The sequence below is a fragment of the Coloeus monedula genome, assembly GCF_965178545.1.
Source record: "Coloeus monedula genome assembly, chromosome: 12".
Classification (NCBI taxonomy): domain Eukaryota; kingdom Metazoa; phylum Chordata; class Aves; order Passeriformes; family Corvidae; genus Coloeus; species Coloeus monedula.
The window spans coordinates 20,022,084-20,166,262 of NC_138792.1; the positions used below are offsets into that span (position 1 = coordinate 20,022,084).

The 144,179-nt window shown below is 44.1% G+C and overlaps 4 protein-coding genes across 4 annotated transcripts; 2 read left to right on the top strand and 2 right to left on the bottom strand.

Moving 5' to 3' along the window:
• Positions 1–13,053: 13,053 nt before the first annotated feature.
• On the top strand, positions 13,054–43,696 carry LOC309577454 (rho GTPase-activating protein 20-like). The gene is made up of 15 exons (XM_082289496.1): positions 13,054–13,198; positions 27,227–27,309; positions 30,031–30,201; positions 30,719–30,868; positions 31,384–31,425; positions 32,158–32,242; positions 33,109–33,186; positions 33,356–33,422; positions 34,692–34,880; positions 35,616–35,791; positions 36,321–36,482; positions 37,571–37,680; positions 38,609–38,798; positions 39,360–39,477; positions 40,015–43,696. Exons 2-15 carry the CDS (start codon positions 27,230–27,232, stop codon positions 41,748–41,750), a joined length of 3,354 nt encoding a protein of 1,117 aa, XP_082145622.1. The 5' UTR covers positions 13,054–13,198; positions 27,227–27,229; the 3' UTR covers positions 41,751–43,696.
• A 3,588-nt stretch (positions 43,697–47,284) lies between these two features.
• Positions 47,285–58,568, bottom strand: LOC309577282 (uncharacterized protein; the record flags this gene model as incomplete). The annotated part of the gene is made up of 6 exons (XM_082289171.1): positions 47,285–47,405; positions 47,662–47,791; positions 48,210–48,334; positions 50,861–51,118; positions 51,636–51,690; positions 58,442–58,568. 6 exons carry the CDS (start codon positions 58,566–58,568, stop codon positions 47,285–47,287), a joined length of 816 nt encoding a protein of 271 aa, XP_082145297.1.
• Positions 58,569–59,222: 654 nt separating this feature from the next.
• MSN (moesin) lies at positions 59,223–102,429 on the bottom strand. The gene is made up of 13 exons (XM_082289400.1): positions 102,312–102,429; positions 79,375–79,458; positions 69,777–69,872; positions 68,974–69,248; positions 68,420–68,503; positions 67,929–68,075; positions 67,357–67,453; positions 66,126–66,289; positions 65,531–65,661; positions 64,727–64,887; positions 64,131–64,223; positions 63,484–63,717; positions 59,223–62,442 (listed from the first exon to the last, which is right to left on the bottom strand). The coding sequence occupies exons 1-13, from the start codon at positions 102,321–102,323 to the stop codon at positions 62,278–62,280; spliced, it is 1,743 nt and encodes a 580-aa protein (XP_082145526.1). The 5' UTR covers positions 102,324–102,429; the 3' UTR covers positions 59,223–62,277.
• Positions 102,430–126,367: 23,938 nt separating this feature from the next.
• On the top strand, positions 126,368–140,749 carry LAS1L (LAS1 like ribosome biogenesis factor; the record flags this gene model as incomplete). The annotated part of the gene is made up of 13 exons (XM_082289526.1): positions 126,368–126,564; positions 127,213–127,338; positions 127,535–127,604; positions 128,803–128,884; positions 129,948–130,139; positions 130,735–130,781; positions 131,153–131,262; positions 131,953–132,038; positions 132,936–133,151; positions 134,352–134,487; positions 135,067–135,446; positions 136,370–136,511; positions 139,058–140,749. 13 exons carry the CDS (start codon positions 126,368–126,370, stop codon positions 139,146–139,148), a joined length of 1,875 nt encoding a protein of 624 aa, XP_082145652.1. The 3' UTR covers positions 139,149–140,749.
• Positions 140,750–144,179: the final 3,430 nt, after the last annotated feature.

Sequence of the window (144,179 nt, forward strand, 5' to 3'; positions counted from 1 at the left end):
CTTTAAAATAAGATCTGTCCTGTTTTCTGTTTTGGTCTCCATCACCCCACCAAAATAAAATCAGCTGCAAACAGATGTGTCAGTAAGCAGAGCCGGAATTATTGCTAGAGGTGTGAGGTGGAGAGGTTTTGACTCGGACTGAACTCTCAACACCATGATCATACTTTACTGATTAAAGAGCCTGAACAGATGCACTTTTCACTTCCAGTTTAGATGAAAACCTTGACTATCTCCTCCAGGTTGGCAAGTTTGGTGTTTAGGCTCTTTCAGGACTGTCCTGAATGTGGAAATTCATAAACAGAGTGAGAGAGACACAAGAGACAGACACAAACTGAGGTCTCCCTAAAAACTTCCATGCAAAGAGGCCTGTGTGCTTCCCTGCATGGAGGAACGAGATCTTCCTTTGCTCGTCCCTCAGAGAGTTCCTTTGTCCATCTGGGCAGAAAAAGCCAGGAAGGTGAAGGTTAATGCCAAGGAGGTTATTTTTTCTCCTCAACCCCCGTTCCAACACACACACACAAACACACACAGGGTCTGGCGCGCACACATCCTGGAGCAAGGAAAGGAATTCTCTGCAGGACACAGGCCAGGCCCTTGGATGATACCGGCAGCCAGTGCGTCCTTGCCCTCACCCCACAGAGCCTTCAGCCCTCCCCAGTGCTCAGAGCTGGGTCACCAGCCCCACACACAGACCTTGCTCTGTTCCTCGGCACAGCATCACCCTGGCTGCGGCCGGCACAAATCCCCTGGCCCCCAGCCAGCCCACAGGGTTTCTTTCCCCCTTTCTCTGCCAAAGCAAATTGACTTGTGACACTTTTCCTTATGTTTTCATCCTTTAAAGGGTGGAAAGCTGAAAGCCTGGCTTCACTGTGTTCACTTCCATGCCTCCTTTGTGCTCTCCCACCTAGATGTTAAATAAGCTCTTTCAGGGAGGACTGGCCATTGGAGTCACTGCTCAGCACTGTGGGCAGAGGGTGCAGCATGTGCCTGTGCACACACGTGTGCTGCACCCACTGCCAAGCACACGCCCAGGGTGCCCTCCCTGCAGCCCAGGGGGAACAGCGCTATCCCAGGAATGTGTCCTGGCTCCTTTTGCTCCCACCCCCCAGCATTTCAGCTCCCTGGGCCTTGGCCATCCTGCTGTTTTCATTTCAGAAAAGCATATAACCTAGTTCATCCCTTCTCTGATGTAATAGAACACATTGCGGGTTTTGACTGAAAGAGAAATAAGAATTTTCATGCCCTGTAGATCAAGGATCTTATTGTCCTCTTAAAAAAGAAATTATAACTTTACAATCTCAGACAGGACCTTGTGCTGACAAGCGGATATCTTCTACTTCCTTCACTTTAGCGGAAACCTAATCCACACGTACGCTACAAACTCACCTTCTCAATCATACATGGTTTGCAGCACTTTTCCCAAATAGAATGAGAAAAGGCTTGTCCATGAACTGAACGAACTCTGACTCTTCTACTCCTCTCCTTGAATGAGATTACGAGGCACCACCTCATGGCTTGTGCTTATATAAAATATAAGACTGAGGTATTATAACAATCCAGTCAATAATAAAGTGATTAATAATAAAGGTGATGCCAAAACCATGTGGGATCATCTCACAGTTTGTTTTGCTAACAAAGGCACAAAGGATCAAATCCAAAGCCCAGTGGAAGGTATCTGTACACGTAGATGCTGTCCAGTGAACTTGGGTGTAGCCAGCAAATCCATTACCTGTGCTGTGACAGTAGCCAAGGTGCACGGTACCAGATCTCATGCACTGGTAATGAGAACAGCGCCCTCTGCCAAGATTAGTGCAAGAAAGTGCCTTGCCTTGTTTTCTGGTGCAGCTTGCTCTATTACCACAGTAGTTACCAGTAAGACATTCCTTAGCTCCACAGTGCTTTGGTGAGGGCATCTCAGCCCTGTTTATAACAAATTCAGTGCCTAGAGGTAAAAGAGCCACAAGACACCAGAATGTGCCATCTGGCCTTGGGAACTGGGAAAAAAAAGAGCTTATAAATATGCAGGGACCTCCCTGTGTTACTGGGACCACATGGCAAGAAGACAGAAAAACTCAAACATATACAGAGAGGAATGTCTGCCCTCCTCCCTTTCCATGTGCTTCAGCCAGGATGTTTGTGCAAGAAGAAAGCCAGTTGAACAATAAAACCCATATGTCAGATGTGGAAGGAAGTCTGTAATCCAACGCACCAAAGGAAAAGATTGACACAAGTTCATCCTTATCATAAGGTTCCCCTCTTCAATAAGGATACACATCACAGCATCCTTATTAGGGGACCAAACTGATAATTGCAGCAGTGTGGCACTTGGCACTTCGAACTTTTCACCCAAGACTTGTAAAGCACTTTACAGTTAAACCTAAATATATCTTAATATGAGATGAGAGAGGCCGTAAAGAGATAACTTTGCTTATTTTGAGCATGAAAAACACATAAATCCATTACAACACAAACCAGAAGGCTCACCTGGACATGGTGTTTAATGAATCTTAATGGAATTATGCCCAGTCAGACTACAAGGCCAGAGGACTTGCATGTCTTCATGTTTAAAAACAGTGCTCTTGTGACCTTTTGTAGTTACATTTTTAGTAGTAGAAATTACATAAAACAATGAAACACAAGAGTCCTTACTTTAATAAGCATTATTAACACCTCAAAATGTGGAGTGGGAAGGAAAATATTGTGAACCAAGTCTGGCAAGCCATAAATGATGTGAGGTCTAGGCACTGAGAGGTTTTATATCTGAGTACTTGCAAATTTTCACCAAATTTTCATTGGATTTATTAGTTTTGGTTGGAAAAATGTTGGCCTCTCATCTCTCTGTGTGGCAGAGGTCCTTGCTAACAGGGTTTCCTTTTACATATAATGCAAAAGTAATTAAGTTCTTAATTAGTTAAACTTTGAACAAAGTTCTAGCAATGGCTTCCCTGGCAAGGAGAGTCAGTAGTTCTTACTGGACTGGGGCTGTCAGACGTTTCCAAAAAACAGCACTGAGCACCTCTCAAAGCCCATGACTACCCCTCCTGCTCTAGGGAGCTGACAGAGATGTTAATGTCCCAGAAGTGATACCAATGTGAGGTTTCTCTATTAAAACCATCTCCAGGCAGCAATCAGGTTTGCCACATGCCTGTGGTCCTCATCACTCTCGCACAGCCATGGTGTATCAAGGGTCAGGGCTGGTGGATTCAGTGCCCTTCGCTCCTGCCACTGTCCCCCAGTTCAGGAAGGGCTGTAACAATATCCCTTGCCAAATGTCTCCAGCCAAATGAGGAGAGGAAGAGGTTAGAGATACAGATATGGAGTCTTCAGGTTCTGTAGCTTCCCTGCTGTGTTTATTTGCTTCTGCATGTCTACAGCGAGCTTGAGTGAGTGACTGCTGCCCTGGCTGAGGAGTCAGCAGCTGGGGCTGTTACATTCACAGCCCTGGCACAGACCACCACAGGGGTTTGGCTCCATCTGTCCTTTTGCCCGTATTTTACTTCCAGATTCTCCTTAAACTGGCATAAGCTGGTTTCACCAGCAGCAGTACTGAACAGGGTTTGCATGGTGCTCACATAGGGGGATCTTATGCCAACTTCATCCCAGCAAAATAGCACATGTATTTTACCCAGGATCAGATGTGAAAGTGGCTGCATAAGCCAGTTCCCAGTGACTACCAGGGCATAATTTGTCTTTTCCATGCCAGAGCCTGATCATTTTGGGATCAAGCTGTGCTTCACTAACAGCTCCTGACATACTGCAGCACTGATTTCACTGGGTCCTTGACCGTGTGCAGCATCACTGATCCTTCATGAGCAAGGTACACCCTGCTAGCAAAATACAACAATACTAAAGATAAAGCAAGGAGCAAGTGTCTTGTAACACATTCCTCTGGGCTCTGTATGGAGCTGGCAGTGCAGTGGCGGGGTCTGGGAATTCTGGAGATGAGGAGTAAGGGAAAACTTAGATATGCTGTGAAAGGGCTGACAAGATCTGTTTTAAATAGTGGGACTCCAATTTGTATTTGGTCTCTCATGAGTGGACAGTGGTGGAGAGCCAAAAGTGTTCCCATCTTATCATTGGCACGGAAGCTCCTTACAGGGAAGTCCTGAGTAAAGAGCTCAGAGACACTGCTGGAAATCTCTTCTAGTCCAGTGTGGTCCTGTAGGCTGCAGCTTATCACAATACAGAAATGCTCTGTGCCTCCAAATTTGCTTTTCTAAGGGAGAAATGGGTTATATGGGCAGGGTCCTGCTTATGATCTTATTTCTGGTGGATTTTTTTGTTATCTACTTCTACTAAGATTTACCTTTCAAGGTCAGTTCCTTGGCATGCACAAGCTGGTGTTATTTCTCTGACTGTACTGAAGCTGTTCAGCCTGTGACCTGTGTAACACGAGCTGGTGGTCTCAGATGGTCATCACTGGTCCTCTCCAGCCCTTTTGCCACCACCCTCAACAAGGAGATCAAGTGCTTTACCACCCATAAAGACATTGACATGTCATTCTGATCCTCATCATGCTCATGCATTTTTGCAGACCAGGTGAATGTCCCAGGAAAGTGTCTGCTGGAGAACTCCTTGTTGAAGCTGCCTGTACCAGGTTTGTTCTTGCAGAGCAGAGCACAGAGATGCTTTGCAAACATTCCCACAGCCTCTGAGCAGCACAAGGCATCTCACCACCACATATTCCAGGCCTGAGTTTGCCTCTTCCTCTGGGACCATAGGCAGGAAGTAGGACCATAGGCAGGAAGTAGTAGTGTACAAGTAGAAGCAATTTTGGGTGAAGACAGCTCTCCCATGTTTTCTGTGTGGCTGCTCTGAGCAGGACTACATCCAGTCTAAGTGTGTTATTGCAGGGAATAGACGGGAGCTGGGTGGGGCTGCAGGGACAATAAAAGGAAATGCGTCTGCTCTGCATATGCTCTGGAGAGGGAGGGTGCTAGTGCCAGGCAGGAGGGGATGTTGTGCAAGACAGGGTCCAGAGGGGAGGCATCTGCATGAAAACCAGAGCAGAAGAAAGTATTTGAGAGAGAGTGTATGGGTGGGTGGGTGGGTGGTGTCAAGGGATTGGGAACAAGACAAAAGAGGCTGTGTATGGCTGTGTGTGAGAGGATTGCGAAGACGAGATGAGAGGCAGAATGTCTGTGGGTGGCATGGAGAAGGATGCAGTGCCTGCTCTGTGCTGCCAAACAGAACACTCCATCCCAGATGCTCTGACCACCTTTCCAACCCCATCAACTATACCCTCATTTTACCCTGTTAACCCTCCATATCCAGTGTCCTTTTCTGAAGGAGAAAAATTGTGGTATAAGAGTCTGAGTAGGGTGCCAAGGTTCAGCAAGAGCCGTCCATCCCTTCAAGCAAACAAACATCATTTTTTCAAAGCTCCCTTGGGCACACAGAGAAGCTTCAGAGTTGCTGTAGTGTCAGGTCTGAGGGTCATTAGAAAAGAACCTCTCCAGAAATTTCTCATCATTTCTCCTGATTTTTGCATCAATGAGCCATCTTCTTCTTACAAAAAATATTCACACACATCAGTGTTACCACAGGGAAAACAAAAGCTTCATCCTTCATTGCGGTAGCCTTTCAACTACACTCCTCCCTACAACTTCAATATTTTGCAGTTAAAGTTTTATTTCTTCTGCTAAAAAAAAAAAAAAAAAAAAAAAAAAAAAAAAAAGTGGCTTGATTTGGAGACTGCCTGACCCACATAGCTTAGACCAGGTTGCAGCTGACCCCCAACACCCGACATTTGAAATCAGACCCCTCTCTAAGCCAGGTTCTTGAAAAGCAGTTGACATGGGCCAAAGAGATTGATAAATAAAATTAACAGGTTGAAGACAAAATAGAGAAAAAAAAAATCAAGCTTGTTCATAAATATCCTTCAGAAAGTGAAAACATAGAAATAGTGACCTAGTGGGAGGCTCTACTCACAATTCCAGAGGATCATGGTAATCTGATATGTACACTGACTTCATGAGTTTGGAGCCCTTCTGAAGAGTCAGACCACAGCAACACACACTTTTTCTTAGCCCCTGCATGCCATCTCCACACCCTGCTGTTACAGCTCTGGTTTGTAAAGGGTTTCAGTTTGTTCCTTTGGTGGATTGTAATTGACCTGGATCAGCTTCAAGTAGGAGAAAAAAAAAAAATAAAGACAAAAGGAGCCTTCAGAGGTCCTGAGCACTGTGCCTAGGTGGTGATCTCATGGCAGTAATGACCTCAGAGATGTGTTTGGCTTGGTTCAGATTCACAGAACTGCCTCTTGCCAAGGATATTTTAAGTGGGCCAGAAACATCTGTAAACACACCCATCCAGAAACACATGCTGTGGTCATGCAGTTACAAACACACATCATGTGTCTCACATCAATTCTTATGTGCTCCTCTTGGGAGATATGGGGTGTGCAGCCATAGTCACCCTGTCGGTGCTGTTTGTCCCACAGCTCAGATGCCCCAGCCCACAGCTCACAGGTGAGTGAACTCAGCCCATCAGTTGTAACCTGTGCCATCAGTACAGATGTCTCCTGTGGAGTTCCTGATCCTGGATCCCAGACTACTACCAGGTCTTATTTCTCTTATTTCAGGTTAAAATAATTTTTAGGTAAGCCATCTGAACTTTGCTGTGCTCCTCATAACTAATCCTTTTAAAACAGGAAGGAAGGTGCTTCTGGGGGTCCAGTTTGCCAGGATGAACATTGTGCTCCTCACAGCCATGGCTGTTTGATGGCTGTTGCTCAGAACTGCTCTCAGCAATGACTGCAAGGAGCTTTGGGTTGCCCCTGCAGAGCCCTCAGTGCCCTGCCTGCTGACATTCTTGGTCCTCAGCACATGCACTAGATCATTTTCACAAGCTGCTGTGCATTTCTCTCCAAACGCACATGGGATGCACTGATTACCTCCTTTTCCAAAGGCTAAATCATGTACACAGGACTAAGGCTGGAAGCTGGCAAGAAGAACAACCCTGTCTGCATAGGCAGAGTGCTTCCATGGCAAAAACTCATACTCTCAAAAGCACATATTTTCCCATAAATGGCCAGTCACAAAAGAACCAGCAACCACGAGCTGATGCGGGCATAGGGAGGAGCTCTAATGTCCATTAATGATGAGGGAGCGGCTCTGTGACATGACTGAACTGCAGGATAAAATTGTGGGTGACTTCACAGCCAGTGCAATGCACACCAGCGGTACTTGGGGCCCTCAGCTAGCACATGGGGCTTGGGACTTTCACCTGCCCCACAGCCCTTGGAGGACACAGAGCAATAAAAGACCCGTTTTAGCATACGTAGGTTTTCAGCAGCTCATGAACATCCAGACCAAGCAGCACACACCTCTGACTCCAGCCTCTCTTGGACACTGACAGCGTCTCATGGGATCCCCTGAGCTAAACAAACCACCTTTAAGGAGATAGAATGTACTCTATCAACCACAGCAACTCCTTTTTAAACTATTTTAGAAAATGCACAGCTTTAATCACCTGTTTAGACTATATTTCGAAAGCTTTGGCACACAGGGTCATAGAAAAGATTCTCTGACCCTGCCAAAATTTAGAGTATTTTCTCTTGAAATGACCCTGTTTCAGTGTACTGTTAGAGCAGATACGAGACACCACCAAGGTCTGGTCACACTGCAATATTTGCTGTCTTCCTGAGTTTGCTTCCATTGAGTATTTGACCTCATATTTCCCATGTTTGGTCCCTCTTAAGAAAGGTTGTTTTGTTGGGATAGAATCCCAATAGGTATTTTCAAGTTCAAGGAAAGTGAAAAGAAACAAATCCAAGCCCCCACTGTGCAATCCTCCCCTCTGTACCAACACAGAGGCTGTGCTTTTTTTCAACAGGCCTCCATAAAGGAGAGATGAAAGGCAGAGTTCAGGACCAGGTCTGAAACCTGGACTTAATCCAACACCGCTAAATCTCTGGCTGCAATGATGTTACATTTCAGTGAGACAGGAGGGTGGAACCTGGAGGGAAACTATTACCAGTGCTTAAAAGTTTCCCCTGAGTGTGTTTTGGGGCCTCTGTTAGAGTTTTGTAATGGATCTTACCTAGGCTTATTCTCCATCATTGCATGGAACAAGTCATTGCTGCTTCAGTGTTTCTGCTGGGGTAGTCTGCATGAGGAAGACTTCAACATCAGCTTCACAAAGAAGAACCCTCATAAGACCTGGCCTTTGTTCAGGAAAAAAAGGTAGTCACAGGTCTCTCGGCATCCAGGGAACTCCTCTCTTTCAGCTGCCTCAATGAGACCCAGTGTATGAGAGCAGAGAGCTGGGAAGGTGCTCTTTTCAGGTGGGAATCAAGCCCTGAGTTCTAATCTTCTATTCTACCTATGATTAAGCACTCCCAATGCAAATAGACATTCCTGCTCTTTCAAACCAACTTTGTGTCAAGCTATTCCCAGGCAGGCAATGACAAGAACAGGCACGGGAGGAGAGCCTTCCTCATGCCATTACCATTAAAGATCTGAAGACCTGTTCTCCAGCTCTTTTCCTTTCTGGTCCCTCCCACATCTCTGCAAAATTGTATAGAAAATACAGCTTTGCTAATCCAGTGGCTTTCTCCTCTGAGTCTGCAGGACTCTAAGTATGAAACAGAAGCAAGGCAAAACCCAATTATCACATTGATTAAAATCATGACCCAGTCTCACTGTGTTTACTCATGTGATTAAAATTTCATTGAAATAGGAGAACAGGGGTCAACCAAGGAGTTTCCCCACCAATTTCAGTATGTTGTGGATTTTTGCATGGGTATTTACAACTAAACTATGGTTTAACCCCACTGGAACTGGCTGGTCTTATGTACATGTAAATGCAAAAGATGAAATTACAAAAGCAGCAACAACTTGGCCAAATAACTTGGGCCAAAGCAGGAGTGAGGTGTTTTCTAATCCTGCTCGATGGATGAGCAGTGCAGCAAGACATACTGTGTGTATGGTAAACAGGAGCACAGCCCCAAGCTGGGGGTAGAGGAATTGTGTACCTGTGGGGGAACCTGCGTGTGTTGTAAATACATTTATTTCCTGACCTAGCAGCAAAACTATGTGTCACCCCACTCTAATGAACACTAGGCAAGCAGTGAAGAAACATATTGCTAATTGTGAAAAAAACCCTTTCACAAAGCAGCAAGTCAGCCATGAGAGGTAAGGGTCCTCAGGCTGAGGGTAAGAAAGGGCAATGACTGGCAACAGTGGCATGGGAAATGCATACCTGATGTGGGGGTTCAGAGCACTGTGACAAAAAATCCTATTATAAAACTGACTTTTTGTCCTAAAGGAGGAAAGAAAAAGGAGTATCTGCCATTTAGAAGCATATTCATTTTAGTAGCCTTCATGCTCTTCAGACATGCCCAATCATTGTGTGGAAATCCTGATGGTATTTTCAGCCCAGAATGAAGCTACAACACACAAAGGAACCAGGCAAACAGGATGCCAGCAAGCCTTGCTAAAGGAAACACCATGTAAATCAGGGAGAGGAGGTCACAATGACTATAGGATGTATTACTTCCATAGCAGGGGCCAGTTCAACCTTTGGCTTGAGAACAAGATTAAGTCTAAGCAACTGTGTTAAATGACATTGTGTAGGGAGGATGTCGTGGGCTAGCCTTCACACATCAAAGGTTACCATCCAAGTCACAGCACAGGAACACAGATTTTTTTACAGATCTGACCCATGCCCCAGTTAACCCAATCCCCTGCTCTCAGATGTAGCCCATGACTTAATGCTTGAAGCATTAAGGTTAGGGTTAGGGTTAGTGTTAGTGTTAGGGTTAGGATTAGGATTAGAAAAGGAGGGTCCCCCCTGGTTTCAGCTCACTGACAGTGCAGTGCCAGACTTGATGAAGTGTCTTAGCTAGTTCCCACATTTGTTCATCTAATTAGGGCCACTGGACATCAGAGCATTACATGCACAGGTAGCAGCATGGCAAACCATGAGTCACACAATGTGTTTGCAGCACTAGTATGGAAAACAAACCCAGGAGCATGGTGGAATTATTCGTTGATCCTGTGTGTTGGCAGACTCTTTCAAATAGTTTCTCTTCACTATCAAGTAATAACTCCAAAAAATAAAACAAGATATTCCTATTGGTTGATAATTTTTTTCCTTCTGTTCAGCCCTGGTCTGTCTGAGCGGCTCTGTCAGACAGAGACCTCATCACTGCTGCTCCCACAGCAACGTCATGGATATCTGACAGCAGCAAAGTTTCCAGCCCTGTCCCATAAACAAGCGGAGTTTTTCCAAGCCCTTCCCTGCTTGCACTATGTTCTGAAACAAATCCATAACCAACAAAGGAAACAATGGCATTGGAGTGGAATCCCTTGGCTTTTACTTCATTTTCTGATGTAAATGGAGCCAGAGGTGTTGAATTGGGTCCCTCTATGATGCTTCCCATGGGATAATGCACAGTTTGCATTTCTCCAAAGCACAACGATTTGGAACTACAGTTGTCAAGGAATTTATTTTAAATGCCCTTTTGAAAACAAATTCTAAAGTGTTGGGGTTTTATTTTTTGGAGGCTGCTGAGTTCTTTTTTAATAAGATTTTTTAACTCTAAGGGCTACAGTTGTAACAAGTTGGTTTTGATTTGTTTACAAATGGGCTTACCTGCTAGAAAAGGCTGTTTCAGTGGAGCACTGACATTCAGGGCCCCTTTGAAAGACACCAGGGACCTAAAGACCATTGATGTTGTCAGATTTCCAAGACTGAATTCCTCCCTATAATATCCAGGCTTGCAGCCAATTTAGCTGGCTTGGAACAGTTGTAGCTTTAAAACATGCTTGATGTGTATTCAGATTTCAAAAAGGAAAAAAAAAGCCAAACAAACCCAGCATTGCAGTGATTCAGAAAGATACACAGATGATGGAGTGGAGCAACAAAGTCACAGGCAAAGCCAACACAAGCAGAGATGACCTTTCTAAATTCCACAGCACTAATTCTGCTCCTTGGAAAGAGTGCCTGAACATTTGTACCCCAGCCCGATACAACTATTTCCTTTCTCCATATCTGATTCCCTACATGGCTGCTGCGATACCATAAAAAAACTAGTTTGAAAACACAGTGGGCTATTTATGATTCTTTTTTTTATGAAGACTCACTGTTCTTCAGAAACTGATCATTCATGGATGTTTCTTGGGCAGGAGGCAAAGAGGAGGGAAGATGATTCTCTGGTTAAGTTTGCTCAAAAATTTAGGAGAAATGTTCCCATTGTTACTGACACATTTTTCTGATCTATAGCACACAGAATCCTGAATCCCCTTGCCCATGCAGTGGAGATAAAGGAACACAGCTGAAGTCCTCCCACTACCAGTGGGCATGTAATAAGCTTAGAGGCTCTAAAGCATTTTTATTTAGTATAATGAGTGTTGTTAAACTCAGAATTCAGAGGAACTTAAAACTGCAGGGGAAACATCTTCTGCTCATAGATTAGGAAATAGGTACTTTGGAAAGAAAAGATCAAGAAGTTTTATCCATGGGAATCCTTTGGAAAAGGCTGTGCCATTTTAATTGCATTGTTGCTACAACAGTAAGCAGAACCATATTGAGACTCTGGGCACTAGACATGGAAAAATATGGATGAAAAGCACTAACAAGCAGTAGTCTTGACTGCAGTCTTAAATTAGTCTGTCCCAGTGGTACCTTTTCACTTACAGGAAATGCCTCCTGAGGTATTTCCCAGGAGAATGAGAGCTGATGGGGAGGGACTGCATAGTTTGTAATGCTCCATGAATGTGTGCGGGGAGGAGGGGGGGGGGGTGGCGGGAAGGAGGAAGGGAAGGAGGGGACTGGCTGCTTTTTTTTGTATTTTTAAAGGCAAATCACTACTCTTTCATTTTCCGAAAATGTCTCTTATATATCTTACATTCAAAATTACTTGTAAGGGTTGTTTAAAGACAGAGGAGATGTCATCCCCAAAATTTCACAACTTGTCAAATCTTGTATGCAGAGAGAAAATAAAGATCAGACCACAGAGTACCAGATGGCAAATACAGTATTCCTCATATTTCTTCATAGTTTTTAAAAATCTTTTGACCTTCCAAGACAGTCTGTATGACTGAGATGTGGTGCACTCTCGTCTTCTAAACACTTACATTTATTTAACACTTTGAGTAGTCGTTTGCAAGACTGAACCTGTGACGTGAAAGAGATCAAAATAGCTTAACCTGGTTTAGAGTACATTTTCCTCATGTAATATACCCCTTTCAGCACATCTCCAGAGAGGGCTTTATAGGACAGATATTTCTCAAAGTGACAGAACTGTGAAAGTACATGTACTCCTTGGTACATGTTTACCTTGGAATGGTCTCTCAAGAGGATTCTTTCTCAACACAGACTTCTCCATAGACACAAAATTTCTCTACTGTGCAGATAGAAAACTTTCTAAAGAAAACTTCCTACACAACAACAACTAAAACCTACAAATGGGGGTAGAAAGAGAATGCATTTGGGCCCCTGTTGCTTTTCCTGCCTTCTCTATGATAACTGGTCCTAGAAGCTCCACCATCCCAGCCCACTCCACGGGTAGACCCCACTCTAGGCAGCACCATTAATGAAGCGCAGCAGGAGCTCGGGCCAGTCTCTGAGGGCTGTTACACACCACTCTGCTCTCTCTGGTATGGCAAAAATCCCCACGAGAGGAGCCTTAAAAGACTTGGAGTGGGAAACAGAGCGCTCAGGTGCCCTGGTGTGCAGGACGAGCGGCCTTCCAGAACACACGTGCCCGGCTGTCCCGGCTCCTGTCACTTCTTGGCTCTCCCACCGCGTTTGTCCAGAAAATCGATCTCGTAGCGTCACTTTCTGGGTCGCTCTTTTTCCGTACTAGCTCCGGGCTCCCGGGTAGCGCCCACCGTGGTCATCGCGGCCATTGCGAGCTGGGGCAGAGGCAGCTCCGGGGCGGCCTCAGAACCCCTTCATGTGCCCGAAGGGGGGTCCCGCGGGGCTCCGAGGCTCGGCCGTCCGGCCGCCGGAGCCGCGCTCGGGGCGGGGGCGCCGCGGCCCCGCCCGGCCCTGCCCCGCCCGGCCCCGCTCCGCCCCTCCCCGTGCTCACTCGCCGCCGCTGCTCCGGGACCGAGCGTGGGGCCGCCGCCGCCGGCAGCCACCGGCCAGCAGCCACCGGCCACTGGCCATGGGCCGCGCCGCGCCCCTGCCGCGGGCATGATAGCGCGGCCGCGCCCCGAGCTGCGCCGCGGGCTCCGCGCGGAGCCAGGCAAGTACCGCTGCGGGCGGGACGGGACGGGACGGGGGCGGGTGTGCCACCGCCGGGGTGGCTGCGCTGCGGGTCGGTGGCGGAGACGTTCAGCTGTCGACGCCGGGGCCGCGGGAGGCTCCGCGGAGGCGGATCGGGAGGCGCTGGATGGGCCGGGGGCAGCGGAGGTGGGGTCCGGTGTGTGCGGAGCCGGGGTCGTGCCTGCGGTCGGGACGGGACTCACGCGGGACTTTGGGAGCGCCGGTGCGGTGAAGCGCGTTCTCAGAATCCCTGCTGCATCCCGCCGCTGATCCAAGGGAGCTGTCGGGGGTGCGTTATGTGTGCTCGTGTCGGGACAGAAGGACAGGCGCCGTACCCTGCCATCGCTGCCTCATCCCTCTGCCTCCCCGGCAGCAGCTGCAGCCGCCCCTGAGGGCAGCTGGCGGCACCGGCTGTGGCCGGACGGGAGTGCCCGGGCTTTACAGAACCGCAACTGTCTTTGGTGATTTTTCAGCTCAACAGAACAAACAACAAAATATCATATTAGCACTAAGGTTAGCCTGAAATAATGGAAAGCGAGAGGGAAAGCTGTAAGCATTTTCTAAAGTGCCAGTTTGAAATTCTCAAATGATTCATCCAATACAAACAGTGTCTGAGTGGAACAATTTTCTTTGCAGGGAGTTTCCACTGGAACAAATAGCAAGCTCTGTTTAAAAAAAAAAAAAAATTAAAAATTTGCAGCTAGTTGTAATACTTGTAATGCTTTCCAGGGGCTGGCGTGTGCCCACAGCCAGGTAAATCCTTGTGATCCAGAGTGATGGTTCATTGCAGCTTTTTCTGCCAGTTCTTTAGAGCCACTTGCAGTTTTTACCTATGAGCCCTACCTAAGACAGTGGTGGCTGGGTTTCCATTTACCTTCTGACATTATTCCATATTTACAATATTCCTTAACATTCTTTTTGCTAAGCAGACCCCTGCCTATTGATCGCTTTGTGTAACCCGGAGTGTTGCTGTGATGTGGCAACTCTGCATTACCTGCAGACGATGGAAAATGAGGGCATTTAACAGGGTGCTCTTTGCCTCAGCATCACAGCCAGTGTCTCACTTGCACAGCCTGACCACTAGGGCCATGAACACCTCTTCTGCAGGAGCATGAAGCTCTATATAGATTGTATTCCCCAGATGCACAAAGGAGGATCAGGCACTGAACCTCAGCCTTCCACTGATGCCATTAAGGACCTGGTCATCAGTTTGTCGAGCATGACTTTCAGCTCATTAAGCCACGGGTACTTGATGGGTTATTTACAAATGGGAATGTTCCTGATCATCAGCTGCCAATGCCTTGCCGAGAGCTGGCTCATGCCCAGCTGCAGGGAAGTTCTTGGGTAAACTTCTTGGGCCCTGGACTGATGCTTTCCTGTGCACAGCTAAAGAGAAGTAAAGTATTTAGTCTGTGAGCCAGAGAGAGGTGTTCAGGAGGCTGTTTTGGTCTGCACAGACCTTTTAAACCTACCCCCCGAGACTGCAGCTGACCAGTTTTCTCCAAGATCTCACTGCCTGCACAGGCAATAGCTTTGTTGAAGCACATCTATTTATCGCCCTCTAGTGAGGTTTTAAAAATTAACATAGATTCCTTCCATGAGGAAAATAAATATTAGAGTTTATCGGTTTAAGTAGATTTGGATTTTTTGAGAGTCAGTGGCTTCATGGAATCCCTCTCAAACATGATACCACACTTTGGATGGGTGCGTAGCCTAATTTTGGATAGGCATGGAGATGTAATGATAGTGTGTGTGTCTCCCCTGCAGTCGCTGGGTTCTCAGCAAAGGTCTTTGCATCAACAGCACTGGATACAGTTCCTTTCTTTTTACCTGTCTTTAAGTACTCTTGCACTTTAGATTTTGGCTGAACCCAAAAGTAGATCACTTGACATGGCTCTGGTCTAGGTGATTGCTTATGCTTCTTGGTGCTCCACCTTTCTTAATTATAATTCAACTGGGCTAGCCCCAGACTTGGGAAGTGGTCTTTTCTTTGCAGAGGAGCTAGCTCCAGGGCTGGAACTGTTTTAGGTTGTAACCAGGGGATGTGATTCAATCACCTCTGTAGTCAGACTGGTTTTTCTTCACAGGTATGGGAGATGATGAGAAATGTACCATGAATATGGTTTCTCTTAATTAGCCTGAAGATGTAGCGGGTGCTTGTTCTTCATGACCAGCCATGAGGGTTCTCAGATCCTCTCCTGCTTGTAATGCATAAGGTTCTGATTTGCAGCTCTGATGCAGAGATCCTTGTGGATCCTTTCCTGGTCCCTTGTGGACAGCATTACATCAGCAGCACAGTGTACTCCATCTTCCTGCCTGCCCCAGGTTCACCACCCCTCTGTCACACCAGCACCCTCCAAAACACCCCCAGATTCCTGTATTTGTTCTGTTCACTTTCATCAATATACTACACACTCCTCCACTCTTGCCAGCTGACACCATTCAGCTCTTGCTGGAGCAACAGCTCCCAGCAGATCTGAATACAAACACCTCTGAGAATGTCCCCAGCAGCACTCAGCCACTCAGGCTGTTGCTCACCTGTGTCCTGCATCACCTGTGTGCAGTCACATCTGTGTCACATGCACCTGACTCAAATGAACACCCTCAGCAGCCTCTGGAGCACCAGCAGTGCATTGGCTGTTGGCAGCACTGCTCAGGGGACACCCTGCAGTGTGTCTGACTGGCAGCTGGCACACACAAGTCACCCAAGGGCCGTACTGAAGTGTGGTGCTGTGGTGCACACTGAGCTACGTGGATGGCTTCTCAGCTAAGTCAGGAAATCTGCTGTGGCAGCTCCCCACCCCTCTGTGTGCTGCTAGTGTGGGACTGACATCTCTTCAAGGCAGTGTCAGCAGTGTGGGTGCTGACATCTAACAGAGCAAACAGCCAGTCTGCTTAACAGCACCTTCTCCACTTCAGCCAGAGGCTGGGAGTGTGACAGTCACTGTTGGTTTAAAGCAAAGCTAAAAACCAATAAACCCCACTTCTTCTCATCTTCCACTTCTCTGTGTTTCCTCCTGAGGTATCTTAGAGCTGTGGGAACTGGCACAGGGATAGGTGCTCAGCGCCCCTGCACTAGGGATCAGCCCTTCTTTGCTTGTGCACAGTGCTGCCCTCCTCATATCCCCACGGACCAAATGGCAGGACAGATAAGGACATGAAAGTTTCCAAAACCAGGCATCCATAGTTAGCCCCTCGGAAAACAGCTAGGGTGGCGCCCAGTTTGTGGTATGTGAGAGAGAAACTGAAGCAAAACAGGATGCTTTTGTGATTTAAAACTTATTTTTCATAATTCCTATTCAAAGGCTTGGTTTGGTTTGGTTTTGAAGTTGTCTGCTACATTTCTTGGGAAATTTTTAACCAGAAGAGCTTTGTGCATGTGTATGTGTGTATGCAGATGTGTATGTGCACATGTCCTTGTGTAGGGATTGCACATGAAGAGGCTGCTATTCAACCTCAGGAAAATTTTCCTCTTGGAAATTAGTAAAACTACTAGATACTAACAGCTAAGTAATGGCAAATATAAATTATATCTATGTAGCTTGTCTGTAAATCTTGCTGGATAATTGTTTTTTGCTCTGAACACCTCAAAATTGGAAAGATTATGTCAAATTATAAAGTGTTTACCAAAGACCCATGAAAATACTCATGACTGGATATATTAGTTTACTCATAAACATATTAAGATCAAGTAATGGGAAATGGGGCACAACAGACAGATTCTAGGAAGCCTTTGGAGTCATCTGTACTCCATAGTATGTCCTGTATTTAGCCTAGTTTCAGCTGATGCAGTTTTCACACTGTAGATGCTAAGGCAAAAGTGAAAAAGAAATGCTGTGAGAAATTAAAGCAGGGAATAATACATGAATAGAATAATTGTCTTTAAATTGAATGTTTCTTGGAGTTTTCCACTGCCTGCCCCTTCAGGCTGTACTGGAAATGGAGGTACAGAGAACAACATCTCCAAAAAGCCCCATGGCCACTCTCCAGGTGCTCCTGGGGGCAGGTGAACCTCCATGCTTCTGTGCCTCTGTGCTGCCCCTCTGTCACACAGATCCAACCCCCACAACCCCACCCTGTGCCCTTGCACAGGGCATGAGGGGTCATTATGCTACTTTAGCCTTACTGGCTGCCAGGGGATGATATACCCACTCTCACCACCCCCATCCTCTGCAGAACACTGGCATTTTATTACTGCCTTCAAGGGAACAAGATTTTCTGCCTTTGTTGTTTCTTTTCCTTGGATCATCTTGGAGTTTCTGCAGTGGCTTGCAGCAGTTGCTCCTGTGGAATAATTATAACAGCTTTGTGCAAGGAACTTTATGTGCATAGAAGTGATTCCACTGTTTGTATTTTCCTACCTCTCATGCCATCAAAGAATGGGACATGTTCTTTAAAGCCACACAGCCTGACTTGCATTGGTTCATAGCAAGAGCTTTGTAGTAAAAGAATGTGCATATTTCTTTGCTAGCCTTGGCAAACTCTCCCCTGGCCTCCAGGTTATTTGATCTTCGAGCTTCTCATCAGCTCTGATCAGCTTCTCTCCTTCCCTTTCCCAGTCCACTGGCAGCTCTTCAGGCTGTGTTTTCAAACCTCTCCTTTGCACCTTCTGTTTCACATGGGCTCAGTTCACATAATGCTGCTCCCTTCTGCCTTCCCTTTCTTGACCTTTTCTCAGCAGCTGAGCAATGTCTCCCTCTTGGCCTCTATCACTGCTCAACCCTTAATGCCTTCCTGCAACTCCAAAAACTGGCAAAAAAGTGTGATTGTTCAAGCCAAAATCTACTTTTATTTGCCCAGCTCATGTAACGTTAGACTCTCAGCTCCACTGAAATTCATGATCTTGGGATCCTCATTTGAGGGTAGGATGCCTATTTTTCATTTCAATCAAATGCAGAATTCTGTGGAGTTAAATCCTGCAATTCAGCACAAACCTATCCTGGGGTCTGATAAGAAGTTTGACAGAAAATGCTACTATGAGTGTACCCACAGTGATGCTGACAGGCAGATGAGCAAGCAGCAGAAGGAGGAAAATGCCTTTCATGGTGTGTGCTAGCAGAGATGCTGTTGATTAACCCATTTTTCAGCCAGTCAGCTCTGCGAATGCCATTTAACAACCGCCGAGTCTGTATAATGCTAACGGGATGCTTATAAGGCATAAAGGGATTAATGTTCAGCTCTAATGAAATCCAGATGCACAGAGCTGCCTCTTCTCAAAGCCCTTTCTCTGGCAAAGCTGCAAATAAAATGATTTAATCATTGTAAATAGATGAGAAGCACCATCACTCAACATGAAGCAACATTCACTCAGTACTTAAGTTCACAGGCTCCGAAGGCTGCTTGCAGTGGCCGGGTGGAGGGGCCCACTGACCCTCTGCCTGCAACAGCATCAGTCATGTGGGGGGAACATGGGACCTTCCTTGGGGAGCACAATTCCTGCAAGTTTGCATGAGGGGTGGGGGAAGCTGGCTTGGAAACCAGCCTCATTCTACCCCTGAGCAAAATCCAGGGCAGTTCTAAAGGTGGTGAGTCTCTGGTCAGTCTCCCAGGGGTGCTGTGGGCCACTGGCACCTTGGCACCTTGCCCTGGGTGTGTGCCTGGGAGAGGTGAGGATTTGTACCAGTGTCAAGTGGAGCTGTACTGTCTGCTCAGGAGACCTGAAGCATTTCTGCCTTGTAAACTGTTTGTGGTTTGCACTTTCTCTTCCTTGCGCAGTTTATATTTTCCTTTATCACACACAGACTTGGGTAGTCTGCATTTCAAGCACTGGGAGGTAATCTCAGCCCTGGCAGGGTCTGGACCACCATACTCATGCTCAGAAGCCCTGCATGGAAAGGCTGAAGTAATTCTGCAGCTGAGCAGACCCAGCTGTCTATGAGTTTTTAATTTTTAATGTGGCAGGAGGAGGGGTTTTGAACCAAGAGGCAGAGGGAAAAGGAGTTATTTTAAAGACCCTAAGGAATGTGTTACATTTTTCTGTTCCTCAGATTTGGCTTCTCTGCAAGTTTTTCATTTTGTCAAAGCTCAATTCAGTGAACTGTTTATTTGCATTTTTAAAGAAAGAGCATGATTCTTAATTTACTTTGGCCTCATTGATGAATTTTTATCCTGTGAAACCCAGCAAGTTCCCTTCCAATGTTATATATACAACTTCACAACACAAACTTCTACCCCAAAGTACCAACATAAATTAAATGGTCCAAAGGGCTTTATAAAAGTGTACTCCCACTGATTTCCCATGTGAGTAGTATCTGTAGTCACCTTTTATTCACTGATGTCATGCTCATCGTCAGAGCATGCCTCAGCTTAAAGCCAGAGACCATAAATGCGTGTAGAGGTGTGTAGAGATTTTCTTTAGAATTCCTTGTGAGATGTTCCTGGGGTAGCTTTCAGCATGGGTTCAAAGGAAGGAAAGGAATGAGGGAAGAGTCCTGCTATAAAATGATATCAAAACATGTAGGGGCAATCTATTGTGATGGGTTTTCAGCATATGAAGAATTTCAGGAAAATCCCAACAGATGCCAGATGTTTGGTCTAATCCATTATCAACACATATTTCAAATTTACTTGGCCCCGGACATAAGAATTGTGACAAAACTGTCTGGACTTCGAAGAAAAGGGAAGAAATTTTATAAAACAAGGTTTTACTTTTCCCACTGCTTTCAATCTCCCTTGCCAGTACTAGAAGGGGGAGGAAGCACTTCATCTAGCATCTGTTCATGTCTTGCCAGGCCAAATGCTCAAAATTCAGAAGTATTTCTGAATCAACATCAATATTTATTGATATCTTCAATTTCCATCAATTAGTGATTTGCTGTGCTGTGCTAGTGACAGAAGGAGACTTGTATTTGTGTTGTTCAAAGTTTTTCAAATTGATATTGATGCAAAAAATACTTTGTCCAAGTGTATCCTTTGGATGTTCAGGGCGTATTCCTGCTGCAGGTGATATCTAAGAATGACCCTCACCAGCAGTAAACATTGTTCTTGCAGTGCTTTTTTTCTGTTGTTCCAGAATATATAAACACCCCTCTCCTGCTGAACCTTAAGATTTGCAGAGAAAAGACCGCCTGTGGATGTTCTCAGCAGAGGCTGCCTCTAACTTTTAGAAATTCTGTCCACCAACACTGTATCAGGGTTGAGAGGCTTGGAAATAGCAGGATATATTTTTATTTTTGTATTCATCAGTTTTCACTTCTCTGTCTGGTTCTGGGACTTCAGGGAACACAGAGCTGCAGGTGGGCACCATGTTTTTTACAGAGGCACAGTTGATGGATGACACCTGTGGTTTGTCTTCCTGCTTAAAGCTTTTTGGCCCCACCTTGCCTGTCTTTGAGTGACAGTTGAGAGTTTTGCTCTTCTTTGGGACCGCGAGCAGTGCTGTGTCATGGGACTGAACATTTGTGCTGTTCTCCAGGCATGGGCATTGCTGGCAAGGCTGTGTTCAGTAGCCAGAAACACAGCCCCAAGCCATGACAAGTTCCAAGTGTCCTTATTTGGGTTCCAGCCCAGTGCCACTTAAGAATATCCCCATTACATCAGCTGCTCAGAAAGACCTGCTTCAGTCAGGAAGACTGGTGTTCTGTGTGGTGACAGTCCCTTCCACACTTTGCAGGATATCCTCCCTCATTGTCATCCACTGCTGGCATTGCTCCAGACTCCAAGGAAGGCACAAGTAATCCATGGCAGCAGGGAAAATATGTGGCATGGAACAGATTAGTGTGAATTAAGCTAATCCCCAGCCACCTCCCTTTCCACCTCCAAGTGGAAAACCCACTTGGCCTTTAGCAGGCAAGAATTGTTTCTCTCAGTCCCACTTATATGGGACATTTTAAAATAAACCAGCAGGGTTCCATTTCTTGGAAGGAAAAGGAAATGTTTCAAAGTGTGTCCTTGCAAACTGGTTTACTGCCACCAGGCTCTGCATATTTTAAGAAATGTTTTAGTTTGTTTGGAGCTGTGTATTAGCAGTAAGAGAGAGGGAAGCAGTTAGTGAAGTGTGACAGGAAGATGAAGTTGTGTAAAATGGCTCAGATAAATATTTACACCCAAGTTTCTTAGCTCTGAGTTCACATCAAACCATGGTTCATACAGAGCATGTATTTTGGAGGGCCTTCTCCATTTTGGAGCCTTTTCCCTGTCGGGTCATGCTGGCCTGCCTGCCTGGCGGTGAGCTGGGAGGAAGCTGATTAGCAATGCCTAGTCATGACCACTATCATGGGAGTATATCTCTGCTATACATGGCATCTTCACAGAATCACAGAATGGGTAAGGCTGGAAGGGACCACATTGGGTCATCTGGTCCATACTCCCTGCTCAAGCAGGTCATCCTAGAGCACAATGCACAGGATTGTGTGCAGACAGTTCTGGAATATCTCCAGAGAGGGAGACTCCACACCCTCTCAGGGCAATCTGTTCCAGTGTGCACAGAACCTGCACAGTAAAGTTCTTCCTCATGTTCAGATGGAGCTTCCTGTCTTCCAGTTTCTGCCCATTGCCTCTTGTCCTACTGCTCAGCACCACCGAGCAGAGCCTGGGTCCAGCCTCTGACACTCTTCCTTCAGATACTGACAGACATTGATGAGGTCACCTCTCAGTTGTCTCTTCTCAAGGCTGAACAAGCCCGAGTCCCTCAGCCAGTCCTTGTAAATGAGATGATCCAATCTTCTTCCCCTGGCTGAGAACTGTGCAAAGAGGGGGAAGCCAGTGTAGGAAACAAATCACAGCCCAGGGTTTTGTCTTGGTCCTAGAACTCCAAATATTCACCTTTAAGAGACACTTGGAGAAGTGGAGTGTTTTTATCTTATTCTGAGCTGGGCAGGAAACCAAGGCTGAGAAGAAAACACATCTCCTCCAAGGAGGTGACGGCATGATGTAGGAAGGAGTGTAGCTTTTCAAGCCAGTATCAGCCAAGACCAGGCTGGCAGAGTGGCACAGCACCCTGATGAGACTCAAGGCAGGCAACCACAGCGTGCCTGCCTCCCAGTGGGTGCCCTGTGATGGATTTCCCATTTGAGGCAAGGGGGAATGGCTGCAAGACAACAGCTGCTGGAGCCCCTGCTAAAACTGTTCCAGCTTGAGGGGTCATGTTCAAACTGTACGGTTTGCTGAGTGACAGATGAAGTCTGGGAGCAGGAGTGAAGGAGACAGCAGTCGTGTGGGTGCACTCTTCCCTAAACTCACTTTAAGTCCACATACAATGGCAAGCCAAGGTTTTTTTCAGTTCATGTAACCTAATGCCTGATTCTGTTTTATACACTGAACAATTTCCTCTTCTGTGTCGTTATCTTTCTCTGATGGCATTTTCTAACTAGAAATGCAACAGCAGTCTGACATGGGTACATGGTAGAGCATCCAGTGCTCAAATGAACAGAGCAGGAGGCGGCAGTGTCCCACATTATCTCATTAAGAGACTTTCGTAGGCATGCCTCTGCTAATGTAAACTCATTATCGGCTAGAACAGCAGCAGTTGCTTTCACATGGATGGATCCAAGTCCAAGTGATTAATTGTTTCTGTACTCTTAACTGGGTTCTTAAATATTTTTTGAATGCTGCCTGAGAACTAAGTGGCCATGTCCTACATTTATACAGTAACTTTTGCCCTGTTCTAGTAAACCACTGACAACTGTGCCCAGCTGATTACTGGCAGTGATCTGCTATCTGCTCTGACAGCACATGCTGATACTGTGAGGGGAGTATTTGTAGGAACAAAGTGTTTCACAACATCCATCCAAGAATAAGAATAATGTTGATGTTGCAGGCTCTGAACAATCTGTGATGCTTCAAATAATCAATGACATTGTGACCCATGTTTTACTCTCTCTCACTGTGTCTTTAGCAACATAAGCCTCCCTAACAGATAAGAATGTCAGCATGAAATGGACTCTGAGTACATGGTTATAAAAATTGGGGGGGGTTTTTTGAAGAGTATATGATACCCTTTCATCACCTTTGCAGCAAAGAAGTGGACTATTTGTCTAATGAGGGGAGAGTGACACTGACAGCTTAATGTTCCACATAAAAGAGTAACAGAGCCTGGCAGCTAAGAGCGTTGGGAGCAGCAAATTTCCCTTGGAAGTGTGAGCTGGGTGCTGCAACCCCACCTTGAAACACTGGGGTTGAAGAAAGCACGGGGTAGTTTCAAAGAAACAGTGTATCAATATTTCTGAAACAAATATTTCAATTTATGTTGTGCAGAAAAATCCCTGTTAAACAAGTTTTTTTCATTTCTGAATGGCAACTAAACCAAACAGTGTCATTCCAGAGCTACAGGCATTGCAAACTTTGACCAGCTATTGACAGAAGGAAAACCCACCCTGTGCTAAGCAGGTGTCATTATTTTTCAGCTCCATCCCACCTTAACTATCTGGAGAAAAACATTCAAGTGCAGAGGCCAGTGGGGGAAAAAAACCCCACTGCTGCTGGCCAGCTGAGCCGATAGCATAGACCATACATGGATTTGGAATGAAGGGCATTAGACTCACAACCTCCCTGGTGCCAAGAAATACACAGCTAAAATCAGCAGCTCAGAGATGAGTAATGCACAAACATGGTCCAGAGTGTTAGAAGTGTTCAAGCACTTCCAGAGTATGTTGGGTAAATGAGTATCTGTTTCCATGGCACCAAAACAGCACAGAGATCACGCCATGTCCTTCAGCAGTTCTCTGATTCCATGCCCAGTGAATGAGAGCAAAGCTGACCTCCAGGAAAACACTCCCTAGCTCCTGCATGGAGGAGCACAACGAGGTGCCCTCTTCATCTAGAAACAATGTTTGTGGGCAAGAGCTGCCCAACGCTGCTGGCAGCCAGGTGAGCCCGGCTGGGAGCCACCAGCCCCCCCCTTGGAGCCCAGCCAGCTCTGCTTGAGCCCAGCCTTTGGGCAGGGGGATGAAGGGTCTCCAACATCAGACAGAGGACTTGTAATGCTGCTTCTGTGTAGTGAGATGGGAGGGTTTTTTTGCAAGAAAACCATAAAACTGTAGAGCTTAGAAGCATGCAGGATTCAGAGCGCATTTACATGGCACTGGGAGAACACTCAAGGTGTTAGGAGACTCTGTCCTTGTCCAGCTGCCTCTTAAGAAAATGTCACTTACATGGGCTGGCCCATACGCAAACTGTTTAAAATGGGGTATACACCTAGGTTCTCCCATGTGGAGAGGGAGCACACAAGCAACTGTTCTACTTTGTATGCCTACTGAAACCAAAGGCAGAACAATTTATTATTCCTTTATTAAATATGCAAATTAAGTATGTTACCCCTGAAATTGTGCCAATTAGTTGTGTCCAATTCCCTCAGTCCAATGCTACTTTCAGAGTGGCCAAAATGATTGCCTTACCTACAGTAAGGGGATTCCGTCATCTCAGTGATGTCCTGCCAAAGGGACGTGACTGGCTAGGATCAAAGAGACTTTGGCTGAGGTCTTGGAAGGCAGTTTTTTGGTTTGCCTAGAGACTGTTTGGGGTCAGGCAGCTGGACCTCTGGATAGCTGATGATCTCAGCATTTTTTTTGGAGAGATCAAGTATGGGGAGTACCTTGTGTCCTGTAGTCACAGCATTTCACTGGAAACTCACAGTTCTGTCTTTGTTAGACGTCCAGGGGTAGCCCAGTGCCTGCTGGAAGTGGTGCTCTGGGACAGGTCCTCAGACCTCTCAGGAGAGGTGAGGTGTGTGGGCAAAGACAAGGCTGCTTGGAAGGCACTGCTGCCACCATTCAGATACAGTCTGAAACCCTTGCCAGTGGTCAGAAGAAGAGATCCACCAGTACTGACTCCCTGAAATTTATTCTGGGATAAATGCCCTCCTACACTAAAATTCCACCATGTATGTCGTTAGTACCACTTGTACCCCAGAAGAGAGTGGTTTTGGAGTGGACAAAATGATTGCCCTACCTACAGCAAGGTACTGTGTGCCGTGGGATTTGTTGGCACAGAAAATACTATCACAGGCAAGGGTTTATTACAATGCCATTGAAGACGCTGCTGCAATCTGCAATGTCCCTGGCACAGAGGTGCACCAGCTCACCCTGTCTTCATCCGTGACCGCTGCAGCTGGCAGCTGCTGGCGTTTGCCCCCAGGCATCCACACCCATCCTCGCTTCCCACCTTAAGATAGTGCATGACTGATGCTTTGCTGCATTATGTTTGTAGGAACATTTTATTCTATTAAGGTACCTCCAGAAGCCAGATGTTCTGTTTTAGTAGGAACTTCCTTTTTTAAAAACAAGCATTTCTGAGCTGATGTTATTTTTATTCAGTTCTCCCTGTGAAACTTCCAAAGACAGATTTTCGCTTGGCAATGTCATAGCAGGGTATGAGGGAGAAATTGCCATCCATCTGCCTCTGTCTACATATGTATATGTACCCAGGGAACCTACTCAGGGAGCACTACTGATACTGCAAAGTGAATATTCATATATTAGGAAATTGCTTTACTAAATCACACTTGCAGGCCCACTCCAGCTCGAGTTACATAATCACAATGCTTTTTCACAAGGTCATCTGTGCTTTGGAGGCTTCTGTTGGACCTGATCAGGCATGGAGTAAGGAGTCTGTGTTGTAGAAAGCTCTAGCCTGTAGGATTCCCACGTCTTTTGTTGCAGAAGTCAAAAGGTATAAACTAAATGGGAGATGAGGAGGGTGTCCCTTCCCTGACAGCTGGACTCCACACCAGCCTCTGCCATGGATTTCCTTTCTGAACTGTGTTACATCACGTAACCAGCTTTTGTTTTCTCACACAAACCCCTGGAGACAGACCTGCAGCCATGCTGAGCTTCTGTAGCTCCAGGGAGGGTAAACAGAAGCAAGTACTTCAAACCAGCCCCAGCCAGCCTTCCAGTTTGCTCTGAAAAACCAGACACAATGTGGTGAACACCAGTCATGCAAATTGACTGAAATGGCTCTGTCCTTTGCATTTCTATCACTGATATGAGGATAATACCTTCCTCTGACATCACAAGAATATTAATGTTGTCATAAGGTGCCAAGCTGTAATAGCCTTGTGTCCTCAAAGATGGAACCAGTGAGCTCACATGCAATGAATATCTTCTGTGTTCAGCACAGACCTTGAAAAGTATACAATTAACAAAAGGAACAAATTTTCCCCATAGGGCCTCTCCCTCATCAACCAGCAATCATGATTTCTTTTATTCTTAGAATTTTTCATATTTTGTAACATTCAGAAGTCAAAAGATCAGTAAGTCTCAATATGCTCTGAACTCCCTGGCACTTAAATCTCTAACATAGGCAAATGCTGAAATTAGAAATGAGCCATGGGACAGATTTTCCCATGCTTACTAATCAAGAGTCACTGATGTAAGGATTTCTCTCCCAAGCTAAAATCTGTCATCTTTCTCCGGCACAAAATTTATTTAGCAAATAAAAGGAGACCTGTGACCTCTGTATATGTTGACTTGGATAGTTATCATTTCTAACTCTCAGGTCTCACCATTACAGTCACCCCACTTCTGTGTTGTATAAGATGCCGTGGCTGTTAAAAAAGACACAAATGTCTTGAGGTTAGGCTGCCTGGAGAGGGGCCTAGTAACAGCCTGTTTGCTGAACCTGTGAGTCATGGAAAATGAAAATAGAGAAAAATCTACTAAGGAGCCTCATCCATTCCTCCAGCTGATAAAGTACGACTCCCTAGAGTATTACATGCTCTTCATATCTTTGTCTGGTCCAGTTTTAAATTGTATTTCTATAACTTTCCCTAACAAACTATTCCATGGTATGAATGTTTGGAAGTTTTTCTTGAACTTCGTACTTCGGGTTTTTTCCTCTGTTTATTCATATAATTACTTTGAGATTTGGCTGTGAAAATATGAATGTGAGAGTTGAGCAGTGTTTTAATGATCAGGAAGGGAAGGGAGGTGTCTGACAGCACAGATCATGGCTTTCAGTGCTGAGGTTTCATGACTATTAGCTAGACAAAAAGAAAATTTGTAGAGTGCAATGAGCAGCAGGTCTGTTTCCAAGGTGGCCAGGCTAACTTGAATATCTTTTTGTCTTGCAGAAGATGAAGCCCATCGTCCAAAGAAGACGATCTACCTCATCTGCCATTACCAAAGCCCTTGGCAAATCAAAGTCCCATTCCAGGTAGAGGAAATACCTTTCTGACTCCTGTTTCCATCTTTCTGCCTATACAGACTGAAATCAAACTGGTTTTCAAATTCATTTAACAATGTTGAGGGCAATTTGGTCCTGCAGCAGGGGCAGGCGGGGGCAGGTGGAGAGGGACGAGGCACCAGACAGATGTGGTGGGTTGCAGGACATGGGCTGCATTTAGCACCCCTGAGGAGCATCCTGGCGTTCCACCTCAGCATTTCCCTGTGCAGCCACCCCCAGCTTGCTCACTGCCAGAGCCCTCTGCAGCCCTTGCTCCATCTGCTGGACTGCCAGGGGGAGGGACAGCCCTGAGAATTGCCTCTGGCTCAGCTACAGGTACACCTGGGTAGGTTAGGGGGCTGGAGCTGCTTCTGGAGGTGGAGGGAGTGGTGGGAGGCATGCCCAGACCCTGATAGCCCTGTGCAGGATGGCATCAGCTCAGGATGTTTGTTGGAAGAGCCGCCAGACCCAGACATGCTCCAGGACAGCCATGTCCCTGTCAGAGGACAGCAGCTTTCCCTTACAACCAGCTGGGGTAGTGGAAAGCTGCCTTCCTTGCTTGCATCTCCATCGAGTCTCTGCTGATGCTTTGCTCCTGCAGTGTGAAGCACTGGGTATGTCAGCAGTCAGGGAGCCACATGCCAGACATGTACATCTTCTGCTGAAACTCTAAGAGTGCTTACTTAGCCCTGAGCTGAGCACCTCAGTTCCAACAGTGGGAGCTGAGTCCTCCTCGACCTCATCCCCTCTTCCTCCTGCAGCACTGTGTCGCTGCTTGAGACAAATAAGGGGATACCATGGTCCTTTCTGCCTTGCTCTGATAGCAGTCTTGTAAATAACATTTCCTGAGGGGTTTTTTTAGTTTGATTTTTTTCTTTCTTTGTAAGAAAGAGATGATAAAGCTGAACTGATTGACATTTTGATCTGGACCAGCCCTCCCAAAGAATATCCCTTTTGTATCACACCATTGGTGATCGATGCACAGTACATCCTGCTTCTCTGGAATGAGGGGGGGGGGTCAGTTGAGACTGGATCATTTAATAAAAAGGGCAGGACTGATTTTCATTTGGTTGTCATTTGACAAAGTTATGTGACTTTTTTGTCCTTCCTCCCACCCACTCTAAATTGCACTAGGGGAAAAAAAAAGTGAGGAAGAGAAACAAATTCTTGACTTTATTTGGCTGGAGAACATCCTTGTGAGGGAGGGAAGCTTTAAATGTTTCTTGTGATGTATTGCTATGGAGGGAGCTGGTCCAATGCCATCTTTGCTTAGGCCACCAGAGCATCAGTGAGATTTTTTTGCTATCCTGCCGTTGTGTTTATAAAGCTGGGTAATCTTCCAGCTTTAGGAAATCCACTGCTAGGATTGTAAGATGCCATGGCTCCCATTGCTCAGCTGATAGACATGGAGACCTTTTAATACCATATCTGAAGGTTATTTAGCTTCTCACTTGTTACCCCACAGCTGCATAAGCCAAGGATTCACTTGTTGGTGGCTGTGGAGAGGTGAGGAGGAAAGAGGTAATTTCTGTTTGCCAGAGTGCAGGTGTTCCTGTGACTGGGGGATGATTTTAGTAAAGCAACTACTAGCTCGTTTTAACCTCACTCCTGTGAAATCAAATTAGTTCAGTTATGATGCCAGTGGAAACTGACATCATAATGTCAAAAATACTACACTTACAGCTCGTGTGGTTTTTTGTTTGTGTAGAGTGCCCTCAGACTAGAGAGTAGAGCAGTAGAGGGTAGAGCAGAATTGCTGAGGGGTGAAGGGAAGGCAAGTATTCTTGCCTGCAAGCAAGATACACATTTTTGTCTGTGTGTAGAGACAGGAGGATCTCTGTGGGTTTTTTTCTGTGTCAATCTAAGGCTAGGTGCACTAATTAAATCTAATTAAATTAGGGTCAGGTACATGAACACACTGTGTGAACATGAACATGAACTCTTCCATGTTCACGCAGCACATCCCACGTGCTGAGACCCAGAAATGGCTGTGGGAGCTGTTGTGTGCCAGCTGATCTGAGCCCGGAGCAGTGCTCAGGAGGTGCTCAGTGGGGGTGCTGAGGTACAAGCGAGGAGATTGCGCTTGGCAGAGCTCTTCCAGCTGAGGACAGTATAGGGAGAGGGTCTGGTTTAGTCCCCATTGTTGACTGCAGTCAACATGCAAAAACCCTCAGGGTTTTCTGGAAATGGTGAGCACCTGCATGAATCCCAGTGGAAACAAGAAGCTGGATGGCAGCCAGGCAAGCCAGAATCAGATGTCTGGAATTAGAGGAGTACATGCAGCTCATTTTCTTTATGCTGCAACTCTTGTGCTGACAAATTGTTCCGTTTGGATGGAAAACATGTGCAGTAAGGGCAGTGCCCCCCACGCCCAGCTGAGCCACACCATGAGCTTTCCATGTTCAAGTTGTAGCTCACACACATGTGCAGGAAGTAAGTCTTTTACCTGAGTGAGAAATTACTCACAAACTACTATTTCAGCAGCTTAACATCACAAGATTTGGTGTGGGCATTTAGGCAATTTTCCATCTGTCTGAGGCTGGTAAAGTTAATTGTGCAGAGTTAGGTGAATGTGGGTCATAACAGAGAGCAGTAGGGGCTGGGAGAAGCACAGGGCTATCAGGCTCCTCCAAAACAGATGCCTGTGTCCAATCACAAACCCTTCTATGAAAAGCTTCTGACAAAGTCTTGTGATTTTTCTTACTCCTCCAGGGAAACTATTCTTTCCTCCTCCCATTCAGACAATGGGCTGCCAAGTGGGGTGTTCAGCAGTCCAGGCTCCACCTTCATCCTGGACGAGCGAGTACAGCTAACCGTGGGGCTGCAGACCCAGGAAAGACACCTGATTTTGTTCAGTGATATGCTGGTCATTGCCAAGTCCAAGTAAGAGGAATTCCCACTCATTCCTTTTCCCAAGTAGGTGCCGTTGAAGCTAGGCTCAGTACATGGTGGGATTTCTGGGGCTGTCCTGTGCAGAGCCAGGTGTTGGACTCAATGATCATGTGGGTACCTTCCAAGTTGTGAGATTCTGTGATTCTATGAGACTCTGATCTATTTGTGGAGCACCTAGCAGCCTCCAAAACAATGCTTCTTTAGAAATGTGAATCTAAAATGTGGCATTTCCCTCTCCCACTTTTACAAATTCTTCTTGGTATTAGTGTTTCACTCCATTTGTCTGAAGGGAAAGGTTGTGTAATCAGTTTTGCCCTTTCCCTTATTAAGTTGCTTGAAGATACATCATGAGGGCAAGAGGTAGAAGGACAAAACTGATTGTCCGTCTGACTCCTTCTGCCACGTATAGATGCAGAGCTGTCACTGCATGACTGGAAGGGTGCATGATCAGACTCTGGAGGTCTAGATGTTGGTCTCTGGCCTAAGGAATTAATAATTTCCATTGTAGATCCTCCTCCAGCCTGAAGCTGAAAAAGCAAGTGCATCTGAGTGAAGTGTGGACCGGCACCTGTCTCAGTGAAGTGACAGAGAAAAAGATGAGTCCCGAGAACTCATTTGTCATCGGCTGGCCTATCACCAACTATGTTGTCACCTTCAGGTATCTTATCAGACATCAGACCTCCCTCTGCATCCCGGTAGCTACTCAGGTCTCCCATGTGTCAAGTGAAACAATGACTGAGGCTAAAGGGCCCATTTCCTTTTCCATTTCCTTACCTTGAAACCTGGGTAACCTGTGCTAGCAGCAAAAGCTTCTAGGAATGGCAGACATTGGGAAGGAAATACTAGGAGAAAGAAAATAGCAATTAGAGGTCACTGCAAGAATAACGAGGTGAGATAACTCCAACTTCACAGAAAGGGATTTGTCCCTTATCTGGACACTCACCAGTATGACAGGCAACGTGGTCCAGTTTGTTGCTGGGATTTTTTTGTTACTATTATTTTTATTATTTGTTGAAATAGAACAGAAGAAGGGAAGGACTGTGCTTTTGTTCCAGGGCTTTGCAGGAAACAACTTTGACTTACAGCCATATATAAATGAAATTGGGTAGAGTTTCAGAAGGCTGTTACCCATTCAGCACTTGTTTGATCATCTGCCTCCCTTTTTGTCTTCAGCTCAGCTGATGTGAAGGAACGATGGCTGTCAGTGTTACTGTGGTAAGTGATCCTCCTTTCATCCTCCTTCTGGGTGGTTCCTCTACAGGCCTTAGAGAAATTTGCATGTCAAATTGTGCTCTGATTTTCAGCATGTTAAGTGTCTAAGTACTGTTTGAAAAATCCACCTTTGAAACCTGAATATAGATGCCCCTGGGAGAGTGCAAAATTGGTGTTAACAGTTGGGAAAAAAGGGGTCCATCAGAAGATAATATTGTTGGAGCATCCTTTTTCCTTTGGAGTTGGAGGTTGACTTTGCTCATCACTGTGGAACTGTCAAAAGTGTTACTGATTCTTCAGATGTTTTTTGATTTGAACTAAAATTTTTATTACATTGTATCTAGAGGCTACAGTTCTTTCTTTTTCCTTTTATGTTTTGTATGTTGCTTGCTTCCACTAACACCCAGACAAAAGTGCTTATATAGGAACAAAGAGGGGAAGAAATCTTCTGATTTATGGAGAACAGTAGTGATCCTGAGGGAACACTGGAAGGTACTACGCAGGACACATCTGCACTGAAGTACTGCATGTGGGGGGAGTGTTAGTCTTTGGGCTGCAGGTGGATAAAGAAGTCAGTAAGAGTGTGTGACTGCACTATGAACATTACATTCATATATATGTCATAATTAATCTGTATTTATTACAGTGCCAAGGAGGATGTCCCATCCAAATTTTAGGGTCCTTCTCAAATTTGGTTGGGAAATTATATGCCTTCCCCTTTTCTTTGACTTTCAGGCATATCAATGAGGTAAAACAAAATGAGTATCTGAAGAACCTGACCCTTCAGATCTTTGTGCTGGATGATGACAACTGTTCTTCCGTAAGTAAGGCAAAGAACCTGCTCATCAGATCAGGAGTACACAGGGGTCTGTGGAGTAGGGGAGGGAAGGCAGGGCTGTGCTGGTATTCCAGTTTTAAATTCAAGTCCCACCTAAAAAGATTGTGCATCTGGGTATCCGCATCCTTCCCACTGGAAGCCCATTTGGAGGGTTTGAGAAATGAGGAGGTAGCCACACCCTTACCAAAGAGCACTGAATTCTTAGGATTATTCTTCACCTCTGACTTCTTTTCTCTTTTCTTTTTGCTTCACTTCAAAATTCATGGCAGTTTGTGGCTGAGTGCCCAGTCAATTCCTATTTCCAGTGCTATGAGTTGAGGATATTGATCACGGAGTCACTGGTGTGTTGTCCTGAACTAATTTACTGGAATGTGTCCCAGTCTAGCATATATTTCTTGGCTTTGTGCCGAGCTTGGTGGGCCACATTTGCCTCCTGGGTATTCTTCCCTCAAAGAGTGACCCTGGACACTCATGGTTGATGAGCATTACCATGTTCAATATTCACCTTTTTGAGTTACAGTGGCACTGTAATCAGTCAAACACTGATGGGATCAAATACAGCATTTGAGCACCATCTGCCTCCTGTGATTTCTGCTGGATGGAATCTTTGGATGGTATAATAGACCCATGACAGAAGAAGTAGTGGAGAATAGCTTTTGTGTTGTATAGCCATCATCCTTTCTGGTGTAGTTCAAATTCATACAGCTCATCCAACCATCAACATTTAGTAAAGGCAGTCATTAGACAGAGATGTGACATTTTCCCCAGATTTTCAAGCTACGAGAAACTATAACCAAACTTCTCACCTTTGTATTAGCTTCCTGTATTTTCTCTGTTTGCCTTTCTAGACTACTGCAGTCAATGTGTCCAATGTGGAAACTGCAGAGAGTGTGATGAAGAAGACCCTTCTACAGCTTGGGCTCCCTGTAAGTGGCAGTTGCCAGATCTTAGCTAAAGATGCTGGCAACATCTGGTTTACAGGATAGTGTGGGTGTGGACAAGTCTTTTGCTTTCTGAGTGGAGGGCAACCTCATGGACCCTCACTCTGGCCCCTCTCAACTAACATTTTTCTCTTCTCTGTTCCTTATCCAACAGGGCAGGACCAGTGAACACCACCTTTGGGTGGTCTCAGGAAAAGATGAGCCTGCTTACCCTCTCATTGGTAAGAGCCCTCCCATATTGAGCATCATTTTGGTACTTAATACTGGCACCAGAGGGACAAGTGATAAATGATACTAGGGTGTGTGGCAGAGAAACATCACAAACATTGCACTCTTCACTTAAAAAGCAATGGTAGGGACATTGTTTCTGATGGGAGGTGTGACACCAAGCTGCTCTGAGATGTCACTTGGCTTTTATGGTGTCAGCATCCACATTTAATCAAAGCATGGTGACATCTTTGAAAGACTTCACACTTACCTCCGTTTTCCACGCAAATCTGTGCATTTCTGGGTGGGAGCCCATCACACTTTTCAGCAGATGCTCCAAGTAAATAGGAGATCTTTAGGCTGGTCTAAGAAGTACCTTCTTTGCAGCAGATATGAAGCAGGGGTAGGACATGCCTCAAAGCCTGATTCAAACCCTCTGGCTGCTGGTATGAGCTTGCAGGGCTACAGGCTTGGAAGGCTGGTCATACTGTCCTGCTCAGCTTTGCAGTTATCTCCTCACAGGCAGAGCAGGAGGTCAGGGGCAGCCTCATCCCACCTTTTCTGTCTGTGATAGAGGTGTCCACTGATGTCTGTCAGAGCATCTCCTGGCACTTCCCAAGTCCTTTGCCTTTGGGCTCTGTCAGAACCAAACAAATTGCTGCAGTCATTCAGCAAGAGTGTGTTAGATCTAGAGGAAAGCACTTCAGCAACTGAAAGAAGCAGAATTTTTAGATGGTCTATTGGTGACTTACAAGCCTTTAGTTAGGAAGCTAACATGTTTATCCTACTTTTTTGGTACTTACGTATTTTTCATTGCATTTCAGGTCACAAATAATGAGACTGCTTTCCACACAAAACGTTGCATCATATTGAAAACCCAGTTTGTTGCAAATGGGTTGTTATCTTCTGAACTGCTACCTTAATCCAATACTAAACTGACAAACACATGGCCCACTAGCGTCAATGCCTTTGCAGGCTGTTTATTTGTAAACTTTATTTTTTAACAATTCGTGTTTAGGTTTTAGAAACTCCTCAGGCTTGAGGGAGAGTAGGTGTGTATATGGGGGACTTGAGGACAATAACAATAGAAAAGAGTGCTACAGATCTGTAGGGGATGATTTCAGAAATAGAAGAAACAGTTTAAAATAAACCACTGAATTTTGTCTGTTAAATGCTAAGCGTTCATCATGGTGATCATCAGTGCTAGAATTTTCCAATAACAATAAGAGTTTTTAGCATAGCTCTGCATCTTTGCTTGCTCTTTACACAACTCTGCTCAACAGGGCACGAGCATCCCTTCAGCATCGCCTTGAGCTGTCTCCGGGACTCTGCTGACCAGCAACAAAGAACCAACAATAACACTCTCCTGGCTGATGGGACAGAGGCTTCCTTCCTTACTCAGCTCCCAAAGGAAAAACAGTGTCAGTTTGTCCTGAAACCCAGACTCCAAGCTCTGATGCAGCTGAGGAGAGGTAGGGGCTGCAGGAGTGTGATATAGGCAGATAGAGACTTTACTGCTCTCCAGTGCAGTGCTGAACTCTTCCTGGCATCACACACGTATCCCAGAGTTGCTCTCATACCTGAATGTAATGTAAAGAGGAGGAGATTGCAGAGAGGTGAAATTTCTCTGAGCAAGTGTTCAGATTTAGCTTTCAGTCTTTCATTAGTTTTTAACTGCAAGTCATTGTAAAAGAATCATAGAAAATGCTGAGTTGGAAGAGAACCATCAGTATCATCGAGTCCTGGCCCTGGACAGGACACCCCAAAAACCCCACCATCTGCCTGAGCGCTTATTGAAGTCAGAGAGCCTTGATGCTGTGACCACTTCCCTGGAGAGCCTGTTCCAGTGTTCAACCACCCTCTGGGTGAAGAACCTTTCCCTGAGATCTAACCTAAACCTCCCTGACTCAGCTTCATACCATTTTTTCAAGTCCTTTCACTGGTCACAAGAGTGAAGAAATTCTTACACTGCAGAGACAGTGAGGTTCCCTGAAGAATGATGATTGAGAGTTTTGCTGATGGCTGAGAGATGAACAAGTGGTTTCACTGCCATATGTTGTCTAACCATCCCCATTAAGAGTGCAGTTAATAAACAGGTGAGGGTAGAAAGTCCTTGTTTTGCTGGGAACTCTGCCTCCACTCTAGATTACTCACTGGCCAGCAGGAGGACAGACAGGCCTGTAATGAAAGTCTGTGTTTTCTTTCAGAGTCACTGCAGAAACACACCAAGAGGAAGAAGTCCTTGATTGACTGGGCCCTGCGCCGCAGCACCAGCACCCCCACGGGCAGCCCTCCGTCACAGTCCCCTACCACACCACGGAAGCTCTTTGGCCTGTCCCTGTCTTCTGTCTGTCCTGACGGAATCCTTCCCAAGCCAATCATGGTAAGCAGCAGCCTGGACTGCTCGTCTTGACATAAACTTGATGTGTTTAACCCAAAATTTAAAGCCACTTGCCATATTTATGAGGACTGAATGAGGAAGAGGACCATTGTTTACTTGTGATTCAGATTCAGCTCAGTAACAAGGTTGGGAACAACGCTCTCCTGGGTAATCCCTATCACTTCATTCACAGATGTCTGTCCTGTTTCAATGGGTGTCTCCAACCAGGTCATCTCCAGCTGACAAGGGCAATGTCAGTGGATCCTGCCATGCTACATAGCCTAGACCTCACTCACTGCAAGAGTCCCCTGGGCTCACGCTTGTCACAGGATAAGCATGTCCACATGAACTGTATCTGCAACTTGGCTGTCAAGTTCTTGTCCCTGATTAGATCAGGATAAATCTCTTGTATTGTTTTCTCCCCGTTACTGACTTGGTCTTATGCTAATTACATTACAAGACATGATGTATAATATACACAAACAAGAGGGTAAAGTGTTAGGCTCTTAAGTACAACTGGGTTTTCTCCTAGGATATGCTGCTCCTCTTGTACCATGAAGGTCCCTCTACTAGGGGCATTTTCAGACGTTCTGCCAATGCCAAGACTTGCAAGGAGTTGAAAGAGAAGCTGAACTCTGGAGATGATGTTCAGGTAGATGGAGAGTCAGTCTTTGTGGCTGCAGCAGTCATCACGGTATGTTTGGCCAAGTAACTCAGCTGTCTGGGCTAATGGTGCCTTCCTTCTTTAAGGAAGCAATGAGTCTTTATGGGTAGAGAGGATTTCAGGGGAACAGAAAGCATTTTCCAGCAAGGAATGTTTTCACCTGATGGCTTGGGGTGTCTGTGTACACAGAGGTATCTGCCCAACACAGTGATGCTGGTTTTCACATGCAGACATGTGCAGCCCCTCAGGATGGGGCTTCCTTTGGCACCTCCCTGTACCAAACCACCTCCAGCAGGAAATACAGTGATGTCCACCTGTAAGATAGCCATGATGTCTGTACAGTGCCAAATAACCTGAGAAATGCTGCACTGACATATGCATAAAACCCTTTGGTGGCAGCAGCACAGATGTTCTCTGTCATTTCTGAATGCAAAGAGGCTGCAGAAGGTTTGGGAGGACTCGTACCATTTGAGTGCAGATGCTCTGCAACCCTCAAAAACAGGTCAAAGGAGCTGACCTGTGCTCTCTGGACCCCAAGCCTTCACCCTCTGATCAACCAGCAGGCACAAAGGAAAGCAGCTGCTAAATCCAAGCAGAGGGGTTGTGGGATGAAGCTTGTGATAAGCCCCATGTTTCAGTAAGGAAAAGCCTGTATTTTGCACTGGCAATTAAATCTGGTCAGAATAATTTAGGCACCAAAGTATCCAAAAAACATCCCCTTGTTCTTGTTGGCCTGATATTCAGGCACTTTCCAACACAAGACATACATTGAATTGTTGAATGGTCCCCTGAGAAAAACCAGCAGTCCTCCTAGCTGAGAAATGTTTCAGAGAGATCTGTGCAGAGCCTCACGGCTGAGTCCTCTGCTGGAGTGGAGGTCAGTCCTACTCTGGAGAAGGGGCAAAACAGGAGGACTGCCTGTTCATCCTGCAGTGCTGCCATGGAAGAGTCTGAGGAGGACAGCTTGGTGGGCGTGGCAGGGGAGAATAAACATGTTTGTGTCATGTCTTGTTTTATCTTGTGTTTTATATGAATAAAAAGTGACTATATGCATTGTGAAACTGAAACCAGGAATTCAAAACTGACCAGACTGCTCTACATATATATATTTAATTCAGGATTTTCTCCGAAATATACCTGACAGTGTTCTATCCTCAGACATGCACGGACTGTGGATGGAAGCTGTGGACACAGAAAATCGGGCACATAAGATTGAAGCTATAAAAAGGTTTGTAAAAGACTTTGTTAAAGTTTCTTTTGGTGGGAAAAGGGGGAGCATATGACCCTAAGAATAGCCTTCATTTTCTGGGAGATTACTGGAAATGCTCCAGGCCACAGTGGAGGAGCTATTGCTGATTGCCATTGTCACTGATCAGAAAATTTTCTTTTCAAGGGTCTGTTTTGAACATCATTAACATTTCTGACCCCAGAAAAGTCATTAAAAAATTCTTTTCTGATGATTAGTTCAAATTACCAGAACAAGTAAACTGAAAAAGCACAGTAATTCAGCCACCAGGAGTGCATCAATGGTAGCAGAATTAGATCTTCAATGACAGTAACTTTATTCTTATGTGCACAAAATGAGGCTGATCATCATATTGGCAGTTAGAAGAAACAGCCCTGTCAAGGTGGTGACCAGGACCTTGAAAACAGCTTTACTGCCTTGAAACTGCTGCCACGAGCAAGAACAGTTTATCAGCCTCCTGTTGGATATCCAGTATATTCAACCACAGCTCAGCTCAGTTTTTGAACCTTACTGTTTAGCCTGGGCCTTCTTTCTCCATGGTCTCCATAGCACAGGACACGGCAGTGGCGTGGTCTGGCACGCTGCTGGCCTGGAGCTGTCTCCTGTCTCCTCTGGGCAGTCCCTGTTTTTTCAAGGCATTGTGGGTTCCCTCCCATGTGCTCTGAACCCAAGTCCTTTGTCCCTCTAGCTCTGTGACCAGAGCAGGTGGGCAATATGGATGCAGAGTTGTGGCTCTCACATGAGTTGGTAGAGGGGAGCGACACAGACTCACCTTATTATCAAATGGGGATGTCTCAGGCTGGGTACAAAGCGGCAGAAGGGAGCAAAGCTTTGGGATGTAACTTCTGGTATTCGAAGAGCAGATGTTTGTGAACAGCACTGTTTTCCTTTGTTCCCACCCCCTGAATAGTCTAGTCAACCAGCTTCCAGAGGCCAACCTTATCTTACTCAGACACCTCTTTGGAGTCCTCCATCATATTGAGCAGAATTCCGGAGTGAATCAGATGAATGCCTTTAACCTGGCTCTTTGCATAGCACCCAATATGCTGTGGCTACCAAGTCCCACTGGGCCTGAAGAGGAGAGCCGGTCCACAAAGAAGGTAATCTTCCATAGGTTTGGCCTCACCTCTGTGTGCCCCTTTCACTGCTTTTTATGGGCACTGCCTTTTGTTGTCTAAGGAAGGCATAGGGCCAGTGACAGTGCTGGCTGAGTGGCATCCAGGCCCCATCCTTTCCCCTGTGCAGCTGTGCCCATGCCAGGAGGGTGGTGGTTGCTTTACCAGATGAACTGCCTATATGGTCAAGCAAGCACAAGAAAATTGGAGCAGTTGAAGTTGGACACTGCCACCTCAGCTGGGACAAAGTAAGCAATGAGCATGACAGTGCACCAGAAAGGAGGAAGGCTTGCTTGTAGCTTCTGAGGTGTAAGCAATAGTGAGGAAAATTGTAGAATGTGCTATACCTGGCTCACAGTACCAGTTCACATAGTTCATATTCTTGCCTCAGGTGTTCATACAGATGCACTACCACATTAATAACAGCTTCTTGAGGAAATTACACCTTTGAAAAAAAATGAGAACAATCTGGGTATGATTTTACTTGCTGTAAATGGCTGGCTCTACTTTCATGAAACTGAATCTGTGAATTCCTGTCTTTGCCAGGTGGCCTTGTTAGTGCAGTTTCTGATTGAAAACTCAGGAGAGATTTTTGGAGGTGATATTGCTTCCTTGTTCCAAAGACCTGACAAAAAGAAGTCCAAAAACTCAGCAGAATCTCTGGGTAAGTTGGTGGTAGCAAATCTTCCAGAAATATTTAAAATCTTTTAATAGGTAAAGTCCTCAGACAAAAGAGTTTGCTTTACCTTCATGTTTCTTCTAAGGAAAAGCACTGAAAACCAGTTGTGTTTTCAAGCATAGGCAGGAAGAGATAGCAAAGCAGAAGGCTGAGGTGCAGAACCTCCAGTGTGTCCCCAGGGACTGCTGTCTTTCTCTGTGGCTGCTGTTAAACCTACTCTAGCCATTGCAAGAATTTCGTGTAGCCATAGCACTGCCGTGTCCCAGCAGTCTTTTTATTTTCCAGGTTAGTTCTGTAAAGCTAAACCACATGGTTTGTATGGAGAGTTGTCTCTGTTATCTATCCTGTGAATACAGGCCAGTGGTGAAAACTTAGGTCATCAAGCCAGCCAGAATTTTTTTATTATTGCCTGTGAGAATAATGGATCATCTTTGTTTTTCCATGGGCTTGATATAATTTCCCTGTTTTAGTTGTGAGGTACTTTATATATGGCAACGCATTAATTTGTGTCCTCTGCCCCAGACATAGGTTTGGCTCAGCATGATGATTCCTCTGATGAGCTGGAGTTTTCCATTTGTGATCCAGAAGGGCCAAAACACCACCTGGAATCTGAAACAGATGCCATGTTTGAACCACCCAGCAGCTTGTTACTTGATGAGGATCAGGAAGACTGGGACTTGTTCAGTGAGATCACAGCCTGCTACCAAAGCAAAGCCCGGACCAATGCCAGTGCAGACAGCTATGAGCTCCTGGAGGAGGATGGCTCCTTCTGTTCCCTCGGTTCCATACGCTCGCTCAGCCCAGCCAGGGACCGGTGCTCCTCAGAGCCCAGCGTCTGCCTCAGCTCCCAGCTGCCTGCACAGAGCCATGAGCCAGTGGCCCGCCAGTCCAGCTGTGATGCCACCATCATGAGCAGCCACACAGACTACATCCACAGGCTCAGGCAGCTGCAGATGGAGAGCCAGAAGCTGATTGATGAAGGTCTAAGCCCTGGGATTAATATGGCCAGGCAGAACTTGTGGCAATCACCTCAGACCACCTCCAGGGTGAAGCAGCTTAGCCTTCAGAAGTCCAGCCTGTCCAACAGGTCCAGCTTCTCCAGCCTGTCCTCTACCACCACCTCCCCTTCTGCCTCCTCACTCAGCTCCTTAGACAGTGCTTTCTCCTACTGCTCAGAGTCATCAGCAATTAGTCCCACAGATGTCTCATCCCTGCCATTCATGTTTGGCACTTCTGCTAGGCTTCATGCTGTGTCTCCCACGGCTACCAAAAGGTCCCAAAAAGAGTGGCACAAATCCTTCACATCTCCTGTGCCTTTACATCTGTGCAATCTGGACAGTTTTCAGAAGGATGAACCCAAGGCTGGAGAGAACAGTCATTGCTCTGGAGAGCAGAAAGGTTTTCCATGTGTGAGCACAGCTGCCATGGGAAGTCCATTCACTGACATTGACTGGGAAGAAGAGAGACAGCTGAGTTGTTCAGGGTGCCCTGGCCCAGGGCTCAGGAGCCAGGATTGTACCAAAGAGTTTGAACAACACCCTGAGTTCCCAGCTGCCAGCCCATCCAGCGAGACATCCCCACAGGTCAGCCACCAGCAGCACAGGGAGAAGACAGTGAAGAACATAGAAATCAAAGGCATTGGTGACTGCCCTCTGAGCCAGGAAAGCCTGAAGCGCACCAAGATAACTTTTTACGTGGCCCCAAATAAAGAAAGCTCTTGGGGGTCTCAAGTGGGAGAAGAGGAGAGATCTGTGACAAACACCAGCAGCAGAGACCCACCCAGCAGCAGCAGTGAGCAGAGCCTGTCCAAGAGCTTGCAGACTGTGAGAGTCCACATCCCCCAGACAGTTTTCTATGGGCAGAACACCCCCCTTGTCCTGCAGTCCATCTCCAGGCGCTACCACCATAAACCAACAGTCCCATCCCTGCAGGCCAAGCACAGAGAGAGCCCCCAAAGTGCCTCTGCTCCCAAGGAGCTGGAGAGACAACCAGTGGAAATGGCGCAGGCGCCACCCCAGAGCAAGGGCTTTGACACATTCAGCCACACCATCCGCATCATCCTCCCTGACTCCATCCGAAACACCATCAAGGAGTATTTCAAGCACGATGAAACCGAGCCCTGTCCCCCAGCAGAGGTGGAAGCAGTGGAGAAGGAACTCCTCCGGAGCAGGGTGGAGTGGCTCAGGAGCCAGCCTCTGGCAGAGGTGACTGCAGAGGAGCATGACACAGCGGTGTTTGCGGAAGAGACATTTGTTTAAGGTGATGGAGATGGAGAAACTAAATATTTGTGTATGTGCAACAGAAAATATTCTGTAATATATGATCAGGATGTGTATGTAATGATGGGGTTCAATACTCATTTGGGGGGGGGAGGGGCTATGTTTTCTTTTTGCCCTTTTCTGATGGCAGAGACCACACTGGCTGGGTGTGTAGTGGACTGAATACCAGCAGACTCTCCCTGTCCATGAATTAGCTGACCTGTATAGGGCCTGACTCCATTTTTTTTTATAGCAGGAAAAGAGAAATGTTGCTTTATTTTCTCCAGTCAGCTGCTGATATGTGTGGATGACTGGACAACTGGGGCAGCTAATGCTCCTTAAGAATTAGTTAAAAATCTTTACACTTGCACAAAACCCACCATTATTCACTGTTCATCACCACCATTCATCCAAAGGAAAATCCTTCACCTCCATTCCAGAAATCACTGCTGCTTCACTCTGCTCATCTGTTTTGTCTGTTGTGATCTAGCTCACAGCCCACATCTGTTACTTGTTGAGGCTGGGTTCCAAAATCAGCAGCTGGAGCCCAGAGTCCAAAGTCCAGCATTCACTGACAGACAGCATATGTAACATTTTAAACCCAAGATTGCTTTTTTCTGGAATTAATTTTGCAGTGATTGTTTCTTTCTCATACCTTCCCCAAAGTTAGCATTTGACAGAGACACAGTTACTATAAAGGATTTTAGTACTGTCACTTTGACAGGGCTATGAATATTCTTCAGTATCCTCTGGGAGTAGCTCAGTAGCTAGGAGTTTCAGTCCTAGTGAAAGTTGACAATATTCTGTCAATGCTGATGCCCCTTTCTAGAGGCAGTGTGGATGAGGCAACTAATCAAATTCTTAGTCATGCTGAGAGGGACTTGAGCAGGGCTTGGTTTTAGCATGAGGTCAAGGAGTTGTGGAAGTTGTCAGGAATGATGTGCAGTAGATGCTGAAGCAAAGTCACATCTGGCCAGAAAGCTGTCAATCCATACTGTGAAACTGTCCAGGCTTCATCACAGCTGCTGGCTCAGAGAAACATTGAGTTCCCGCTCAGCAGAGAATGTGGCCTAGTGCGCTCCAGCAGAATTGAGTTTGGGGAAATTCCAGGCAGGGATGCGCTAAGCAGGCTGCTGGTAAGGACCAAAGAGATGCAGCTAGTGGACTCCTGGAGCATCCCTATGATTCCATTCAAAACCATGCTCAGAAGTGCCACAGACTTAGTAGGACTTGTTAGAGGGTTGTAACACTGCCAGCTGAGCTCTAAAAAGATGCTGAGAGCACCACATTAGTTTAACAGGTTGTTTTAAGAAAAGAGTGGGAAAAGTCTCAAAGGTTAAAAGGTTTGGGATGGTTCGTTTGAAAGTTACGTGAGTTTTCTATGGTGGTATCTGTCAGAGAGACAATCCTTTTACTCAGTGAACAGTGAACTGGTGAAGGAGAAGAGAAATACATGAATCCTAATGACTGAAAGGTAGTGCTTGTGGAGTAAGTACCCCTGCAAGCTGCTGAGTGCAAATAGCCAGAGCTGGAGCTGCATGACAGCTGCCATGGTTCAGTCCTTGCACAGAGGGGAAAGCCACCTGTGTAAAGTTATCTAATGTCAGATCCTCCACTCATCTGCCAGGTGCCTCTGAGAGTCAGTGACAGAAACCTGGCCCAGTACTCCAAATTCACATTATCAAATACTAGGGCAAGGGAAATGGGGGGAAGCCTAGAGCCCACTTTCCAAGGTGTATACAGTTTGTTTTGTTAGATGAAGGGTGTTTAACTCTCAGATGTGGCACAATCTGTCCCAGGTCACCTTTGTGGCCCTTGTATAATGAAAGGTGTATATAATCTTAACACAACTCCACCACCACTATAATCTTCCTCACACAAGAACAGCAACAAGGCATCTTTTTTTCCAGTTGTAACTGTTTTAATAAAAGACACACAAGTTGTCATTGTGGTGTTGTCACCTTTTCTTTCCTTGCTCTTGCTCCCCTCGCCCCTGTGTCAGGATGGTTAGCATTTGCACTGAACTGCTGTAAAACACACTCACCTCCCAGCCCAGGTCTGCCAGGTTGGCCATACTGCCAAGAAGCCTTCTGCCAGCACATCAGTCTAGGCCTTACTCCTGTCTTTTCAAGGTGAAACAGCACTAATTATAAGAAAAGTCTGCCTGTTCTTGGAAGAGAGATTATTCTGTATTCTAAACATGCTAACAGATTGTAAATTCAGTGGCTGGGCTCAGGTCAAACAAAGGGGACCTGAACCAAATGCAGAGTAAGAGCTCACAATTTGCATCACCTAAAAGGAACACAAGAAACTTAGAGATTAGTTTATAGAAACACTGGGAGTGGCAGGAAAAAATACACAGTTTTCCTTGCCTCATCTTAGGCTGCCTGAGCACAGTTCCCTGGGTAGCTGCTCTAACCCAGCTCTGTATTAAGCATTTTCCTTTATTTAAAACAAAACAAAACCCTGCAAAACGTAGTACAAACCAGAGTTCTGGGCTTGGAAATTTACAGCACTCCTTTTCCATGAGCTAGGCAATAATGCAACTCAGAGACCAGTCTTGAAAATGTTCCACAGCCCCCAGCTTGCTCATAACAAGAAATAAAAACAAAGACACTTGGTTGGCTTTCTGCCCCAGAAAGGCCACATTTTCCCTTAATGTACAGCCCTGAGACCCAAATAGGTTTCCCTTCTTTCTCTGCCCTTTTGCAGACCATTTAGACCACGTTGGCCTGTCACATACTGAAAGCCCCACTCACTGCCGCATGGGGTGCAGGCTCTCAGGAAGTCATGTTACACGGTCACCACACAGGAAGTGAGGCGCCTTCAGGGCCTGCTCCCAATATAGACCAAAGCCAAACAAGTCCAGGTCACTTGCCTTGAAGAGAAATTACTCATGCAGTTCAGCCTCATCTTATTTCTGCTCAGGATATATGATTTCTTTCCTTATCCTGCAGGCTGACAGAAACATAACAGAAGTGCCCGAGGCAGCTGTAGTTTACTTTAACCTTTTCAGTTCTATTTCTGATGTTTCAACAGTCAGGAAAGGCAATCTTCTAAGACATATTCTCCCTCATCCTTTGCAGGTAGCTAGCTCCCTTGTGCAGAGGGCTCTCCATTATCCCATGGCACCTTCAATGGGACAGACAGCCCCACCAAAGAGTAGCATGGGCTACTTTGACTCTGCATTTCAATAATAACAGCTTGTCCTAGAAACTCCTTCTTCAGAGGTCACCTACACTCTGAAGTGGAAAACAGCAGTCATTCAACCCTTCTGAGCCAGAAGCTGCTCCCTCCCTTGCCATCCTGCCAGGATGTGTGCAGAGAGCTGAGATCTTCCAGCAGCAGCCTGAGGTCCAGCTTCAAGCTCACAACAAGGTGGGGACCGAGGAGTGGGACTGCAAAGCTCTAGATCACCTTTGCAAGTGGCAGCATCAGGAAGGGGAGAGACTTGAAGTGCTACTGAAGGTGGTGGCTTAACTGCTTTCATTTAATCCATATTTATTCTCTTTGCTTTTTCACAGTAAACCTGGGACAAGTTGTAGGAGAAGGGATTTGGGAGAAACAGGCACAGCCTGGAAGACTTTTCTGATGTATGACAAAGCAAAGGGCTACCCTGTGACATGCCAGTCACAAGCCTGAAGCCCTAGTACATCACCACATCCGTGGTCCCCAAACAAGGCTGGGGCCCTGAAAAAAATCCACCCTGCTGCCATCACCTCTTACAGCACATGGTTCTGGCCCATGCCAGGAAACCCTTCCTGCAGGTACCCCTCTACTAAGAATAAAATTCTGACATGGATAAAAATTTGTATCGATTTTTGCATGAAGGATCAGAGAGGAAGACAAGGCCTACTGCGGGGATTCAGGGTGTCACTCATCACCTGTGCCAGAGCCCACAGGGACACCAGGCCATGCCAGGAGGGGCAGGGGTGGTGCCAGCAGTAGGAAGGCATGGAGGTGCCCAGAGACCATCAGACACAGACGGCAGTCGTGGCTTCCCGAGACAGGCCCAGCCACCGGCCAGCGCGAGAGGAAGGAGGGACGGGCACAGCGCAGCAGCCTCGCCGCCACCGCGCCCTCCTCCTCCTCCTCTTCCTCCTCCTCGCAGCCGCCCCCGCCCCGCCAGTGCCCCCTGGCGCCGCAGCGCCGCCACAGCAGCCCCGCGGCCCAGGCCCCGAGGTTACTCCGAGATTTCGTCAATCACAGAATCGTAGAGTCATAGAATACGCTGAATTGGAAGAGACCCATCAGGATCATCGAGTCCAACTCCTGGCCCTCTGCAGGACATGCCAAAAATGCCATAATGTGCCCGGGAGTATTGTCCAAACCATTTTTGAACTCAGTCAGGGTGGGTGCTGTGACCACTGCCCTAGGGAGCCTGTTCCAGTGCCCAACCACCCTCTGGGTGAAGAACCGTTTCCTGACATCTAACTTAAACCTCCCCTGACTCAGCTTCATGCCGTTTCCTTGAGTCCCATCACTGATCATGAGAGTGAAGAGATTGGTACCTGCCCCTCTGCTTCCCCTCGTGAAGATGTTGAGGAGCACAATGAGGTCTGACCTCAGCCTCCTCCAGGCTCAACAAACCAAGTGACCTCAGTGCTCCTCATAAGACTTCCCCTCCAGACCTTTCATCGTCCTCATGGTCCTGCTCTGGACAAACAAACTCTAACAAAAAAATGTCTTTTTTATATTCAGTGCCCAAAACTACATGCAGTATTCCAGGTGAGGTCCCACCAGTGCTGAGTACAGCAGCACAATCACCTCCTTTGATCAGCTGGCAGTGCTGCACTTAATGCAGCCAACCAGATTTCCGTCCAACTCATTCTATTCCAGCCAGGCTCATGGTACCAGAACAGTGCATCTTGTAGGTCTAAAAGCCTCATTATTACAATTTTATTTGACATGTGTGATAGTACAGCAGTAAGAAAATTTAACATTTGGAGATAGTGGCTGCTCCTAGCACAGAACAATTCAGCAACCCATAACATCTCAAGTTCATTGAAGTGGTTCCTGCTTACAGGAACTGTCAACACACAAATGTCCTCAGTATGCTCTTGCTGACCAAACTCAAGTCACCTACATCATCAAGCCCATCAGTACACTGACTTGCAAACAGCAATCTCTTCTTAAGCTTCCCAAATTGGGAAAAGTCTGCTCCATTTTTAAAGAGCCAAGCCTTGCAAAATTCTCAGCAGTTACTCAGAATAGCAGAATTCTTAAATTTCAAAGGAGAAAGAGAGTCACATACAGCAGAGATGTTTACTGACACCCACCCAGGGAAATATAAAGCCACACACTTTAATCCAGTTGCATTTAGCAGAGCATTTAAGCACTTAAAATACATACCAAAGACCCTATTAAGCATTGTGCCTTGTTTAAATAAGAGATTTGCCAAACACGCCTTTTATACTGAATCAGACCTCTATTGGTCTACTGCAAGCCAGCCACAAAAAGCAATAGTGTCAACCAAAAGCTGAATACCCTGCCACGCTAACTGTGGGTGTAAGCTGTGCAGCAACCGTTTCCAGTTACTGTTTGCTTTGCTTTCCAACCTCCAGCTGCCTCCTCATGTCCGACACATCCATGGGGACCCGCACTGTCAGACCATCCATCGACTTCTTAATGCACACCTGGCAGCCAAGGCGCGATCTGAGAAGAAAACACGAAGTGAGGCTCCTCTGTTCCCAAAGTAAAGGGAGAAATTCCCCACCCACACTGGGATGTCTGGTCCAGGATGGGTTTTCACTAAAGCTCCTGTTAAACATCTCCTGTGCCTCAAAGGAAGGCAGCTCTCAAGGCACAACTATAACACAGAACAAGCTCCATTCCCTTGGAAATAGGTGCCACATAGTGAGAATCTGCCTCAGAGGCTTGAGGATCTACTGCCATCAGCAGGGAGGCTTACGTGTCAGTGAGCCCGTATGCCAAGTCCAGCATGTCTAGCTCTTCATCTGAGATGGCATCAAGCTTTTGGAAGGTGTCCCTGTCGAAGATGAGGTGACAGGTAGAGCAGGCTAATGTCCCTTCACACGCACCTGGTGGAGAAACAAGGGAATGACAGCAAATCAGGAAAAATAAGGGGGCGAGAGAGACCATCTTTAGGAACAGTGTGAGGAAACGCCCTTTAACAGATCTGCAGCACATCAAAAGAGATGCTAGGAAACACAACAGATGTTTCCAGCCTGCCTCTTCTCTGGGAGAATTACAGTCAGTTTTAAAATTTTTACATCAGCTTTATCCAGCCAAATGCATTGACAGAGGCTGCTGGAATGGCAGTGACTGTGTGAGGTTACACTGCCATCTCAGCATGGTGAGCCACCCAGCAAACAGCCGGTGGGGAAGAGAAGCTTGCTTATGGTCTTGGCAAAACACAGTGGCATATGTACTGTTGCACTATTCCTAAGAACCCATTGGTCCTAACAGCACATGTACATTTCCTTCTGCAACACCTACCAAACCCATCAATGGCCAAGTTTTGATTGACTACCACTTCCAGCAAACTCTCCCCTTCTTTGGCTGTGGTCGTAAGTCGCTCTCCATCCCGATTTATAAAATGCACGGTCACCTGATCCTCAGAGCTGCAAGACAAATTTGCAAAAATCAGAGGAGTCCACCCTTTTCTGCACATCCACGATTGAAGTCTTTTGGCTGAGTGCTAGAGACATGGTATTTAGAGGAAATGTGCATGCAAACACTTTCTCAAAGGATTACACCATGCACATCAGAAAAAATTCAAATTATCAATTCTCAGTGGCAGACAAATCTCACTTGCCCCAAAATATTTCCCACTTCATCAAACAGCCCTCAGAATAAATGTCTATCTGTGCACAAACAAGTGCAGGTGCTCTGCACGTGCTGCCTCTGCTTGGGCTGGCTGGCAGAGGGAGCATGTGTAGGCAGGCAGAGCATTTTCAAGTCCCAGGCCTGGGATGTTAATCCTGGGTAGAGTGATGCAGTAACAAGCAAAGTGCTCAGGATCAGATGCTAATCCTGCTAGAAGGGCTGTTGTCATTCATGTTTTGTTTCCCCTCCCCTTCCCACAGGGATTACTTGATGATTATTCCTTTTCTGCTGCTTTTTCTTCCATGAAGTGCCCACTCCTTTCCTTACCTCCATCACAGGGAGCCTTCTTGTGGCAAGACATGCTCAGCCCCAGCTTACAGAGCTACAGGGATGAGTAACATCCTCTGAGTTGATGTGATCCATGTTCAGGAAAAATTGCTAGTTACTTTGACAGCCTGCAACATTTAATCTGGCCAAGAGTTAGGAACATGGCCATCAGCTTCTCTTAATGATAACTTGCAGAAAGGGAACCTACAAATGAGAGGGAAACAGCATCCATTTCATCTCCTCCTGACCAGGCTCTCACACCAGTCTGGAGAAGGCTGCTACCCTGACAGCAGTGTTCAGGATTTCTCACCAAGACAGTATATTCTGAGACTGTCATATAGCTCTCAAATAATGAGAGCTGACTGCCTGCAGAGACTGCTGGATCCAAAAATCCCCAAAGACATCCACACACTTATTGACAGAAAACTTAATTCCTGTTATCCTCGAGGCACGTAGAGCTTCAGCCAACGTAGTTGCAGGAGAATCTCTGCACCAACCTCCCACAAATCTAGTTCCCTACAGTTCCTCTGAGTTCCAACCTTGCTTTGGCTGTTGCTGCCAGTTACACGGGCCCCAAGGCAGCCAAGTTGCAGCCAGGGACAGCACACAGGGTATCCAGTTAGGTAAAAGGAAGGACAGATGCTATTGTGAGACACCCTGCATGACTCTGGATAAGCCTGGGTGCAGAGTTCACTCTTCTCAAGAGCAGGGATGATGCCAAGCACTTGTGACCACAATGCAGAGAGCACCTTCAAGGAGCTTCCCCTCTTTGCTGGCTGAAGGGAATATTTAAGGTATTTGGCTGTATTGTCAGTATTGGTGCCTCTGTTGGGTGCATAAACTCAGTCTGATGACTCCCTGTTTTCACTGTTCAGTCCAGTAACAGACTGACTTGCATACTGGTCTCTTTATATCCCTCAAATCAGTCCCAGGCTTAAGTCTCTTCTGAAAGACACCTGCTTGTGGGTACCCAAAGCTGGAAACAAAGTCTTCAGCTTTTTATTTTATTTACTTTTGAATTCTTATGTTGGTGTTTTCAAAATGATGAAAAAATTCCTTTCACGTTTTTTTAAGTAATTTTGAACCAGGATTAAAAAAAAAAAAAAAAAAACACCAAAATTTGTTGGACTAAATTTTGCTTCATTTAGGCTGAACTATTTTACAATGGCATTACTGTCACAGGATACATGGTTAAAGCTTTGCAAAGATCTTACCAGGATGTGATAAACTCAACACTGCAAATTCAGTGTATACCAACTGATTATTCCCTTTTAAAAAATAAAATATCAAACCTTTTGTGATACAGGAAAATAGTGAAGGAGGTTTCAAGAAAGTAGTTCTTCCCCCGTCAGTGTTTTCCCTAAAAGATACTTTCCAAGGCCATACAAACCAGCAAGATGCCTACAAGTACGGCCAGAGATAACTTCACAAGCAACAAACCAATTAGGAAGAAATCCCACTGATAATGAGTCTTCATAAATCCCACCAAGCAGGATTATCACTATGACTTTTCTCTAAGATCAGATGGCAAAATGGTTTATTGTATTTTATGTGATGTTGGTTGGATCTCTCTCTCAATGCCTAGCAGATTACAGTCTGGCCCAGATCATACCAGTCTAGGAGATCTACAAATTGCATTTATTTTACTATCTTTTCCTGAACTATCCCTAAAGTAGAGAGAGGAAAGGCTGGCAGGGAGCCTGCAGTAGTTCCTGCAGTGAAAATGGGCCAAAGGACACTTGGGCCTCTTTGTCACCTTCGCAAGCTGGTTCCCAGCCACTGGCTGTGGCCCCCACAGGTCTGGAGGCAGGGACTAGCACCTCTGAGAGGTCCCCACAGCTCCAGGGACAGGAAGCAGCACCTTTCAGGCTGGGTCCTGGCACCACATTCCTCCCAGGCCATGGCTACACTAGCATCTTTCCTCTCCCTGTCACGGGGCAAGGCAGAGGTGCATGCCCGTCCCTTCGGATGCAGCAAGGTAGCATGTGACTCACCTTGATTCCCCAGGGGCATCCTGGAACCCATTCGTGGAGCTGAAGCCTCTTTCTGACCACCACTTTGCTGGGCTGTGGTGCTGCTCAGTGACACCACAGAGGTAAATGAGGCGAATTTTGCTCACGTTCAGTCCACTCCACAAGGGCCGCATGAGCCCCAAGATGCTGTGAGCCATCCTACTGCTGTGGGCCCCACTCCGTGTCTCCTGAGCTGTCCTTTGGTGCAAGGACAGCTTGATCAGGGACTTAAAAGTACAGCTGGGGAGGATGGAGGGGGAAGGAAAGAAAAGAAAAGAGTAGGACAGCCTCCCTGGGGGCGGAGGGGGGGCGGAGGGAGGGAGGAGGGAGGGGAAGCAGGAAGGAAAGATGGACAAAGAGATTGTGCCTGGGTCTTGCTGCAGTCCAGCCAATCAGGGTTGAACTGGTTGAAGCACAGTAACATGAGAAGAAGCATCACCTCCACATTCCAGTTTCCAAGCAATGCTCACTTTGTTCTTACAGGCTTCTCTTAGGAGCCAGAACTAAATACAATTTCAGAAAAAATATTCATTGTAATGTCTAATCATACAAGGATTTGCAAGTTGAAGGCTGGAAGAATAGACAGGCAGGAGTGCTGATGACTGCTGCCTTGAGGAGAGAGGGGCACACCAGTTCCTACACAATAGGGTGAAAGCAGGACACAAGAATTCTGTTCCTGACAATATGCCATCCAACCATATCATTGCCTTACCCAATAGAGCAGGCTCCCGCCTCTAAAATGTGAATATTCACTTACTTCACATGTTGGTGGTAAGAAGCAGCCACACTTAGCTCATTTACTAAACTCTCTGCTGAAAAGTACCATAAAGGTGCAGGAAAGTATCATTCATTTCATGCTAAGTGATAATCGATGCTAGTAAGTTTTGAAGCCTTGCAGAAGAAACTCTTAATTTATTCCCAGAAACATGGTCACTGGTTTAGTCCACCCTCCTCTACAGAGTAAATCAATATGAACCCGAGGGGCAAAAATACAACAGCAAAGACAGTTTCAGTTCTTGGTTTCTGTGGAGTTAGGGAACAGCTCCCACCTCAAGAGCCTGAATGGCTCCTTCCACCAAATTAACAGCTCACCATTTGGTAGGATGCCCGTTTTAATCAAGTTTTTTTAATGCAGTACCATATTAGTAGCTAGTATAAGCAAAAAAAAAGTTGATACTGGACTCTCTAATCAATCTGTGCAGGGGAAAAACTACAGCATAAGAAAATGTCTGCCTCAACAGACACACACAGACAGTGGATTCATAGTTCTGAAGATAACCAGAATGTTTTGGCTTTTCGCTCCAAAATGAAAATTTTCCAGCCAAAGCTTTCAGGTTGGAAGGGTTGGAAAGGGGTGCTTAAGCTTTCTGAAAAAAGCATCAAAGACATCAAGGAATGCAAGTATTTTCCATAAACCGGGAGGAAAATGTATTCTTCAGTTCAAAGGCAAGTGTCCAAGCATTCAAACACACCCCTCAGGCAGCTCCAGTGGAAACAAATTCATGGGCAATACATAAAGGATTAAAAAACAAACAAAAAAATCTCTTCAGAGGAAAACACATTTCTAAAATCACCTGTCTGCTTCCCTGTGTTCACTTTGCATATGGTAGAGCAGCACACAGAATCACTTCTTTCTGCCTCCCGCTGTTTCCCGAGTGGACAGTACTACTCCCACAAGGTGACACACATAGGAGGAACATACAGGGCTTGACTATGGAGGGACATGAGCTGAAGTAGTGCAGAGTCCTATTTGCAGGACATCACTGACCAAAGTCTTGCTCCTTTTGCTGAACATGGGTGACACTTCCCAGCTCAATATGCGATAAACTTGACTACCAGCAATCACAGCCTCACAGAACCCTCATGCCAGTCCCTGCTTGTCCTACAAATGTTTGGGTTGGGTTTTTTTTTTTTCTGATGTAGGATTTGCCCCTTAGGTTTCATTCAGGCCAACAGCTTTGGGCACGGGGGGGGTGGGCTGAACACTGACTATCTCTAGGATTTTAATCCAAATTGAGTGCTATCCCCAATTCACTGAGAGGTGACCATGGGTGTCCCTGAGAGCAGCAGGGCACTGGCAAAATGCCAAAGCAGGGATGCCATGCAGCAGGCATGGGTGCACATCAGACGGCCCAGCCATGCCCAGGATCACTGGGACTTCTCTGCAATCCTACTCCTCAAAACCAGTTTATGTAAAAATTCCTCATTTCAAATCATTTGCAGAATATCCTTCAAAGGCTTCCCTCCCCATCCTTGTTTGTATCACAGAGGAGAGCTGTCAGTGAGGCCAGCAGTCTGTTTTAGCTGAACACAGCTCTGGCTAGTGTCCCTACTCTGTGGCCCCTCACTCTCAGGTCAACTTTTCCAGGTGGTTTGCTCTCTCCTACAAGCTGCCCCAAACGCCTCAGACTGCAAAGTCAAATTTTTGAGCTCCATCTCACCCCCAAATGTAAAACCACTCTGTGCAGCCTCTGCAGCTAAGAGACTCTGACCAGTTCCACCTTTGCTTTTCAGGCTCTACAGAGATGCAGCAGACAGCCCAGTTCTCTCTCAGTCATTTCCACAGAAAGAAAGCAAAGCTTGCTGTGAGAGACACAAGGAGAAGGGCCACAGCACATAAAACCACAAAGCATCTTATCTCTCCAGAAAACCTTGAGTTGAGAGAGATACATTAGATATATGCACAGCAGTTTCCACAGCAAGGACATTTGTGTGTTTGTCTGGCACTGACTTCTCTCCTTGCCAGGAACTCAGAGCACAGCAAGTGACAGGTCAATGTCACCTGATGGAAGAGAGGCCAATGCAAAGAGGGAAGTCAGGGAGACGAGGTGCAGCAAAGGGGACAACTGCTCCCTGGTGAAAGCAAAACAATTCTGCTGGGGCAGGAGAGAATCAGGCCCTTACAGATTTTGGATAGTCTGTTTTAAAGTCTTTGAAATACTGAGAAAGGGTAGAGGCAAGATCTCCTTTCCAGAGCAAATCATTGTTCATTTAGCCAAGGCCACAAAAATAGAAAGCTTTGCAAATAACCACCCCTCCCACAAAAAAACCAAACAAACCAACTAAAAGCCCAAATCAAACAACCAACTAAGCAAAAATACCACTGCTTTGAAAAAGAAACCTCAAAATGTTGCTTCACAGGTCAGCATATATTTTATGAGCAGGCCAGACACAGCTGAAGAGAACCCTTAGCTCTGTTTCAAAAATGGTTTGGCAGAAACCAAGTTCCCAGCAGTGCACACAGGCACATTGCCTCCCACCTCCCCGGTTTCTTGCCAGCAGGCCACACTATCAGTGCAGTGGCTATGCCTGCACATCCAGTCACGTGTTGGCACATGCTGGTAAGGAAGTGGGTTTCTAGCTTGAAATACATTGTCCAATGTCTTCTGTACTACACACCAAAGAGTTTGGCCCTCCCTCCCCCTAGTCTAGGGACTCTCATGCAAATATCCAAACACCTATGAGCTGCCATTAACTCCACATCAGCTCCGATTTCTGCACAAAGAAGTAAACACAGTAAGCACTGTCCTAATCCAACCAAAAGTTACACAACACCTTTGCAGCCCTCCACAGTGAGAAGCATACTTGGATTTTTGATATACCAAACCCAGCTCTTCTGACCACTGTTAGAGTTTCTTGCCAGCAAACAGACCTGCCCTGGCTCAGTTACTGCCCATGGTACTAGGTGTAGACAGAGACAAGCTCATGCTGTTCCCATGGGGGAAGTCTCAGGGACTGTAGTCAGAACAGCAGGCACACAGACCTGGGAATAATGAAGATTTCCAGAAGGCAGCCTTCATTAATTGGAAAAGCAAGAACAGCTTACCCCTCCCCTCCTACCAAGCCCACTGCCTCACAAATACTCCTGCAGAGAAGCAGATATGGGCTGCTTGCTGACACAGAACTAAAGCACTGAACAAAACTAAAATTCCCCTTTCCCACTGTCACTTTAAAAACCCATCGACCACCTGTCCTGTTTCAGACCAAGTTGCTAATAAAAGCAAACAGAACAACTTGTACTGGTTTCACTTTTTGGAAGCCCACAAGCCCAGATTGCTTCTGCTGCCTCAAAAGAGATGCACTGAGCACAGACCCAGGGCAAAGTGTTCACACAAGTGAGCTCGAGTCACAGATACTGCCTCTGAGGCTGGGGGCTTGGGGAGAAGACTGTAAACATGCCTCAGTTTCTACATCTCTCAAACAAAACTGTTTGCCTCATTCTAATCTTCCCTAGATGTCCAGCAACCTTCTGAGAATGACACAACCAAAAGGAGCAAGAACCATATTCTCACCACTGGAAGCAGGAGGGCAGAAATGCAATCAGAGATGGGCTGACACTGCAACAAGAAAGCACAGTGAATTCACAACAGGGCTTCTGGACAGCAGCCACTTCTGACAATGCAGCTGCTGCCTGGCTGGGTGAAGGCCACTAAGAAGTTACAGTGCCCCAGCCAAGACCTTCACTTGCACATGCTTCTCCTTCAAGCATCCAGTCAAGGATGCTTCAAAGACAGATGGGAGTGCAATACTGCTGCATGTGGGGTATAAACAGCCTTCACCATAACCTCCCAGCTCAAGAGCAGTTTTTTTCACACCCCCTTCAGTCAAGCTTGTGGACTCAAGACCAATCCTGGCCTGCATTTTGTTAAAGGATAATGCACAACCACAGGCTATAGCAATCATGGGGGCTTGTAATTTTTCAATTAGCTCTACTCACCAGAAAGCTGTGTATTAACAGCTGCTCTAGTGAGTAGAGCAAGTGTATTCTGACCAGAAGCTGAAGATACAGTCCCTTCTACAAGCATCTAGTACTACTTTTTGCAGTTTCAGCACTACTCTTTCTCTAGTATCTCCTTATTCTTTCCTCCACTTTTTGCTATACCCTCCTCATCCTGACATCTGTCCTGAAAAGCTCCATCTTGAAATTGCTAGTAATGTTTAGAGACCCATCACCTGGAGCAAGATATTTATTTAGGCATTGGACAGAGGACCTGCTCCCTTTTCTACAAACTGCGCTTAGAACTGCAAGCCCTGAAAGACAAAAGCCAGCCTCAGCGTAGCATTTCATACAATGAGGCCCAGACCTTTTTTTACAGAATGCCTTGGGTTGGAAGGCATAAAGATCATCTAGTTCCAATCCCCTGACCAAGGGCAAGGATGCCACCCACCAGACCAGGTTGCTCAGGGCCTCATCCAACCTGGCCTTGAACATTTCCAGGGATGCAGCATTTTTCTTACAGAAGTTATTTTTCTGCAAGGGAGACTTTAACATCACATGTGGCATCAATTTGCATATGGGTATGCAACAGTTATGGGTTGTCATCAGTCACAGCGGAATTCTGTTCTCTGCCCATTGTCACATGCTCTGAGACTACATGCCCTGGTATAAGACATTTAAACTATACAGCCAAGGTTGAGTTATGCATAGCTGCAAAGCTGGCAGGGAACAGAACAGTCACACTGATGGTACAGGGCAAACAAGCCATGCCTCAGGTGCTCTCTGCTTTCTCATTGAAGAATGCCTTTGTAGGTGCTCAAGCAGCTGCCATACAACTGCCTACAATTATCATACCTTACCCTGTACATTGCATTACCAAGCTTAGGATGCTGGAAAAATGCTTGTGCTTCCCTGCAAACATATTATCCTGAGCAAGCAACTAATAAGCTGTTCATCTACCTAGAGAAATCCCTACAGGACTTTCCTGCATCAAAACAAATCAGCATTTGGAGATCACGCCCTTGCAATTCCCTGCTTTAGAAAGAGCAAACAAGAGAAGGAGGAAGCAAACTGAGTCTCATTTCTGCAGTTACTTTGTCCTACTTGGAGTCAGTGCATCTCAGGCCAAATGAATTACTCTACCAAACAGATTGAGCTCAATGAAAATTTTACTCTACAGTTACTTTGTCTTTTCTTTAGAGTTCTTAAAAAATTGCACTGCTTAATAAATCAACATTGCAGAATCTGCAAAAAGACACTGTTTCTAGTCCCCCAGCCTTCTGAGACCCTTTTATGCTCTAGTCTGCCCCTGTCCCACACAAAAAAGCAGCTGGGCTCCAAACATATGTAGATATAGCCTAAACTGGATCTCAAACATCCCAGGCAGACTAGCAAATCCAACAGAAGCTGTTTACAAAAAGTAGAGGTTAAATGCAAATTTCTGATTCTAAACTACAGAATGCCTTACAACAAACTAGAAGAATAGGGTAGTGTGGATTTTTTTTTAACAACATGGTCCTGTACAGAAGCAGCCTTCAGCCTTCAATGCTTTGCACTTCATTTCTTCAAAGACAAACTGAATATAGATATACCCAAATGGAGAATTACTAAGCCTCAAGCCTCTAAGGTACTGTCCATTGAGAAGTGTCTTGGTTTGAAAGACAGGTGTCTGCCAAGGAAGGCAGGAGTCTCCCTTGGAATGAAAAATGCAACTCCCTTCCCTCCAAATTATTATAATTTTAAAATTAAGGGGCTTTCAGGCAAAGATATGAGGAATAGGAATAACAATTCTTTACCTATATATATATATGTATATATACGTATGACAAGGCAAACAAACAACAATAACTGTGCCAGCAACAACAAACAGAGCCAGAACCCAGTCCCAGCCTTCTCGGCTGTCAGGCCCTTTCCCCTCGGGTGCAGTTCCGCTCGCAGCCGGCAGGGGCGCTGGCGGCTCCCGGTGAGCAGGGCAGGTGCGATGGTTCCCCCGCGGCTGCAGGGGGCGCTCCGGAGCGAGCTCGGGAAGCACGCGGCACTGGTGCCCCGGGATTCCGGGAAGGGATGGAACAAAAAGAAGCTTCACAAACTCCTGGGCAGCCGATCCTGGTGTCTGGCCGGACCCTCGGGAACAGCAGGCTGGAACGGCAGGGACGAGCACGAATCCCCAGGTGGCAGAGGAGATGTATGGAACTCCGGAGCTGCGGTGGGAACCCCCGGAGGTCTGGGCAGGCAGGGTGTGCGGGGCTACAGAGTAGCGAAGGCTCAAAGCAACGGCGGGGGCAGGACGGCCGCAGCCTGGGTCCCAGCGGGGCAGGGAAAGGCGGGCTTGGGAATCCCGGGGTCTCTCCCTGAGGCACCTGAGCAGATGGTGAAAAGGTCCCTCTTTTAGTGAGGTGGGGTGTTAGGGTCCCAGTGTAACAGCCGCTCCAGTGAGCAGGCTCCACTCAAGGTAGAAGGAAGGCAGCCGCAAAAGCAGAAACCTGCAGCACTGTCGAACTCCCTCCACAACGATGGCAGTCTCCCTCTGAGAACAACAGTCCACAAGCCCAGGTGAAATAGAGTAGCCCGTTGGACCCCTCCCTCTATGGCCAGGTCTTTTGTTTCTCCCAAGCACCCAGCAATTTGTCGCCCTGGCAACATATATGGGAAAATTCTTTAACCGAAAAAAGAAAACAGAAGGGGAACTCCCAAAATCCCAACCAGAAGCAAGGGCACTAGAAACAGCAGGAACAGAATCAGCCTTTCCAGACCAGTGCAGCCTTTGACTGAAGGCTGCTGTAGGATTAAAGGAGACATGCAATTCCTCCAGTGCTCGTTCCTGGCAGGAAGGAACAAAGACTCACCTGTAGAAACTGGATCCAAACCATGCCTGGTGAGGATTGCAGAATCCTCTATTGCTCCACACTTCATGTTTTGTTTATAGAAAAGTTCAGGTCTCTTCCCCAGCACCAGATCTCTGAGCACTAACATGTTCCAATGAAATCTCCACCTTACTCTGCAGTGCAGCAACCATTAGGCAGAGATTCTGTGGGGCCCCTCTTCACAACCACAGAGAGCAGCTGCAAATAAAGATCACACAGTCCATTAGCAGAAAGGTGGCAGCAGCCACTCTTCCACTGCTGGAACCCATCCCGAGACACTGGGAAACAGGTAGAGAGCCACAGCAGGGCAGCTGTGGAAGCAAACTGCAGAAATCCTCAGCAGAGGCTGAGAGCAGGACAGATTTGTCAGGGTGTCGGTGCAAGCAGCAGCACCAAGGCCCAGCCACCCTCTCCACGCTAACCTGGATGCACACGGGCCTGGGCACGGCACAGCAGGCGCCCACCCACAGCACCTCCTCCCCCCTCCATCTGGCCAGCCCATTTGCAAGTTGAACATTTACACTCAGTGCCTCCATGGAGAAATGTCAAATCCAGTAGTGGCTCCAGCTGGTCAGCCGGCGGGGCTGGGGAGGAGGAAGGGGTTGTTATTGAAGCAGTTCCTTTTCAGGTGCAAGTAAGATCTCCTTATGTGCGAGAGAGCTACCAGGCTGACCCCTGGGCACCGCAAGGCAGATCTGCTCAGCTACGAGACACAGCACTGGACTTAAAGCAAACCTTAAGTAACCAGCCAGACACAATCTGCTAAATTTCTCTGAACTTTATTGGCACTTTAGGAAGAACAAGGTATGGATTTTAACAACTCCTCTAACCAGGAAAAACACGTCTTAATCAAGGTTCTCTCTGCAGATAAGCACGTGGACCCGTGAATTACTCCACAACCTTAAGGAAATGATGTTTTATTATAATCCAGTACAACAACTGGTCAAAAACCTTCAACATAATTTACAGCAACAAAAAATAAAACAAGAAAAAATAAGCCAGGCAAACATTTGATGAAGTACTTCCCTCCCCCCACCCCCAAGAGGAGTAGTTATCCAATTAAACTGGAACATGAAGAGGAAGAACAATTCACTGTATTCTAACAAATAAAAAATGTGTCTACAAATCTCACCATAATACTGAAAGCTTCTTACATTAGTTTTCTTGCAAAATATCATCTTTATTACACAGTATACATTTCCAAGGGAAGGAGGACCATAAACATACCCTCCATCCCTTGACTAATATTTTCTAATTGTGCATAGCTAGAAATATTGAAATCAAATATCATTAGATACCACTGGAATATAATACTGGTTAAAAAGAAGGCAGGGCTGAAACAACTACAAAGAGTTAGGTGGACTCACTGGCACAAGCCGTTCTATTCCTATATTGGACCATGTGGAACTAGAACGTTTAAAAAACCGTATGAACAGAAGTCATGCCAACATCATAATACATGAGAGCTCAGCAGTGTTGTGTGACCCATCAAAGCAGAAAAGGTTTACCGGTTTATAGTTGAACACATATTCCAGGCACCATACGTCAGCTTGTTAGGAAATTATTAAAATGTTATATAGGCTTTTCTCCCCTCAAATGCATCAATAGTTGCCATGGACAGAGCAAAGTGCTGAGAACCAGCTTTAAAGCACCAAAACAGAAGTTTAAAAGTTGTCTGTTCCCCAGTAATGAGACTCACGCAGAGGCAATGCCAATCACCTTCAGTACAGAAATACGCAAATACGTTCTGACAAATTTAACTGCAATCTTCCATTTGTGACTTTCATAGTACTGAGGCATATTTTTCTTGGCCAATAAAAAGCTTGCCATGTCATGTGCCCCCCCCAAAAGCACTCTGTGTCCAGGGGCGAGAAGGAGGCTCCCACATGACACAGCTGGATGTTTAAGAGCATAGCTTAGCGTGTTGCTTCTAACAGAGGTTGGCTGGTATTTGTATGAATCACCACACAGACTTGTATTGCTTTCAAAAAATAAAGTAACACAGCACTGGTGAGGTTGTTTCCAGCCATCAAGGAATTCTTGAGGAAATACTGCAGTTTGTTAACACTATCATGAACATTTCTTTTTTGGCACAGTCCCCCTTTGCCCTTTTTCATACACTAGGGAGCTGAAAATGCTCCAGTTTTCAGATGTTTTCCTTCTATCATCATTACCAGTAACATCATACAAAAGGAGAATCAACAAAACTGAGCAAGTGACAAAATTTGGGATTATGCTAGGCAAGAAAATAAATCCCAAGCTAGCCTAATGACTTCCTATAGGGATAGGCTAATCCAAGGAGGGCAAAACAAAGGAGGACTTCACTTTAGGTGGAACCCATTTTTAAGATGACACTTCTGAAGGTTAACAGTTCCTTTTATGAGGGATCAAGGCAACATCCAATTCAACCCTGAGCATACATGGCTATTTCCTCCACAGAAATGGCAGGGAGGATTCTGGGTAGCTACAGCATGGACAGCTTCGATGACAGGAGGTGATGGTTATTACAATAACTGGCACAAGCAGCTCTCAGGACCAGTCTCACAACCATTTGTATCCCATTTCTAAGAGAAAGCCTTCTGTTCTCAAAGCTACAAAAGGCCAAAGCATCCTTCCGGGGAAGGAAAAGCAGTTGAGCCAGGGATGTGGCAGACTGCTAGTGAGGATTAAGAAAGCAATTGGACAAGTGCCTCAGGATCCTCTCCCCTCAAATGCTGCTTGAAGCCAGGAAGACAGATGCAGTCTTGTACATGACCCAGATAAGAGAGTAGTTTTTGGTCCCCAGCTGCTGATCACTTTTTATGATTGCATCTAGTTTAAACTAAAGGTATCTGAGCTACAGTAGATCTATACACAGTCATAAGGCACCAACTATGTGCTAAAAAGGCCTCTTATGGAAAAACCTGAAATCTTGTTCACATAACTAGAAAAGTATCTGTTCAGCAAGGGAAAATACAGCTACAGGAGTTTTTAGTCTTTTACATTTCTGCCTCCCACTTCAGGTTTTCATAAGCAAAACCAAAAAGGAAGGCTGTGTACTTTAGCTATCTCTGCCTCACTGGTTACATTCAAGTCAGACAAATGATAGTGAACAAAGCCATTGACCAGAGACAAAACCTCTGGAAAGCGGGGAATTCGAGGCTTCAAACCACACTGTATCAGTGGAAATACTCCAAAGGCCTCCTCATTATTAGGAAATTCAAAGCTCCATCATTAAACAACAAAAGGTAACACCAGCAGGAACACCACAGAATCTGTTTGGTCTGCTTATTTTTGTAGGACAAAAGCTTTGGTCTTTTAGAGAGAAAGTCCATATTTTACTTTCAATCCTTCTTCCTAAGCTCCAGTCTCCCCTTTTTAACTACATGATTCAGACTCTGTGTTAAGTCAGAATTTCAGACCCTGGCTATTAAGCTTAATCCTGAAGCTTGCACAGGTTAGTAGGAAGGCACAGTGTCAGACTGTCAGCTCTTGACTGTATATAATGCAGTACAAGTATCTGCTGGTCTCCCCACACAACAGGAGAAGACACAGCCATCTCAGTGGGCAATACCAAACCCAACACAGTGAGACTTTACCCCAAGCCAAACAACTTCAGATTTGCCCCAATGCATGTTTGCTTTCCCAAGCTACCCTAGGCAGACGCAATTACTATTTTTCTTCTGTCACTTAACTCCAGCATTTGCCCAAAACTTGATAAATAAGACCATGGTCACTCTTCTGTAGTGGTTCCAGCATAGCACGATTATGAGTGAATGATGGGAGAGGATGGGGAAGAGGGGAGAAGAGAGTGCAGGGCAGCAGGTGCAGGGGAGAGTTTACATGGACTCAAACTCGTCAATGCGCTGCTTGGTGTTACCCTGCCGAATCTGACGGAGGGTCTTGTACTTGTCTCGGCCTAGACGCATGTTCTCAGCGTGGATCATATCATTTGCCGTCTTCTTGGTTTCATCCCGAGCATTTGCCAGCTCTGAGGAAAGAGCCTTTGGAGGAGGGGAAACAGACAGCAACAAGTTAGTACATGCCAGAGACTCAAAGCTGGAGATGGAGATTTCCTGCTGATCCTCATAAAGACTCAGTATCAATAGAGACAGGAAACAGACAAGCTCCAGTGTATTCTTCTGGGGAACCTACTCTAGCAGACCTTGCTTGAGCAAAGAAGTGGGATTAGATGATCTTACAGAGGCCACTCCAACCTAAACAGATCTATGATTTTGTGGGAGTTGCTAATACTTCTCCCTAACATTTGAAGGTAGAAAACATCAGGCAATCTGTCACCCTATTTATCTTTACCTAACACAGTTAAGAACGAGTGTCTCCAATGTCTGTACTTTAAAAGAATGGCCATTTGGAGGGATCCCTGACTACAACAGGAGCATCTTGCAGAATTTGAGGAACTACTAGCTTTCCACCAGAAAAGAAACTAGCTGTAGAAGATAAAATGCACCTCTACCCCTCTGTCTGTATGTAGCCACCACAGTACAGTGCAGAATGAGCAAAGCCTGGTGCAAGTCAGGCAGCACAACTAAATGCTTGCAACTGAACACCAGAACACTGGAGTTCCTTACAAGAAGATGGTGCAGTACTGCTGTCTCTAGTGGGCTACTCCCAGGGTTTTGCAATGCAACCCAGACTCAACAGTTAGAGACAGCTTCTTGATAGAAATCAGACCAAGTTCTTCAATTCATTGCAGCCAGGGCTATGAACAGCTGTCAGATGGTTGGCAATACTCACACAAAGCATACTACATCTGACAGATGCTACTTGTTGGCACTGCTTCAAAATACTTCACTGCTTTCAGTGAAATGGAAGTCAAGAGCCAGGAGACAAGATCTGCCTCTCTACTCAATGGTTAAGCAGCTATCTGGCAAGATCATTATCATCTCTCTTTCCTGCTTCTCCCCTCATTTTTAAAATAGCAGTAATACCTTCCAGCTGCAATAAATATTGAGAAAAGTAGAAGCAGCACCCAGACACACATACTCACACACACACACACACACACTCTGCTGCCATCTTCTTACCTTCAAGTGTTTCTGGACCCGCTCATTCTTCTCTGCTTCAGTGGTGCGCTCCTCCTCACTGCGGTCCTTGATGGTGGCCTCCGATCGTAACTCAGCACTGGCTTCTGCCGCATTCTCATCCTGCTCATCATCATGCTCATTCTCAGAGTGCATGGGTTCAGTGACATGAGGGGTGCTCATGGCAGTCTTCAACTCCTCTTTGGTCTTTTCTAGGTCCTCCTGCACCCTCTGTGCCTGCAGTAGGATATGCCACAGTGAGTCAGTCAGTATAATCCAGAGTGCCTGAGACTTCTCACAGAAGCACCATTTGGCACTTGTTACAGAAAATCTTGCACCTCTGAAGGGGTATATTCCAAAGCTACTCAGCCACCGCCACTTGAAAAATTCTCTGCTGGGTAACACTTCAGAGATTTGAAGAATGGTTACAGTTAATGGAAAATGGGCAACAGGCCTAATTAGTCAAAAATTGCTACATGGAGTTAGAATAAGTCACCCATTCCATGGAGAAAACCAAAGCTGCATATTTACAATAGCCTCAAGCTTGCAGGATTTGAGTCTCATGTGGAATCTAGGGCAGGAGTTTGGGTTACAACCCAGAACAAAGAGCAATTCCACAAAAAATATGCCATTTGCTCAGACTGCTTTACCTTATACTGCCACTCCTGTGCCTCGCTCTCTTTCTTCTGCCTGGCCAGCTCCAGCTGTGTGATCCTAGCTGTGAGTTCTGCCATTTCAGCAGCCTGCAGAAGAAAGGCTTTTAGTGGAAACAAAACCCAGGGTACTTGCTAAGTGAAGCATTTTGTCCAAGTCCTGAGTGAAAACACATCTTTTCAGCAAGAAGCAAGCCTTCCTGTTAACTTCAGTTCCACCAATACCTCCATGATGAAAGAGGAAAGGAAGCCAAAAAAGTTTTGCAATTAGTTGTGGTTAGGGTTTTGTTTGGTTGTTGGGTTGGTTCTTTTTCCTTCTCCCCAAAACAGAGCTACAAAACTCAGTTCTTTGAATCCAAACCACAGAAAGCAACACTTTTCTCATTATCACATACAAAAAAGGGCAAAAAGAAATACAAATCTACTGTACAAATACACTTGTATTTATGTATCTGTTCATCTACTTGAGGCTAAAAATTAAAAAACCTATGAATATAGTGCCTCACTATATTCATAGCCTGGTTTGCTTCAAAAGCTTAGATGTTTTCCCCTTTCACTATTTTCCCTACTTGATTTTTAGTTCACAAACTTACCAACTGTTCTTGGGTCTTTTGTTGATCATGGGATGCTCTCAATAGGGCCTCCTTTGCCTCTTCTGCTTCTCTACGTTCCTTAGCCAGTTTCTCTGCTTCCTCCTGAGCTCGTTTTCTCTCCTGTTCCAGCTCCAGAGCTCTGCGGGTCTGTTCTTCCAATTCTGAAAAATAGGGGAGCACATTTCAAGACACATCAAGTAAAGAATGGCAGTAGAAGAAGAAAGTCTGTCTGGACAAAGGTTTTCCTTCAGAGGGACAGGTAAATGAGGGACACAAGCAACTGTCTCCTTTCCTCTCCTTCACATTTTACCTGGAGCTGAAGACTAAAAGTCAGGCCCACCCCCAATGGATTTGTGGGGAAGCACCCATCCCAAAATTACATACCTAAGGGCAGAGAAGAATCCAGTATTTTGCTTGGGCAACACCACACTAACTCTAGCCAAGCAATTAGATAGTACATCACCACAGCAATGGCTGGTGTGATCCCTGCTACATTTTTTGACTCCTTCCTCTACAGACATGCTGGGATAAAGCTTCCAGCCAGCACAGGAACAATGGCAAAGTACTTCCGCTGCCAAGAGAGACATCTTGGCTGTTACCCATTTCTTTAATGCAAATCTTTTTCAGCAGCTGCATATGGAGGGCTTACATTCAGCTTAAGGAGGCTAAACCAGGGCCCTAACACCAGTTAGCACACAATACTAGAGAGACAAATTACTCAGAGATGCTCATAGCTTCACTATTTGAACTGTTCTCACTTAGACTTTTCATCATCTAAGGAAACACTGAAAGATTTCCTGTTACCTTGCTGAGCTTTCTTGGTTTGCTCCTCAATTTGTTTGAGTCTCTCCATCAGCTCCTCCTTCTCACGCTCAATCTTCTCCTTCTCCTTTTCTGCCAACTCCCTCTTCTTCTTTTCATTCTCCAGCAGGGCTCTGATGGAAGGAAGTCACAATGTAATTTGAAATCAACCAGCACCCAGATTGGAGCACTTAATAACAAACACAAAAAGAGCACACACAAGATATGCCCTACAGCACCCAGATAATGAGCTTTACTCCAGATGTAACCCTTTATAGAAGTGCAAATTAAAAAGCTCTGTTGGCATTCATCTCAATGACAAGCTCATAACAGCAGTGTTATAAGGGAAATCTCCACATTTCAAGGTCTGTATTAGTCCCATGAAATGGACAGACAAACCTTTAAGTCCAAGAAAGTAATGGTGAGTCACATTTGTGATGAGTACCATTACTATCAACTCATTAGACCTACTGAAGCAGAAAACAACCTGCTCTATTTTTGGCTCAAGCAGATTAAGGTGCTGCCAGCCATTTATCTAGCACATGATGCTACTTCTGCAGTGATTAGTCACACCCAGGTTACTGAGAACCCTACCAACCTTTCCATCTGTTTCTGATGTTTCTCTTCCCGAGCCTGTGCCTTCATCTGCTGCACCTCAATGGTGTCTGGTTTACGTCTGCGCATGTAGAGCTCGTGGTTCCCCATGCAAAGTGCCAAGATTCGTTTGTTAATCCGTAACCGAGGGGCATAGAATACAAAGTCCTTGGGACAAGAAAAAGGCAGCATTAGAACTGTTCTTTCAGCGTAAGAAGCCCCTTGTGTATGCACTATGCTCCCAAGACCCTGAGCTTTTTAGACTTGCCAGCCAGCTTTTCTTAATAATGTCTAATTAATTGGTGGTGGCAGTTAGACACTTCTTTTTGGAATGGATTTCAACCTGACAAACACAGCCAGGGCAGAAGCACCCAATGCATCATTGCAGTGTGCTGGGTTTCACTGTAACACATCCCTAGCAGCAAGCACACAGCATCTTAGCATCACTATTTCATTACAAACAGCAGCAGGGCTGGTTTTTCAGGCACACCAAGTTCCTGGCTTCTCCCACCTTCCTTCCCACTTCAATAATCTATACAATAGCCTGGCCAGCCACATCGAATGTAATGTCTTGGCTTATGCCAGAAAGGGTGTTAAATGTTACAACCAATGGATGAATAACTTTGTTCTGTTAAAAAAGGAGCAACAGCAGCAGGGAAATGCTTCCAAGCAGCAATGCAACAGGAATGACCAAAAGAACAGAAGGCATTGGCTAGCACAGGGAATTATTAGGCCTTAAAGATGAAAGCAATTACATTCAATATAAATTTGCAAGGAAAACAACGTCTAGCCTACCCTACAAAATGACCTAAAGCTTCTGCTTTAAGTTGGATGAAAACCGGCAAAAGATCATCCCACACACTACTAAAGCCAACACATTGCAAAAGAAGCATCCACAGCTAAGAGAACTATCCCAGATCCCTAGCTGTGTTATCAGAGAATCTGAACAGTCTTGAGTGAATCAGAAACCCTAAGCAAGGAGCTACTCCCTACCACTGACCTTAAAAGCTTAAGCTTATACTAAATTTCTACCCTCTTAGCCAGAAAAAAAATCATAATTATCACTTTACTGCCCTGAACAGGTCTCCCTGCTCACAACAGTATTAAGGCTATTGATAAAAAAATACTATGCAAAAAAACCCAAAAAGCCCCCCAAAAACCCCCCAAAAACCCACAGAAATTGTTCAGCTAAGAAGCTGAATGTTTAATAGCTTAATATGAATGTTGCTTCTTACTGGTGCTTTCTTGTCAATAGGCTTAATAACAAATTTCTTGTCATTGAATGAGATATTTCTGATCTCACTCCAAGGGAATCCAATTTTTGGTGTTAGCCTGCAGAAATGGGAAGCAAAAAGAAATAAGAGAGTGCAAAGTCATTCCAAATTCTTGACTTAGAATATAAAGCTCAAAATTATACCAAATCCACCCTCATATTTCAGTGCTCTTATGATAGTTGAAATCAGCAGACAAAATTAGTCATGAAGATGAAATATAAACATAAGAAGCAGTTTTTCAATCCCACTTTTTTTGTTTTTTTAAATGAAAAACAGAACTGGAGAATGCATCTGTGGCAGGAAGACTAGGGATATGAGTGAAACTATCTTGGAAAGATTTGCCAATTTCTTGTATTTGTTGGTCAAAAGAAGTACATTTTATGGATTATTCTAGCAATGTCAAAAACACAGCCAGGAATATACAGAAATTGTGGAGTTTAGTCAAAGATTTGAATTCCAGGAGAGATTGATTTTGAATGACTTTATATTGTAAAGGAGCTGAAGGCAATGATGAAGAGAGAGGGGTTTTTTACCTATCATTCTGCTCATAAATGTTGAGTCCAAGAGCATCTACACCCAGCCAGAGCTCAGAGCCTTTCTTGTTCTTAATGCTGAAGTAGTTCACGCCGTACATTTCCAGATCCTGTGCAATTTTCAGGTACTCCAAGACAGCATCTTCTCTGCAGCATGTAAAAAGAAAGCAGATATTCTTCTTTGAGTCTTTAAGCCATTAGAGCAAGAAGGTGCTATCTTCCCACATGGAGAGAGCAGCAACAAGCTGGCAAAGGTTCTAAGCATCACCCTAGTAGATAATTACAAACTCTGCAAACTCAGTCTTGTTTTACTAAGAACAGCCAGCTGATGTGGACCAGCAAGTGCAGAGGCAAGTGAACCTCGTTACTCAGAGCAAAATAACCTAAAGAATGCTAACTTATCCTGAAGCAAGTCACAGATTTTTGTATGCATTCATGCATTACACACTAACACTACTTTAAATACAGCAGTTTCACACTGCATCAGTTACCTTATCATTCCTCGATGTTCCTCATGCCACACCTGGATCCTCTCCTCCCACTGGTCCTTGTTAAGCTTGTGCTGCTCCAAAACCCTAGAAAGAGCATACATGGGATGTTTAAAACCAAGCACTACATATAGGCACACACACAATCACATCACTCTATACTAATGCTTCATAAAATACTCCATTAGCATGAGAGATCCCCGTAAAAATATTTCAAGAGACACAGTTTTATTAAAAGGCTAGACAGACACACAATGGTCAGTATTCAGATTTCTAACAAATGACAGATTTTTTTTTTCAGTTTTTCTTCTCATTGTAGCGTATTTTGTTTTGGAGCTTCTCTCACTACTTCTGATTAGGGTTTCAAAGTAGCAATAGGAAGCTTAAGGTTAAAGCTTTTAATTAATTGAATACTAATCTAAATGCTAAGAGTGGCACAAGGCTATATTTTATTCTGAGCATTGCAATCAAAACACCCCCTACACTTAAAAAATAATTTTAAAAAATTACAAATCCTTTAAGACAGAGAATGTCTAAGACTATGCAGGTTCACTTGCCTTTGTGGGAGCAGTTTATCACTAGCAAGGTAGCCAGACTTGTGCACATCTTTGTTGAAGTCTCCATACTTGGACTGGACAGCATAAGAAGCCAGAAGGACAGCTGTTTCTGGAGGACAATAAATGTCATCATTCAGAATTGCCTCCTTCACTTGGAGAAAGAAAAGGCGCTGTGTGATGTCCTGGATCAGCTCTTCTGCCACATCCTCTGGGTAGAACTTGGCCCGGAATTTGAAAAGCAGGGGGCTTTCTTTACGTACATCCTGTGCTGTTACCTGGAACAGAGTTAGCAGATTTTATAGCCTATATACCAAGTGAAGGGGAGCAGTTTACAAACAGGAAGACAAGCATGCACTGGAAAAAAAATTTCTCCTTTCCAATGCAGAAGGGGGTGGGCAAAAAAAACAAGGATTTTCAATTACTTACTGCTAAAATACCTCATCACTTCTCCCCACTGGACTTACACAAGGCAGTAGTTAAGACCAGTGGTAGCTAAGTTACTTTCCAGGTTTCTCCCCAGCCAAGATGCTCACATGAGCACCACATCAACATTTTACCAGGAAGGGCAACAGATCTGGCCAGGTAACAAACAGAGCTTGATGCAGGACCAGGTCAGATACCACAACTCCTCATACCCTGGGGAGGGAGTGTGTGGACACCACAATACCAATTCACTGATCTTGCAGTACTTGAGGTACATGGATAGGCAAGAACAGATCCCTGACAGAAGTATGGAGACTGAATTTGCCCCTGCACTCCCAGAGAAGAGAACAAGGACAAGCAAAATCTTGGAGCAAACATACCTTTTTGTTCAATTTTAGCCATGTTGAGAAACCCTTGGTGTCTTGATACTGAAGTCCAAAAAACCAGACCTCTCGCAAACCAATTGTCTTGACAACCTGAAAAAGAGATGATTAGCAAGATCCTCAGATGGACTGAATTTAGGTAGTGGTTTGGTCCAAGATACTCATTACTGTTCATCTTCTGTGAGATAAGAATTAGGAGAAATGCAAAGCAGGCACCAAACTTGAAAGAATATAAAGAAGTTTATTAACAGAACTAAAAGAGGAAAAAAAAAATATACCACACCTTCAGAACTCTTCTCCTCCCCCCACCTTCCTCCCTTCTCCCACTGACAGTGTAAAAAGACAACCCTTGAGATGTTCAGTCTGTTTACCACTTCCATAATAACCTTGTTCAGTCCATTTAGGAAGAGGAGTCTCTCTTGCTCATGCTATGAACACATTATCACAAGGAGACAGCCACCCACTTCCAAATATTGTTCAGTCCATTTAGGAAGAGGTCTCTCTGCTCATGTGTGAGTCCCTTCCCCCAACTTGCAGCTTTTCCCGCAACTGCTTTCGAGGGTCCACTCTTGAAGTTTTTGGGGTACAATTTTAAGGTTGAGCCGTTCAGAAACAAGAACAGAGGCCTTTCTCCTTCCCTGGGAGCAAAGGGTCTTCCTCATCTTCATCTTTAGGACTATCTCTGGGAGCATCTCTAGGAACTGAGGTTTTCTCCTTTCTCATTTGGAGCAAAAGTCCTCACCTGGTCCATCTCTCCCTGTCCAAACGTCTCATGAAATTACAGCTGTGTCAGCATCTGCCTATCTCAGTGCAGGTGTTTTTGCTAACAAGCACGAGCTGAACACTCCACCCCCCCATATCTTGATGAAATGACAACGGGATACTCTGATATATCATAGCTTCACAACAGACTTTCAGCTTTAAGCATCTCCTCTTTCTCTTCCCTCAGGTTTTCAGCTCTTCACAGCAATAAAAAGGGTTAACCTCACCTAGGCCTTGCAGCTGGAATGTGGCTTATCGAAGTGGAGAGGGGAGGGAGCCGAGCTGCTCACAGCAGGGCTGGGAGGGGGGGGGGGGGGGAGGTTCCGCGGGTGGAACAGGGCCCATCGGCTCCAGGATGGCCGTGGCTTGGCCCAGCCTGGCCCGAGCAGGGCCTGGGCCGGGCCCACTGGCCCCCGCACGGAGCCCGGAGCCACCTGTGCCAGCGCTGGAAACAAGAGAGCACTTCTGCCTCAGGGTTTCTTTTCTTAAGTGTGGATCACAGAGGCAGTCACAACTTTAAGTGGCTTAAAGAATTGTCCATATTCAAACCGGCCAGCTGATAGGTTCTGTCAGATCACAGAGGAAGCTGTAAGCACCCCTTTGCAGAACATCACTTCTGGGACTATGCTTGATAACCCATGACAATTTACCAGTGGCTGGGAACACGTTAGAGGTAAGTTCAGACAAAGATAATGCCCTGGCCACCAGCCTCTCCTGCTGCAGTGAACAGAAAGATGATTGGGCATATAAGAGGTCTTAAGTGGATGTGTGTAATATTCTTTCTTCTCCTTCAGCTCTTTAAGGCTTGTTGCTATTTATAAATAACAGATTTTTTTCAGCTACTTGTAAGCCAACATGAATAGCCAAAATACAATGCAACAGCTCTGACAGGTTTGTAACTGCCAGGAATCAGGAAGACAGCTCCATTTTCAGGTACACCCCTCACTTATTATGCAAATGTACTATTCCTGGGCAAGTCATTAATCACCCTGCTAGGTTGTGCTACTTTAAGATTTGCTCCTACTCCACTGATAGCTATGGACAGGCCTTTCATACAGCTCTTTACTGAGTAGCACCATTAAGAGGAAGTGCAGTGGGTAAATCCATATGCTATCCCTTGTGCCAGGACAAAGAGCCACCACAGACATTAGCTACACCACTATGTAAGCTCTCTCTGTAGTTCCCTAGCATACCAGGCATGCTATGTAAATAAGAAGGCTTTAAAGACATGCTGTGACAAGAGACAAGAGCCTCATGGTGGGGCAGCAAGACTACTGCAGTACAGTGCCACTGTTGGTTAAAAGGAAGTTTCTCCAAAGCCTGTTTGCTATCAAGACATCACCCTTTGTGCCCTAAAATGCCTGGGACATGCCACAGGGTGCAGCAAGCCTACACACTGAAGTTCCCCCACATCTCTCCTGAAGACGCAGGAGTTGGTCTCATACCGGCAAACAAGGCACCTACTGGTCACCTCCATTACTGGACAAGAAAGGGGAAGGAAGAAGACATCTGTCTTAAGGTTGACGTGGTTCCTAAAGTACAACACTGTCAGCTGTTTTCACATACCATTCAACTCGGGCTTGCTGAGAGCTTCCCCCTTAGAAAGGGGCTAACAGCTAGATGCAGAGACTGAGACTTGCCCTGTGAAAACCAGCTGCCCAATTGCCCAGGTCAATTGATATAATTTTGTAATGCCCGAAGGTACACTCTGTTCCCTTCTGATGTGGTCTCTACTTTGGCAAGATACATCACCAAAGACATAGGTTCCCCACAAACACATCCCTAATTAAATTGTTTAGGGTTTGGATCAGACATTTCTTCTGGCCTTTCAAAAGCAGCATTAGGGCCTTTGTTCCTTTCAGGCAGAAAAACCAAATGCAGTTTTCAGCAGAGGCATGCAATTGGTGGCACGCACAAAGAGAAAACCTACACTAGGGTCATGTGTCTATATACATCATCCCACTGGGGTTCCTGTAGTTATTCAACCTGTCCTTGCTTGAACATGAACTGGAGAGGTGGACTAGAGCCCCTGCAGATTCAGGGGAATGTAGGTCACCTGTGCATCACGCAGCAGGATGCACACGGCTAATGAGGCTTCTGGAGAAGAATCAGAGTTTGCTATGTACAGGCCGTTTTGGTCACTGCAATATAGGAAAGATATTAATCTCTAACATTAAGGTATTAGAGAGGGTCCAAAGGAGGTAAATGAAGACGAAGGGCCTTGAGGGGAAGCCCTATGAGAAGCAGCTGAAGGCACTTGGTCCATTCAGCCTGGAGGAGACTGAGGGGGGACCTCATCACAGTCTACAACTTCCTCATGAGGGGAAGAGGAGGGGTAGACACTGATCACTTCCCTGTGGTGACCAGTGACCAAACCCAAGGGAATGGCCTGAAGCTGTCAAGGAAGGTTTAGGTTGGATACCAGGAAAAAGTCTTCACTCAGAAGGTGGTTGGGCACTGGAACTGGTTCCCCAGGGAAGCGGTCACAGCACCAAGCTTGACAGAATTCAAGAAACATTTGGACAACACTCTCAGGCACATGGGGTGATTCTTGAGGATGGTCCTGTGCAGGGCTAGGAGTTAGACTCGATCCTTGTGGGTGCCTTCCAACTCAGCATATTCTGTGAGTCTGTGATTAGAAGCAGATGGTTCAAGGAGGGGAAGAAAGGCTATCCTAGAGCCCAAGGACAGCTCTGTTCTTGGAAGCATTAACATATGAATGGGATAGAAGCTCCTCACTCTGACTGCGTGGGTCTGCTTTCCTCTCTTCCACTCGACAGCAGTTTATGCCTGGGAATTCAACAGGCTGGACTGCCAGCAAGCAGCTGAAAGGCTCCACACTGTGGTCCCACACAAAAGGACTTTTATTCCACAGCAGAAGCCTGCACAGCAATAGCAGAGACAACAACAAGCTGGACAGAGAAGAGCGGAGACAGCACAGCACTCACCATCACACTCCCAAGCTGCCACTGAACTAAGGCAGGGAGGATAGTCCTCCTCCCTCCACAGCTTTAGCAGGCTATTTATTTCCATTTAGCAAGGGAAAAAGCATGGAGAAGAAACAGCTTTCTACAGCTGCAAGGAATCTGGCTGGCAGCAGCATAATTATGTCTGGGGGTGTACAGCATTCAGAGCCCTAATGAACTGTGAGATGTTCCAAAAAGCAGACAGCTACTGGTAGTGGCTAAGGCTGGAGAAGGGCTGGCACAAAGAATGGGAGAATTAAAAGTACAGTTTAACACAGACCACAATACTTAAATGTCTAAAATCTACACTCTCATCTGGAGAGCAACATCTTTCATTCATGCCAGGGAGAGCATTAAGTCAGTCCCTGGGTCTTGTTTAGAATGCTGGATAAGGCTCAGTTTACAGTGGGCAACAGAGCAGCCTTAAAATCCAGCTGTCCCGTGGTACCTTGACTAGCTACTACAAAGCTCTTAATTAAGTACTACCTTTAGCTTAAAATTCTATTCAGTAAGCCATACTGACATAGGGGAAAAGGTGCCTTTCTGGTGACTCACTTCATCCTCTGCAGAAAGTCTAAGCACACATTAGTACGGGTTTTTTACTTAGGTTCAGAGAAGAAACAGAAGATCTTTCAGGTAACCTTTTCTCTCACTCCTTCTTACTCCACGTGTTTTAGGTCTGCATAATTCCTGTCCTTCCCCTCAGCACTCACCCATCTCCCTCTGAACTATGTTCTTGCCATTGGGTGCTGCTCCACAGCAGTAGAGGGAGCCAGAAGCAGCCTCTTAAATGCAGATTTTAGCATCAAGATAATGATTAAAAATGGCTGTTATTCTCAGCCCAGGGAACACACGACCACACTGGCAAACAAGTACACATCCTGATGAAAGCACTATTTACACGCGGGCAAGACCAAAACACGCAAGTAGAGGAAAAGGCATTCCACTTGGATCAAGTTCCTGCACCAAAGGCCAAATCATCTCAGGCTATAACATGGTACAAGTGCCTTGAGTGTTGCCCTAGTTAAAGATGAGGTAGGTCTCTCTCCCCTTCTATGACAGGCATGTCAAGTACATCTGAGAGAAAACTGCCAGCTAACCTTATTGCTGGAGGAGCTCTGAACTGGTGCCACACATGCAGTTTCATATGCCAGTCAAAAACTACTTAGAATGTGGTCTTCCAGGTAACTTAGTACCCAAGATAGGCTCCACCTACAGCCACAAATATTCAACTGTTCTCCCTCCATTTAACTGGTGGATATACTTCTAATTTTCCCTTCCAAAGTGCTAAAATGCCAGAGTGCTAAACAACAAGATCTTCAAGTTTTTGAACTTATTGCAGTTTGCCAGTGACCTCTTTAGCAACAAGCAGTCCATTTTTGGTTGGAACTACTGCTTTTCTAAAAGTCAGAAAGTTTCCACATATTCCTGTGAAATTTGAAACACATTTTCATACCACTCAACCACAAGCCTTCATTACAGGAACAAGAGTTCTGGGGTTTGCTGGGGGAACCAGCCACTGTCCTGAGACTTGCTGCTTTCTACCATCAAACTACCTTAGTGAGTTTTCATTTTGGTGCTTTCACCCAGTGGAACAAGTGTTCCAGAGCCATTTCCTGTATGTTTAAATGCTGTTAGGTAGGACCCTACCAAGGCTAAAGGTTTCTCTTACACTGACCCTCCTCACAAAGCTTAGTTTGCAGGCCATGAGACACCAACCACCTTTATTCCAAACACAGCTCAACTCAGATGGAGTTAGTCAAAATTCAAGAGGGGCTTGGTCAGCTCATGCTGTAAGCTTAAGCAAACACTAAAGAAGTCTGACAAACTGGTACTCTACAAAACCACAAAATTCACTGCAGCAGATAAGCAAGAAGGAAGCTGCTAAGCATTACCAAGGTTTCTTAGCTGCATGACTACCTTGGAGGCCATGCAGCTAGAAAAACAAGGCAAGACAAGCCAGGGCACACAAACTCAGAATCTTAGGAGATCTGGCTCTTCATGAAATCTGAAAGAACCTTAAGAATTAAAAAGAAAATGAAACAAAAATAACCCTCTCAACACACATTCCACTATCTATAAAACTTAATGCTGAACATAAAATACAGCATCAGTGACTAGGTTTAAAGTGTGTAGAGACATGCTTATTGTTGTAATTTTAACGCATAGATAAGTGCACTTTTCTCTTACAAGCTTAGTCCTGACCCCAAAAGCTCACAAAAATGAGCAAAAGCATCTTAGGAAGGTTAAACACATGTTTTTAAAGTTTGAAGTGATAGCTATTTTAGTTTCTTGGGTCACATTTTCTTTAACCCGTGACTTGTCTTCATGTCTCTTAATTGGACAGAAATCACCTCTTTAAGGAGATTGGATGCTCAGTGATTCAAGCTAGAATCAATTTACCCAAAAAAAGGAAGTTTGAGAGGCAAAAGACTGTAGGGACACAATTTCAAAGCCATCCACAGCAACAAGCAACTAGGAAGTTTCACCAGACAACAGATTAATCTTTTATGCGTAGAAGACGTACAATGCAAAGCACTGCTTAGGTTTACTTGCTACTCTCCAGACCAGCTGCACTTCAGTTCAATACAGAAAAGGGTCAAAGGAGGAAAACAAGTAACTATCACTGTTGCAGTGCCTGTGCTCTGTATCCCCAGGAAAGCAATATTTCAAGGTACCTGTGAAGCAATCAGGCCTGCGGGATAAGCAGCATCCCTGACACACATAGCCCTTCCTTGAGCTCTTCTTTTAATCCATCACTGGCAGCTGAGGAATGGGAGCAAAGTTACCGTTCTTGCTAGCGAGCCAGTAAGCACTGGAGTTCAGCAACTGATGTTATGAGGTACATCAGCAGAGCTACAGAAGACAGAGAGTACAGTCCTGTCTCATTTAATCCAGGTTTTGCCCATGCACACAAGCCTAAGATATTTAAGCTAAAGCTGCACAGTCACAAGACTAGAGAATAGGAAGAGCTCTAGTACCAATCATGATGTTACTGCATATATATATCAGTTCGGGCGTATTTCTACAGCCAGCACCTTGGGGCAGAAACTACTTCCTACAAAGCAGTGAAGCATCTGCATTGTTCTGTCACTACAAAAATTCACTTTGAAATTTAACCAAGCAGGAAGGAGGAAGACAGGAACATTTCTACCTCATCCCCATTCACCTATCATTACTATGGAACTTTAGATTCAAGTGTTTTTCTCCTCATTCAGCTAAAGCCTAGCTACAAGCCTTCCAAAAGTCTTCTGAATCCTGTTCAGAGTGGGTTGGAATTGTGTGGCGTAATGAATACATTTATCTACCTTTATACACACTAGGTGGTGCCTAAATGTTACTCAGTAAAGCCAGAAAATTGTACCGAGGCAGCCATGCAGCTAGAAAGCTTGGTAATGCTTAGCAGCTTCCTTTTGCTTAACTCAGAACTGACAGTTCAAAGTGAAAGGGCACCCTAGGGCAAAAATATGCTGGATATCTTAAAATTTTTCTGTACAAGAGTCAAAAATCAGGTTTCACACCAGGAGGTCAATGTCCTGCAACAGCAAAACCATATGTCTGCTTTGTAGAGGAGCCCTGCCTTCCCTCAAAAAAGCACTGATGAAAGCAGCTCTTTTTTTAGAACCAGCATCATGCAGAAAATACTAGATTATCATCAAGTCCAGGGGCACAACATGGCTTAAGGGAGCTAGAAAATAAACAGAAGTAACTTTGTTGTTGTGCACCCCATCATGGGACCCCAGAAACCTAAGGATAGAAACTGAGGCAGAGTGAACAATGACCAGCCAGAGAGCAGTCACAGTGTCAGCAGGGACAATAGCACTGGACTATCCCTTTACAGGAACCAATACACACAAACAGCTCAGTCACATGAAACATACTGGATATGTAACAGCTGACAATATATTTAAAGGTCCATCCCTTTCCTAAAGGGAGCAAGTTTAATGTCAACCAGACCTTTTAAAAATAGCAAATGCTTAAAACTAGCTTCAGACACATTTTTTCCCCCATTTCCAACTTCACCTACAAATCCAATTTAGGTGAAGTAAACACTGCCTCAACTTAGAAACTCAGTTCTGTAACAGCATTTGTTTTCTCCCTTGGCAAAGTGTTTACTGTGGAAAAAGCAAAACAAAACTTCTATTTAGACAGGTGCTGTGTGAAACACACTGAAGGGAGGAAAACGTGCAGCTGTCCAAGAGCATGATAAAGGAGTGAAATCAATTACTAGACATGAAGAGCTGCTATACTGGAAACATGACTGGATGCTTCTCAGAGACAAACTGATGAAGCCCAAGTCTGCCACCAATGTCAGTTTGCAGCAGAAGCCGCAGATGACCTAGAGCTGACTGAAAATATCATGTGCAGATTAAAAATGTTACTGATGTGAGTAGTACCATTTCTTAGCACTTGGTGCTTTGCTTGGATAATAGCAGAAGCCAGATATTGAAAAATAATCATGGGAAGCATCCACATGAAGAACACCTCCTTCAAAAAAAAAAAAAAAAAAAAAAAAACCAAAAAAAAACCAGCTCATTTTTTGATGAACTTGAGGACATGACACATGGGCTTCATTGTTAAACACTCTCATGAACTAACTGGCTGAGTTCCATGTTGCACACATGGATTCTGGACAGAACTTGGCTTTCACTTCTATCAATCCAAGCCACACAGGGCTAAAATATGCAGGAGCTACTACACAGTAAGATATAGATGGCTGAGAACTACACTGCAATTCAGAACTTTTTTGAAAGCCTTTCTACTTTTCCGATTATGAAAGGTTGCTCTTTTACTAAACCTTCGAATCTCACTCCATTCCCTCCATTTCAGGGCTGTGCTGTAAAGAGCAATATATCATCTAGTGTTGAATCATCCAGCTGAGTACAAGAGAAAACAGTAGTTCGTGGTTAAAGATCTAAAAAAAATTAAAATCTAAATTATATTTGCTGGCCCCAAATGAAATAGCTGACTTCAACGGGTGAATCAGCCCTTAATTTTCTCTCTTCCTTATGATAGGTACTATGTAGAGCTAACCCCAGAATGCTTAGCTCTACTGAACCACACCCAAATCTCTGACATATCTGGTCTGGCAGTTCCTTCATCTTGTCATTAGTCCAAGATTCAATTTGCATTTCTTTGAGCTATGAACTTACTGTTCCCATTTTTCTCCAAGGAGCAAATCCATGGCCAATTACAGCAGAGGAACACAGTGGAGCCTGTCAAAGTTTCAACTGCTGCAGCTGATAATGTCTGTCATCTGCTGCTGGAGCTTTGGGCTGCACATGCCTCCCTGCTTCTGTTTGGGCCAAAGCAGGAGGAAGTTTGCCTAGCCAGTGAATGCAGGGGAAGGCTGAAGTACCCCATGCAGACAGCCCAACACAGTATGGTACATCACTGCTCTTAAGGTTTCCCTCAGGGCCTGATGGGAGTACAGAATCACTTCACCTGCACTTAAAAATTGCAGCAGCATTTGAAACCCAGCTAAGCCTCGCCTGATTTAAAGACCAACAGCCCTTTGGAATCACTTACACACTGCTTGCAGGTAAGTCAGCCTAGCTTACTAGGTCCCCCATAAGACTTATAAACTAAGACTGCAGATATCTACTGCTTTCCAATTACCATTATTACGAGCCATAGCACCAATTCAGTCCACTAGAAGAATAGCTCCTAAAATGTTCTTGGAAATTAAAAAATGCAGTAGTTTTGGGGAAAAAAAAAGTACAATTTCTTACTGTGCTGTGTTCTCTTGAAGCTATTACATACAGTGACACTCAACCTTTGAAGTCTTTTAGAAATTATTTGCTGTTGCCTCAATAGAATTACAATGTTTTTACCAACTTTATATCTTCTGGAGCTCCATCACTTACCTGATCAAAGAGTTGCTTCCCTGTGGTGTTGGGCTGGATGGCAAACTCCAGCTCAGCATCCATGGTGGTAACACGCACACTGATCTGGAAGACAGAAAAATGCATCATTACAACACATGCTCTAAGTGATGCTACCCAATAACAAGAACTAACATCTGCCCAGGACCAGGAAGCAGGTCTCAAGCCTCCAGGAACTTCACTGCTAGCAGTCACAAAGTCATCTGCTCCACCATCATGGTACTCACAGTTTTCCTGTAGAATATAACTTTCCTATTTTGCAGTGTGTTTATCCTCTCTGGTCCTACAAATATTCACATGTACTGACACACATGAGAGCCATTTATATCTTATGAAGTTTAATTTCCAAAGTAGAGCATTCTGTTGTCTTTCACAAAAGTAGAGATGTTCCAAAACTTGGTGCACACAAGAAGCCATCCAACCCTTTTGTTTGAAGGGCGAACATCAAGGAAGTTCCCAGAAGCATTAACAACTCAGGCCGCTACAGAAGGCTGGTCAATAATAACAATACATTTCCAGTCTTTTTGAGTATTTGGAGAAGTTATAAGGCACAATCCCTGACATGCTCCAAGGGCTGTGGGTATGAAGCAGACAGGATGTAAGGATGCTCTCACAAGCTAACACAAAAAGGCTGCATGCTGAACATGAGAACACTTCCCATAGCAGTAGAGCTGCCAATACTGCTTTCCAATTCTTTCAGGGAGATGAAAGACCTCTAAAGACTGCAGAAATTGTTTAGGTGTTATTTAAAATTGCAATCAAGATTTCATTACTATACTAGCCTTAGATGCAAGACCATGAATAGTCTTCCAGAAGAAATGTTATATGATGCACTATTTTGACAGGACTATCTCACCATCACATTTTTACTTGTGACATGAAAGTGGCCAAGGGACTGCAGCAAGGGAGTTTGCAGCTTCATCCCACAGAAGCAGGAAGACATACACACATTTCATTTCTCATGAAGCACGTTAAACAGCAGAGGCATTTCACCTCAAATGCTAATGTAAAACATTGCTGATCCCTTTCAAAACTCCTGATAATTACTGGGAAACATGATTTAGATGCCTGGGGCTAGACAGAAACAGTCCTGGCCTGAAAGCAGATGCCTTAACTTTAGGCCAGGGAAAGTGAGGTCTCTTGAGTACACCAAGCTGCCTGAGAATCCAATTCTATTTGCATGCCTATCAATTGAAAAAGGTAAAGATATTTCACAACTTTTGAACACAACATGTACATAGTAAAACAGCTTTATTTAAAATATTTTTCCATCAAAGCAAAAGTTCAAGGCTTGAAGTTGTACAGACAAGATACTCACAGTGCACCAAACCCCAGCACACAGTCCTTGCATTAACAGTTCTCTCTCTTGCCAAGTCATTCACCTCAGATCAACAAATCCTAATTTTTTGTTCTTCAGTGCAATCAATCCTATTAGTACACTCCACCAGGTTTCCAGTGGTGAGGGGTGGAGGGAATTACACTGTGAACAGCTTTAAGAACAACTCAAAGTCATATTTAGACTATAAGCTAACTGCATGACACAGGAGACCAAAAAAGCAAGAGTAAGCAAAGAAATATTCAAGGAACCACATAATACTGATATAATCACAGACGGTTCTGATTCCTGTATTTCTACCAAGAATATGTACAGATTTCACATCTTGTTTACTAAGAAACCAGACTTCAAGAGAGCTAGAACCAGGGGGTTTTTCCCTATAAGCAAGAAGTGTTCTGCTAGTTAAATATAGGTAAGTGCCAAAAAGAGAGACCACTAACTACATCCAAATACTTTTTGAGGTTTCCCAAAAAGCCTGCTTCAGACTAGGCACACCACTATTTTGTATTTGATATCCTCAAATACAAACCTGAAGGCTTTCTTGTTTTAAGTTAAGCTAAAAATTTGGTAAGGTTAAAGGTAGGCTTAGCACAGCTAAGCTGAAGTACACATAAGTTGAAGTTCTAGTTGTTTCATGCAAAAGGAATGCTATTTAGACATTACAAGAACAAAGATATCATGAACAAGTATATCAGGAATAAGTCAGTTTTGAAGCCCTCTAAACCTCCTGACACAATGATGCCAAACTAAGGCAAAACCATCCCACCACAGTAGTAGCAAGGAAAGAACAAATGACCTAAGCTTGTAAAAATGAAGCTCTTTTTTAAAATTAGCAGCTTTCAATAGCATGCAGATGCCTTAAGTTCTCTTAGTACATACCTTCCCAAAAATTATTCACTTCAAATCCTAAACCTTGACAATGGGCTAATTTCACAGTGCATTGGTGAAACAAGAATCTGGCCACTTCCTAGAAGGGCTGAATGCTCCTCAAAACAGCTTTGCTACTTACACTCGGAAGCAAACTCTTCTAGCAGAAAGAGTGCTGGCTTGTAAGCCTGATTTGCCGTGCATACCCACCAGGTGAGAGCAAAGCTGTTCATAAGCTACACTCAGGTATAAGAAGGGTTACATTAAATGAGCCATTAAGTTACAGGTTGCATTTTGTTAGCTTTGGAGTATTTCCTGTTCACCTAAAGCATTAATGTATCAGCTACCATGAAAGAAAAATAGTCTTTTTGCTCCACTCTTTATGGACAAAGCATAGTTGCTACTCTTACCAGATATCATCTGCACAGGTGATTGAGGGCCAAATATCTGAGCACCAGAAAACTGAACATAATAATTCATAATTCATGCAGAATATTTATCAAGACTCACATCTTTGTTAGCACAATAAAATAAGGCCCCATGCTGGAACCAGCAAAATTCCTTCACTGTCAGTCACTTAATACCCTTAAGCTATCTGATCTGATATCATCCTTCAATTAATACATTCAATAGGAAGATTTACACATTTCTCCTCCTGCCCCCAGAAGCCCCCTCTGCTCAAGATGAGTAGCAACCTAAGGTTTAGGAGCAGCAATGTCTTGAATGGGTTTGCACTTGCAACTTCAGCCTGATCTAAGACAGCAGAAGCTAAGATACCACAGGAAATAGGCTTGTGCTTTGGAGAACCACACCCCAGTAGTGCTGTTTCCCCAAGCTGAACACGGTTTTAACACATTCAACAGCACACTGCTGTGAACTGTCAGCAGAACGAGCCGAGGAGAGCACATCCTGGGCTGTGCCAGTGACATTTTAACCATTAGTTAGTTTGAACCATCAGTGGTAATTTAATACTTGGCTGAGAAGCTAGTTTGCTATAAAACTGAGCTTTGTTAAGGCTCATTGGTGTGAAAACAACACACAAAGAATTTTTTTTCCCCATATGCTACTAAGCCAGGGTGGTTTTGTTTTTCCAGCTCACAACAGCTGGCTCAAAGTGAGGTTTCTACCATTTCAGATGGTGGGAGGCACTGATCTTAATGTGCTCTGTCTGCAGCTCAAACAAACTACAGGAACAGATCTACAGACTGCTATAATCTGTACCAGACAAGTACATGTCAGGCACTGCATGTTTACCTTCTTCCTCCTCATTCATTTAAAGTCTCACTTAAGTAAAACCACCTTACTAAGGTATTCATAGCTGAGTACCGACCAACACAAATGTTACATACAGGAATAAAAATGCTACAGCAAAACAAAGCCAACATAATTTAGACTCATAATTTAAACTTTAGATCGTCATTTAGACTCATTTGTTTCGTTCCTTCAGAGTTACTCTGCCAAAGCACTTTTAAACCATTTATCAATCTAGTTTACTACCACTACTACTACTTATTCTAAGACAAGCCTCAAGATTCATCAGCATTAAGCTTTTAGATTTTGTATTTCTAAACCATCTCAAAAGGTTTTCCTAGATTTGAGGGCTGGCATAAGCCTTGGCATGCTTATAATTTGGGTTGCAAACAGAAAAAAAAGTCAATAAGGTATCCAACTTTGGACTGCTGAGCATATACAAATTTAGCTCTTTCAGTCCAGACAGGTAGGGCGCTCACTGCTGAGAGGTGTGCAAGAGAAAGACATGGCACACCAGTGATTCAACCACAACTACCATGGCAGCACTCATCCCCAAGTATACTACATGCCTATTCCAAATATTCTGTTACTAAACATCTATCAAACTTTCAACTCTCAGGAGGTGTTTTTAGAATGCTTACTGGATTTCATCAACAGATTTAGCAAAAATACTATCCCAAGGCAGTAATTTGTACTCAAACTCTGTTTAAAGCAATTAATTATATTTTTTCATCACAGCATTTATAATATATCTGCTGCAGCACACAAATATTTGCAAGTCTCTAATTCTACTTGGATCTTAAACTAACAGAAGTTTATTGTAGTAGGTGGCCTCTAGTCTTTTGTCTTTCCATCATCATTTAATATCCTCTCATACAAACACCTAGTAACACTATATGAAATGCTTCCAGATGCCATTTTGCACATTACAAGAACATTCAACTATCATTTTTCAAATTTATACTCACCAAATTTAAAAAGCATTCAGAAAAAAAAAGTGCTCATATTTAACTGATTCCTTTCATAACAGCTACAGGAAAGAGATAGAAAACTAGCAACCCTTCCTCTTCTCTATTTGGGGAATTACCATAGTTCCACCACTCTAAGTACTGCTAAAGCTTGCCACTGCCAGAGCATATTAAAGAGCTTCCTGCTGCCAAGGACAGTATTGTCAAGTGTGATACCTCCTGCACAGACAGAACCTCTTGCATGGAAAGAGATACTCTTCCAGCCCCAAAGCAGCTGCAGCCAAAGAAAGCTCCCTTTGACTAGCAAAAGCTTTCCAAAGGTACAAGCCACCCCTACCCACCTCCTCCCATGCTGTTCAGCAGTCTACAAGAGACACACTTAATAGACAGTGGCACCAGGTACCTATCTGCAGCATCTTTTCAGGTATTTTAGTATTGCCCATATACCTTCAAGTCTCACTTTCTACCCCACTGAGATTCCAAACAATTTTACTAGCAGCAGTAATTGTATCTTCAAGGTCTCTGAATAAGCCCTTCTAATAGTGTGCTATAACAACTTCCTGAGATGAAAATGTGTAGCTGCATATGGCAGGACAAACAGGAAGGACTGATACTGTCACGCTCAGTAACGGATGTATTGCTTGTGCTAATGCCCCAGTGCATTGAACAGCATGAAAGGTAGAAAAGACAATTCTGTTTGTCATAAGTTGAGACAGGAATAGAGTACTAGGAAATTCATGTCAGAATAATAAGTAGAGTCAGCACAACAGAGTATCGACCTCTACAAAACCCTGACCCTGAGCTAAAGCTTCTTTCCTCCCTGCATTTCCTGTATGTGAGAAAGCTGTTATACCCTGCTGGGCTGTAGGCTTCAAGCTTCAGGTATTCCCTGCTTCCCAGGTTAAAGGCAACAAGTGGACTATTTCTGGAGAAAGTAACATAGGGAAAACTTGTACTTTATTGCAAATTTGACTGTTACGGAACAGAAGCAAGCTCAATGAAAAAGACATTCCAGACCAACCTTTACAGCCTCTGCACTAAAAGGAACCAGTTTACCCAGCAGTTACTACACGTAAAGATACTAGACCAATACCATGCACCAGTTCCAACAGGTCTGACCAGGGAAGCACATCAAATCCAGCCAGAGTTGCATGAACTAAGATCTCATAAAGCACCTTAATAATCTAAAAACCTGCTCAGTTTTGGCTTTTAGCAAGATTAGCAGCAATATGGTAAGTTTAACCAAAATGTGTCCCCTGTTCCTCAGAACGGGCAAGTGAATTCTGGAGTATGAGTGCTCTGCAGCGCTTCACTTTCCTTCCCCGTGCACTGGTCAGCCAACATGGGCCCACTGCGAAGACAGCAGAGCTTTGCATTGCCTCAGGGGGGAATCAGAGGTGATGCCCCACACCTCCAGCACCAGCCATACTCACAGACATCTGGCTCCTTCCCGAACGCCAGCACCCCACTGAAACAGCCCTGGGTCCTCTGTGTCAGGGTGAGGCTGGGATTGGGTCATGTGAAAGCGCTTGCAATTTCTCAAAGGATTACACTTAATTAACCAAGCCCCCTTCCAGCAGTCTTAAAGGGCCTTTTCATACCTCTAAGCTCATCAGGGAACAGAACAGTAGCAGGGACACCCCAGGAACCACACTGTAGGTACCAGAGAGAGGTTAACCCTCCCAGCAGCTCCTGGGAGCTTTCCAGCTCTCTCTACCATCCCCATCCTGCTCTGCTGGAGACACAGCACTTCTCATTTGACTGGAGCACTGGGCAGGCAGGAAGACCACAGACAGCATCCCATCCCACCCCACTATTTGAATAAAGCTACCACCCAAGGAGAACACTTGCCATGGTACTTCTGGTACCAGTGAGCCAGAAGTAGTAGCCACATCCTATAGAGTATGTGGCTTTCTTTTGGTACCTAAGTATATCCTGTAGCAGGAATGCACCTTTTAAAGCATGCCTAATGATTTTAGCATGGAACCTGAAGACAGAGAGCAGTGAAGGGGCAGCTGCTACTACCCAGCTTCATAAAGCTGCTCTCCTGTGAGCACCAGCAAGCCTGGTCAAGGAAGAATTCAGGCTAAATCTAACTAAATTTTTGCTCCCATGGTCTTATTCCTTCCTTGTGAGGGAGCAGGGCACCAAGCCAGCTTGGATTCAGAAGCTGCTGTGGAGCCACACCTGAGCACAGTCACACTAGAGCTGTATCCCCACCACCAGCAATTGCTCTTAGTCTCCAGAAAAACCAGATGGCTCATGTGGGCAACAAACCACAGCACCCACACAGCTTCAGTAGCCGTGCTGCTGAGGACAGGAAGAGGAAGCAAGCCAGAGCACCAGCCTGCAAGACCAAGAAAGTTCACAGCTTTGAGAAATCTGCTTGCAGAAACTGGATGGAGAAAGGGTGGAGGCACCAGCACCTAAGAAAGGGTGGAAGCACCAGTGTCTGGGCAGACATGCCCTGTGACAACTGGGGCATTCAATACCCCACTGCACCAGAGACACCAAGGGATGCTGCCAGTGCTTGCCCATAGCTTCCAGCAAAACTCACCCTCATAGCACCAATTTATAAACATGGGGTAGGGGGGAAACCTAGTTACAGCACCATCAGCCATTAAAAAGATACGCTTTCCTATGTGAAGCTTGGTAGGGCAGAGAATTTCTGCTTTACCTAACAAAGCAGTTCAAAATAGACCAATTCTGTGCCATGCCAACTGCATTTCTGTAACAGGTTTCTGACAGGGTTTACAGCAGTTTTATATGCAGTGGTTGAAATCCTAGCCCTGTTCTTGAAAAGGGTGAAGAGAAGAAACTGGCTGAGGTGATTAATGAGATTAGCTCACTTGGTTAGAGCATGGTGCTAATAACATACAAGGTTGCAATTTCAATCCCCATATACACCATTCACTTGAGGGTTGGACTTGATGATCTTTGTGGGTCCCTTCAAACACAGAACATTCTCTGTGTGTGTGTGTGTCTGTAACTAAAAATCTGGTACAAAATATAATGCTAAAGCAGTTTCAAAAAAGGAAACCAAGTTATTTATTCTAATATAATCCCTGTCATACTGTAGTGTCAGAGCCCCAGTGTATTTGTTTGACTGTTAATCTCAAAATACTCTCCTGTGTTAATTTGTACTGCTCATCTCACAGTGATGAGAAGGAAAATAAAATTCTTCCATACAGCAAGTGGTAATCAGGAATGCTCCCATTTAAAAAAGAAAAAAAAAATAAGTTTCCTTGATGGCAGCTTGCTGTTGTTGAAAAGGCAATGCCTACAGAGCACAGCAACACAGCAGTACTTTGTTGCTTATCTGGTTCTCAAGACCAAGTGTGAGAAGCCACAACCTTCCTGTTTAAGTCCTCTGCACATGATTGATACCTGGTATTCAGAGAGGCCTGAGCAGAGGATCACTAAGTGGAGTTGGAGGGGATTGTCCTTGCAGGACATGTTTAGCAGTCCAGAGATCAGTTATTCATATCTAGTCAGGGAGTCTACTTCAGACAACCTATATAAACTACAGATTCCGTTTTTCTCTCAAGTGGTGGAAAATCAGATTTATTTCCCTCAAGGACAGTTTCTTTAAAAAATAAGGTCTTCAAACCACATTCACAGAGTTCACAAGAAAACTTCGAAAAAGCCTATTCCTCATGCAAAGGGTCTGTTGTTTGCAGTTGCCTTACTTTAGATGCCTTCACTCGCTAACGTGGCCCCAGCTTTGCAGCTTTCTCACAATCAATGTTTCACTGCTCTGGAGACACCTTCCTGCATCAGTACCAGTGAGCACACACTCATAAGAGCACTGCACAAGCATGCAAAGCCAGGGCTGTGCCAATGCTGGCTCCATAGGGCTGGAGAACTCCACATTTTAGAACTCGGGAGGTATCATTTACCCAATTTAATCAGTGATCTGATTTGGGCAGGCAACCTTTTCAGGAATAGAAGTTCTACTTTATGAAAAGACTACTACTAAGTTATTAATTCAAAACAAATATTAAAATTCCTCTACCACCTACACAGCATGGCTTCCAAAATCATTAATGTTTCCAGGTTACAACTACTTAAATGTAATTCTTCATTTTTCAACCAGTCACCTCCCACCAGTGGTGTTTGAACACCATGGCTACTAGCAGCTTGCCATCATCTCCAGAGGGCAAACAAGTTTAAGTTAGAGGAAAGGAGTTGCAAGATGAGAGTACTAAGCCAGTAAAAGCAGCCAGGGGTGGATCCCCACATTTACAGTCAAGTCCAGATACTTGTATGCCACTTATTACACTACTTACTCCCAACCTTGTGCAATGGATCAACTCCTGTATTCTTGCCATTTCCTTTTCCATAAATAGATTCTTCATGCACCTCCCTTTGCCTTCCTGTAGCTGTTCCAAGTAATTAACATTGCCGTTTTCTGTTTCTTTAGAGACAGTTTGAAGAAGCCCTTGGAATAACTATTTTTGTACCTGTTTTTTGAGCTGCTTAGAGAGAACATCCTTTACTAGTCAAAACCCAGAAGGAAATTAAAATATCATGGGGAAAACCCCCAACCCGTTTTCCGCAACATCTGGATCAGGAGGTAAAACCTGAAGCAAAACATAGCAATGTGTAGTTGCCATCATTCAACTTTTACAATCTGTGCAGCTTTGGGTTTTGTTTTGGGCAGAGGTTGCTTGTTTTGTAAACAGCTTTTTTTTGTGCCTGTTAGAAGGGCTTTTCTCTGGAGAAATATACACACCTATTACAGCCTCTACACACTAATAGTAGGGTTTGCAGTTGTACTTCACATGTCAGAGCTTAACCACATCCCTTGCTAAAGCTCTTCAACCTAAGGGCAGTTAGCAGGCAGTGGGCATGTTTGAATGCCAGCAGTAGTATGAGTGACATTCCTCACAGCTATTGTGTGCTCCTCCCAGGCAATCCTACTCACAGGTTACAAACAAGTATTTTGTGCCACCCGCCTTATGTTGTAGACCAACAAAGGTGTTACAATCCTGGCTGTGACTGAAGTCACTCAACCAGCAAAACAGTCCCTGCACTCTCTCCCACCATCAGAAGCACTTCAGATTTTCTGAGAAGGCTCTTAGATGGCAACTTCCCCCCCCCCCCAACCTCCCCTTAGTCCAGTTCTTCCCTTTCCATCCTCAAGCCAAGGAATTTCCCAGAACCATTTAACGGTTGCAAAGACCCAGTTCTAGGGGCTGATCAATCAAGACAAGTAGCCAAGACATGTTCCCAAAGAGCCAATCAGCTTTCCAAACATAGCATCCAGTGAATGTCTGCCAAAATCACAAGCACATACTTCACTGGAAGGAGCTCAAAGCAAGATCAAGACAGGATGCTAACAAGACAAGTGTGACTTGCATTGAGGCATCACATGTACAGTAAGTACTTGAAGTTCATGAGCTAACAGACTAAATACTCAGTTCGTACATAAAGGTCTCTAAATTTGCCTGCAGTTAAGAATTGTTTCAGAGGCAACTTGGAATTGAGGGTAAATAAAATCACTACACTCCAACACTCTGCTAATCATTAAAGACACTTTCCACAGGGAGGAAAGCATGAAGATAACTGCTGTGACCAAGCTCTTCCTTCTAAAGGACTCATGTTTAGATAAAAAGTCAGAGCAAGCTTATCTGTTTCACATGCTTCTCTCTGTCCTTCAACCAAGAGACTCCTAGCAGTTTAACTCTGTTACAGAGAGGGGAGCTGAACACAGGGCTGCCTGTTCTAGGCACCCAGAGCATGGCCTGGGTGTGGCACATCAAGTTCTTGGCCAGCTCACAGACCCCACTGAACCTCTGAACAATGGCCAGACTTCTAGGAGCTAGAACACAGTCTTACTGTGGGATCTGACTGCCCAGACTATGAGCCATCCCTCCAAATTTAACTACACACACAGTCAAGTATGAGCTAGAGCTGTTTCATCATCCTGTGATTTTCAGTTTTATCATTTCCAGCATGCTAGACAAATCCTGCAACTTCCTTTCAGTACAGGGTCTCATTTAAGCTGGCTGCATTTTCATATATATTTAAGTCATAGTTCCGTAAAACACAGGATTTCCCCTAAATGGCTCAGTTCTACACTTCTTTTTAATATTCAGTTTCCCCACCCATATTTGCTTCCCTCACCACCGACCTATTTTAGATTTTAAATAGTTCTGGTTGGGACTGTCCACAGTTTATAAAAGACCAGCTTGTGATTGCTGAAGTATACTTGGTTATTTCAAGCTCCATCTAGTTCAAGCATTTGAGCTTTCCTAATATAGAGGAGAGTAGCTATACCACCATGACACAGAACCCCATGTTCCAAAAGGTTCCTGAAGGGGTACAGACCTGCACAGGAGCTGAGGAGAGCAGTGCCAGCACATGCAGTCTCTGTATCCACCACCATGGGAAGCCATCCTGAACAACCTGCACCTTCCCAATCACTTCTCAGGGTTCATATTTGTACTCCACAACTACACCACAAGTAGGAATTCAAAAGGATGAATCAGGGCGGGAATAACTCTTCTGTTATTTTCTCGAGCAGAATCATTTCATTGGTCCTGTTCACTACATTTACACAGGGGCACTGCTACAGGCCATAGAAGAGAAAGGGCAAGATGGCTTTTCAGGGACAAGATGGACCAAACTATTGAACCACTCTTATTCCTCACTCCCAGGCATACCTGCTGTATCCTTTGCAGCAGCTCTGATACACAACCCCTCAGTGCGATTCACCCCTCATCAAGCCACATATACACATGCCATTAACCCTGTTTTCTGTTGAACTATGGAACAGAACTGACGCAAAACTTTACAGTGGCAGCAAACCATCAAAGCTCTCAGGCAAGCAACCAAGTTGATTTAGTTCATTCAAGGCTGCAATTAAATCCACACTCTTGAGTTCACATTCATACACTGTTTGAAGTTGGGCTATTTTAGAAAGAAGGCCTGATAAACTTCAGCTAACACCTGAGACCTAGATGCATTGATGAAGACATTGCTGAATGCCCAGGAATGTTAGTGGTCAAGTAACACTAACATAAATGGACTTCTTGCATCAAGTGCGCAAGAGTAATTTCCTTACATGATTTGCAGTTTCAATATCTAGATCCTTTATTCTCCTCTACAAACAGATATGTTATGGACTATCTTTATGTAGCCAAACATGCAGATAAGCCAAACTCTTAGTGGTCTTCCTAAAGCTGCAGGTCAAAACTGAGAAACACAACTGGGTAGTAGGAAGAGAAATAGCCAGATGCTGAGTACACCTCCTGAATAGGTCAACATACATGTGGATATAACCTAAAAAAACAAACAGTAAAACTCACTAGACTAAGGCAAGGCAGGGAGCCTGAAAACCAACCTTCTGCAAAGAACACTCAAAAGTCAACTTCAGAGTTAAGCTCTTACCCAGACCTACTGGGTAGGGTTGCTTTATGTTTTCAGGTTTTTCCATATGCTAAGGTACAGCAGCATAGGGTTTGCAGACATGAATTCAACTTCGATCAAAGTCAGGGGCTCCTACAACGCTCCTGCATGCAGATACCTTACCCCTAACAGCAAATTTCCAGAACACTGGGAGCAGTAAGAGCAGCTAACTACTCTTTCTCAGGCTTGTTGTGGAAATGGATCGATCCACACTAATGCATCTACTCACCCATCTTTCTCTAAGGGAATGGCAGACCAACAAAATTACTTCATTTATAAGACTGACTGAATCCTCTCAGATCCCAATTATTTTCAAATCCTTCCCAACACTGCCAAATCAAAGCTGTCAGTAGAATATGGTAAAAGCATGTAATGGGCAAGTCCTCTATGCCAAACTTTTCTGAGTCCAGAGCATCTGCACATAGCAATTTGTAAAAAGACAAGGAAAAACTTGAAAAGACAGAGCAATGCAGCAGATGGTCCAAGGGGTTCTACAGAGGAAAAAAAAGAGACACTCACCAAACACTTTTTTGCAATATGAAAGACACATTCAAAGCTTAGCCATGGGAGAAGTGGCTGGTCACCTCTGACTAAGATACATTTGGTGCTTAAGGACAGAAGAGACTTTGCACAGAGGTGAATCAAGTCCAGAGCAAGCAACAAAACCTATGTATTAAATCTGTCAGAACTAGAAGCAGCAAAAGAGAAGGACAGCCTTCTGCCAGATTTTTACTTGGTTATTTAGCATTTGTCAGAACAAACACTAAGATAGTATTGTATTTCCTGTGCATGATGCTAAAGCAAGTACTGTTCAGATTGGTCTGATCTTTTAGTGATTTGGAAGTTAGTTAGTCCTTCTATTTGCTCTGTCTTTTGGTAGATTCAAGACAACACTACGCTGATACATTCTTACAGCTGAAGATGCTGACATGGACCCCCTTTCAAAAAAAGATCTCTACCCTAAACTGCTGGGTGTGCAAAACGGTATTCAAACTGAGCATAATACACCACATTGCATCTTGCCATCACCCTTCAATTTGAGATATTAGTAACAAACCACAGAGCAAGATAAAGGGAAGAAAAACCCTAAGCTGGGTGTTTTTGAGATTTAATGCACTTCCACATGTATGTCAACACAGAACCTCAGGTATACAGTGCAGAGGACAACGGTGTCTATAGATTTCACAAAGTCCAAAATACATGCTGCAGCAAGTCATTACAAGTAGAGTAAGAAAATTAATTTTCAGGAACTTGCTGCTTCCCAGTTTGTCATGGCTGGGTCAGAATACTATCCAGTTTCAGGTGCAGTCTAGTGTTTTAAGCAAACCAAAAAATACTAAGTCAATACTTGGTTTTTTTCAATACCAACTTCAGGTAAGAGAGGTTCCCCAACAGTTTTTTGAAGTGAAGGACTAACACAGCAACAAAGAAAGTATGTCACCTCAATATTATAGCACAGAAAAAGCTGCAGTCCAGCTTCTGTAACAAAATCAGCACAATGGACCTGCAGGCTGGAGGACTAAGACATCACTTACCAAAATGTTTTCTTGGCTTAGTGATAAAGCATTTTATGGTGTTGAATAAGAACACTCTCTAAGCCTTCCACAGTGCCAACCATGGACTTGAAGCTTTCTGACATTTTAAGGAATACGAGTCTTTTCTGACCCCGTTGTTCAAGTTACTAGTAACCTTAGAGTTTTTGAGGCACCTCACAAAATGAGGAGAATGTCTAACACTTCATACAGCATAGACAGTTGTCTAGGGGATTGTGAATAGTGAAGGGATAGAACATAATCATTTTACTGCTCTCTGCTTCCAGTATTTCACCAATGCAAACAAATCCACATGTTGAGTATGTCTTAGTGAAAATTACAGATACTGCAACAAAAATCCAGTTGCTCAAAAAGCACATTTTCAGTAACAGAAGGAGCCAGGTTTCTCAACTTTAGGCAAGCTCAGATCCTGATTTTCAACTGTAGGAGGGTAACTGTAGCCAGAGAACACTGAATACAGACAGACACTGCATTCAATACATCTCAGCTAAAGCTTTCATTATCTATCCAAAGAAACAAATGAAGTTAATCAGTCACTTTTTCAAAAGCAGTTTTATGTTTCCTTAATATTGAGATGCATGTAGGAACAAATGAAATAAACAGATGCTGGCAAAACAGTTATGATGCTTAAGCTTTCAATCTCATCTCACAGACCACAGACAGTTCTTAACATTTGGATGTAACATACAGTAGTAACAAACACCCTAGAGAAGCAACACCCTTCTTATGCCTGCTGTGCAGTGTCTCCATTCATTCCTGCTATCAAAAATTAGAGGATCATATGAATACAAGGAGTAATATAATCTAGTGACATCCCTGAAGGATAACTTTGCTGATTTTAAAAACAAAACACACACAAACCATACACCAAACCAAACATGTCACAATTTTGCGTGTTTTTATTGCTTAGACACCAAGTAGTCTATTGTCTCAGCTGGGCTATAAGCTACAATATAAGCAAGTTTTTTTCAATCCTTCCAGCTTTCCAGGCAATTTTGCTTTCTTGAAGATCTGTTTTAGCGGTCAGAGAGTAATTAGATTAACCAAGTTAGTGGGTGCTATCGAAAGGCATTTAAAGGACATTAAAGTATTTAAAAGACAGTGCATTCATCAGGCACAGCCAACATGGGCTCATGAAGGGAAAGTCCTAACTAATTTGGTATCCTTCTACAATAAGGTCACCCACCAAATGGATGAAGGAAAGGTGGTGAATATAGTTTTTCAGTGTTTTAGTAAAGCTATTGATACTGTCTCTCACAGCATCCTTCTGGACAAGTTGTTCCACTGCAAGACAAGGATGTTCAACGTGTGCTGGATGAAGAACCAGTGGCAGCAGGGTTCAGAGGGCTGCAGGGAATGAGGCTGAGTCTGGCTGGCAACCAGTCACCAGTGGTGTTCCTCAGGTCTCCTTAATAAGGCCAGTGCAGTTCAGTATTTTTATTGATGATCTGGATTGCAGGAGTTGAATGCACCATTAGCAAATGTACTGACAATACCAGCACTGGGTGTGCTGTTGATTCTCTCAAGGGATACAAGGTCTTGCAAAGACATCTAGATAAATCAGAGCATGATTGATCAGTGGCATAAAATTTGAAAGGAACAAATGCCAGATTCTGCACCTGGAGCAGAGTAATACCAGGCACAAATCCAAACTGGGAGAGTAGTTGCTGGAGAGGAGCCCTGCAAAAAGGGATCTGGGAGTGCTGGTCAGCAGCAAGCTCAAGAGGAGCCAGCACTGTGCCTTTGTACACAAGAGGGCAAAACACACCCTCGAGGGCTTCAAACACAGCAAAAACAGCCAGTCAAAAGACGTTATCTTCACTAAAGTGTCTACTTAATGATCTGTAAGCAAATCCTTACTTTTAATACGTATGTACAAATCCCTTCTTCTCTATCATTTCTAACTAATAGGGCTGTTTTCATATAAGAAGATGTATTGGACCACCAAGTGTTGGGTGGGTTTTGCATTACCACTCTTTTACTGAGCAACCTGAATTCAAGCAAGCTTGAATTTGTCAGCAATGGAACTGCCTTACTTCTTACAGTGTGCCTTCAGAACCATTTGCTGACATTCTGCAAGTCCTGTAGACGACAACTGTCAGGAAGATGTGGAGTTCTGGATTTTAACAGAGAAAAAAAAATATACACAACCAAAACCCTCTTTTCCATCCAGAAAGCTGCCAGAAAAGACATTCAGCATATTGATGAATTAAATTTTTTTTTGCCCTCTGAGTACACTATCCTAGAAAAGTGAATCTAAAAAATAAAATCAATGCCATATTTATATTCTTAGAGATATTATGAATGAAAAGCCACACCTCTGGGGGATGGACGCTATCAAGCATCCTGACACTTCATCCTAATAATTTCTCTGGCAGCTCAGTTTTTGCAGTGTAACCAAGCACAATGGAATTCTGGGCTAAATCTTTCCTTGCCATAGCTTTTGAACTGTACAGTACAGTTGAAAAGCTATGGCAAGGAAAGATTTAGCCCAGAATTCCATTAGTTAGCCTAGAATTCTATGCTTTATTAGCCTATGTTATATAAAACCAAATATATTTACTAAGTGCTGTGACTAATTGATTGATCAGACTGCAATGGCAGGCTTTTCCTGTACTAAGTCACTTCACCACCATAACTAGATTCCCAATTGAGAGAGAAAAAATGCTCTGACAAGGGCCTACAAAGGAAAATAGTACAAATCAGTGATATACAGACAGATAAGAATGGTTCATGGCTGCAGAAAGTCATCAGTTTACAGCTGGACTCAACAGTCTTTTCCAACCAAGCTGATTCTATCTCAAGATTCTGTCCCATACAATGGCAAAATAACAGTTCCCCGATATTTTGCATGGAAAATTCTCCAATATCAATTTAACACCCCCACTCCCTCCCCCACCCCCCCAAGAAAAGACAACGAAAAATACAGCAAGAAAGTTTTTACAGTATTCACTCTCCAGAACAGTAAAGTTCAGTCTCCTGAGAAGCCTTCCTCTAGGAAACAAACAAGTTGACTAAGAACTAGAAATTTGCAAGAATACAGATCAGTCTGGACCATGAATACCATGGCACTTGATTCACTGCTTCAGGTACTCTTTCTGAACTCTTCTGAGATTTCATTTTACTCTACACAGAATTACAGCTGGCAGAGAAAGGAGTGTCTCTTCCCCCTTCTAGTCCATCATCTCATTCTTGTCTAATTGCTTGTTTCTCTACAGAGCTGATCAGATTCAGAGCTTTTTCATTCATTCCTCCTTTACAGGCACTCCTGTGCCCTTGTCCATAGCTATTCATCAACCAGCAACAGCCAGAAGGACAGAGGCCTAGCATGGCCAAGAACTCCTATTCCTTAGGCTGGCAATAAGATGAGAACTGATCATTCTTTCATCCACAGTTCGTATTTTTCAAGAGGTTCCTCAGAACAACTACTGGAGCTTCAGAGATGTTAGAACAACTAGGAAAAAGCATTCTGCAGGACTCATGCCTTTAAAAACATCTTCAAAGAGTGTTTTTTCCCATTTAAGTTCAACAAGTTGCTATACAAAGGAGAGGAGTTTCTGACTGCCCCACTATTCCACTGGAGGATCACACACTGATAGAAGTGAATATATCCTTTCACAGCTGCACAGGAAGGAAGCAGCACCAGATCAACTACCTATTGATAGCCACAGTTGCTGCAGCCGTAATTGTCTCTTGTCAATGTTAAGGTCCAAACCTCTGCAATTTCAGGTTCTAAACCCCTGAGCAGCTGTAGACGATCTTGTGGTCTTATAACTACCAAGCCTGCCACTGACTGTCTCTACCTACCTCCCCACCAAGTATTTGCTTTAAACATTACTTTAAGAGCCAGCATTAGCTACTGGAGTCAGAAGGGTGGGTTTTATGCCCAAAACTTCCAAAACACTTGAATGCTCATCCTAAAAACAACCACAGGAATGTTACAAAGAGATGTGCTTTAAAGAGTAGCCTTCCATCAACCTAGAGACTTCAGCCTAGTTTGGAAGTTTCAGATAAAAACAAACTCTTAATTCAGTATTATTGGCTGCACTATGCAAATACCTGCTGTTCTCAAATACCCCTAGAGAAAAGCAAGCAATTAACTGGCTGCTTACTATTGCTTTTAATTTACATCAGTTAATTGCCCTGGATTATTCCTGGGTAGAGAGAGATTTACTCTTTTCCAATAGTGTGACTACAGCAGCAGAGACTCCTCACTGGAATTGGTTTCTGGTATAACCACATAGCAAACAGACAAAAGGGAAACGGGACTCTGGAATGATAGGGATCCAAGGAGTTGAAATCTTGGAGCTCTTTTCAAACAAACCCCATTGTAGTCCTCAGAACAGTGATTAAGCACAGATAACAGCTTTATTGTGCAAATTAAGGGAGGCCCTCTTGCTGCACAGAAGGGGGGGGGGGGGGAATTAAGTCAGCCAAATAAGGTTGCTTAAGCCACACCGAGCCAGGAAAGAGTCCAGGAGATGACGCAGCCAGAGGAAGCTTTTAGTCAGTTTCCTTCATACCCTGGAGCAGAGCCAGAGCCACCTCTGTAGAGGAAGAGGGGCTTCTCTGTGGAGTAGCCATTGATCAGCAGGGACATGGCCAGGCCGCAGCCCCAGCAGGGTGCCGTCCCCCTGCACACCCAGGGTCACAAGCAGAAGGTGTTTGAATCCTTCAGTTTCAGTTCATCAGCTGTATTTCAAGCAGCTACTAGGGACTTAGCGAGCTCTTTGTAGGAGATTTTTGCTTCAGACTAGACATACATAAAAAAACTCGAACAAGCTTCCTCTAGAGGCAGAGATGCCATTTCCTGTCAAAATAAAGGAGTCCATATTAAGACATCTTATGAACCATCCTCATGAGAAAAGCAAGAATGGTAATTAAACTTCAGAGGTGACTAATCAGAGAAGGTAGAATCACCCCAAGGAAAGGGCTGCAATCCCCTGAAGGTTCAAAAAAGATGTTGCCTGTAAACGTTATGGTGACAGGATATTTGCAAGAAGCAAGTGATGATGAGCCCGTGATAGCAGGCACCCTGTTCCCCACAGGATTCTTACGGCAGAAGCAGCAGCCCTAAAGCTCCCTTTGGGCCCCTTTTATTGGGTGCACCTCACCAACCTGCCTCTTGCTCAACTGCCTCAGGCAACAAATCAAGAGGGCAAAAATTAAATAAAGGACTCAACTAACACATTTAATCTTCTAAAACCACGGGTATGATAAGCACTCTTAGATGTAACACTGTCACCTCGAAGTTTTATGAACTGGATCATGACTGCCAATTCAGATCAGGCACTTGGAACAGTTCTTGCTCACAACAGTGTAAAGCCACCATAACTGATGGGTTTTGCCCGGTCAGGTGCAGGGCTTACCATAAGAAGAGAAAGGAAGATTTTACCAGTATATAAAAACAAAGTGAATGCTAGTTTATCACCAATGGTATACTTTAAAATCTCTGTTTAACTTTAATATAGAAGGCCTAAAAGTACAAAATAGAAGCTTTTGCTCACTTTCAGGCTTAATTGCTTCATCTGACATGAAGTAAAACCTTGCTATTCTTGCAGAACCTAGAAATCAAGCTGTTGAACAGAATACAAGCTAGGGTGTAAAGGCCTTTCCTGTTTTGCAAAATCCCATGGTAGGTATAAAGCTACAGATAATTCACTGCTTTACCAGTTTCAGTAGTTTACCTGGTTCCACTGTAAACTCAGCATGTTTTAGCTATTGTTGCTTCTGAAGTACAAAGTCATCTGAAATTCACCAACAGGGGAAACACTTCTGTATGAAGAAAGGTCTTTGGGAGCATTCAAACACACCTCTTTACGGCAAGTCATATTATCTGATGGCGTTAGAAGAAACATATGAGTTTGCATAACAAGTTAGCACACATGTCAAACTTGGACCAGTGTCACCAAGCTTCCCAAGTTATGCTGAGTGAGGAAAGGAAGAGATAACACCAAAGGGTCAGTCATGAAATAAGACAGAAGGCATCTAGAATGCTTCCAGTGTTCCTTCATAGTACAATAGGACCAAGAGAGAAGTGCCCATCCATTAAAGTCAGTTTTCATCACTATCCACCCTTCCCCCTTCAAGACATCTAGCAAATTCCACAGGCGGGGGGGGGGGGGGGAAGAAAATTATCACCCAAACAAGTGTAGCATTCTACTCAGAGTTGCCACCTTGTTGCAGCATTTGGTAGCATGTAACGACACACACAAGAAACTGATTAACCAGAGCGTTCTCCCGCTATCTACCTCAATCTCTTACTTTTCTTCTAACCAGAACCTTGAAGCTCCCAAGAACAAAGGGGAAAAAAGCTTCTAGGACCTTTCAAGTCCTACTGGGAATTAGGACCATCAATTCAGACAGGGTACCTAAGGATCCTGGTAACTATTACTACATTTAGCTTCAAACTAAGGTATAATAAAGTTTGGACTGGTACCTTTTCCCTTATTACTTCCTAAAACCTTCTGTGTTCACAAGATTAGCATTGATTAAAAACCCTTCTCTACAAAGAGTAAAGGCTATGTTACCTAAAACAGAACTGCCCAAGTCCTAGTGACAGGACTGTTGAATGCACACCTCACATGTGATGAATGCTCACGTTTCAAGTTCAGTGGCCTACCCATTCACAAAGCCACAAAGTACATGCATAGGCAAAATAGTCAATGAATTCCAATACAGAAGCCTTGCTTTTTCTAACAACTAAAAAATAAAGTATCATGCCATTAAATAGGCATGACTGTTTAAAAAAAATTTTTTTAAAAATCACTTTCCCCTTCACTCCTCCAACTAATATGTTTCTTTTAATACTAAAATTCAAGTAATTAACTATGGGGCTTAGACAAGCCACCAGTGTGACAGCTGATTCACTTCTATCGGGATTTGGAATAGCATGACTTGCAGCACTGCCGAGCCTGAAGTGGCTCAGTGAGAAACCAGAGCGCCCATCAGTCAGGGGGCGATCAGAGCCCACTCACAGCAAATAAACAGACTGCTCACAACTGGAGGAGAGACTTTTCAGAGCTTGACAACAGCTCATTTTTAGCACTCAACTACTGCCACCCTCTGCAATACAAAGCATGGGGAGAATTATGTGCCCTTTTTTGTGTCTGCTTTAAATGTTCATACCTCACAAACTTTCCAGAACACAAAAAATTTAAATCAGAGTTGTATCACTAAATAGAACAGTGAAGGTTTCCTGTTGTGAGCATGGCAGGATCAGCACGCTGATGCACGATGGACTTTCTACACAGCCTACAAGGCCTCCAGCAACCAAACCCCCCCATTACATGTCACAACAGCAAATCATGTGCACTAGTTCAAAGGTTACCAGAGTTAATCTTGGATTCTTATTAATAGTGCTACACAGCCTAGTGTCACTCATCGCAAACCTCACATAACAAAATGGAAATCTCCAGCTACATGTGCTAACATTTAGCCTAGCTTGAGGAGGTGTAGAGGCTCAGAACTCAACAGGTTTTGCTGCTTAAGCCACGCAGCAGCATGTTTCTGTAAGCCTGGTGAGATGAATGATAAGAGCTACCAACCAAGTAGTTTTGACACAAATGCTTTTCCTGCCCAGCCAGAACTGTTCCCTGGAACATTTCCTCCATCTGTCTTCTTCACAATGGATTTATTTTTGTGATGAAGCCCACATAAACCTACATCTAACTGCCCAGGTTTCACCCACATTTGACCTTGATTTTTTTCCTTGATTGAGGAAAGTCTCTTGCATTTTACTGTTTTGTTAATTAAGTAGCTATTAACAAATCTTAAGCTAGCACACTAGTAGTCATGTTTATGTCACATGAAGAACTGATTACACAGTTATGCCAGCATATCCTGTTCCTGAAAACCAAAGATCAAGAAATAATGTTTAAAATATTATTTCAGTTGGGTCTGTAACTAGAGCAGATCGGGCAGGAAACCAAAGGCTGATACAGCAGCAGGCCTGCAGCTCTGTACTGCAACAGGCACAGACAGTGGAACGGCTTTCTGCAGAATCTGCAATGTACAGTACAAAGCATTACAGCAAAACACTTGCATTTCTCTATCTGCTCTTAAAAGCTCTGAAAGCAGAACTGCTCTATCAAAACCAGAACTGCTCTGTCAAAACCAGAAAGCAACAGACTAAGAAGGTGAATCCATCCTAGGGTGTGTCTGCAGAGGCTGCAATGAGCACCTCGCAGCCAGCCTTCACATTCAGCCTGGTGCTGGGAACCCCGCCCCGCAAGCCTCTCTGCTACTTGTTCAGGATTTCTTGGCCGATCCACACTGAAAAGTCACTCATCACGACTGTAAACTCTCTGGCTAAAAGGTCTCAACTGCACTTTACACTAAAGTCCCCTAACTTGTGCTATTTCCATTAATCTCACTGAACTTGTTGCCTGTATCTTAGCTTTTTTAGTAACTAAATCTTAACTAATCATCACTAATGTTTGATGGAAGGCCTTTCTAAAGCTTAAGAAAATACTGTCTTAACCGTGAAGTGGCTTAAGTTTGATATCCTTTAAGATGTTGATGTTTAAATAATAATCATCATCTAGTTATCCATGCTATCAGAGAGAAGGCATTTAAGACACCAAGAAAAGTAGCTATCAGTCAAATAAGCATTCAATATCTGCTTTAAAGTGAAAAGAAGAAACTATTAAAAGAAAATCACGGTCGATTTCATTTCAATTTCTTTTTGCACACGAGTGAGTTTTTGTTTGGGATTGTTTTTTTTTCTCTCCTTTAAGTAAACCACAGACTCTTAGCTTAAACATTAGATTTTCTTAGGCCATTTCGGATCACTCCAGTACGGAAACATCCAGAGACTTCCACCCTGCTCCTTCCTGTTTTATCAATGAAGGGCTGGGACGGATTCTTTTACTCCAACCAGGAGAAATTAAATGGAAAAACCCCATGCTCCTCGTTAACGAACTCCTGCTGCGAGGAGAGTCAAGTACAGACTTGACTAGACTTTCTGAAGTACTAAAATCTCTTCAGCCAAGAAATACCTCGAGTCAAGCTGGGACAAGGCTCCCTGGCAACCCAAACTGACTAATTGCAAGTTGTGAAAACCCCAACTTCTCCTCTTCAGGGAGCGCATGAGGCGGCCATAGCAATCACCCGCTCCCACCAGGCTCTCGAAAGCCTCGCCCCGCTTCCCCCCCCCCCCGGGTTCGGGCGCACACGCGGGCGGGCGGCGCCGCCGCCGCGCTCCGCCGGACATTTTAGGGCGGAGAGGCGGCCCCGCCGCGCCGAGACCCCGCGGTCCAGGCGGCGCCCCGGCCCGGCCCCTCGCGCGGGGAAACCGCGGCCGGCGGGGAGCGGCCGGGGAGGGGAGCGCAACATGGAGGGGCGGGTGGGAAGCTCCGCTCCCCGGGGCTCCCTCGTGCCCCTCGCCGCTCCCTCTGGACCGGCCGCCACCGGCCGGGGCGCAGCCGAGCCCAGGCGGGAGGAGCACCCAGGCCGCGCCTGCCTGGTCCCGCGCACCCGCCCGGACCCCGCGGCGGGGCCTCCCTTCTGCCCCGCGCCGGCGGTACCCACCGTTTTCGGCATCTTCCCGGCGGGCTGGGCACGGCCGTCGCTCTTCCTGCGCCGGTGGGGATCCGCACGGGCTCCGCGCTGCTTCTAACGGGACTCCGCGCCGCGCCTCTCCGCCCGGCCAGGCCCCGCCCGGCCCCGCCCGGCCGCCTCCGGCAGGGATGGAACCGCGGCGCCCCCGCCCCGGGAAGGCCGAGCCGGGCGGTCTCTGCCGAGCGGCCCGGGAGGGGCGAGGGCTGCGGGCGCTGCGGTACACTCCCACCGGTGCAAAAGCCAAGGGCTTCCAGAGTCCGTAAACTAGTGCCTAGACAGCCCCGATCACAGAAGCTTATGCGCGGATTAGTGTCACTGGGATTTCTGGTCCTTGATAAAAGCATTATTTAAGAAAATAATGCTATTTTTTCGGCGATTGCACTGTTCAAAGTAAGACCTGTGACCAATGCTGTCCCTCGTGCAGCCAGAGCCGTGTGCGCACAGGTGCAGCTCAGCGTGCTGCTCAGCCCAGGCTCCTCGGCCCGTGGTGTGGCCGGTCAGTGTGCTGTTTGGTACAAGGTTTTCACAGCCATCTGTTTGACTAAAAAGCACACTTCCAGCTTGTACGGAAAATCACGCTATGAAAAGCCAATGTCCATAACAGAGACAGAGGAGTCCTGTAATTTCATTCGAATGAAGGGAGTGAGTCCACTGGGGCACACACCCACAAGGCTTTCTCTCTCGCGGTTTTGGAGGGCGCAGCCTCCTTCAATCCTAAACTCCCGCCCGCATGTTGCCATCTTCGTTTCCCCCTTGCCTGAGGTACTAGGAAGGTACAGCCTTCCCGAACCGCCTACCACATATGCCCCCTTGAACTTGTCGTTTTGCCCCGAAGTTCAGAAACTCAAGCTTGTGGAGACCCATTTGTCTGTTTCAAGAGCCAGGCTGTCTGGGCTCTGCAACAAACCTGCTGCCCAAAGTCAGTAGAGACATTAAGACCCATTTCAAAGACGTTAACACCCATACCTTCACCCATCGAATTGTTTCTAAAGACATTAGCACACATCTTTCCTCTCAAGTTCCAGTGCTTCAAAAGCCCAAGGGACTGCGGCTCCCTAAAGCTTGGCAAGCCACGTCTGGTCTTCAAGGCTTCTCTAAGGCCACAACCATAATCACACAATATAAATGAGCAATCAAATTCGTGGATGAAAATAGTGGCGGACCAGCGGCAGGCCATCCACCAAAGCTTCTCCTGCCGTCTCTGTTTTGCAACGACTGATGGAGATAATCAAGGTTCAGCATTTTCAAGCGGATTTAAAGAAGCTGTCTCATCTCGTTTGGGACTTTGAACAACTTTCAAACAGCAGATTAAGTCCTATTTTCTCCCAGAAAACAAGAAGTCATTCTTTTTAAAGTGAACAGTGTCAAGAAGAAGGAAATTAAATAAATTTAATGTCTTATTTTTTAAGAAAAGTAGGTACATATAGGGGTTTTTTTCTTGATTTTGTGTCTTCTTGTCAAATCAATTAAACATTTTTGTCTGGCATGAGATGGAAACAGGGTCCAGGTGCTTTGTTTGCTTCCTCTGAATATGCAGGTTTCACTTAAGCTAGAATCGCTATGCTGTGCCTACATAGGAAAAAACATAATTGGATTGATGCAAACTGGTGTAAGTTTTCTGCACAGAAAGTCACAGGGTGCCTAAGAGGCTGTTTTACAAAGTTTTCTTCCTTTTCTGATTCCTTTTTATATTGAGACTTCCTTACACTAGGTCAAGCAAGACTAGTCCATGAAAGAGTTACACTTATTTCCTACCAGAATAGATACTGACAGAAGACATACAGAATAAAAAGTCACTTGCTTGTGATTTTTTGCCAGGTTTGGATCCAGCAATGTTTGGTGTGAGCTTTCTTCCTGAATTCAAGTGACTCTGTGGAGACTTCTTTAATGCTAGCAATATATGATGGGGAGAGCCCAATTCTGCTTCTATTGGAACTTCTATACCAACACTCCTTTGTAAGACTTAGTTAACTGTTTGGAGAATTCCATTAATATTTTTTTGCAAAGGTGATAAAACTTTAGACAATAAAAGTCTAGCTATTTCCTTGCCAAATTTAAGGGACCATAGTTTCACAGTGCTAATGACAGGAGTGCTAATGATGCAAATGAAGCCCCATGCCAGTGAAACAATCAGATCCAAAGCAACTGTATTCCCAATTACAGTGTGCCAGGCATTGGCCATGTCCACAGAAAGTCATAAACCCCATGTCGAGCAGTCCCAAACCATCTGAAGGGCCAAGACAAAGCTTCAGCATAATATACACTTGTTTCTGACCCCAGCCACTTCTCTTGTCCTTCTTCCCTATTATTCATATCAATAGCCAAACAAAATACCATTCATGTCACTTCGAAAGACAAGAGTATCCTGTGACAGGCACGAGTCTCTACACTTCACTTTCCCTCCTGCTTCTTCTCTTCCCCTTCCCCTTCGCTGTTGAGGTGGAGAACAAGACATCTGAAATTTGAACCACATGGTGCTCCAGCCAAAGTTCCATGATGAATTCCTGCAGCAGAAGTGCTGCACCAAGACCTGACCTTCCCCACGGACCTCTCCCTTGCCAGATGCTGAGGAGGGATGGTGTCATCCATCAGCCTTTTCCTGAGTCCTCCCTGCCTGGCCATGTGTGAGAACAACCACATCAGTGGATTCCTTGAGAATTGCAGGCAGGGCTTACATGTCCCTCTGACTTCAGGATGAAATTCCAAGGGGCAAAAGTATCAGCCAATTAAAAGTTCTTCTTGCAGGAGGCTGAAGAAACGTGTAACATTACCGAGTGTCTCAAAAATGCTGTTACTTCCAGAGTGTTCAGATCCCAAATAATATTAAAGTGCTTCAGAATTAGGTTAGACTGGGATGACATTAAGCATTCTCCTGGGAAGAGGTCTGGTATTTCACTGGGGATTTATTGTCTTGGTTTTATTTTCATCAAGCTTTTGTAGTAGCTTCTTTTAAGCAGAAGGAGCACTTAAATTATTTTGTCTGACACACCAGAGTTATTTAGCATGAGCATTTAAACAAGGGGCTATTTCATCAGCATATAGGTTTTTTGACTAATGAGGGGTAACTTGAGCTCTCCTTTGCATGGCTTTGACAGAGGATAGAAGCCAAAGGTGTTTCATACTAGAGGTGTATTTCAGAGGGCTGAAATTTAGTTTGATTCACATAAGTAAACAAAGGCACAAAATGAAATTGTTACCATAGTATGAGAACTACACCTTCGTCACACAGTAGTCCTCAATTGACTCTATTTAAAATTAACCAGTCTGGTTCTGAGCTCTTCTTTGAATAGCAGCTAAACTTCTTTCTCCTGCTTTCCTTCTGCTCAGACATTAATGCCTATAGGTTCACAACGAGTTGCTCTCAGTGATGATCTTGGATCTTTTTAGTGTTTAATTCTATTTAGGGGTAAAAACATCTTTCCTCCCAAACAAATACTGTCACTCCTTTCACACCTTTATGTCTTGAGAAGTGGGGTAATCTTTTGCAGTGATTCTCAAGGGGGAAGTATGAGAGGGGTAAAGGGGAGAGCCTACCACATTCAGGAAGGCAGGATTTGAAAAGGCCAGAAACAATTCCATTCCCATACAGCTGCAGTGACAGGGCAGAAGCTGATGGGGCTACTGGATGTGTGAAGGCCACTGGATGTGTGAACCCATTTACCTGATCCCCTTTCCACCTCAAGAAAAGAAACTCCCAGCTCCCAGCTTGTCCATTCACCAGGGCAGAAATAACTGAAACTGGCTGGAAATCCCAGGGATTTGTGTCTGCCAGATGCTTTGTAAAGCCCTAGTTCCTCATTCCCTCTGGCATATAAATCCCCCACTGGCAGTGACACCCCTGCAAGGAACACGGAGAAGGCTTTACTAGGAACAATGACTCACTGTATGGCCCACACCACTCATCTCTTCCTGTATGTCTGGGGATGTGTAGGGAATATGCTGTTTGTGCAGGGGCAGATTAAGAGAAGGGTTTCAAACCAGACAAAAGGTGTGCAATGAATGCAATGATCATATGAAAAAGATGTAAGAACAACCCATCTGCTAGAATTGTCTCATCTTCATTTTTTCTTTGTTTGTACCATATGGGAACAAACACTCAGGCTTTCTACATCTTGTACTGCTTGTAGCAATGTGGGGAACAAAGGGAAATCCAATGGATATTCTGGGACTTTACTCCAAATATTTACAACCCAAATAACAGGTAACATCACTAGGAAGGACAAAACGATTAATGGGAATATATTTTGCCAGTTTGTGTGAAAGGTACTGACGTAGAAATGCTCTTAAATCTGTGTAGAATTGGAACAATGTGAGGTTTGGAGACTGATCCTGGCACCTTCTCCTTAGACCAAGGAGGTGGAGTAAATCCCGCTGCACTGTTCCACCTCAAATTAGTTAAGAAAAATTATTCATGTGGGTGATGGGAAGAATAAAAGTAGGGCTTTCCGTTTTAGAAAAATGTATCTAATCTAAAAAGTATCTCCACTGGTATTTATTCTGATAGGTTTGATGGTCTGATGTGTATCCAAAAGGAAACATGCTTACTCATATGTATCTTTCAGAGGCCATTTACAATAATCATGATCAGCTAAAAATATGCTGGAAGCAAACGGTAAAAAACCTACTTTACCCATTGCGTTTTATCCCCTTGAGGCATGTTAAACTTTCCTATCTGACCATTCAGGAGCCACTCTGGCAGTTACACTCTCACTACCAGAGACTTTAATGCTGGGACCAAAGCCCCTTCTCAACAGGCAGTTCCAGTGACCTGGTAGGGGCCCCACTTGACTCCCTACACACCCCACTCTCAGACAGCCAGGCAAGTTTTCCATACCAGCTTGACCCCAGGTTTCCCACAGCAGAGTCCTAGGCCTCCAGTTCTTTTAAGTAATTTTGTCATGGTGCAGCAACAAAATCACATGGTTTGACATGGTGCCTCCAGGGAGGGACCCTGAACAAAGGACTCCCTGCACTTTTACATCCTCACAGTCTGTGCTGATGATAGCCTGGGATCTTCTGAGTCATCGTCTCCTGCTGTGTCTCTGAGAGTCCGGTCATCTGGCTGGCACCACAGGTCCTCATGCCATTGTGCAAAGGGCCAGTGCCAGTCCATGGCCTCCTGTCTCAGAGCTCAGTCCTCAGCCTGCACTGGAGTCTGCACATTGAGCTGTCTGCATTAAATGTGTTCCTCAACAGGCAGTCCACAAAACCTGTGGGATATCCACCAGACCTCTCTTGACCAGCAAAGCCTCACTGTAACAAACCGTAAGGAAAAAAACCTTAAATCTCCAAAACCTAACAAAACCTGATGCTCTGCTCTTCATCCACCTTCCTTTCTTAACAGGACAATATAAAGTTTGTAAACATAAAATCCAGCAATTTTTAAAATTCAATAGGGCTCAGACCACCAAAAGTTTACATGCAGCACTAATAGGCTTTGCTGCAGAAAGGGAGGTGATTTGTAGTCTTCAGCCAAGATCTTCACAGTTTCAGTGCCCCAAAGAAACAGGTTCTCTGACAGTTTTCTCCTCTCTTCCTCCTCTCTCCTGCTCTGCCTCCTTCTCAGTTGGCTGGTGTGGAGCCAAGATGATGGTACTGGTGTGATGACCATGTAGGGCCACTGCCTTTCTGACTCAGAGACTGGGAACTTGGAGGCTGTAACAAAGGCCACCAGGCATTTCCTTCCATGCCTGCCAGAGAATGGGAGTGGCCAGTCCAACCTCCAGGGCTTAGTACCAGGCTCCAGATGATTCTGATACGGGTGACCACTGCATAGGAGTCTGTCTGGAAGGCATCCATTTACTCTGGGGTTTTCTGAAGGTATCAACATTTAAAAATCAGGAATAATTGTATATAGAATCATTCCTAGATGGTGAAAAGGGCCAAAGAAGGACCAAACCCAGTGTTACTGAGCAAGAACCAGGGAGAAGCCACTTCTGAGAGAGTCATGCAGACTGGTCATGCAGTTTCACTATTTAAAATTAAACCACTCCCAAAGGCATGTGGGTCACCAACACTCACAATGAGCTGTAATAGCAGGAACCTCCAGCTGCAAACAAAATCCAGTTACCCAAGGAGATAGTGGAGGCAGCAGTGTCCTCTAGATTAGAAACAGACACTAGCAGATAGCTCTCCTTGGTCCTACAAGCTGTGCCAGTGGGTGACTGGATGATTTTGTATTCCTTTTGACTAGCTATGAAAGTAATATAGTAAGACTGGCTATCTTGGAGGGGGCTGACAAGGCAACAATGAAAATTCTGTATTTTATGTGAATAGTTTATAACTAAATATCTCTGCACATTATCTAAATTCTTAATTTAAGAGACTTGTTTCCTGGATAATTTTTTTGGAGCTGTCAATGCAAAGAGTTTATTTTTAAAGTCTTTTGTGGTTTTACAGTTCAAGTACTTCAGAGCTCTGCTAGCATCAAGAGCCAGAGAGGCAGATAGCAGGACAAGAACAACAGCTGGTTTTTTTGTCCAGCTGTTTTCTTTACAATACATAGAAAGGGAAAAACTGCACAACAGTCTGATCCAAATCCCACCAACTGCAAAGCTGCAGAACAGATGCAGATTAATATGGAGTCTCATTCTCCATATCTTAATACTTTGTGTCATCAGGCACAGTAATGGCCTAAAATATGCCCCTCTACTTGGAAAGTGTCCATGTGCTCATGTTGCATATGTGTTGAGACCAGCTGAAAAGTCAGGGTCATGTATTTGACCTTTTCACTCTGCACATGTAGAAATACACCCTGTACCAGTGTACAAATAGTTGTTAAAAAGTTTTCACACATCCCCATCATCACTACCTCTAGCTCTCCTGGGGATTACCAGCTTCTCAGCTACCAAACTGCATGAGGAAGTCACATTTACATTAGCTTTTTAATTCAGACCAGGAGTTTGGTTTTGAAGTTAATTTCCTAATTCAGTGCATTTTGTTTCCCATCTGGTGCAGTCTCATACCTGGTGAACTGAATTCCTTTTGGATGTGCTCCAGAAGTGTACCTATCATGTTCCAGATATTGGGAAGCATTCAGTTAATTGGACCAGAACAGAGCAACTCCAAAATAATCTCACTGTGAAGCGCATTTAGTGTTACTGTTAAATATTCAGCAGCAGCTCTTTCGTTTTCCATATCTGCTCTTATTATACCACACTACTTGTTAATGTAGGCATGTTTACCTGTCAAAATGATCCAGACTTTCTTGTGTGTCTATTGAACCTGTTCAAACATTTTTTAGCAAGATAGATTTTAATCAGGGTGACAGAAGTAAGTTAGGAACCAAGGAGACATGCAGATTTACTGGCACCTCTGTGGGGACAGTAACCTCCAAAGAAGACAGTCTCAAATGCAGCCAGAATAGCACCTTCAGCCCCAGACTATTCCTGGGAGACATGGGTGGGTTTAACACCAAACTGTAGTTTTGGTGTTGGCTTCAAAATTCTTCTTCTCCCTTCTACAAAATGCCCTAGGTTCACCCATTAATTAAGGCTTCACTGATTAACAACAAATTCCTCCTGGAATGAGAGGAGTGCATCTCCCAGAGGTTTCACCATCCAGTCAGCCCCTACTCCCACTCAACTATCCCTGACCTTTCTCACCTGACACTGTGATTTAAAAACCTTCTCTCCCTCACACACAGAGCAACCACTTATGATCTAACTTTCTTCTGCTTCTCCAGGGCTCCAAGACTGACTCTGTGCTCCAGGCTTTCCAGCTCCTACAGAGCAGAATCAGAGCAGGGGTGTGGTTCTCAGTCTCAACACGAATATTAAGTCAATTCTCCCCACTGTACTGAAATTTGGTCAAGTAAATCAATGCATTGGAAAATAGGGCTCAGAAAGTCATAAAAAGGGAAAACTGGTCCATGTTTCCAGGTAGTGGCATGTAATGTGGAAGATGATCTCAGCACTAACCATTTCAGATAAATGACCCTTTACCAGTTCTTTCCATTTATGCCTCAGCTCCATTCATTTTTGCCTGTGACTTAGATCTATTTTTGGAAACCTTAAAAATATACAGGGAGTTGCCAGCCGTTTTTATTCCAATGCAGGAACATTTTATACAGAAGGCATTACTGCTGGCTCTTGCTCAAATAGCAGGTTTTTTCAAGGTGAACACCAAGCCCTGATATGTAGCAATGTCATCTAGGTAAGCATTGCATCTGTTCGTGTGCTAGAACCTGAAGTGGACTCAAACGCAGAACTTCATTGTGCAGAAGCTGCCTAGAGCAGGAGCCTAATCTGGGAATGCTGATGCTACCTCTCCCACTCAGCTGGTACAAGTGAAGGGAATTCCCTCCCACCCTGTTAACATCACAGGGTGTGATATGCAGTCCGGGTTACATGACTGAGAGAGATGTACATGCCTGGGCAAGCCTAACTACACACACACACTGCACCCAGCTTTTTTTTCCCTACGGTGAAACATGATGATGCACTACACAGAACACACCACCCAGCCCAGACAGATGAAGGCATGAGAGATTACATCACTTATTTTTCTTAGGTTTTTACTAAACACATGGCATCTCTGATCATGCAGAGAACTAAGGGATTTAGGATAGTTGTACACGCAGACTGAGTGGGTAAGAGGAATTACATGTGGATAGATAGATAGATAGATAGATAGATAGATAGATAGACAGATGATAGATCACAGATTGATATAGACATATAGATACATACTGTTTTCTTGGCTGTTCTCTGTCACAGAACTTTCTGTCTTCAGCAACAGACACAAAGAAGCAGACAGTCCCAATCATGTCTGTTCTGTTCCAGGAGAATTCTTCTGTCTTCATAAGGAACACAGACTTCTACTTTTAAAACACAGCCATAATTTTTTGCTTTGTCTTACAATTTTTTTCTCTCAATCCATTTCTGTTTCTTCATTCTTAAGAGAAGAAAATACCCTGAGTTAAAATGACAAGGATAAAAGCCTCTAATGTCAAAATTAGTTTTTTAAGCCCAAACATATTTTGAGAAGATCCCCAAGCTCAGGAATCTTCCCCTTTCCCCACCATACCTATTCCTTGCATTTTCCTGATGATAGGGCCTCAGCACCATGAGTTTGCTTGGGTTTGGAGCCAATCTGCTCCAGAGAGGTTTTCAGTCATACAGAGAAACTGGGACAGGCCCTGTCCTGGACTTGGCATGCAGACCCTCTCACTACCACCAGAGACAGTGGAGGACAGAATTATAAACTGAACACACTTTGCCATGGAGCTCCAAGGGCTTCCACTGGCTGACCTTAGTATTTAATTTCCTGCAGTGTGGTTGGCACTGTCAGAAAATATGAAGTTGGATAATTAACTTTGCCTTAAAGACAGAAATACGTACTAGGTGGTTTCTTGAAAGTCCATTCCTGTTTTCTATTAACCCTATTACTTGATGCATTTGTAGGAGTTGAATGCTTCCAGAAGCATAAGTATAGGAACAGGATGGTGTAAGGTAGGACAGAAGAGCAAGGTATAGCACAGCACAGAGGCAAACTTGTTCTTATCATTGGTCATCATGTCCTCAAGTCAATGTTTACAATGATACAATTTATAGTAAACATACAGTAAAATATAGTAAAGACATAGTAAAAATATAATTTATAATAAAGATTTCAGGCAATGTCAATTCAGTAATTATTTCATTTCAGCAACACAGACAACAAGATCCACTTCCATATTAACCAACACATGGTCAGGCACCACCTCCACAGCCTGCTCAAGGTAATTTGAGCTTTCTTGGAACAAAATTTAAACCCTGTATTGCTCCACTACAACATAAAAAAATGGTGAAGTATGTCACCAGACCACACTGTATTTCATTAATCCACCTCTGGGCTGATGCCTTCTCCCTGAGAAAATGGATTGCTTTGAAAGAATGGCTCATTTATCTCATGAGGAATTACTGCAAGTTGTTCAGTCTTGCCTCAATTTCTCAGTCAATGCTTAATTACTGGGATGCTGTTAGTCTTAATTAACTATTGCAATGCACTCCAAGGCCCAAAAGCAAAAAAGATTATTAGCTTCCCAGGATTCATTTGGTATTATGAGTAATCTGAGGGATTGACAGGGAATCTGCCTTTTATCTTATTAGACAAATCACTGGTCCCTGAGAAACTGTGGGGATCTTACGACAGGAAAGCATTAAAAATACTGTTAAAAACTCTGCTAAGGACTTGCAGGAATCACAAGAAGAGATTTCATATGCCGTACCTTTGCCTAAGCTCTTGGATGCAGGGAGCTGATCCATTCCCTTTGCCCCAGCATTGCTGCTATTGGTAAATAAACAGGGAATATAAAGCCTGTTTCTCTGGACAAATAAAAGACACAAGGCAAGAAGAAGAAAATCGATACTGATTTTTGCAGGGTTGGCTTAGAAGTGCTGAGTAGCTCCTTGTATTTCAGAATACAAGTGGTGTTACTTTAACTTCACCATTCTGCACAGTTAGAGCCCAGTCCACCTAAGTCTGATGGCTGGTATCAATATTGTACAACAGGACAAGGAGATATCAAAACAATGCAATGTTCACCCTGTACAAGCTCCATTCCTTGTGTAAAAGCCTTGAGCCTGACTTTTTGGTCTTTTTCATTCCAGACAGAAGAACCTGTACCTTAGATACATATGAAACATGTCGAAAAACCAGCGCCCACCTACTTTTCTGGGTTGCTGAGCAGTTGATCTCCCAAGGTATTCCTTGGCTTTGCATGACTTGGTCCACTTCTCCCGTGGATGCAGACAAAACCAGTGACTTGAAGACGTGCAGACTGCTGACACTTACTTCAAACAGAATAAAATTAGGAAGCTGTTTCGCCTACCACAGTCACAGAAAACTCTGTTTTCCTCAGGCCTTCTCCTCCTTTCTGTGAAGATGCAGATGGTCTTGAAATTATATAGGCTGGAGGAATTCCTGTACTATGTGATAGACCACATACCCTGCTTGTCAGCATTAAAATGTAGCAGACATCCCCTTCCCTTGCCTCAAAACCTACATGGACTAACCTACTGCATAAGTCCCACAGCTCACCCTGCCATGCTTGTTCAGTCCCTGCCCCAGGCCTCTGCATGTCCACAGCAGACCAAAACAAAAATACACCCATAAACGACAAAGCTTAAAAAGTCAACACCTTCCCTAAGTTCCTCTCAAGTTACTTCACATGGACCATTTCTTGGGCCTGGCATTAATTTTATATCTGTCCACTTACCATGTGAATCTTGTCTATTGACTTCAGGGAACATAAAAGACCAAGTGTGAGGACAAAATATATGTTCAAATTACCTGAATCTATGCCAAACCATAGATGTGAACTGTGTCAGTTTCCCTTCAGTTGAATTTTCTGGCAATTTCCATTTGAAAGAATTTAGAGGAAGTAGACCAACGAAAAGGTATTTATTTTCTTTCAGAAGATTTTTTTTCACACAAGATGTGTTTCTGTGAACACTAATACTGGATTGCTACAGTTCTGTATCACAGACAGTAAACTTTTCATCTGAAGCAGACAGGACATTTCTCTCTGATTAGCCAGGGCATTTTGAGTTTTGCTGACTTCATGCTTTAATGCTAAAACACTTCAGCAGAGATGAGAATCTATAGGTATGTGGGTCTATAGGTGATGTCTGATCTCTCTTCCTGGAAAAAAAAAAGCAGAAATGTTTTTTAATAAATTTGAACCAGAAAAAAGAGCCACCTCTGGACTGGCTCTTTGTATCACCAGGCAAATTTGTTTCTGGTCTGATACTTAGAGTCCTAAATCTGGCTTTACTGCCCTGCTGAATGACTGCTCTTCCACATGCTCTTTCACTTCGATTTTGCCTAGTTTTTCCCAATAAATGGAGTCCAAATTTCCAGGGTGATTTACCCTGGCTATAAGCAGAGATAATCCTGTACAGACCAGTGGGAATCAAGCACACTTTGCTCCTCTCTCAAATATATTATAACCTAAACTTCCATCAGTTCTACTTTGTCATCTTTACTGATCTTCTGCCTACATCATTTTGTATTTGTCATAAGGAATTAAGTAGTCTCATAAATCCCAATCATACTACATCACAGTATTGTGTTATTTTTACCTCACCCAGACCCAGGAAACATGGCATCACATCACACCATGAAACCAAAATGGGAAGCATTTAGCAGCAAAAACTAACCATATCAAAAATCACCTGAAAAATACCTGCCATGCAGAGCAGTGAAGCAGCCTGCAGTGTGTAAGCACCAAGTGAAGAGCAGTCTAGTGGAGAAAGTCATCCTTGTGTTGTGGAAATGAAATCGGACTCAACCCATGACCCAAACTTCCTCCTGCACAAACAGGGATCAATATCCTAGAAGTACACAAACCAGTATCTTAGATGAACATTCACACCTCACAAAGCTCCATAGGTACCCATCCCCCGACCCCAAAGCTGTGACCCTCCCACCTTGCTGCCATCTCCCCTCTCACTGTGCAGGCCACAATTTTTCATATGACTCAGCAAAAATCCCAGAGACAGGATAACTGCACAATAGATTTGGCAAGTACAGTGTTCAGAAGAAGGATCTCCTCTCCTGCCTTGCCAAGCCCACCCGATTACCTCAGCCCACTAATGACACACAGAATTACAGAAGTTAATTCAAGGCCTCGACACCCCACAGCTCTCACAACAGTGCCTGAGCAACTTTGCTGTCCTGGTGCCTTGCTTGCAGCACAGCTGGGTGTAAGTGTGTGAGATCCTGATGTTGTCATTAGAACCTAACACTTGACTTCACTGGATGCAGGGTCCTGGCACAGCTGTGCATAAATTCATTTCAGTTCCTACTGTTGCACCCTGCAGCATTGGGAATGAAGAGCAAACTACTTAATGAGAAATAATCATCTTGCATATATAGCTTTGGAAAGAGCTCAGCAGGCTAAAGAATTGAATGGCTTGGTTCTCCTATCCAAAAATAGCTCGTGGGGAACAGCCCAGTTTTGTATTCCAGTAAGTCCAAGTGACAGTAAACACTGCAAAATTCATACATTATTTTACTTTTTGTCTAGTAAACTGCAAGACCATTTTGTTTCTTTTTAATGCCAATCCCAAGTGTGCTTTATTTATTATACTTGCTTGTATTCTTCACTAGGTTGACTCTCTTCAGACTTTTCAAGTTTCCTTTATGGTAAAACAAATCTAATATTCTGATACTATCTAGAGGCATAGGATTGCCTTAAACCCAGATTAAGACAGTACATTTTATTCTGTAGAACAGAGGTTCATTTAATCTCAGTGTCTCATTTTCCTTACATATAACATGAAAACACTGATTTCTCATGTTTCAATGACAAAAAGTTACACTGTAATTACTGATGTTTGCCAGGCAGTTGGCAGGTGTGCAAGGGAGGTTATGAGTCCAAATGATTACATGGTACAGCACAGAAGTTTTTTACCTTGTTTAGGAAAACCCCCAGATTTTGCAGATATCCCACTGTGGTCATGTGAAAGTCTGCCCAAAGAGATTGCAGCAGAAGGGCGTGCAGTGAAATCAGCCTAGCTATTATCCTTCCCTGAGAAGTTAGGAGAGCCCATCTCTCTGAACCCGATTCTGTTCTTCCTTACAGTGGTGCAGACTGAGTGCAGTGTTTCAGGATTAACTGTAACTGAGACACAAATATGACTTGTTGGGTCAAATTCCAGGATAGTTTGTGTATCTAGGCTCCAAAGAGCTTGGCTCCTCACTTTCCAGGAATTGATTTAATGTTCAAAAATGAAGGAAGAACATTTCACTGGCAATATCTGCTATATCGAGAGGAAGTTTCACCTTTAAAAATTATCAAATTAATTTCATATTGTACTCTTTTATATAATCCACAGCTTTTGACTTAACTGCCTTGTATATAGAGTGGTTTGGAATGAAAGAGGGTATAGTATAAAAAGTAGATGCCTGGTAATGATGTACTGATGTGATTTTGGTGAGAGGCTTCCCTGTGTTTGCCCTCAGATAAGAACATTTCATGTACTTCAGCTCTGCCTCTAAAGTAATCATAGTTCAAGGCATTAATATTTCATGAGGCATAAACGGTTCCCCTTTAGGAAAAGTAGAAGCAGTTTTTCCTGTTTGTGAAATTTCCACATTGCCAAGAACAAGAAAGCTTTCGAAACACTATCTTTGCTGCTCGCAGAGCTTCACTGCCTTATAGGGTCTGAATCCCCTGGATTCACGCTGGGGGCGGGCTGGGAATGCTGGCTTTTCCTCCTTCTGGGTGATCCTGGGAGGCCTGCAAATGATGTCATGGTACATTTTAGGCTACAATAACAGGAAATCATCAAGTGTTTACACTGGCAGACTGGGCTGTGATGTGATTTTCCTCCTCTTCCTCTCTGCCCCCCCACCCACCTCGCCCCTGCCATTGACTTCCTTGATATATCTGCTTCCTCTGATTAAAATACTACAAGGTGGCAACACTGAAGGAGGAAAAAGGAAAGTGGGGGAGGGAGACAGAACGGCATATTTTAAAAAAGGATGATTCTCCTCAAATCACTGACACAGAGCACAATCCTCCCTCTCTGGCCCTGCACACACTGTGTTAGTGCAGCGGCTCAGAAACACGTCAGAAACTGGCCTGCTGAGGAACTGGAGGATGGACCGCTCCCAGCTGAGACATGAAAAAGAAACTCTCCCCTCCCTAGCACAGATGAGTCACAGAAAAGATCTCCCTGGAAAAGTTTTGCTTCTGAATTTTCCTGCCACACAGGCACATCTGAAAATATATGGCATGTGTTGATGGATTCCAAGGAGGTGAAGGCCACATTTTCAGGGCTTGGGTCAGAGCAAGGATGCAAGTGACCTTTAGCCAGAGACTGTACCAAAATCTGTGGCAAATATCAGTTTTCAGTTTCAGTTTCAGAGGCGAGAGAGGATGCTAGGGTTCAGGTCCTGTTTGCACCAGTGATGCACAGTATGAATGTTAGATATTGTGTCCTTTCCAACCAGTTAATACAAAGGCAAGAAGGAGGAAGATGTAAGGTGGTATCTGTAAGACAAGGGATTCCAATGAGGTAAAAGAGACTAATTGGCTCCAGGGCAGTTCACGTTTCCATGAAGGGTACGGCACGACTATACTGGCATTAGCTCAGTCCATTAGAGTGTGGTGCTAATAACATCAAGGTTGTGGGGTTGATCCCCAATGGACCATTAACTTAAGAGGGGGACTCAGTGACCCTTGTGGGTCCCTTCCAACTCAGAATATTCTGTAATTCTGTGGTATACTTCCAGTTCATTGCTATTACACTGGGCTAGCAGAGTGCACACAAGCAGCTCCAAATCGGAGGACTATTAAGGCATACCTGGAAGGGGCTAACTCTAGAGCAGATATCAGCATGGCTGGAGCTTATGGAGGATGTGCCATTCACAGCAATGCGGAAGGAAGTCTGAGATGAGAAAGACTGCGAATATTGAAGAAGTTTTCTGTAAATGAAAATGTATAAAAGAAGCACACATCGGGGGTCTCAGTGCCCTCAGTTGGAGGACCATGACTGCAAGAATGATCAACTCCCAGTTGACCCTGAAATTGTGCAGGATCTGCTGCTCCAGACAGATCTCCACAAACCTATGGGACCTGATGGGATTCATCCAAGAATCCTCAAAGAGCTGCTGATAGCATTGCACAGCCTCTCTCGATGATTTTTGAGTGTCTTGGGAATTCAGAGAGGTCTCAGCTGACTGGAAGCTGGTGAACGTTGTCCTGATTTTGAAGAAAGGCAAGAAGGAGGACCCCGGAAACTGCAGGCCTGTCAGTCTCACTTCAGTGCCCATTAAAAAAATGGAAAACATTATTCTGGGAAGTATTGAAAAACACCTGGAGAGCAATGCAAGCATGGGTCACGGCCCACATGGCTTCATGAGGGGGAAGTCTTGATTGTCAAACATGTTTCATTCTGTGACAGAGTAACCCACCTAGTTGATCTAGGAAGCCAGTTGATGTAATCTTTCTGGGCTCCAGCAAAGCTTTTGATACAGTCTCTCACAGTATCCTTCTGGATAAAATGTCCAGCATACAGCTGAATAACTGTGCTACAGGATGGGTGAGCAACTGGCTCACAGGATGGTCACAAAGAGTTGGAGTGAATGGGGTAGCATCAAGCTGGTGACTGGTCACTAATGGGGTTCCACAGGGCTCCATCCTTGGCCCAGTTCTCTTGAACATCTTCATTAGCAAGTTGGACACAGGACTCGAAGGAATACTAAGTAACCTTGCCAATGATACTAAATTGTGAGTAGCTGTTGACCCCCTCCAAGGCAGGGAGGCCCTGCAGAGAGTCCTCCACAAATTAGGGAGGTGGGCAATCACCAACTGTATGAAGTTTAACAAGGACCAGATTCTGTACTTGGACAGGACAACCATGGTTGTATGTATAGACTGGGGAACCAGAGGCTGGAGAGCAGTGCTGCAGAAAGGGACCTGGGCATCCTGGACAATGGCAAGTTGAATGTGAGTCAGCAGTGCCCTGGCATCCAGGAGGGCCAACTGTGTCCTGGGGCCATCAGGCACAGCATCACCAGCTGGTCAAGTGAGGGACTGTCCCGCTCTGCTCTGCACTGGCACAGCCCCACCTTGAGTAATGTGTGCAGTTTTGGGCACCACAATATAAAAAGGACATTAATTTATTAGAGAGGGTTCAGAGAAGAACCACAGGATGGGGAACGGTCTGAAAGGGAAGCTTTATGAGAAGTGGCTGAGGTCATTTGGTTTGTTCAGCCTGGAGAAGAGGAGATTGGGGGGATGCTTCATTGTGGTCTTCAATATCTTCACGAGGGCAAGTGGAGGGGCAGGTACTGATCTCTTCATTCTCGTGACGAGTGACACAACACAAGGAAATGGCATGAAGCTGACCCATGAGGGTCCCTTCCAACTCAGCATATTCTATGATTCAATGATTCTATAAGTCTAGACAGGAACAAGGTAGGAAGGGAGAGAGTAGCAAATAATTTTATTTCTTTTGTCTATTTCTCTCCATTTATGCAACATCAGCAACACTGACAGTTTAAATCATGCTGAGAAATCTCCCAAATAGAGATAAGCCTGAGACACTCACTAAAGTAAAACTACTAGGATATGGGAAGTCCTTCTCAGAGTGCCATGGCCCTGTTCAGCACATTTAGAAATTGGAAGTCTCCAATTCATAAAGCTCAAGAACAGACTAACAGGAAAAAAATACAGTCAGAGGCACTTAAGCCTTGTATCCATGACGCAACTGTAAAGTGCAATTTATAGCAGTTAGCAGAAGGAACAGGAACCATGAAGATATGATTTCACCACTCTAAGTTACTCAAACAGTTATCCACGGTCAGTGACAAGCTGATACAAACTGCATTAAAACCTCTGGTGCTTTGGCTTCAGTATTATTACTAATGATGTTATTACCTGAGGCATCTAACTAGGGCTGTGAGAGAAAGACCACTGCAGCAATGCTCACACATTTATTATCTTCCATCATGAGTCTTAGGATAAATAGGAAGCTTTTGCCCCAAACAGGTATCTGGGATCTTAAGCCCACTTAAATAGGTACTTCACTCCCAGACACACTTAAAATGAAGCACAATCTCAAATGCTTTGCTGAATGAGGGGTTGAGGCTTTCCTCTCTTTAATAATCCCAAAGATAAATTGTAAGGGTTCACCCACTGGTAAGTTGTGCAGACCAATTAGCTCATCTTTGGGAACCAGTATAAAGATGAAGTCCTGTGCACACCAATTATTATTATTAAATATACCTCCAAGACACATATTAAATATACCTCCAATGTGAAAGGAGAGAATTGTTCACTCTGTCACGAGCTTTTTAGCAGACAAAAAGCAATAGCCTAAATCTACAACCTGATCTATGCTATGAAGCCTGGCTATATACTGGCTATCAAGAACTACATGAATAGATATGGATATGATTATTAATACTGCTAACACAGAAGGCACAAATGGTCAACTTTGTGCAAGGCTGGGGTGGGGGAAGGATATCCGCTTCATATTTTACTCCCAAATAAATGGTGGGATGGAGATTTATTTCAAAGGAAGCGAAGGAAATAGTAGATTAAAATCAACCTCAGTACATCATCCCTGTCTCCTTAGATAGTGACAAAGGTGGCGTTGCTGAGAATGACTTCTGCAGTTTGGCAGCCAGGATGGAGGGTGGCTACAATTAAGGCCTTGGTGAGGATTATGAGAAAGTCTCACTCCTCACCAGTTTCCACCAGTGCTCCTCTGCAGGCAGCAGTAGGCTGAAAGAAGGATACTCAGAATCTTAGGTAGGAAAGATTTAGCCTTACTGCAAGCAGCTGTTTTTTGGGCACATTCTGCAGGCTGAAAACAGGTTTGTTCAACATGTGGTAGCATCACAGCAGTTACAAGCTGCCTGGCCACAGCAAGTGGACAGGCCCTCCCATACACACACACTCTCCATCATTCAATCACCAAGGATTTTTCCATCACTTCTTTGCAAACATTGTGGGATCATAACGAAAACCTTTTTGGACAACATCAAATCTAACTGTATCCAGAAGAGCAATGCAACAATTGCACAGAAACAGGAAAAGGCAGAAGTATCTGGAAGAGGCACCTCAGTGAGCAAAATCTTTAAAGCATGACCATTTGAGAGACAGCATATGTCTTGAGGGTACTTGTTCTTGAGTCCTGAGGAACATTCAGATTTGGGAACTTTCATTCACATCCTGCTTATGTCAAATGTATTTGCTTTCTGTGAGTCAGAGCCTGGGCCTTCACCAGGCTCTGACTTCACCATGCAAAACTGAATTTCCCTATGCTGCTGAGTCACACTGGCAATTGACAGGCTGTGCAGATTGGCTCTGCGGATGCAGGCTGGAAGATTGTGTGAGTGTGCTGCACCAAACTCTAAATTTTCCATATCCTGGGGGTCCAAGAAAGTCACTGCCTGCACCGGCACAACAAGTTTTCATCAGTCATGGTGCTGGCAGTATTCAGGGTGGGTAAGAATATGGATTATTTCTCTGAAAGTGCCCTGACTGTCAGATATTACAGCTGGTGATGGGGTCAGCGGCTCTGACCCAGGAAGAGATGACCAGTCCGGGGAGATGGTCCCGAAAGGAATCGCCTTCCCGAGGTCCGGTGTCTTCCCTCAGCTGCTGGCAGGAGGGCCCTTGCAGAGACTGTCAGCTCTTTAGTGATATCAGCTCGTGATTCCAGCTCAGCTATGCAGGGCAGCCTGCAGGCCAAGCCAGACCAGAGAGAGAGACGAGAGGCTCGTGTGGCTGGTTCCGCACGAAGGCAGCTTTATTGTCAGTCCGTACTCGGGCGAAGGGGAAAGCCGGGGACGAGAGCTCCTCCCCACAGGGGCAGAGGCCTTAGCTTTTATAGGGATACAGGGGATGGGTGAAGGCCAATGGGTTACAAAGGATCTGCATAGGGTCTCCTAAAGGATTGTGGGTCTGTCTTTTCTCGCCGTGACCACAGAAGTGGTTGCCTTTCCAGGGAGTCCTGCTGGGCGATTACAAAATCTCTTATCTCAGCAGAGATCCCTCCAGGGCAGGGGCTGGGCATACCCCACAGTCAGAGACCCCTCTCATCCATTTAATGGCTACAGTAACTCTGACATACTTTCCCTTCTGTGAGCAGTATCTGCCTCTACTGTAGCCTTTGTAGGGGAAAAGAGAAGCAGTGGATCAGGTTTGGCTCTTCCCATAACGAAACATTTGACCAAGAGATCTCTTGAAGGGACTTAAGGCTTTGTTCCAGACTGGGACAGGTTGGGTCTAATAACTGCACCATGTTCAAAGCACAGGGAGCACAGATGGATGCTATGGAGTTAACATGGTTAAAATCACTGGAAATTCAGCCCACTGAATGTAGACAATATTAAGAAAACAGAAGAGAGGGACAGGAGTGCTAAACTTCTAATTGCTTTCAGGATGTCACTGGCTGGGAAGCAAGTAGGAGGTAATATTATCTAACAGTGATGAATGGCCACAGTGAGCAGTCTTCTATCTCAGTTCAAACCCTGCTCACCTCACAAGCTCTGCAACTGTGCTGGAAGTCACAAGACCTAATTGCATCAGCTAATTTGCTGCCACTGTCGCTGTTATCCCCAGAGAGATGGCGAAAATCATGACATAAGTCCAGGTCAGATGATATGGCCTAAGCAAGAGCTAAGACTCCTTTAATGCCAAAAGCCCATCTTTTATAGTATGGATCGCAAAAGAGAAATTACATGATTGGCCCCTTGGCTAGCCACCCACCACAGTGAGTGGCTGAGCAGTATAACCACCCATTTCAAAATATTATTCTCACAAGACTGAAAACAATTCCACTGTTCTCACAACAGCCTGCACCTGTGGATAGTTTACCGAACCGTCTTTCTCTGTTTCTCAGCTAAAGCATGAGAAAGGAAGAACTTCACAAATGCTTCAGCAGATGGAAAATTCCTCTGCTCCTGCATTTTAGCATCCACACCACTCTGTGGCAAAAGGGGTAGGGAGATGGAGCTGCAAATTAATGCAAGAAAAGAATATGGGACACAGAACAGTTGGCTACCTGGGTCAGGCTTCTACTTGCAGTAGTAGCAAAGTGCCTCACTTTGTGCATTTATGCCCCAAAATCTCATTTGAACAAGAAAGCTGATAGCCAGTATAGCTCATTTTGTCTTATGCAGAAGGCTTGATTCGTCCTTTCTGCTGCTCCTGATGAGCAGACAATGCTAGTCTGGAAGTGCTTGGCTGGCATGGGAAGGCACAAAACTCACTTCTTTAGAAACCTAGTTAGGAAATCAAGCTCACAAGGAAGTGCCAAAGGGTCTAAGGGTCTAGCAGACACCTCATGACCATGAATTTATTTAGCATGCTGGGCATCAAAAGCAGCTTAGTCCTTAACCCACTGTGAGACAATTTGTGTTAAATACGTTATTTTTAACTGAAAGAGGACAGAGTTTTAGAATACAGTAAGAATAAAAGCATTGGGGGTGAATGTAGCAAACTAGGAAGATGGTGACTTCTAAGCACAAAGTGCATGACGTGGTTGGTTAAGGAAACCACACAGCTAAAAATCACATCTGGGGACTCAATGCAATCCATTTTTATGCCATTGCTCTCACCTAGTCCTAGGTTGGATATCAAGAAAAAGCTTTTCACCCAGAGGGTGGCTGAGCACTGGAACAGGCTCTCTAGGGTGGTGGTCACAGCACCAAGCCTGTCTGAGTTCAAGATGCATTTGGATAATGATCTCAGGCACATGATGGGATTCTTGGGGTGTCCTGTGCAGGGCTAAGAGTTGGATTCAGTGATCTTTGTGGGTCCCTTCCAACTCAGCATATTCTATAATTCTATAATTACCAGCTCCCCATCAGGGCCAAAGGAGCCAGTCATAAGCACAGATAAGCCTAAGTCCCTTCCTTTCCTGGGCTGCACTGGAGTAATCAGGGAACCGTACTACAAACTGCTCTCATAATGGGTAATACCAGCAGGCAGCAGTGCTTTTCCCTTACCATTCATTAAACCAAAATGTCTCATAGTGCTCCTCTTGCTTGGGAAACATGCAACTAAGAGACTCCATGAGACAGAAGTGTGGTCTAGAGATGGGAAGGACTCTCACCTTCCTGGCAAAGATGTATTGCCAAGCACAGGCCCCATTTCCCCATCACTTCTGCACTGTATGAAGCTGTGTTGATGTTTTCCAGAGACTAGCTCCTCATGCTACCACACTGGGGAGTGCTGGGAAAATGAAAAAGGAGGAGGAGCTGTATTTATTACATGCTGATTCACAGGTCAGTTCAAGTTAGCAGGACTGGTCAGCATGTGCGAAGTAATTTTTTACTGAAAAATCCCAAGCCATTTTGCAAGAATATGTTCTTTTTACTGATACTTTCATTATAGGAGGCAAAAGTGCTCTTTGTCATATGGTTTAGTGTCATATGATAGTCCTGCAAGGACCAGGGAGGTGGACTTGATGATCTTTATGGATCCTTTCTAACTTGAGATGTTCTATGGTTCTATGAAAAGTGGGGATTTTTTCACTTTCTAACAGATAAAGATAGAAAGATTTTCATGAGCTAAAAATGCCTCATTACATCTTTCTTATTTTGGACATTATATCTGTATCAACACATTGTATGTTCATGTTAAACATGTAGATGTTTTCTCTTCTTTTGTCTTTATTGCAACCAAATGGTTTTACTCAATCAAAATGTCTCATTGTGGTCTTATCAAAGTGATTGCTTCACTCTGGATGTAACAGGTGATCACTGGTCTGTGTGACCCTGGTAAACCATCACTGGATGTGATCCTAATAGGGGCCTGCAGATTCACTCCTCGTCAGCACAGATCTGCCTCATGATGAGAGGAATCTTGGCTGAATCTGGTGGCCATTTCTGGGTATGCCCTGTTCAGCACACCTCACCTGGTACTGTGTAGCTAGGCCCTGGCTGATGAGGACCCTGCTCCAGCAGTTTTGGTTTGGTGCTTGGATTCTGGCTCACTGACTGACCTTCCAGGTATTGCTGGCCCCCACTGCATCCTGACAATCTGATTCTTAAGATATATCCAGTTTCTGATTTTTTATTCTGATTCAAAATAAAAGCATGTTACCAACTGTCATTGCCTCTCCAACTTCTCATGGGCTTTGTGTTTGCAATGTTTTTTCTTTCACTTTAGACAAAAACTAATTCATTATAATTGTACTGGACTAGAGGGAAGCTACCTCATGTTTCAATAAAAATAAAGCAGCATTAGAATGCTATTGTGTACAGAAAAATCATACATGTAGACAAAACTTAATCCAAACGAAATCAAAATACAACCTTAATGAAATTTAAACACTTAAATGTTATTGTATACTGAATTTTTTACTTCCTAAACAAAATAATCTTAGAACATCATCCTGCTGTACAAACAATGTGATGTAGGTTTTTTTATCCCTCAAAAACTTTAGTTATTTTAAAATTAAACATACGTAATGAGACTATTCAGTTAAAAGAGAAATATTCCTAATCTATATCTATGCCTCAAGAAAGTAAATTACATTAAAATGGTATTGAGTAGTGTAGATTATGTACTTCTTTTTGAACAACAAAAACACATAGATATTTCGGCTAGTAGCCCAGTGACCTTGTTACATAAAAATCAAGAACTGGTGAAGGGCCCTGAGGGGAACCTGTATAAGGAGGGCTGAGGTCACTTGGACTGTTCTCCCTGGAGGAGACTGAGGGGAGACCTCATCGGCTTACAACTTCCTCATGAGGAGGAGCAGGCACCGATCTCTTCCCTTTGGTGACCAGTGACAGGATCCGAGGGAATGGCCTGACATTGTGTTAGGGGAGGTTTAGGTTGGATATTAGAAAAAAGTTCTTGACCAAAAAGTGTGCTTGCCCCACCTTGAGTACTGTGTGCAGTTTTGGACATCCAAAGGAGGGCCATAAGGAAGGGGAGAGGTCTGGAGGGGAAGTCTCATGAGGAGCACTGAGGTCACTTGGTTTGTTCAGCTTGGAGACCGAGGTCAGACCTCATTGTGCTCCTCAACATCTTCACGAGGGGAAGTGGAGGGGCAGGTAATGATCTCTTCACTCTCATGACCAGTGACTCAAGGAAATGGCATGAAGCCGGGACAGGGGACGTTTAGGTTGGCTATTAGGAAAAGACTTTTCACCCAGAAGGTGGCTGGGCCCTGGAACAGGCCCCATAGGGCAGTGGTCACAGCACCAAGGCTGACAGAGTTCAAGAAGCGTTTGGACAACATTCTCGGGCATATGGTGTGGCCGCTGGGGATGGTCCTATGCTTTCTCGCAAGGCTCCCCTCGCCCTGATTCAGGACACATTTCGCCGTCCCTCAGCTCCCCGCAGCTGCACAAGGGGAGAATGCGCCTGTTTTGCACTGGCCCCGAGCCCCTCCGGCCGCAGTGAATCCCCACAGCAGCCCCACCGCCCTCCGGCACTGCCGGGGCCCGCCAGCCAGCCCTCAGGCGGCCACACCCGCCCCGAGCGCGGCGGGAGCGGGAAGCGGAAGCGGCGCAGAGCGCGCAGGGCGGAGGCGGGAGGGAGGAGCGGCGCTAGCGGTGGCGGCATGTCGGGCCGTGCGGGCCCGGGCTGGCGCCGCGGGCGACCGAGCTCGTCCCCGGCCCGCAGGCGGCTGAAGCCGCTGCGAACGGTGGTGGCATGGAGGGGCCGAGCGGAGTGGGACCAGGTGATGGTGGGGCTGTACTGCGGGGACAGCCGGCTGCAGCAGGATGCGCTGGACCGCGTCTCGGCATGGAAGAGCCGGTACGGGCCGCGGGCGGGGAGCGGGATGCGGCTCTCGGGGCTGCCCTTCTGTCCCTGGAGCGGCCCCTCTGTGCCCTTCGCCCAGGCTGTGCCCGGCGCTCGCGGTCCTGGGCCCGGCGGCCGCCGAGGACCCGGTGCGGCTCCCCGGCGGAGCAGCTCCGCGGTCGGGGCTGTGTGTGCAGGCCGCCGGTGCAGCCAGGCAGGCGGCCCCGTCTTTCAGGGCACCTTCTCCATTGCGGGAAGCTCCGGGCACGTAGCTTATGCCAAGAACACGGTGGCCCCGTGGGAGCAGGCGAGGTAGAAGCCCCGCATGCCTGCAACTTCACGGGCTGATTTCTCGAGGCGGTGAGCATATTCAAGGCCCCCAAATTGCCCCTGCTGCATCCGTACACAAGACCCGCCCAGGTAATGCATCTTGTGTATGTGCTTTCTACCAGTAAGTACTCATTTAACGTGAGCTTAGGAGTAACGGTGTAATCACTCTGTTCCAATAGAAGCCTTCTGGAAAGAGCCTTTGATTCTGTCTCAGCATACCATTTCTCAGGCTGTTATGTACCACAGAACACAAAACATAGTTGGAAAGTTGCCATTTTTACAGGGTGAGTGTATTTGTGTGAGACTGCTCACCTGGTTTTCCTTTGCCTCCAGGTATGGTCCAAAAATGCCTCTTGCAGTGGACTGCACGGCAGAACTGATCCGTTGTAAGGTCCTCGATTCATCTGGCAGATTGAAGTCACATGAGCTTATCCTCTCTTATGGGCTGGCTCTTGTAAGGTAAGGGCTCTGAAGGCCTGTGTGCTTTGAGAGAGAGAGAGAAAGACCTGGACAGATGTCATTATTAAACTGTCCAAGTTCACTTTGTGTCTCTGGGACCACAGGGTTGTACAGCACATGGGGAGTTTGTCTCTGGAGTTCCAAGCTTCTCTGCAGCTCTTGATAGTAATTTATTTTTTCTGTAACCTGCATGCAGGTTTGTCAACTTGATCACAGAAAGGAAACAGAAGATGGTCAGCATTCCTCTGAGACAGTTAGCCAGAGAGGTAAATATTAAATAAGAGTTGCTTGATAATTTACATCTATACAGAAAGATATGTTTTGGTTATTAACAACAACACTGAGTGAAGGAAATTGTAGGGGGTCATTCTTTTGTAGCCAAAATAATATAGATGCTAGTTTATTCCAGGTGCAAAGTTGTAAACAGCCTTATTGCAACTGGATCTAAAAGTTTGTTCTTTGAAGTCACAATAAGAGTAACAAAGGCTGATGATCATTAAAGGTTTTTGAATCACATGTGATCAAAAGTCTTGATTTACATGTATGTAGTCCCACTTGACATACTGTTACACATTTTTCTTTCTTAGCTACTGAGATAGGAAAAAGAGCTAAATCTGTGGTTTATAAATTCTAGTCTTTGACAAGCAAGGTTATACATAAAAAACACATTTGCAGGTATTTTAATCTCGTGTCTTCAGGTGAGCTTTTCCACTTGTGTGTGGAGGAGGGAAGGTTCAAGCTGTAATTGTAGTAGCAGGACCAGATTGAGTCCTTTTACTGCCAGCTGCACTGAGCACCATACCTGGGACTGAACAAGTTTTGACAGTGAAGGACAGACAGTATTTGAGACTCTTCTGTGTAGGTTTGGGCCCCTGCATGAGAATGTTGAATTGATTTTTATTTTTTTCCTGGGTTTTTGAGAAAAGTTCTGCTTCTCACTTTTTAAAACTGATCAAGCTTAAAAGCAAAGGTCTTGCATAAAGGTAGTTATGGTAGGAAACTTTTAAAAGTTTAAGGTAGTTGTCCTCGGGGAAGTTGCAAAAAATTGCATGCAAATTATTGTGTAAATTTGAGTATTATATATGATATTATTTGTGTCTTTGATATATAGTTATCTAGCATGTCTCATCCATTTAAATATAATTGAACTGCTTCTCAGGATCATTAAATTACATGTAACACCTCTGTCTAAAAAGAAATCTGTTGTTGCATGTAACACTGAAAAACTTAAACTGTAAAATGCGAGTTTGTGTGGGTCCTAGACCACAGGAGGAGTGGCATCAGAGAATTGGGGGATCTTGGCCCATTATTGAAGTGGGAAGCAGGGGAACTACGGTGAAGGAGTGGCTGGGAAGGCGCTGTTCCCACTTAGGCAGAGGCTCTCTGCAGCTTTGCAGGGCTGCATGCAGGTGTGGCCTGATGCAGTGGAAACAGAGGGGTAACATGTGTTGGCTGTTATTGCAGGTGGACATCCCCATCTGGGTTGTGGACCTCCGTCATGAGCTGACGCACGGGAAGCTGCCGCGGCTGGCTCTGTGCCGCAAGGGTGAGTGCCACCAGTGGGTGGCATTGGGAGGGGTGGCCTGAGGCATGCTTGGGGTGGCAGTGCCAGTGCTGCAGGTCCTGAGGGCAGCACCCCACCTTCATTTTGGGGTGCTGCAGGACAGGCAGTGCGCTTGTCCTGGCAGGGAGAGTTGTGGTATCGGATACTGGGAGGATTTGCCGCTGCCCTGTGGGGGTAGCTGAGCTGTGTCCACTGGCTCCAGGTTGTGGTTCCTTACAGGACAGATGTTCAGAGGCTTTCTTCTATCCCTGAAAAAAATTACTGGAAACAAGAGTTTGGTGGTTTTGCTTTTTTACAGCACAGGAAGTTCATCTTGGGGAAATAGGTAAAAGCTTTTCCTGATGGTTTAGCAATACCTAAGACTCTTAAAAAATCCCATTTAGGGAGAAATGTAGATACTGCAGACCTGAATGAATGACCAGGTCATAGCATTTGAAGAGATTCCTGGGAATTTTGTGTAAAGGATGGAGAAGCCAGCTAAATAATCTTCAGCAGGATCCTTAGATTGAATTGGGAAAATGCTGTTGGAAGTAAAGGCATTTTCTTTCCATGCTATCTGATGTATGCCTAGTGTAGTCCCTGCACAAAAAAAATTATGTTATTGTTATAGATGCTATGTTGACCATGGTGATGCTAAAGTACTGACTCATTTTCTCATCAGAATGCCACTGCAGGGACCTAGTTACTGCTTAAGTTTGACCTACCTTGAGCAAGGTGCAGTGCCATAGCAGTGTCTGTGTCCAATCTTTTTTTTTTTTTCTTTCTCCAAAATAATGAGGGGTAGTTACCATGCATGTGATACTGGATTTTGGGTTTTTATTCCTGGTTTCCTTCTGGGGTTGGTTTTGGTTTGTTTTTTTGTTTGTTTGGGTTTTTTTTAACTTGTTCACCTTTTCATTACTGAAGTTTTTTGTGTTTTCAGGGTTCATAACTGGTTAGTAGTATTTATTTTCATAATACAAGTTAGCAATATACCACCTATATTGTTTTTTGCTGTAACAAAGAAATTCTCACTGAGAAGATAATGTTTTCTGTTCTCCATTAGGTTGTGATGTTGTGCTGGACTGGCTACGAAAGATGTATTGGAGCCGTCAGCTGGGCAATAACTTGTGTGAAGAAAGTGAGGATGAGGAAGAAGAGCAGGAAGAGGTGGAAGCAAATGCAGAGTTGGACAGTGACGGATGGGAGATTCAAACCCCGCAGCATGAGGCCCGTCAGAAACACAAGGAATTCCATGGCAGGTGTTCCTAGACCAATAGCAGATACAAGGATTAGATGAACTGGAGAAAGCAGTTTAAATATGTCATCTTCCAGCATAAAGATATACCTTCAGCTCAGATTTTGGGATTCCTCTTTGGGCCTTGGTAGATTGCCCTTGGGGTTGACTGACTGGTTTGGTAGTATTTCTTCAAATTTGTAGCACTTTGGTTTGTGAATAGCTGTAGCGCTGTTGCAATTGATGCAAAATGCAAGTATTAGGAATACAAATATGCATCAGAACATAAACTGCATATGGGAACAATTTCTTCCTACACTGATCTATTTAGGGATTTATTTTTGAGCTGTCTGGGTTTATCCAACTTACCTGTCTTTGGCTACTGTTAGTGATAAAATATGGAAATCGTGGTTCAGCCCCACTTGAGAAAATTTATGTTGCTGGAAAAGTCTGAGAGTTTTGGGAGTCGTCCCTCTGTTGTCTGAACAGAATTGCTGGCTTCATTTGACGCCTTCCTTGAGTGTAAATTTAGCAAAACTAAGCAGCTTCCTCAGATACAAAATTCCCTTACATAGTTGATCTTCTGCTTAAATGATATATTTATGTTTATTTCTAGAAAAAGTCAGAGATGTTCTGATATCTTACAAGAATGAGCAGTTTCGTGTAAGTGCACTCTGATGATCACCACTTTAGTTAATTCTCTTTTCTTTCTTGGGCAATTTGTCTTCTCTTCCTTGTTGTCTTAGTTCCTTGTGCAGGTCTGTCTGCTAATGTTGTCATACATGGCTTGCCAAAGAAAATCTTCACTACAGAGAACAAACAATTTGAGCTGTGACAGTTCCTAATGTGGACACTTTGTTTATAAAGGAGATCTGTACTTACTTGAGATCCCAAGGAAGGGGAACTTCTGTGAATTTTTTCAAGTGCTGTTGATGAAGTACATGTGGCATGTGCATCTTCTTGTCATAGCAATGTTTTTGTGTTTGCCATAGGAGTATATTTTCTATTAATGCTTGAATTTTTCCTTCACTCAGGTTATGCAGACTATGCAGTCTGTTTCAAAGTCTCGAGAATTGTGGTCTGATTCCTCTTCAGAAGTGGACTGGATTTTGGCTCAGATCAAAGACCTGATGCAGGAAAACAGGTATGTCTCTGATAAAGAACAGAGGTGAAAGGTACAGTGCTGAACTAGGCTGTAGACCTATTAAATTGCCTTTTCATAATGTCCTATACCTGATCATGGAGAAAGCAGTTTGTTTCCTCAGCATCTTTGAGGACTGAGTTGTTGATCTGTGCTAACAAGCAGTATTCCTTGTGCCAGATGGTCTCCAAGGTGTTTTCCCAGACTTAGCGATGCTGGCCCCAAGGCATGCAGCATCTTCAGTGTCTTCAAAAACTCCCAACAACCCTGTAGAGATTTTGATTTCACAGTAACCTTTAGAATTCTTAAAAATTGCAGGGCAATACTTGGCATTTTCTATATTTTCTATCTTTCTATTACTACAGAGCCTCTAGGACCTAGTGTGTTGAGACTTTCTTATTACCATATAAATTTTCATGGAGATCTTGACCCACTTTGAGAAATCTGATCAGTGTAACTGTAGAGGGGAGAGAGTATAATGTTACAGATAAGAGCTGTAACTCCTTATGTGTTGAATATAAATATATATGCTGTACAAGAACAGCATTACCAGATCTTTTGTTCGAACAAAAAATTCTCCATTCCGTCCTCAGAGTTCCAGGTATTTGGCTGTCAAACTTGTTTCAGAACTGGTGCAAGTGGTGTTTTGATAGGTAAAGGAGTAAGTGGCAGTAATAAGTCTCTCTGCTCTAGGGAGACAGTGGCTGAAGCTCTTCTCAGTGATGGCTTTCTCATCCCAAAGATGGATTGTCTGAAGATGCTAAATATCAAGTATGAAGGTTAGTGTTCTATGCACCACGCAAGTAGAAAATGCATAGCTAGTGTTATGACCAAGTCTTTTCATTTTTTCTCATTATATTGAAATCTGTCATTGTCTGCATATTCTATCTGGGTCCTTAAACATCTTTTGCCCTGTTCTGCAGAACCACTTATGGCCATGCTTAGCTATTGCTTTTGCCTAAGTCTCTTAGGATGGAAGGATAGCTCTTCAGCACTGAATATCTAGCCAAAACATCTTTCAAGGCTTGCATCTCTACCCTTTTCCGCAATAGTTGCTGATTTCAGGAACTCCCACTAGTTTCTTTTCTACACTGAATATTTGAAGCAAATCAAAATGGATGGGGTTTTTTGAGCTTCGTTGACCAGTTGCATCATAGTTCCAAGCTGCTGCCCATGTGTGTGGAGTTGCATTTATTGTTTGCAAGAGAATTAGGCACCTAGAGGGAATGAAAATAAATAAATCCCCTATTTCACGGCCAAAGAACTTTGCAAGAAAGATTCTCAAATTTCCATGACTATATAACAGTAGAAAAATGTAAAAGCTTTTTGATTTTGTTGCTTTGCTCAATGAACCTTCTCTTTGCAGTATGTTTTTAGACAGAATAGTTCTTAATGATACGAGAAATAAGATGAAACTGGAAAGGGATTAGCAAAACAGGTAGATTTTCCTGTGTTCATAATTTCCTTGTGCTAATTATCAAATTGCTACTTATTTTACTTGCCTAGTATAAGAAAAATAATAGTTTCAGCTTCAGTGAGGCCCTCAGGAAGTATGCTGGAATCAGTCATCTTAGAACAAACCTCTTTAGTTTGGAGCGAGTGTCACACCTATATTTCATTAAAAAATTACAAAGCACCAATTTCTGGCTTCTCTGTTTTGTTTTTTCTTCTTGCAGCAAATAAAGAGGTATGGCAATTCAAAATTCCCCCGACATTTTACTGCTTTTGGCAGCCTTTGCTGTCAGGCCTCCTTTCACGAAGTTTTACACAGATCCTAATAGAGAAAATGTTTATAGAATTGAAGGAATGTTCTGACTCTTCAGAACTCCGGCCTCAGTTCTTGATCAACTGGATTTCTGAGTTGCTGACTGGCATTGCCAAAGTAAACGCTGGTGAGTGTCTGGAATTTCTGAGTTTAAAAAAGCGTAAGAGTTTCTTCTGTACTAGTGTAAACCTACACTAATAAAGTGGTGGGACCTTTATACATAAAGTGCAGTTGCCTAATTAGTATATTTTGTCACGTGAACATAAGCTTTTATTGTTGCATTTCTTAGACTTTTCAACATGCAGCTTGTGCATGTTATGTATTTCTTAGTAAAAAATTGAAATTGTTATTGGTAAGTTTGCTGCAGCCTCGTCAGGATAGGAAAAGCCGGTTTCTCGCAGGAAGGATCAGGCCCTTAAGTGCTAATTTTTCCAGATATCAATACTTGTAGGAAATAACATCCTTATATGCTATCTGCCACTGTTATATGCAGTCTGTTATGAGATCCCTGTTCCCAGTTCTTTCCTCCCTTAGCAGAAGCCTGACTTTATAGGATACTAAATAGTGTTGCTGTCCTTTATTGATCCTATCACAGGATTTTTATGCCTTCTAAACTTACACAAAAGTAATAAGTAATATTTTGTTTTCAGTTCCTGACTTAGAACTTTTAAAATTGGCAAACTGTGTGTTTCATTACAGAGATGAGCACTGAAGGGCCTTAATTATACAGTGTCACAGGTATTCTGCTAACAAGGTTTTAATACTGTGACACAGTGCATCCTTGCATAGGTTTCCATCCCTTAATTTTGGTGCCTCTTCTGTCCTCTTCTGGTCTGGCTCAGGCTGCACAAAGATTTTGCCAGTATCTCGGGCAGTCATAGGTTAATATTTGGTGCTTTCACTCAGTGCGAAACATACCTATGATGTACCAAGATCCCTGAGTGGTGCTAGTTCCCTGCTGTTCAGTCTACTCTTTGCAGAGCTATCTGGAATGATACTGGGTCCCAGATACAGTATACTGCATTTATTTGGGATAAAACTGTTCAAACACATCTTGTGGCTTTCCTGTCCGGAGTGATGTGCTCAGGGCCAGCTTGGGAATGTCTGCACTGCACTGTGGTCAGGTCTTGTGGAGCTACCTGAGCTGCCCATGCACTGCCAAGTCCTTTGTAACAACCTTGATGTATTTGGTCGATATAGCTGGTCATGGACTTGAGTTAAAATGCCAGCTTATTTGAGGATGTGTTCCAGTAAAAATGCAGAGGGATGAAGGGTATGTTTTTGATGAGTTTTGAGCACCCTGTTGTTTTCATTATCTTCTTTGAAGGGAAGAAAAGGCAACACTGTAACAAACAGGTGTCTGTGAAGGAGCTGTTCCTGCATAAAGTCCCTTTGCAGTGGATAAGATTGACTGACAGTTGCTTGGAAGCTCCCTGCTGGGCAACCCCACATCTTCTTCAGCTGTAAGTTTGATCCTGTGACCTGGAAAGGGAACTGCAAACAGTGCTCTGTAACAGCTTTGGTTTCCTAGTGATACGCTGAGCTATAGCTGCATTCCCTTGCCTCTCTTTGGATCTGGCAGAAATTGTAGCAGGTGCATATAAAGCCATGCTTGCTGCTATTCATCTCCCCATTGATTGCACACAAAGAGAAGAAGGAAAAGAATTCTAAATGATTGTACCTTCAGAATGAAAGCAGAGGTTATCTGGGGAGGCTTTTAAAGCAACCTGTTCAGAAACAAAGTGACTTGGTAGAGATGTGACTGCTTATTCAGGTGATAGGAATTTACCACAGCTCCTAACTTTTATACATGAAAACAGCAAAGCAGTAATTCAGTTAGAAGTATCCCAAGCCCTTAATTTTAATCACAAAGATGGAGTATTTCAGCATCCACTGACCAGGGGATAATCAAATTTTGCCTGTTAGATGAACTATGTGAGGCAGCTGTCCTGGAGAAAACAAACACTTAAAAGCAAAAAAGACTCTAGATGAAGATTTATCAACCCTTTTAAGACTTTTCCATTGCCCTTTTTCCTTTCTAGGATCCTCACAATCATGAGACCTCGCTTGCCACGTTCTTCTAGGAAGAACCTTCTCTATCTTGCTTCCATTTACACAGAAGGAGGTGCCCCTTTGTCCAGTCCAGGCCTCTCTTCAGATGGCAGTGAACAGCCAATTTATACTATAGAGAGCTTACAGTGGAGAGCCAGGCAAGAAAATCAGGTTAAAAATCAAGGGCAGACTGTAGAGAAACAAGAAGATGTGCTAGAGAGAGATGATGGTGTAGAGGAAGTGGAAGAGGAGGAAGAGGAGATGGTAACTGAAACAAATCCTTTGGAAGGACTTGCTCATTCTGGTAACATGGTGGCTATTGCTGAGAAAAGGGCAGCACTGCAAGGGTCCGCCTGGCAGATCACCGCAGGTAAAAAGTGACTCTATCACTGACAAAGGTTAATTGAAATGCAAAGACATCTCAGCCCTTTGGGTCTGGCCATAATTAAATTGTGCTTCAAAGTAATCTAAATGCCAGATTACTGAAAAATGTGAAGTTTCCAGTCTTTCGTTTATGTGCAGGAGTAATTTCTCTTAAGCTCTTAAAATAGTGCGAGTGTGTTTTCCAGGAGCATGCTATTATTGTCTCATTATTTTATTAGGCTTTTCCAAACTTCGAAATTTCAGTGTATTCAACTGATGGGGCAGGATATATGCCAGCTGTGAATGGTGAAGAAAATATGGATGTTTCTTGGATTTCTCTTTGTCAGACTTGGGGGTATTTGAAAGCACAGTTTGTCTATGAACCTAAGTTCTATGCTCTGGGAAAGTGGTTGTTATGACATGGTGGCAAACAACAGAAATGAGCAAGACAAGTTTTTAGAAGGAATAAACAGTGTATCAAGTGTTTTGTTAGCTTTGTTACAGTAGCTATACTTTCTCATGGGGGTTGGAGGTCTCTGTAGCTAAGAATTTTGGATGAGTCATGGAGGGACTCGAACACAGGAGGAGGAAGTTGGCGGAGAAGAGTTGAAGTCAAAATGGCATTTAAAGGAAAAAAAACAGCCACTAGAAGACTGAACTCTTGTACTCCATCCACTGGGAAATTTTCTGAAGTAAAAAAAAAAAAAGGAGAAGAGATCTTAGTTATGCTGATGTGAACAGCTTGTTAGAACTGGATGTTTTGAGAACAGAAGTAAAACTGTCCTCTGCTTCTGTGACATTGGTTCAGATCATTTGCTGAATGGCTGAGTTGCATGAGGCAGTATTTGTGGACTTGGGGAGGGTCATCTTGTGTTTTGACAATCTCTTTGGGAAACTCAGACTTCTTGGTTTTGTACCGTTTTTATCTAGATGAAGTACGATGGAAAGACTTTCCTCTTGGGAAACTCCCAGGTCAGACAGATGACCCTGATGGTCTCATGTTGGATAATTATTCTATGATGTCCCTGCTTGATCAGCCAGTGAGGGATGAGTGGAAGTCTCTCAATACAAAGTGAGTAATGGTGTGGGTGGTACTTTATCCCTGAGCCATGAAATGCATTTCTGTCTCTGTGCCTTTTACTATACCATGTGAAAAATTAAGGCTGAGATTTCCTTTTTACTTCTATTTAAATGGTTTGACCCGAATATCTGCTATTGTCTCTAATACTTACTAACCTAACCCTAATGGTATCCTTTGAGGACGCCATCTTATAATATTTCAATCTTCACTCCTCCTGCTCATTTAAAAAAAAAAACATTGCAAGGATTATGAAATACTGCTGTTTAGCAGGTATCAGCACAGCCCCAGCAGGCTTGACAACTTGTGTTTTTATTAGCTGGGGCTCTGATCCTAAGTAGGCTGGCAGTGCCCAGTGACCTTTTAGAGCTGTAGCTAGTAATTTAGAACTGCAGATCTGACCTCAGTAAAGAAACACAGCTTGTCCTGGAAATAATGGGAGCATTCTATAAAGCTTTGGTCAGATCACTTTTCTTACTAAGTGAAGCTTATCCAGTTATCCATCCCATTGTAGATGTTTTAATAGGGTCAGTATTTCACACTTTTAAGTCATAGGAACTTGAATGGTGTAAGCTGTCAAATCAGTTTCATCACATACATATAAATCTGTCTCCTATTATTTGAATCCAAGGAATGCTTCAGAATAGAAACAAATTGCAGTTATTTTCCTTAACACTTGATTGGACAACTTTCTAATCCATGATTCTTTTCTGTGGTTGGTGGGCCCAATCTAGTAGCAGTGTGATGAACTGAGAATCATGCAGCCTGGGGTATTTCACTGAGAGGAAATCTTGCAGGTGTTCATATTTTCACATATTCAGAGTTGTGTTCAGGTTCCAAACTTCCAGTTTCAAATCTTCCAAAAAGTAAGGCTTGCATTCTTCTCCATCCTGTTGGCCATCCTCCATGGGATCAAATTAATTGACCTTCCCTTATCAGTAACATTATGTTCCTTTGGAGGAAGATGCCTAGACTGCATTTTGAAATATGATTTAGTCATAGTGAGGACTGATAGTATATTAATTGCAGGCTAAAAAGCTACAGGCCAGATACGTACATTTCAGGCTGTTTTTTGAACAGTGTAATGTGTCATGCAGCTTGTATTACTAGAAAATACTCATGCAGAAAATAAGAAAGCACATAGCAGGCCAAAAGTAACATGTGTTTCTGCATCTCTTTGTGTGGGGAAAGGGGCAGACAGTTTGTTCCACTCAGATTACAGCCTGGCAGGATGCCAAGAAAAAAAAATCTTAGAAAGAAACATGAGGAAAACCTGTTGTTACCACAAATAGAAAGGAGCAGAAGCTGATTTATTCCTGAAGCGGAGCCTGGAAATAATCCAGGTTTCATCAGGAGTGCTACAATGGCAGCTTGTTCATTATTCTTACTTCCCTTGCATAGCAGCATCTCCATTTGCCAAAGGACATGTGGTTTTGGAAAGGTGGTCTGACTTCCCCAAGGCAGAAATAAGCAGATTTTCTTGACTGCTTACGTTTTCTTCTGTGCAGAAACCTTGTCCTCTGGCTTGTAGCTGTGTGGGTTTTTTCTTCCCCATCAAAGGTTTTTGTATGGCCCGTTCCAGAATGGGTGTTTGCTATTTAATTTTGGTACTGCCCTCCAAGTTCTCTGTCTGCAGAGAGCTATTCTGCCAGGCTCATGAAGGCAGGTACTGAAAGGTGGTATGAGAGATTGTGAAAACTTGACGTTTTACTTTGAAAATATCCGTAAGGTGCTTGGAATAGCATCTGCAGCATAGGCAATGGGACCCGCCCTTTCTAAAAGCAATGCCCTTCTTTGTCCTTCTGCAATTCCTTCCTCCCAAAAGATTGTGCTCATTGTTGGGTTTTCTGGTCTATGCTGTGCATGTGTATTGTCAAAGTTCACGTTTAGTGTTGCTGAGGCAATCTCTGAAGCTTTGAATAGCTGCTGTCATCCCTCAGGCAGATGTTTTGGGTTTTGTGATAAGCATATGTGCTTTTTATTAGCTCCCAGCATCAGTTTTACCTGACAGCTGGAACAAATTTGGCAATAATGACCACTTGGAGAGTTTTCTGAGGGTGGAGTTGCTGACTTGCTGTTGCTTTAGGGGTTGCATGTCTAAGTCCCATGACTTTTTTCTGAAGCCATAGAAAGGGGTAGTATCAGTGTACAGGATAAGCATTTTAAGATTTGTGACAGACTGTTCTCATGTCAATTGCTTGCTGTGTTAGCATTTCACCTGATGAGCTTGTATTCCAAGCTGCAAAGGACAGATGAAGGTTCAGATGAAAATTGTTCTCTGGTTATTTCTGCAGTCATTTCTCCCTCACAATTGCTAGTACCTGGTCACCTTTCTTTTGGTTTGTGCCTTGTACCTTTCATGTTTCAGGACTATTGCCTCTCTAGAATAAACTGATTAAAAACTAAGGACATTTCAGCAGATAAATGTTTCAGAGCTAAAAATGAGAATATTTTGGAAATAAAGTGCTATCAAAATTACTTTGGTGATGTAAGCTTCTAAATCAGCCTAGTGATTATGTGCTTTATTCTTTTCCTCACAGCTCTGCAGAATTGAATATTCCCATGACAGGAGGATTGTTGTGGACCCAGAATGACTTCCATAAAATAAAAAGTGGCCTTCAACTTTTCTGAGACAGCAGCAGAGTGCTCTGTGACTTTTAGTATTGCACAAGTTAAGTGGTGTGGGAGATCTAGTAATGGTGGTGGGGAAATAGTCAGGAGAAGTTGTTGCTGTGATTTATTGATTTTTACCATGTAAAATCACTGTTTTATAAAGGTGTTGTGTTTTAAGTTGCATGTACAGTAGCCATTGTCTTGCTTAACCAGTTGAAGTTTGCCAAATAGTTAATAAATACAACTAACTGAAGGCAAACCTTGCTCCTGGATGCCGTTTCTCAGTTTTCACTCTGGAAAGTGTCCTCTGGCCCTCAATAGCAAGACTATTGAGCCCTTCTTATTTCAGTGATGCTGTCCTGGAGGAGTGATTTTACCAGTTTTCATCTTTCTAGGATTTCAGTGAAGCTTCAGGGATCAATCCTAGCTAGAGCATGGCTGAATGTACTGTGATACATAAATATACCTTTGAAATGTTTTTGTCACAATGTTTTTTCAAGTGATAGTCTTGAAGCCACTACTGTCTCTTTTTTGATTGAAGTGTTTTGCTTCATGTTACTTCTGTTGATTTTGCTGATATTCATAACCAATACTGTGGTGTTTGCTGAGAGCTGGTATGATGACTGCAGAAATGGACTGAAAAAGTACCTTGTGGAAAGTTGTTGAGAAAAATGGCTTCCAGATAGGTTTTCCTATTCCGTTTTCTTTACCTGTATTACAGGCTCTTGGAACTTAAGAGGCTTCTGCGGTAACCTGTCAGAAAAACCCAGGAGTTTAAGTGTATATTTATTGCAGGACTCCTTGGTAAGAATTTGTTAGAGTGCATCTGCTAGAGGGTAAAACAGAGGCTTTCTCTGAGTCCATCTAATAATTTGCAGGTTTTACAAACTAAACAAAAAGAATAATGTGGCAGTAGGAAGGGATACAAAAAGGGACATACGACTTTAGCAGTACATTGCATAGGGTTGAAATGTTTAGAAGAGCAGCTTCGTGGATGCTTTGGACAGGTTCTCAAGTAAAGGCTTAGCTAGATGTCCAGAATGTATTATTTCTTTATTCCTTCTTCTCTAGATTTTTTGTTATCTTGCTCTACACTGCAGTTGCTTGTTACCATGCATCCAAAAATGGAAGATGCATTGCACATTTCCTTCTCTAAAAGCAAGCAGTGCCAATGCAAAAGGAAATAAACTTTTTGTTATGAGGGATTTTTCATGGAAGCCCTTCCCCTTCCAAGTATTTTTAGAAATACTTCTTTTTCCCAGAAGTTAATTAAGCTTATTTAGAAAATTCTGAGTGAAAGGGATTTGTTCTTTTATTACTTTTATTTAGCTGAGTATGAAATTACTTCAATTACTGTATTTTGTATTGCAATCAAGCATAACAGTTCGAATAGGAATGTGTGGTAATGGCAAATACTGTACCATCTGTAGCTTTTTTCCCCCCTTGGAAGAAGTGCACTCGGTAAGATCATGTGCTGCTACTACTACTAGAGGACCTTGATCAGCTGTAGTTACTGCCCTGTGTATCTGCCATTATCCCACATAGAGAATCTGGGATTTTTTCAGGCAATCAGCTAAAAAAATTACCAATAAATGACTTGGACAGACTGCAACAATTGTTTCGGGCAAAAAAGCTTTTTGGGGGTCTTGTCTAAAGAGGGTTGAAAAATAAAAAGCTAGAAACAAATAATCCAATGGCTTTCAGTTTTATTAAATAAGCAAAATTTTTTATATATATAAACTATAGCATATTTCATATTATTAAATAATTGTGCAAAACATTTACATAGAGCAGAGGGGAATAGGTGATAGCCTATACTTCTTTCAGATTCTTGCAATTCTTTTAATACATTTACAAACTTTAAATACAGACCAAAATCAGCGAGATTGTATAATGACTCTTCAAAGGCTAACCAAACACTGGCATAAGAATAATTTACATGGTGGTGCAATTGTATTTTTCCAGTTGAAATATTGCAGGAAATACACTTGGTAAGGGCTCTGTCACACAAACAAGCGATAGGTAAATAAGAGGAGTATGAAAGCTGAACACTCACCGTTGCAGTAACTGTGACAGATCTAAAGATCTGACTGTTACAAGTCCTGGAGTACTAATGCTTCAGGTAAATTTTTGGCAAGTCAAGGTCAAGTAATATTTCAACTTCGGAACAAAGTTTCACAGAAATGAGCCATGTTCCTCCCCCTTAGTGTGGAGTTTTAAAAATTACAATAATCAAATGTTCCTGTTTGCAGGTTGATATAGATCAAGTATGCATACATGTCACCAAGTATTTTTAACTTTATTATTTGAACAAAATGCCAAAATGGACAATTTCAGACAAACTGGCATTAGGAGTCTGTAGGGGGAAACTCACCTACTTAGATATTTTTGGTTTTGATTTTTTCAATGAATCTCCTTCTATTTGTTCTAAGCAACCACACTCCACACCTATTTTTAAGTTTACAGCTAAAGCATTTTTACAAAAGCTAAACAGACTCATGCTAGTAAATAAATTACATGCCGCAGCAACTAGAGCAGTGCCCACTTACCACCACAGAGATTTAAGAATACCACATACTGGTTTAACATCCATTTTCACTCATTTTGTCATTAAGACTTACATTATATTTGGGTCAACCAAAAAAACCCAAAGAGATTTATAAAATTTTACAACAATTAAACAGTAATGTTTAATTCTACAAATGAATAAAGCCAACTACTGCAGCTCAATATGACAACAGGACTAACAGCAGTGAAATCATGTACAACTTACTATATTACTAACAAGTAATTCTTACAAAAAACATTAAATAATTTAGACTGACATCCCATAAAGCATTTGGTTTTTGATTTATGAATTTAAAGTTACACACTTTTAAGTGACACATTATGTGAAAGTAATATAGCTGAAGATGAAAGATAAGTAAATCAGAACTCCCAGAGAATGCTCTGACTCCAGTAAAGCACTAAAATCTACCGCTTAACTCTTGTCAACTGCAGTAGTCCATGATTTTACCTTCACACATTTTTCCCCCTCATCTAGAATTGTTTTTTCATGGATTTTATTAAAATATAGTTTCTAGAACTGTTCTTTTACAGTTTTAAAAACATTTAAATATCATGCTCTAAAAAAGAGCATTTATACAAAGTCTTATATTTACAATATAGACAGTAATGATCAGGTGTTAATAAGATCAACTCTTCCATGTAAGAAGAAATCTAAACTTATGCGCTAAAGATTAATGAATGTGTCAATGTTTTGAACTTCTTGTAAACATATCTGAAAACAGGTGTGGATGACCAAATTATCACTTAAAGTAGTTGATCAGGAAAGACTAAATCACATAGAAAAGTTTCATTACCTGTAAGGAGGACTAAACAAGCACACAAGTTGCAGGTTATTTCCAAAAGGCTACACGTCCAATTCTGTAACTATGCATGATAGATGCCAATAGCTTCTTAGAATAAGACAATTTGCCTTTGAAGTGCCTTAGGGAAATAGTATGCTGGGTTTGTATTTGCACAGCACTCCCACTGTTTAAAAAGGAATTCTTCCATCAGTAAAACAAAGGTTAGTGGAAATTAAAATGACTGGACAAATCCAACAAAAATGGATATCTGTACGCCACCCAGCACTTCATACAGAAATCTCTGTTGAGTTTCCCACATTAGAAAACATCAAAATCACCTACTAAACCTCTCTTAAAACAGCTTATCTTTATAAATGGAGAAAAACGGAACAAACATTCTTCTGCATACAAATATTTAATTCCGTGCAGGATGGAAAACATGAGTGCACAATAAACTTCATCTCATACCTAAATAATTTATAAATTAATTGGTTAGAATAAAATAGGGTCTATAGCAATTACTGTTACATTTTAAACACATGCAGATGAGTTAACAGCAACATTTTTACATAAAGTTTAGTGCAATAATGTATCTGCTTAATAAATAGACTGAAGATACCTATGTAATGCTTTGAGGTGTACACACAGTATTTGTGCACATAATAACCTGGTTCTGAAAAGTTGTCCCTGTTTGTCTATAAACTACAAGTGCCCATTTTAAATAAAAAAAGATCCATAATTACTCATGGGCTACTTCCCTGTGACACATGGTGTCACAAACATTGTGGTGAAAATGTAATACTGAAGTTAATCTAGAGATTATTTTTTTTTATACACAGTTTTTATACAATCAAGAAAAAGAGATACAATTTGTATCAACAAACAAAAGGTCATTTCTGGTTATTTGAGGCATTGCTCTCAGCTGCTTATACCATGCAAGAGAAGAGAATAAGAATTAATTGCAAATTAAAAATATGAAATGTTTTTGAAAACTGGTCAAGAGTTAAATCTGTTTTCCCCCAACTATTTTAAGTGTCTGGATTTTTTTTTTCCCCACTAACAGAGAGAATAACCAACTAATTAAAACTTAAGTTATTTTTAAACACCAAGTGTAAGTACAGAATCACCTTCAAGTTACTTCATTTCAAATACATAATGACACAGTCATTATATATGTCACCTGTACCGACACAAGAATATTTATCCTGTGTGAAATGATACAGTTATCAAATGTCAGTAAATTAACTGTAGTTGCACCCATAATTGTGGTTTCTTGTTGGTTCATTTGGTGGGTTTTTTAATATAACAGGAACCTATTTTGCACATGATAAAGAGCCCACAAGATATTTTGAATCAAACCAACCACTACAGTAACACAAGTGGAGGAAATGATAAACTTTGTTTCTCAGACAAACAGATAACTAGAAAGCAGCATGCAAGCCATTATCAAAACACCAGAAACAACCCTGACTGCAGCCTCACGTTCTGTGTGTTTCACAGTAAGAAACATTTAGGCAGTGTCACACCTTCTCATGAAGAAACAAAAGGCCATAAACCAGGCCTTCTCAACTTTCATGAAAAAAACTACAGTAGAAGTCAACAAGTCCTAGCTCGAGACATGTCGAGTTAGTCATGGTTCAAAATGTTGAAATATACAGTGGATTCAAAAAAGGGCGTACAGTCAGTGCAGCTTAAAAAA

Coding starts and splice junctions, on each gene's coding strand:
- LOC309577454 (XM_082289496.1), top strand. CDS start 27,230: ATGAAGCCCATCGTCCAAAGAAGACGATCTACCTCATCTGCCATTACC. Junction 33,423..34,691: donor GCCTGCTTACCCTCTCATTG/GTAAGAGCCCTC, acceptor TCTGCTCAACAG/GGCACGAGCATCCCTTCAGC. Junction 38,799..39,359: donor AGAGCCGGTCCACAAAGAAG/GTAATCTTCCAT, acceptor TGTCTTTGCCAG/GTGGCCTTGTTAGTGCAGTT.
- MSN (XM_082289400.1), bottom strand. Junction 69,249..69,776: donor GGCTAAAATTGAACAAAAAG/GTATGTTTGCTC, acceptor ACTCTGTTCCAG/GTAACAGCACAGGATGTACG. Junction 65,662..66,125: donor CATCAGAAACAGATGGAAAG/GTTGGTAGGGTT, acceptor TCCTTCCATCAG/AGCCCTGCTGGAGAATGAAA.